The sequence below is a fragment of the Schistocerca americana genome, chromosome 8, assembly GCF_021461395.2.
Source record: "Schistocerca americana isolate TAMUIC-IGC-003095 chromosome 8, iqSchAmer2.1, whole genome shotgun sequence".
In the NCBI taxonomy this organism is placed as follows: domain Eukaryota; kingdom Metazoa; phylum Arthropoda; class Insecta; order Orthoptera; family Acrididae; genus Schistocerca; species Schistocerca americana.
This window is the reverse complement of record NC_060126.1, coordinates 469,518,526-469,662,704: the sequence shown is the minus strand read 5'-3', so window position 1 is coordinate 469,662,704 and position 144,179 is coordinate 469,518,526. Positions and strand designations below refer to the sequence as shown.

The window sequence follows — 144,179 nt, the reverse complement described above, 5'->3', positions numbered from 1 at the left end:
TTATATATTAATTTACCCTCATATGTCCAAGCATGTTCTTATTGCAGAAACACAATGAAAGGTGGAGGATCTTGTATTTATGTTAAGAATGGCATTGAATTTAAAGTCAGAAATGATATTATCATGCTAAGTGTAGACAAAGACTTTGAAGTGTCAGCAATAGAGATAGTTGCTATAAATATGCTCAATAAACTGACTATATTATGTGTATATCATTCACCCAGTGGTAATTTAGAGATATTCTTTTCAAAACTTACACAGAGCCTAGAACTGACGTTGACTCTGAAACATAATATCCTTTTGTGTGGGGACTTTAACATAAATACAAATAAACAGATGACACCAGTAACACATTTATGAATATCCTACATAGTTTTGGTCTATCATCACTAGTCAACTGTGCAACAAGAATAACCACACATTCATCATCTACCATTGACCATGTAGCTACAGATGTAGGCAGAGAAAACTGTAATGTACTTGTCAAAAATCTGGGACTGTCTGACCATCTATGTCAGATTATAAAAGTAAAAGCTTGTGTAAAAAAAGAATCAAAACTGCTTGGATATAAAAGAGTCTGCTCTCCATCAGCTTTTCAAGAGTTTTCCTTAAAGTTAGCACATGAAAGTTGGGAAGAAGTATACATAGAAACTAAAGTGAATAGCAAGTTCTCCAATTTTATGTCTGAGTTTAAATTAAAGCTTGAAGAAACGTTCCCCAAAGCATTAATTCCCATTGGAACACCCACCAACAATAAATGGATTACTAAAGGAATAAGAAAAAGTGCTCAAACTTGTAAATACCTAAACTCCATTAAAAAGGACAATAGTGATTCAGTTTTTTTGCACTACTACAAAAACTACAAAAGGATATACAGGAGGGTATTCAACACTGCAAAAAAAAAATCAGCCAACAATAGGTTCATAAATTTAGCCAATAATAAAAGTAAAGCTACATGGGCTGTAGTGAAACAAGAAACAGGAACTGTGCAGCACAGAGGTACAAACACACAAATCAGGAACAAGGAAAACTTAGAAAGTAACCCGAAAGAATTAGCAAATTATGTGAATATCTACTTTAGCAGCATTGCAACTAACTTACAGAAAATTTTTCCAAAAGGTACTAATAAACCAATACAGAAGCATATTGCAAACTCAATGGTATTGCTTCCAGCTACTAAGGAGGAAGTATTCAATGTTGTAACGCAATTAAAGAACAAAAACTTGGCAGGTTTAGATGAAATCCCAATGTGTGTGCTGAAAAAATGCATAAACAGTATCAAAGCTCCACTAACAGAAATCATAAATGAATCCTTCAAAACTGGTTGCTTCCCTGACTATCTGAAGCATGCCAAAATTTTACCAGTTCACAAGAAAGGTGACGTAGAAAACATTGAGAACTACAGACCAATATCCCTATTGTCATGCTTTTCCAAAGTGATAGAAACAATAATGAAAAACAGGCTTTTGAGCTATCTAAGTAAATTCAACCACCTCTGCAATGACCAGCATGGTTTCAGGCCTGGTAGAGGTACAGAATCTGCAATAGCACAATTTACAAAAACAGTTTTACAAGCACTAGATGAGAACAGCTATGTAACTGGCCTTTTCCTAGACCTGTCTAAGGCATTTGATACAGTTGACCACGAGAAGCTGTCGCATAAATTAGAGGCACTAGGAGTAAGGGGAGTGGTTCTCAAATGGTTTTGTTCACATCTAGAAAACAGAGTACAGTCAGTAGAGATCACAAATGTCTCCAGTGGATCAAAGTACATTGAGAAACATATATCTGATCCACAATATATCAATATTGGGGTCCCTCAAGGAAGTGTACTAGGCCCTGTATTATTTCTGGTGCATATAAATGATTTCCCACAACATATCACCCATGGAGAGAAGATATTGTTTGCGGATGACAGCAACATAGTAATCACCAGTAAGACACCAGCACAAATGTCGGAAAATTCTACTGAAGTGCTGAGGCATGTTCACAAATGGTCTCAGGAAAACAAAGTAACTCTCAACGTAAAGAAAACAAATACAATATGCTTTAGAATGAACAGAATACAGAGTCCCTTAAATTTAAAACTAGATAACATCTCCATAGATGATGTACCCACACAAAATTCTTAGGGTTGCACATTGACAGCCAAATGAAGTGGAATGAACATCCTATGAAACTCTCGAAAAAGATATCCACAACATGTTATGCACTTAGAGTCCTTGTAACCGCATGCAGTAGTGAATGTTTGAGAACTGTATACTTCAGTTATGTTCATTCAGTAATCATTTATGGTATTATTTTCTAGGGAAACAGTGCTCAGAATTTACAAACAGTATTTAAAATGCAAAAGAGAGCAGTAAGAATTATAACAAAAAGCAGTAAGCAGGCCCACTACAGAGAACTTTTCAAAATGTTAGAAATTCTAACTGTTCCTTGTGAATTTATATTCCAAACCATAGTGTACATCAAGAAAAATATAGAAAATAATAGTACAAATAGCAGTTTTCATAACTATAGTACAAGAACAAGTCACTGTCTTCACCTAGACAGGAAGAATAAACATAAGACTCAAAATAGCTTCTTGTATGATGGTGTAAAAATGAATAAACTGCCACAGAAAATAAAAGAAGCAGATAACATGTACCGCTTTAGGAAAAATCTTAAATTGTTTTGGCAGGAACACTGCTTTTACACTATAAGTGAATTCCTTAGTACAAAATGATTGTAAATAGCTTTTGTTTCACAATATTTTGATAAGGAGTAAAAATGATTGTAAATAATTTATATGTCACAATGTTTAACTACATGTGACAACAAACTGTATAAATATATCAATGTACACAAGTGACAACAGCCATACATTTTAAAATGTCCACGGATGGCTAGATAAATAAATAAATAAATAAAAATTAGTCATCCTATTAATTTGAAAAGATCCATAGTTTGATGATCCTCCAGGTTGTAGAACATGTCATAAAACAAGAACACATGATCAATATTTACAAAGAGAAAAAGATATGTTACTGTAAATGCCATAGTTCCTAAGTGAAATGTTCCACATGGGTGTGGAATAAGTCAAAAACTCTTAACCATATTTTCATTCAAAAGGTAATATCAGACTTGGCAAGAAATATGTAAGTGTTCAATACATTAATGTACATATAACAATTAGTAGGCCAGTGAAGGCATACATCATAAAATACGAAAATGGTTTTATGACACCTAGATACATTGAGCGCATTCTTGCTGAATTTGTACAAAGGCCAGATTATACACATACAGCAATATCCACACATTTTCTTGGAATGAATGTTATTTACTTCTATGCAACATGTAAAGGTAATGTCTAACAAAATTTTGTTATACTAGTTTAAGTTCCAATAGATGACAAGCACTCTGATTTGTGATGCATTATCTGACCAACATTACAAACACAGATGACAGCAGTGATACTACCCATACTACTGTACTCTCCAATATAAAACTCAAATAAAAGTTTGGGACCACGTACTTAAACCATGCACACACCCTTGAACTAACTAAGTGACCAACGTGTTCTTACTGTCATTCTCTGTAAGTGGGAAGAGTATTGTGACGTAAACTCTGTTTTTTGTCATGTGAGAAGTGGTAAGTGAATTGACATTGGGTGCCGTTACAGGTGCTAAGTGTACAAACTGCCTGAAAATTGATTGTACATCATTACAACTAGGCTTAAAAAGTAAAATATATCTTATCATGATATGAAGCTTAGACTTTTGCCACACAATGAAACATTGTGACACCATTCTTGAGAAAGTACGATCTACATTGTGCTTATCGGTAAAAGCTGAGTACCTGACCATGCAAAATTTGGTAGGAGAGAATGAGTGTTACTGAAATGGTTTAACACTAAATAATCTATAAAAATATTTCAGAAATGTGTTGTAACATAATAGACAAATGTGTTAAAAAAACACAGTATAGCTATAATTGAAAGTAGAAGAAGAGACATAAAACATTATCACAAGAAACAAACTGTTTTATCTTCATACATCCATATTTAAAATGGATGAAGGTGGGACACAGCAGGTATAATTTTTGTTAAAAATGAAACTCCTCCAGCTGTACTTAAGATTTTATATTTATTTTGCTACTAGTTTCAACATTGCGTCAACGCCATCTTCAGGCCTGTACACTTTGATGAAATCAATTGTGTGTGGCTCAGTATGAGAAGTCCGCGGTGAGACCAACACATGCTCCACATTGAGGAGTTTCATTTTTAACAAAAAACTGTTTTATTTCAGTGGTCTGTTATTTCGAATGCTCAAAAAACACTGCACAAACATGTGCATATAAGCTTAAACAGTGTTGTTCTGTTCAATACGAAACTGCTAATGGTTAATATTTGAACAACAGGAAATGCTGTTACAGGTCCTCTGACAGTACCTGATCAGGGACATTACATGTTTTCTGTGTGTTGTATAGGTAAACCTGCTTTGATTCTTTGTACAGAAGTTGGATGACAATACTCTTCTTAACATCAACAAAAGGCTTTTAAAAAAGGATGCAGCCACATCATATACTGCTCAGCTAATAAATATCTGAGAGTCATGTCAATTCATGTACGGGAATGGTAAAATTCCATGACCTGCCACATTACTTTATGCCTATGTCAGAGACATTTTTCTTAGGAGACATCTGAAATGAAAATTGTAGTGCACACACTATAGACTGAATAAGAGTTCACTGAGATTGATTATACTATTTTGCTATTGGTAAGCCTATAACTTTGGTAATCACTGAACACAAAATGCTAGCAACTTGAATTATTCCAATTACTGTAGATTTATATCAATTAAGTACTAGGGTACCAAGAAATGAGGAACAGTGCACCAAATAATATGTGTTGTGTGTGCATAGTCACTTTCTCCATTGAAAATTTAATACCCTGCAGATTTATTCTGTTATCAAGTTTTACATCAAGCAAAGTTTTTACATTTTTTGTACTATAAACTAGGAGAGAAAAGTTCTATATTAAATAAGTGCATTAAAAATGAGCCATGGGAAGAACATACTGTAGATGAGAAACCTTGAGGAATGTAATACCTTCCTAAAAATATTCATACAACAAAATGAATCCAGTTTTCCTTTACAACAGGTCATGGACAACTTCTGTCGAAGATGAGAGGGATGGTTACAAACACATAAGATCAAAGTGTTTTGTGTGATAACGAGAGAGATTTATCTAATGCAAGACTTCAAGCTTAATGTCCCATGAACCTAGAGGTCATTATTGATGGTGCAAGACTTAAAGATACACTATAAACAGTACTAAAAAATTCTGTGTAACATAACAGGTGGTACTGTGTACCTAAAATTGAGTTATCCACAGATACATAAAGCTATTAGTCTCTGTGAGGGCAGTTTGTACTGATACTTAATTTTCTATGTTTATTAATTAATTTATTTATTTTCACTACAGACATCTATGGACTATGTTTACACGACTTCCCTCACTTTCTAAAGTTCTGTTCCTTCCTCTTTCACCAGTAATCCTTCATCCATTGGCTCACTTGTGCACATTCTTCTCCGAGAATACTCTGTTCTTCCTTGTTTTCTCCTCAAAGAATTCCTTTACATCAGCAACCTTTTTCCTGAAGATCTGCCTGTTCACAATTTTTTTCTGCTGTGATCCTGCATTTTTCTAGATCCCAGTGCACGTCTTTCACCCATGGAACTTGTGTCTTCCTGTTCTCCTGGAAGAGAAGAATCTTGTTGGTGAGCCTCTCTGATTCCATTCTTTTAATATGTCCATAGAAAGACAGTCTTCTTTTCTTAATTATGGTGGTGATATTTTCAAATCATTGATAAAGTTCTTGATTTTATCTTAGGCTGAATGTAAATTCAGTTGATATCTTTTCTGGGCCCAAGAATCTTTCTTAGGAATTTCGTTTCTTTCTTTTTCAAGTCTGAAAGTCCCTTCCTGGCTATTGCGTCAGATGCTTATAAACATTCAGGTTTGACGACTGTGCTGTAGTGTCAGAATTAGGCCTGGTATGAGAGTGATTTAGATTTGTGCATGTTCTGACAAAATTTGAATGCTATTTCCATTTTCCTTGCCGGTTCCACAATTGAAATTTCTATGTTTATTTAATAATAAATTTATTTAATAATAATTGTAGAGAAAACTGAATAACTTAATGCAAAACAGGCATGTAATTGTTTTGGCAAGAGACTGCTGTTCTGGTTCATGCAACATGTTAACGTAGAAATAATTGTAACATGAAAGTATAATAGCATGTGATAGGAAAAATTGTGTAAGGTATTTGGCTGAAATATTTGACAGTTGTGAAAAGTTTTTGTAAATGAATTATGGTAAGGTAGGGATATTAATTTGACTAGAGTAGTGTGTCAAGAGACAAAACTCAGGACAGAAATGCAAGGGAGAGATTGTGGTCTTTATGATGGTGGTAGCCATGCAGTAAGGTGGGCTAGAATGGCCTGGGGTCCCCACATGTTTGAGTTCTGAGTTAAAAATGTGCCTATAGCATTATTCAGGAGTTAGTCTTTGGTTTATCAGTTTGCAAGTTGAGAATTTGAACTGTGAATGTATTGCAACTTACAATGACTGTGATGTAGTGAACTGTTTCTTTCCCTGCAACTGCTCTGCTAGAACAATTACAGATTCCAGTTGTTCCATTGTGTATAGTATGTGCAACATTAAGAGCAAAACAATTTTCTATGAACAAAGCAACAGAGAAATTCAAATGTATGCTAAGCATACATTAATATCCTGACGAATTATAGCCTTAATTTCCAATTTCATTGCTTAATATACTCTTGTCTTATAGAAACAATCCTGCTGGAGGTACATCCGCAAATGAGTATTATAACAGAAGTTGAAAATACCATTTCAGTTGTAAGGTTCTTTTTATTTTCCAATGCTTAAACCACAATGAGTGTTGGGCTCTTACATGCCCATTATCAGGTGTCATAACTCAGGGTCACAGCACAAAGTTGTCACATCTGATGATGGCCATGTAAGGGCCCAAAACCAGTTTCATGTCATTTCATTTCATTTATTATCATCCTTTGCATCATTAAAATGATTTAGGAATTGTCATAATACCGTCCAGAATATGCACAGCAGAATATCACAAATTTCTATCAAACACATAAAATTAACATTATATACTATGTTGAAAACTAAAACGTTGAATTAATGGGTTGTTCTTTTAGATGCTCTTTTAACATGTACCACACGTAATAAATTTATATATATTTAGTACATTTTGGAAAACACATATCACACATAATTTAGAGTTAAAAGAGTACAAAGGAGGCATAGAACTAACAATGAGAACAACAATGTGGTTGGAAAGTAAAAAAAAAAAAAAACAACCTTACAACTGAAGCATAATTTTCAACTTCTGCTCTTGTCTTATACATCCACATTTCACTGACTGATCTCTTATGTCACCTTAATAACCATAATTCGCTTATGTCAGAGCATAATTCAATGGTGTACAACGAAATCCCTCTGCAGATGAGCCATTTAATAGATTGTGAAGTGGCCCTCTGCTGGACTGCTAGCAGCAGTAGTTACCACTAACCATAGGTAATGTTGCATCTTCACTGTGGCATGAAAAATGCAATAAACATGTACTATGCACAAAAAATTCAAAGTTCTATGAACAAAACAAAGACAATTTGGAGAATTAGAAGGCATAAAATAAACTTCGTAATGCAAATGAAATTCAACTTTCTCATAACAGTAGCAGAGAGAGATCATGTTGGATTCAAATCTTTCTTTACTAAATTTAATGAATTCCACCTGACAGTAGCTGAAAACATAGCCAAGAAGTGGACCATCAAAAGGGATTCATTATACTTACTTAGAGAAGCTGTGCATAGGCCATAATCAGAAGTCAGTTTTGCCAAATCAGTTGATAAAGAGATTACAAATATTATTATATCAATGAAAAGCAGTAATTTTTCTAGTTGTAACGGTACTTCAACCAAATAATGAAAATCTTATACTGACTGTGTCAGCTGTAGTTTCCTGAAATATTGGAATATGCAGTGTACCTATTTACAAAAGCGGAGACAAGTAATTGACCTCTAATTGTAGATCTACTTCCCTGTGTTCTCAGGTCTTTGTGAGAAGATGGGATATAACAGAATGTTTTCTGCAAAAAGTAAACCTTTCTAACTGTTGCTCAGTTTGATTTCAATAAAGTCTTTTCTACAGGTAAAACACTATATAATCCCATAGACTCCACCTTGCTAGAACTAAAACAGAAAAATGTCCTGCTGGCATTTTCTTTTATCTTTTCAGAGCCTTTGCATAGATAAAAAGATTCTGCTACACAAGCCAAAATGTTTTATTTGGTCCCATTTGATTACATTATGTACAGAGTATGTACTATGGTAATACGCAACATGTCAACTTAATCTGAAATCTTACAATATTTAAGTTACGTATTACAATATCAAACAATTAATTGGTGAATGTGACAGTAATGTTAGATACATTTTTTCTCTTCATATATATGTAATCCATAAAATTATGTACAACTGCTCTAACTCAGATGGCTACATAAACAGACCTACAGCATATACTAAGCATATAAAACATTTACATGATTATGATACATACATACAAGTAATAAAACAATCCTCAATCATTTCACAAAAAACTCCTCTGAATTATGAAACTCTTTAAACATTAAATAATCCTTAAGAAGTTTCTGGGATGTCTTTTCACTCATTCTGTCCTGTAGATTCATAAGAAGACATTATGTCAGTTGCACACCTCAGTATAGAAGATCTTTTTCAACTGGTCTCAGTCTATCATATGAATGAATAATCTGCATTTTTCTCCAGTAATGTGTTGCCTTTGATTAAGGAACTTGTTCTTCTGTATATGTACATGGATGGAAATTTCAGTAGCTTTTGATTCTGGAAGACCATTCTGCATGGGTCAGTTTGTTTTTTTACTCAGGATGGTTTTCATGGCCTTCATTGCAAAAAAATTGATTTTGTGTTATTGCTGCTGGAGTTTCCCCAAACAGTAATTGCATCCTGTAAGTATGGTTCAAAGAGAGTATGTTGCACTGTGCATAGCAGTTGCTTGTTGTCACGATGTGCAAGTTGTATGATAGTAAATATTTCAAAACTTAATCTATGGCACATACTTCTTATTATTGTCTTCATTGGAGTTTATTGTCAATCTTATTCCCAAAAAATTCTTAGAGGTAACTTCTTACAGTCTTATATCATCTATGAATGGGCCAGTTGGGTTTTAAGACACTGACTTCACATTCAGGAGGATGGAGGTTGCTCTGACCAACCACCATGATTTAGGTTTTCCATGGTTTTCATAAATAATTTCTATCAAATGCCAGGATTGTTCCTTCACATAGACCATGGCTGACCATCTGCCCTATCCTCATAAATATACTTATACATCTATTCTCTGTATACATTTACTGTAGTTATTTATGCTCAACATATTACGATGAAAAATTCTATAACATTGTGAAATGATCCCCAGATGAATAAACAAATAACTATATCTACATGTCCTTCATCTTCTCTATATATGAACTCCATGAAAACTGTCGTTTTTAGATTTTTAATTCAGTCAATATGTATGAGCCAATATGTATGACCTCTTGTGTCCAGGGTATAGTTTTCAGTCCTTCTATGTATTTAAGAATTTTGTGCATAAGTCTTGTTTTGGGAAGCCTAGAGATGTGCCAATAACATATTAATTGCTTTTCTCCAATGTCTGCTGCAAGGTTGGACAATTTCTCAGTTGTTTGATGAGTTTGTAGTCTATAGCCCTCTTCTGTTTTCTTTGGCCCTAGTATCTTTCTGATGATTTTACATTCTTCCTTTAATAAGTTTTCTAGGTCACCTTTTATGTGGACTGTCGGGGTTTCACTGGCATACAAGACTTCAGGCTTTAATACTGTACTATAGTGCCTAATTTTAGTGTTTTTGGACAAGCATTTTTTATTGTACACCTTGTAGGTTCGCCCATAGGCTCTCTTTAGTTTTTAGAAGTGAATGTTTTGTGCTACTTTCTCTCATCCCGTAGGTTCAAGGACTGCACCTAAGTACTTAAAATATGGGATTCTATTGATGACCATATTTTGTAGGCAAGTTTTGTCAGTTTTTGTGGCGATTAACTCAGACTTTGAGAAAGATATTTGCAGACAAACTTTCTCTGTACATTCTTTAAGGGTTTCAACCTGTTTGATTGCTGTTTTCTCATCATCCACCAGTAAGGCTAAGTCATCAGCAAACGCTAAACAAGAAATTCTTATGTCATCCTTGACTCACCCCATCTGCATAGGTTTCCAGCAATTATTATTCTTCAACTCCTTTTCCCATTCATGGATGACCTTGTCCAGCACAAAGTTGAATAGGAGGGGAGACCGACTATCACTCTATCGGACACTATTTTTGATCAGGAAGGGCTCGGACGTCCCATAATATTTCACCTTGGAGGTAGTATCGGTCAATGTTTCTTTTATGAAGTTAAGGATTTTCGGATCTAATCCTTGTTCTTCAAAGATACCAAAAAGTGCTTGTCAGTCAACTGAGTCATATGCCTTTTCAAAGTCAACAAATGTGCAGATTATTGTGCTGTTTCTGACTGCTTTGTGTTTTAGCACTGTCTTTAGATTGAGAATTTGTTCTGTGCAGGATCTACTGGAACGAAAGCCACCTTGGTATTCACCAATTTTGTTTTCGAGTTGCTCTTCTGCTCTTTGAAGAAGACAGGCTGATAGAAATTTATATGTGACCTGAAGTAGGGATATGCCTCCATAATTATTTACATCAGATTTGTCTTCTTTTTTGAGTAATGGATGGATAAGTGCACATTTCCATTCCTGGGGTAATTTTCCTGTCTCCAAAATTTCTGCAATGATTTGGATTAGCTCTGTGAGAGAATTTGGTCCTAGAGTTTTCAGTAGCTCAGCAATAATCCACTTTTCTCCATATGTTCTATTGTTTTTTTAAATTTAATTGTGTGTTTGTGAATTTCTTCTTGTGTTGGTGGGGATGATTCAGGGTGAATGACATCGGTTTTTCATTAGGGAGTGTCGAAGGTGGTTCTGGACAATTAAGGAGTGTTGAAAAATAATGTGTGAGTTCCTTACAGGTTTCCTGGTTAGTGAGTGCAAGTTTTCTGTCAGATTTCTTGAAACATAGATATTGTGTGCTGTATCTGCGAATTTTTTATGCGAAAGTTCTGTAAAAGTCTCATGTATTGTAGTTGTGGAAGTTTTCTTTGACTAAGTTCAGTTGGTTTTTCATGTATTTTCTTTTGGTCTGCCTAATGATTTTCGCCACTTGTTTCCTAGTTTCATAAAAGTATTGAAGATTTTCCAGTGTTTTCTTTCTGCTGTAGTTAAGAAAAGCCTTTTTTCATTTTTCCAAAGCTTTATCACACTCTCTATCCCACCATGGATGTTTTGTGTTTTTCTTCTATCGTTAGCCTTCTGGATTATTTTACCATGAAATTTTTCCCAAGTATCTGCCTGGACTTTTTCCAGTTCATCTCCAAGCTTAGATAGCTTAGTTTCTTTGATTCTTCTGGTGTCAAATTTCTGCTGGTACACTATCTTGCAGTGGACTCTCTTTAGGGTAAATTTCATCTTTATCTGTCTTAGATAGTGGCTCGAATCTATATTTGCACCTCTACGGACTTGTTTGTAAATAACTTCCTTCTGTAGAGGACATGGGATGGCAACATGGTCAATCTGATCTCCACTGAGCTCTTTTATTGGGGATCTCCAGGTCTTTTGTTTTTCAGTGTTGACATGATTTTAAGATTGTTCTGTTGGCACAGTTCGATAAACCTTTTTCCGTTTTTGTTGGTAAATTTATGGGCAGCATATTTTCCCACAGTTTTCCAGTTTTTTTTGTTTTTCTATTTTATACTTAAAGATTCTGTAGTTTCCGTAATCTACTGTGGCTTTATCTGCAAATCGTGTTTCTTGAAGCGCTAAAATCTGAATTTTTTTGTCGATCTAACTCCTGTACTAGGTTGTGTAATTTTCCTGCTTGAACTAGTGTGTGCCTATATAAGTGATGGTTCTGGATGGAAGTTTGCCAGAGAACTCCAACTTTCTCTGTGTTTGTGACTGCCCAGGTACCCTTGACTCCAAAGACCCAGTTGCCACCTGTTGGTGAGTGGATTAAGTACCACCTGGGGTATTATTGTTATTACTTTCACGAATCATGATAGCTTATAACTGTTTGTCCAATGTTTCCACTGGTTTATTAGAAACAGGGATTGTTAGTTCCTGGGGCAATTATTGCAGTTGCCCATAACATGGGGAACAGACACTGATCAGAGAGCCGTCCATTATGGGTTCAGAAGCATCAGCGTCTGGGTTTGCTATAGTTAGCTTTTACATGAACCCTAAAAGCATGGCCGCCTCTTCTGCCAGCTCCGCCGTACTGATGATCTTCATCCCCTTCTTCACTGCCATTGAGGTCTTCACTGTTATCCTGGCAAAGCACCCTCACAAGGTACTACCACCCGGGTCAGATGAACCAAGGTATTTTACAAGGTGTGACTCCTCCCTCTCCTTCTTTCTCAACCGGGCTTGGGACCAGCTATGGCGGAGTTAACATTGTCATTATCATTATGTCATTAAGAAGTCCAGCGGATAAAATACTAGGCATCCACTTTAAAGATCACTCTGGTCACTTTGGAGCACTCATAATGAACCTAGAACTATTGGAACTTTTGCTCGAGTAGTGAATCGTTCGATACTGTCTAAATTCTAGCTCGATTTGAGTTGATAACCTTACATTCTCATCTTATTTTCCATAATTTCTTATCTGTGAATGCTCATAGAGTTTTTTAACTGTGAAATACCATTTTTCTGATTGTATTCCAGTATGTTATCGGGTATCGATCTGACACCATGAAAATCAGTAGACACAGTTTCAAAAATATTTTATCCAAAAAGAAGTCTACATTAGATACAATAATTTTTATTATTAAATGTTACATGCAAACAAAAGATCTGTGTACATTAACAATTTTATTAATTTAACTATTGATAATGAAATCAATTTTAATAAAATAAAAGGAAGTATCTGTTTTCCATATTTTCAAAATCTGTAACCTTTGCGATTAACAATCAGACCTATAAATCTTTACTCAAATAATTATTTTCAGAAAGCAATATATAAATTAAAATTGATAAGCAACTTCAATAAAAGAAAGCTATCTTAATGTTAGTTTAATTTACTACCTATTCTCTAATGTTCTGAAACGTTCATCGATAATATATCTACATTAATTTTTTACGCCCAAAGCATCAGAGTTGTTCAGAGTGAGATTAGCATTTTTAGAGTTTGGTTCACGTCGCTCTCACCTTACGATCGGGCAGTTCTTGAAACTTTGTTAGTAGACTTTCTTGGGACAGTTTCCGTCTATCTTCAAAAATCTACCAGTTCAGTTCTTTTAACATCTCGGTGACACTCTCCGGCAGGTCAGACAAACATGTGACAATTTGTGCTGCCCTTCTCTGTATACGTTCAATATACCCTGCTAGTCCTATTTGGTATGGATCCCATATGTTTAAGCAATATTCTAGGATGGGTCGCACGTGTGATTTTTGGGGAATCTTCTTTGTAGACTGATTGCATTTCCATAGCATTCTACCAATAAAGCAAAGTCTGCTAAATGCATCACCCACGACTGAGCCTGTGTGATAGTCTCACTTCATGTCTCTACTAAATGCTGCAACCAAGTTTTTGTATGAGTTCACAGATTCCAACCGTGACTCACTAATATTATATTCATAGGATACTACATTTTTTGTTTTGTGAAGTGTACAGTTTTACATTTTTGAACATTTAAAGCAAGCATCTCTAAGGAAAGAAGCGATAAGGCACCTAAAATCCAAAGTTAACGCTCAACAGTCAACCATTAGGCAAGAATAAAGCAGCACCTTATCTCTTTCTTCAAATTCTGAAAACATTTGGTCTCTTGTTAGCAAATAAAAATACCCAACTTTGGTCCAGGTTGGTCTCAAAGTGAAGGCAATGTTCAGCTCTGGATATCAGTATGAGGTTCTTTTTCCAGTATGAAATGTATAAAAAATAGGTTCAAAAGAGACTGCTTGTTGAAAACTTGGACAACTTTATTAGAATGGCAGCCACTACTTCCTTCCTCAATACTTATTGATCTCATTGAAGTTAGTAAGTCTGATGAAACTCTATTTTTAAATTTGTAGTTTACTACTAACCGCGTTTCAGAGTCTTTCGTATGTTCAATTCAATTTCAGTTTCTTGTTCTTATATACAATTCTATTAAAATTCATTTCATATTTGTTAGAAATGTAAATTTATAGACAATAGAGAAATGTAAGATTTTTAAAATAAACTTATTTCTGTCCTAATTTCTTCTAGTAGCTGATAGTAGGATTTTAAAACGATACAGTAGCTCAGAAGTTTCGTAAGTTTGATCGACTACTCCATTAGAGAATTATCATATACTCCTAGAAGTAATTTCCTGTGATTCTGCTACACCTCTCATTTAGCGAGTTGTAGCATTACACAGCTTATCACAGTGGGGCAATATTAGTGCTTTGGGCACTGCAGTATATCTTATGTTTGGCTGGCAATTTTAGATCTTCCTACCTCCCGCTACCTCATCCTTGATAGACTTAGATTTCTACCAGCAGGCGCCCAGGATTTCGGTAGTATATTCATGTGACTGATTACCCCTTACGAGTATACTCTGTTAGCACCATGCCATGACACTCAGCATGAACTTGTAACAGCAGAACATGGTGCCAAATACATACAACCTTGATTATGGACCAATGAAAGAAAGTCACTTGGTCGGATGATTCTTTTTTCACACTGTTTCCCAATTATTGCCCAATTTACGTCTGGCATACACCATCCCAAACCTACAATGTAGACTGCTTCCCCACGACTGAAACATGGGAGGGGTTCGGTGATGATGCGGGCATCCGCATCGTGGTATTTCATGGGCCTCTGCAATGTCTCAAGGATTATGTGACCTTCCTGTCCGATCAGGTCGAGCACATGGTACAGTGTGTGTTCCCCAGTAGTTATGCTCGATTCCAAGACGACAGAGCCCCTACTCACACAACTCGCATCGTGCAGGACTGGTCTTCCGAGCATGAGAATGAATTTTCGCATCTCCCCCTAGCCACCACAGTCACCAGATCTCAATTTGTGGTCAGCTTTGGAGAGGAGGATGTGTGATAGGAAGACTGGTATAAGACTCCCATGAAACCCATGTAGCGTATTTATCCATTCCGAGAGACGGGAAGCTGCTTTCGGCGCCGATGGTTTTCCTACACTGCATTAGGCGTGGTAATGTGGTGTGTTTTTTTGTTTTCCATATTTTTTCCATCCCCTGCATAACAGCTTCAAAACAACCAGATTTCTTTTAATAAAGTCAAAAAATCTTTGTGTAAAATATTGACACCACTGTTGACGGTGACGGTCACTGTGGCCAGGCGGTTCTAGGAGCTTCAGTCCGGGACCACGCTGCTGCTGCGGTCGCAGGTTTTTATTTATTTATTTATTTATTTATTATCATCCCAATGATCACATTTGTGATATAGGATTTGTCAGGGTACATTTTAACAACTATACAATATCTTTACAAAATTTGTACCTGTGCTGAATTCATATTAATCTATCTTATGTTTAATACAATTTACAACTAATAAGTGTTTTTATAACATATTTTCTTATGCACTGATGTAATTTCATTTGTCACATTAACTTAAACATATATTTTTATACAGTTGCGCAGAGATAATCACTTATGCTGTAATAACATTTGTCAAGCATATGGTTCTTTATAACAGTTTTAGATTTATCCTCATTTTCCAGCTCTTTGATATGTTTTGGTAGTGCATTAAAAAGTTTGATGCCTTGATTACATACATGTTTCTGGCTTCGGATCCTTATTACAGCTTGTATGTGGAGATCTTTACATTGCCGTGTATCGTAATTATGGAAGTCTGTATTGGTTTTCATTTTGTCCTGATTTCTTTTGATCACCAACAGACATTTCAGAATGTATAATTATGGAATTGTTAAAATTTTCAATGCTTTAAAAAGGGGCCTACAATGTGTTTGAGGTGGGCTGTGGGTCATTATCCGAATAGCACATTTTTATAATTTGAAAATCTCATTTAGACGACAATTTGTTTTTCCCCAGAATACTATCCCATAGGATGCAATGGACTGAAAATAGCCAAAATATACTATTCTGGTGCAGTCATTACTACAAACTCTTGAAATTATTCTAAGCACAAAACATGCTGAATTTAGTTTTAGTGCTAAGCTCACCACATGGTCCTTCCAATTAATCTTCTCATCAATGTGCGTACCCAGGAATTTTGCACACTGTACTCTTTCAAGTTGTTTGCCCTCCATGGTGGGATTTAGGTCATCCTGTTCACTTATTTTTCCATATTGTTCATAATTAGTTTGTTTTTGCATTCAGTGTTAGCTTGTTAGCACTAAACCATTTTTGTATATCTTGTAGGACATGGTCCACAGTACTGTGCAATGACTGCTTCATATCACTAACTATTAAACTAGTATCATCAGCAAATAACATGATTCTAGCTTTTCTCTCTGACACCTGAATATCATTAATGTAAATGAGGAACAGCAAGGGGCCTACTACACTTCCTTGGGGTACTCCTACTGTGACCTCCCTTGGATCTGATCTTAGTTTAATTTTTTGATTAATATTTAGTGCTGTAATTTCAACCACCTGCATCCTCTTTTCTAGATAAGACTCAAACCACTTTTTTACCGGTCCTCTGATACCTATAGCTTCAAGCTTTTTAAAAAGTATGCTGTGGTCAACAGTGTCAAAGGCTTTTGACAAATCTAGATTTATCCCAACTACACTTTTTCCCTCTTCCAGTTTAGCGATTATTTCTTTTGTGTATTCTAGTACAGCTGTATAGAATCCTACCTCGGGCATGGATGTGTGTGATGTCCTGAGGTTAGTTATGTTTAAGTAGTCCTAAGTCTAGGGGACTGATGACCTCAGATGTTAAGTCCCATAGTGCTTAGAGCCATTTTTTTGTTGACGGTCTTTGAGAAAAGTTAAAATGTTACTGCGAATTTAAAAATTCTTGACACAGAGTTCAACTGTGGCTCATTATATGGAATTAGGTTTGTGTGACCAGGAAATACTATGCTGTAAGACTGAGCAAGCATCACTTCAATACATCTCAAATATTTTAAATTATGCTACTGTTTCTAGCAACAAACAGTTCGTAGAAAATTATATAGTCAAGTGCAAGAGGAGAAACTGTTAGACATTTTCTGTAAGCAATCATTAACATTAGAACAAAGAGACACTAACAAGGGGAGGCCGCCAATTGTGAAATTCAGATTCGATTCATACTGCGCATAATAAAAGCTCATGGCCAGAGGTGTAATGTGGCAAAGCACCAAGATGCACTTCTCAGCCGTTGTCGGGAAAATCGACAGTTAAAAGAAACCGTTGCGTTGATATACTCTCTACGATTAATAATTTTTCCACAGCGTCGCGGTGCAGCGGTAAGCGCTCGGGTTTGTAATCCGAAGGTCGCCGGATCGAATCTCGCACCAAGCAACTTTTTTTTTTTTTTAGTATTTGTTTTTTGTAATTCAAATGTGTATATATATACACACACACACACACACACACACACACACATATATATATATATATATATATATATATATATATATATATATATATATATATCGGCAATCAGTTGCAACAATTATGCATATAATAAGTTGTTGAAAGTCGTTTGTCGTGGAAAAACTGGCGACTTCGAACATCATTATGTTTTCTGCAAACAGAGTTATATTTCACAAACGTTATTAATTGTCTTCATAATGTTAACCACGTATAGTTAACGGAAGACGTAGAAACGATATTCCGAAACGATTACGTATAGCGTAAGTCAAACGTTCGAATTAGAATAGAGACCCCACGAACACAAATTCGCTGTGGCAAGTATGAAATATAAACTCCGTTACTCGCTCGTTACACTTGAAGGACAGACGTTGAATGGGCCGAAACGAGCCGCCGCATAACAGCGTAGTTGCCTGCTAACTTCGAAAGAAGGTAGATGCGGTCCCTAGCGCAACTTATAACGTCGTCGAAAAATCAGTGCGGACGTGAGAGCTTTGGTACACCCTGTTAAACAAACGGAAAAATATATATATATATATATATATATATATATATATATATATATATATATATATATATTTGAATTACAAAAACTAATAATAAAAAAAATTTGCTTGGTGCGGGATTTGATCCGGCGACCTTCGAATTACGTACCCGAGCGCTTACCGCTACACCACGACGCTGTAGAAAGCGGTTAATCGTAGACAGTATTTCACCGCATTGGTTTCTTTTAACTGTCGATTTTCTCGACAATGGCTGAGAAGTGCATCTTGGTGCTTTGCCACATTACACCTCTGGCCATGAGCTTTTATTATGCGCAGTATGAATCGAATCTGAATTTCACAATTGGCGGCCTCCCCTTGTAAGTCCACTACCTCCAATCGGCAAATTACATGACTAAATAGATGCGAAGGCGATTACCTTGAGGTGCCAGTGCCCCCTCCAACTATTCCGTTTTCTTCGACTGACACAAATTTAAGTTTTTGTATAATGATGCCTATTCAAGAAGTTAAATTTTCAGATATCAATTAAGATTATTTTCACCCCGCGAGTCACTATTCAGTACTGTGTCGATTACTGCAGAAAGGTCATAATTTCTCGTCTTATGTAGCCATCTACGGTCATGGATTTCAAGTTCCACAGACCTTGAAGAATAGCATCTCTTCTTTCGTAGACAACATCCTTTTGCAGTGAATCGTTGTTGAACAAATCGTATCGTGCAACAGACTTCATCAGATTTCGGCCAGTTGCTGTAGTTGACTCACTTGACGATTTTATAGTTCTTTGTAATGCAAATGGAGCTGAAGGAATACCACTGATGTGAATCAAGTTTTTTTAAAAGGTGTAATTTCTGCGTAGCTGCAAAAGAAGTAAATATCGGGTTACTGGAGCGACGGCAGCTCCGTCAGATGCTGTAGTTTATGGGGAGAGGGCGACGACAGAAAACTGCAAAGCACCGATATGTGGTGCCGCAGCTGACAGCTGTCAGTCAGTCTCTGGAACAAGTCTGCACTTTCACAAGTGAACAACGATTTCTGTCTCTGTGAAAAGATCGTATGGAGAAATGCTGCCCACTTGCGTCAACTGAAGCCTTAACTCAAGAAGTTCTTTAGCACACAGAGCAACAACAATGTTCTGTGAATTTTGCATTTAGTCCTCGCATGATATCAGCTCTGTAAAAACATACGGATCTTTTTTGACCCCAAGGTGATTCTAAAAAATGTATAGTGATAAAGTGTAAACTATTTCCGCAAAAATGATGATGACTTATTTCGAGACCCATAAACATTGTTGCATGCTGTAACTAAGTTGTGTATATGTTATAACTGTGTGTAAGCTATGTTTGAAATTACATTCTTTTCCAAAAATTTTTTAACGTAAAATATTCATTTACAACTCACTATGAAGCAAAATTGTACACTACCGGCCATTAAAATTGCTACACCACGAAGATGACGTGCTACAGAAGCGAAATTTAACCGACAGGAAGAAGATGCTGTGTTATGCAAATGATTAGCTTTTCACAGCATTCACACAAGGTTGGCGCCGGTGGCGACACCTACAACGTGCTGACATGAGGGAAGATTCCAACCGATTTCTCATACACAAACAGCAGTTGACCGGCGTTGCCTGGTAAAACGTTGTCGTGATGCCTCGTTTAAGGAGGAGAAATGCGTACCATCACCTTTCCGACGTTGATAAACGTTGGATTGTAGCCTATCGCGATTGCGGTTTATCGTATCGCGACATTGCTGCTCGCGTTGGTCGAGATCCAATGACTGTTAGCAAAATATGGAATCGGTGGGTTCAGGAGGGTAATACGGAAGGGCGTGCTGGATCCCAACGGCCTCGTATCGCTAGCAGTCGAGATGACAGGCATCTTATCCGCATGACTGTAACGGATGGTGCAGCCACGTCTCGATCCCTGAGTCAACAGATGGGGACGTTTGCAAGACAACAACCATCTGCATGAACAGTTCGACGACGTTTGCAGCAGCATGGACTATCAGCTCGGAGACCTTGGCTGCGGTTACCCTTGACGCTGCATCACATATAGGAGCGCCTGCGATGGTGTACTCAACGACGAACCTCGGCATGATGGTATGGGTGCCATTGGTTACACGTCTCGGTCACCTCTTGTTGGCATTGACGGCACTTTGAACAGTGGACGTTACATTTAAGATGTGTTACGACCCGTGGCTCTATCCTTCATTCGATTCCTGCGAAACCCTACAATTCAGCAGAATAATGCACGACCGCATGTTGCAGGTCCTGTACGGGCCTTTCTGGATACAGAAAATGGGCAGCTATACCTGTACACGTCATCCAAGCTCTGTTTGACTCAATGCCCAGGCGTACCAAGGCCGTTATTACGGCCAGAGGTGGTTGTTCTGGGTACTGATTTCTCAGGATCTATGCACCCAAATTGCGTGAAAATGTAATCACATGTCAGTTCTAGTATAATATATTTGTCCAGTGAATACCTGTTTATCATTTGCATTTTTTCTTGGTGTAGTAATTTTAATGGCCAGTAGTGTACGTACAAGGAACTCTGTTAGAAATAAACTCCTACTAGCTCTCCACCTCATATGATGAACACTCATTATACAATACTCTTATTCTGATATGTTCTTGTCGTCGGTTAACTTACCTGTCCTTTGACCTTGAACAGGAGTCATACTTTTTTCGTTTCAGGTTTGCATCATCTGCATTCTGGTTATCAAATTGCTTGCCTTTTAGAGGATCCTTGAAACCTGAAGGAATTATTGCTGAACGAATTAAATGTGTTCTTCTAAAACTGCCCAAGTCGACTGTTGGTGATGTTACTGTGAAGTTGAAAAGCGAAGGAACAAATACAGCTAAACAAACAATAGGCAGACCTCCTGTACTGACAGACTGGGACACTGAGCATTGTGGAGAGTGGCTGTAAACAGCTACATGAAACCGGGGAAGAAATCACTCGTGAGTTCGGAAGTGCTAGCAGTATTTCAATTAGCACAGTGATGGTGCGTAGTGTGTTTCAACACATGGGATACAATGGGCGAGCAGCTCCCTATACGGCACACATCTTTGCAGTCAATGATAAGAGACACCTGAGGTGGCGCAAACAGCAACCGCACTGTGCAGTGGGTTCGCGTTTGGCGAATGTCTGGCGAACGTTACCTGCCATCATGTGTAGCGGCTACGGTGAAGTACAGAGGATGTGGTGCTGTAATTTGGACGAGTCTCCGTGGTTAGGGTGTTGTCCCCTTATTGCTCTTAAGAAATCGCTAATGCGGAAGGATATGAACACATCTTACAGCATTGCGTACCGTGGAGTAACAGTTCGGAGACAATGATCGTATCAGCATGACAATGCACCCTCTCATGAAGCAGCACCTTTGAGATAAAGAGGACAATAACATTGTCTGCATAGAGTGTCGACATTAACCCATTGTAATACCCTTAGGTTGAGCTAGAACGCCGCCTTCGTTCCAACTGTAGCGTCCACCATCGCCACCAATTGTGGTTTCAGGTCGCGCGGAGGTATTGGCTGCCCTTCTTCCACTGGCATTCAGACACTTCACTGAAAGTGTCACTAGCAGAGTCAAAGCCGTCATAAAGTCTTTGCTGCAACAGCATTTCCAGTGAGGATTTCAGCTGTTTATACTTCATCGTAGTCATATTTTTGGTCTCGCAGGTGTGTATCCTGACATGCTTGGAACACCCACCTACACAGCTGTAGTTTACTTTGTTGTGCTTTTTAATGAAATTTAACAATACATTCTCATGGGGTATGTAAGTGTATTTTGAAATCTTTGCAATGCAAATAATTTTCCTTTGATCAAAATGGATTGTAATGCTTTCCTATAGTCAAGGAAAAGCTAGAAAGGTAGACAAATGATTGGGAAAAAAGCCCTGAGCTCTAAAGAAGTTGATTTGGCAACATTCCCCCCCCCCCTTCCCCTTGAAGGACATTGGCAGCAATGCCTGCCTTTGCAACTGTTGAAACGACCTTGTTTTCACTTCGTAAAATGTGACAAAGTTTTGTAGACAAATGTTATAACAGAGCCTACCGGTCTGTCAGTGAACTAAAAATCTTGTTTCTTACTGGATGTAAGACTTCCTCAGCTACTCCCTCCTGTTCTTCAATTAGCCTCTTTGCCGCTCGTACATCCTTATTCTACGTTGAAGGCTTCTGTTGTGTGTTGTGCTACGATCACGACAGGAGTCGGCAGGCTGTATTGTGGACACGATTCGCCACGAGTCTGAGGTAGGCTTCAGGTGCTGTCTCTGAAAATCTGAAAGTGCTCTCTGAAAGTTTGTCCACAACTCAAGTATATTCGCAGGAGAACATAATACGTTGATTATTACGAAAAGCCATAATGTTTGCAATACACAGTTTTTTAACAAAAACAGCAACTTTAAACTATTTGTGTATTTTTCGTCATTAATGGTGGACGAAATCTTGAAAACGCTATGACACATGGCACACCAACAAAAAACACTGCTGAGAAATAATACGAATGAGGATCGGAAAGTAATGCACAATAAGTTTTTTCCCCCTGGTATTGCAGCATTCGTTGAAGTTTCACGACTATATAGTTTGAAGTTTTTCGCTAAGAGGGTGTTTTGTTTTCATCTTTATAGCGAGAGAAGCCTGGACTACGAAACAAACATGGCAGGCATGTTGCTGTCGTCAATCTGTGAAAAGCAGCGAAGTGCAGTTACATATTTGTGGGCTAAAGGGCTTAAACCGAGTGAAATTCCAAGGGACATGAGTGTCTTGAACGACTTTATGTAACGTAGCAATATCTCTAGGTGGTGTGCATTCTTCCAAGAGGACCGTGTGAACATTAGTGATTCGCCACGATATGAGCGGCAGGTAACAGCTGCAACCCAGCAGAAATTGAGCCACTGAGGCAGCAATTTTGAACGACTGCTGTGTGCAGCTGCGAATCTTATTGTCGCAGCTCAACATTTTCTATGGTGCCATGTACGGTATTATTTATGACAGCTGAAATTTCTTAAAATTATTGGTCTCTGGATGCCTACGAACCTGACAGACAACCACAGGGGCCAGTGAATAATGACAAACTTGGATCACTTAACGCGTTACATTGTAGAAGGACATGACTTTCTGAAAGGAATCATCAGACATGATGAGTCTTGGGCGTACTACTGCACACCCAAATCCAAGCAGGCCTCTATGAAGTGGAAATATGCTGGTTCCCCAGGACTAAAACTATTAAAAGTGATTCAGTCAGCTAGGACAGTGCTTGTGGCAGTGTTCTGGGATACGCATAGTGTGTTACTGGTGGGCTTCGCTGAACACAGGACTACTATGAATGCTGCAGCCTACACTAAAACTCTCGTTAAGTTACGCAGCGCCCTCCGTGACAAATGCTACGACATTCATGGCGACAGTGTCAAACTTCTTTATAACAACGCTCGCCCCCATGTTGCTGCACCTGTTCTTGAGAAAATCGCCAACTTGGGAAGTACTCCAGCATGCACCATACAGTCCAGATCTTGCACCGCCGGACTTTCAAGTGTTTGAGGAAATTCCTGTCCGGTCATCGCTTTGCGACAGGTGCGGAACTGAAATCAGAAGTCTGCAGATGGCTGTTCTCCAACCAAATGGACCAAGGGCGTATGCAAAGGGTAGGTCCAGCGGGTTCGGACCTCACCTATCACCTATAGTCTGGGAGACGAGTCTTTGGTATTGACAGCTCGGTAGCGTCTTTCCGTTGCCTAGCGACCGCAGGCAGGCAGCCAATGACGGCCTGACTTTGAGCGGGTAGTAAGGGCCACGTTGCCGCTCTGAAACCCCGTCGCGCGCGCTTATGAAACTTACCAGTGTCTCGCGTGCAGGCGGTGCGGTCGTTCGTCGTTTGTCTGAAGTTGAATTCGCAGTTTATTTCGTTTTTGTTGTTTTTAGTGTTTCTTTGTTTATGTTTCGTTGTAAACAATATCTAGTGCGGCGGGTAGTACCAGCCCAACACAAGAAGTGAAACGGAGGAAGAAAACTGTGCTACACACCCAGGCCCGTGAATTCGTGTGCGCTGTGAGGGATTACTTTGAGAAAGAAAAGGACAAAGGTGGGCCCTTAATTCCTGTTGTTCAGGTTGTGAAGAGAACTGCAGCAGCATTGAAAATAAGTAAGAACACTGTTGTAAAGATAGGGAAAGAACAGTATAGTGTAGATTGTGAAGAGAGTGGCACAACAAAGATGCACACACCAGGAAAGAAGCGACCGAGAAATAAGCAGGTGACAGCTTTGGACGATTTTCAGAAAGACGCTATTCGTCGTCATATATACAGCTATTATAAGAGAAGGGAACATCCCACTCTATCTAAATTACAGGCGTCGCTTCAGAAAGACGATCTTTTTAAAGGGAGCAAATTTTCATTGCGTACAGTGTTGAAAGACATAGGCTTCAGCTGTTCACTGTTTGACGGACGCAAAATATTAATGGAATGGACAGATGTAGTTGCATGGCGGTGCAGATTTCTGCGCAGGATCATGGGTGTGGAATTCGAAAGTATAGTGTGGTTAGATGAAACTTGGGTCAATGCCAGCCATTCTTTACGTAGAGGCTGGAATGATGGAACGCCCGAGGGGACAATGGCAGTGCCTGTTGGCAAAGGAGGGCGTATTATTGTCTTACATGTAGGAACATCGAAAGGTTTTGTGCCAAACTGCTTGAAAATGTTTCGGTCAAAAAAGACGGGAGATTACCATGAAGAAATGAACAGTGTAGTATTTCAAGAATGGTTCGAGACATCGCTTATGACGAATCTGACAAGTCCATCAGTGATTGTTATGGACAATGCGCCTTTTCATTCCGTTGTTCACGATAAGGCACCAACCTTGGCAACATAAAAAGACGATATCATTCAGTGGTTGAAACGGCGAAAAGTAGATTTCAGAGAAGATTTAAGGAAGGCGGAACTGCTCGAAATTGTGACACAAAAGAAACCCCAATTTCCAACATACGTAATTGACGAGATTGCTAAAAGGCACGGGCATGAAATCGTTCGGCTTCCTCCATACCACTGTCACTTCAATGCAATTGAAGGAGTGTGGGCGCAGATAAAAAATTACATTGCTGCAAACAATAAAATATTCACGATCTCTGAAGTGTAAACTCTCCTTCCAGCAGCTATCAATAAAGTGACAAGCGAGACGTGGGCTAAAATTGTAAACAGCACTGCAAGTGCCATCAGAGAGGCGGCCAAAACCGAAGGGGTTGTGGAAGAATGCATCGAAAATTTAATTATACATCTGGGAGAGAGCAGTGATAGTTCGAGTAGTGCTGAGGAAGACAATGTCAAATCAGATTCTGACAGTGATGTGAGTGGTGTTTTTCCATTACAGTAACTACAACGTATTCAGGAATGTAAGGAGAGAGTTTGCTATCGATCTACAACCAGATCATCATATTGTGAGTACTTTCTTCAGATTATAACTCTTAATACACTGACCAATTATTCTGTAGCTTGTAGTAGAACAAATTAATAATGCTAATACTTAACAATGGAAACCAAAACTGCTAATGTTCAACAACTTGCGAAAATAGTTTTCATTTCAGTTGTGAAGTTTAACAAATAACTTTATTATGTTTCAGCATCTTAGATACTTGTACTAAATAGCTCTTATCAGTTTTCGAGTTAATATATTTCAAGCATCAACTTTAAATAAATTTACACGTACCAATACGACTTGTATTTTGTCTCGCTTTTATTTCTGCTGCTAGAGAATGCGTGTAGCAGACAGGGCGCCGCGTGCTGTGAGCCACGTTCGGCAACAACGCCGTCTGCCCGCCGGAACTGTCAGTACCAATCACTCGTCTCACGGACTATAATTGAAATTGCGCATGACCTAGTTGCCATGCCGTGAAACTGAAAGATACTTTAGTATTCAATCGGATGATGAAAAAGGGATACGCATTGTCAGTTGTCAACAAGCCCAACAATACATTTAAACTATTGTTTATCGCCCATCTCTGTTTTAGCCAAGACCAACTGAATACGTTTTTTGTATTGCCTGAGCTCAGCTGTTGTTTTGTTAATCAATTCAGCTCTTACTTGCAGTTGAGTTTAATGTGAGTGCTGCCATTTATTGTTTTTGTGCGGTGTGCTGTTGTGATACAGTTTCTAACTATGGATAAGTTTTTCACAAGAAAAAATAGTGTGACGGTACGTCACAAATGGACATTTGGAGAAAGGGAAAGGAAGTTTTTGTTATGAGACGTGTGAATTATAAATTATTTCAAGACTGTGTAAGTGTGCGCGATGTATAACAAATAGTAAAGAACGTAAGTTATTATTATCAAAACACAAATATCGATGTAATTAACAAATCACAGTTTTTTTGTATAATCTCGGTGTAACATAGGCCATGAAGATCAGAGACAATGCTTTGATTAAACTAGCTCTCCTGTTTTGTTTCGTCTAGCGGTAGGCCACCATTGTAGTGCTGTCTGATAATTAACGTAAGTTTTATCTGTATTTTGAAAAATATAATAGAAATTGTCATTAGAAAGTGTGTATTATTGACTTAGTTGTCACCTCTCATGATTGCAACCATTAATTATAATTAACAAAATTTTTACAGAACTTCGTAGTGCCGGAAGTTCATCTCCCCTAGCAGGATTTAGTCAGCCATTACGCTGACTGTATTATTTAATTAAAATATCATGTGATAATATTAAATGTAAATGCGAGAGACTTCTCAATTTTGATCTTTCATTAATTTCAAAGTTAAAAAGAGTCAAAATAGATTTGGTTTATTAATATTTAGAATACTGAGTGAGTTCAGTGTGTTTCATTTTGGCCGCCTAACAGCAGACGAGATTATCTCCAGTTTTGCCTTGCAAATAAATGAACAAGAATATTGAAAAGCATTACATTCCGCAATATCTCAGTTAATCTTTGTGTAATTTGGTACATGAACAACTAGTAGCCCCTGAGACCCATATTAATAATTACAGTTTGCGCAAGAATACGCATATTTTCTTTTCTAAATAGCAGCGCTCACGCAAACTATTTATTAAAAGGCGGTGAGTCGCGCGCTGTGTTTAAAAAACATTATATCGTGCGTACTTCGGGGCAGCTATATCATGCGTATTTCGGGGCAGCCGATGTCCGTACGAGTGTTATCGCGGTATAAGTTAATTAAAAGTCTCATGCTAGCCCACAGTATTTAGTCACCCCAACCAAAATCGTAAAATATATAACTATAAAAATAAAAAAATATACACTTATACGGCGATAATAGGAAAACCAATTCTGATTCGTCCACTAGCGCTATAGTAAGTTAAAAACACTTACGCACTACTACAATAGCCCAATTACCGATCTATGGCTGTTTTTTAAAACTGAATAGTTATTTGGAGATTGGTAGAACTTTGGAGTTGCATTATTTCAGTATTTGATAAGGCAGTGGAGTGGTACATACACTATTTAGCCAGACCATTTTGACTACCTAAATAAATGGTAGCCGATACATCAACAGCGGTGACGCATCGTGGCATGGAAGCAGTGAGGCCTTGGTAGGCCACTTGAGGCAGCTGGCACCACATCCGCACACGTAAGTCACCTAATTCCCTTAAATTACGGGAGGGAGGCAACAAGCTCTGACGCCACGTCCAATCATATCCCAGATGTGTTCGATCGGTTTCAAATCTGGCGAGCTGGGGGGGGGGGGGGGGGAGGGGGGGCGAACACCGAACACATCAATTGGAACTCGCCACTGTGTTCCTCAAACGACTCCATCACACTCCTGGCCTTGTGACATGGCGCATTATCTTGTTGAAAAATGCCACTGTCGTCGGGAAACAAGATCGTCACGAAGGGGTGTACGTGGTCTGCAACCAGTGTACAATACTCCTTGACCAGCATGGTGCCTTGCTCGAGTTCCACTGAACCCATGGATGTCCACGGGAATGTTCCCCCCATACTATCATGGAGCCGCCGCCAGCTTGTCTCCGTCCCACAGTACAGCTGTCAAGGAGCCGTTCCCCTGGAAAACTAAAGATTCGCGCCCTCCCATCAGCACGATGAAGAACGCATCGGGATTCATCAGACCGTGCAGTGCTCTGCCACTGCGCCAACGTCTAGTGCGAATGGTCACGTGCCCATTTCAGTCGTAGTTACCGATGTCATGGTGTTGACATTGGCACATGCACGGTTCATCGGCTGCGGAGGTCCATCGTTAGGAGAGTTCAGTGCATTGTGTATTCAGACACACTTATATTCTGCCCAGCATTAAAGTCTGATGTTAGTGCGGCCATAGTTCGTCAATTGTCCTATTCCACCAGTCTGCCCGGCCTAAGAACTCCAACATCTGTAATGAGACGTGGACGCCCAACCCCACCACGTCTGGGCCCGGTTTTGCTACGTCTTGAAGACACTCACTGCAACACTCCTCGGACATCCTACAAGTCGTGCAGTTTCCGAAATGCTCGTGCCGAGCATCTGGGTCATCACAATCCTCCCTCGGTCAGATTCAGACAGACTGCCCGTCTTCCCATGCTACACACGGACAGCACGCTCCCTGATACTACATGCACCGAGTGTCTGACTAGCAGTCATTCCTCGCCAGGTGATGCTGCTATCGCCTGGGCGGATTTATGTCGATAGTAGGTCTGTGGTCATAATGCTCATGCTGATCAGAGTATCAATAAATGTAACATGAAATTAAAATCAATCCATAAAAATACACTTGGATTACCTGCGTCGCCCAAAAATTTCATTAATCAACTAAAATATCACCCAAACGTCGATGGTTGCATCTCTTTAAAAAAAAAGATAGCTAAATATTCTATCATTAGTAGCCCAAATGGCAAAATGTCGCCGGTCTTGTCATTCAGGCGGTACTCATTTATGAAAACCAGTTCTGTTGTGGAATGATGGTGAAGGGTTTGTGGAGAGCGGAAAGAGTGTGTGATGACAGCATATTCTACACTTCATTCGTTTCTAGAAGATTTTTTTCAGCGGTCTGTTTGAATTCGTCCGAGCCAACTGCTCTGTGCATCCCTTCCTCCCTTTTTCGTCCGAAATATATTTACGCTCGTGTAATACCATAATAACTGAAGCCAGCGATTCCACGCACAATTAAAACTTAAAATATGCGTGCTTTCGTGCACCAAACACGCACAAGTGAAGGAAAAACATACAATGTAAAACTTAATCTTTTGTCGCAATGGAGTTTATTTTATTTTAAAACAGTATACAACAACCAGTTTCTAGATTCTCCACCGGCCAGGATAGCGCTGTGCGTTGAGGGGCTAGACTCAGAAGACGAGGTGGTTCGAATCCATGCGCCAGCAGCCTTGGAAATGACTTTTGTGGTTTCCCATTCCCGATTTAAGCAACTGCTAGGGGTGGTCCCTTACTATAGGCCACAGCCAATTCCTTACGAATTCCTTTCATTCCTGACGGATTCAAATTCCCTTAAAGAAACAGCCTCTCTGCTTGAATGAAAAGCGCTGCATTGAACGTGAGCCAAACATCTCTTCAGAGGCTCCTGGTACTACAACCCACACGATAAATAAATAATAATCCAGATTCTCCTCGTTTGGAGTCATGATCTTTCTACATTGCAAGAAATGACAGACGCATCTTAAACGGGGAAATTTGGGAAAGTGTTGGGTTGAACGATTCCAGATCCTTTGAATTTTCTCATCCAAAAATTGTTCTAGGTTCTCTGTCAAACAGAGATCTCTTTACTTCAAAAAGCCCTCTAGGTAATAATCACGGTGTCCCGAAAAATTAATACTCGTCTGCTACTGATCACTGCCTCAGCTCAAATACAAACTGAAAGAAATGGGTGAAAAAAGATCTGGGGTGTGAGGGGGAGGGGTGAAGGGAGAACTGGAGCATGAGTGCTTCTTAGTGGTTTGCCAAAATACAGCACACCCAAGTATCAAGATCATATCGCTGCTTCGCGAAAACTCCGAAATCATTGTCGAATAAAATTGTTTATTGTTCTTTATGGAAATTCTCAGAATAAATGAAAAATATGAGTCTTCTTGAGGTTCTCTTTAACAAATCGGATTCCTCTCCGCCTTTCGGCAAAATCCTGGCTACGTCGGTGAACGGACTTCTACGAACAGAGCATATTGAAACTGGTACCACGAACGGAGAAATGTGTTGAGAACGTTGGTGATTATGTAGAAAAGAAGATAAAGAGTTTAAGTTCATTTGTATTTTTTTGTTTTGTTACCTATTAAATTTCTTGGTAATAAAATTATCGTGTGTTACTTACCGACCTTCCCTCGTAGATATGATGATCAGTGGCGGCTCGTGAGTATACATTCTGGTTGATCACAATTTTTTAGATTCAGATAAATTTAAGAGTGCGAACTTCATAGGATCTACTGTATAACAGTTATGCTTATCAACATGTTTATACAAGTACAGCCACTGCTAATAATAACAGTAATAATAATAATAATAATAATAAGATGGATCATTTATCTGCCAAAAGAAAGAATTGTTTTGTGGAATTTTGTTGTTTTGTAAATAATTAAGTACAGTTTAGGTCAACAACGAAATAATGTGTAAGCTTTCGCAACTCTCCATTTTGCATTTTTGTGTAAGTGGTAGTTTTCGTGCTTTTCTATATTCTCGGACAAATGTACAAGATCCGTAAAAGATGCATTAGTTCACGAATTTACTTTCGGGCTGAAAATCAGATATTATTACACTGCACCCACACAACAACTTGGGCTAACTGGGCACTTCCCTGTCAAATGTTCGCTAGTAGTCACGCTTATTTGATTTCGTCGCTTTCGCAGTCCAAGGATCTGCTTCCGGAGGCCCTCGTTCCTTCGCGGCTAACGCCTCTTGGTAATTTACTTTTCTGTTCCCAGAATGAGATTTTCACTGTCCAGCGGTGTGTGCGCTGATGTGAAACTTACTTTCAGATAAAAGCTGTGTAGCGGACCGAGACTTGAACTCAGGATCTTTGCCTTTCGCGGGCAAGAGCTCTTCCGACTGAGCTACCCAAATAGGACTCGCAACACATCCTCATAGCTTTACTTTTCTGTTAGCATTTGAAATAGATTCAACATAGTTCATGTTTACACTGCACACGGAAGCCGATTCTTGCACAATAAACAACCAACTCCAAACTCAAAGTGCCGTTTGAGGAAATTATTAAACTCATGTAGTAATGTCGACCAACATGGTCACTTGACCGGAGTACAAATGAGACACTGAGATCCATAAAGGCCCAAAGCACACCGCCGTCGATCCTACATTTGAGTGAACACCAGAACCAGTGATAACAGCTTTCCGTGAGTTTCAATATATACAACGTGGGCCTACAGCATAGATAAACCTGACTCAACATGAGATCAACAGATTTTAGAAGCATGAATAAATGCTGCAATCTCACAATCGATGGTGATGTGCTTTAGGTCCTATGATTCTCCGTGCTTCAAATGGATTACTGTATGATAAAATTCATAACTTAATACACTATAACTGATTCAGAAACCCACAAAATATGCTTACTGTCACTACAACTTTAACATATACTGACGTCCCATCTAATTTTACAACACTATATAGTGAGTGAATTAGCATATCTGAGGAGCGTGCTGTCACTACCACCTGGTGGCAATGAAGTAAACTTCTAGATGACTGGCAATGGCTAGCTATTGCGAGCTAACATCCAGAAGATGTTCGGGCTCACATGCGGCTCCTCTTCGTCAAAATGTCTCGGCTCAAACTCGTCTAGGGGTCGAACTGCACGTGTCGCATTACACGCCATAAATTAGACACTTGTGAACCTTTGGTTAAATTGTCTGGCTGATGGCAAGTTTGCAAAATACGAAGTTAATATAAAACATAATAACAGTAATAATAATATCGGGAACTCAATTAACGACCCATAACTGATGTAGATCGGACAGTTGCGATTTAGTTAGAATAATGTTTATTCAGAAAGCAAATTAATAGAGAAAGTGGTTGTATTTAAGTTACTGTTACATTCGAGCTGATATCCCTTTGACATAGTTTGATCATTCACAATCTCATCACGAAACACAAGTCCGATACTCCACCTCGTCATTTACACAAAAAAGAGTTCACACCAGGCGCGCGGCTGCTCATCGCTCAGAGATCAAGTCCCGCGATACCACACAACATGAAATTTTCTAAGTCGTTTCACTTCCTAGCTTTCCCGTCTCAGTCCGCACTGTTCCTTTCTGCCCGTCCCAGGCCGCGTTTCCCGCGCGCAGAACATCCTCGCTCAACTGACTAGGGCAGTTCCCTTTCCTGAAGCCGTCCATCTGATCGGCTACAGCTTATTCTACATTATTTTACATTTTAACATATTTAAATAATCATAGCTTGACCACTTTCACGTTCCAAATAAAGTAACAGTAATATCCATTATATAATAAACGACAAATTCTTTCACATAAAACCAATACAATTTCCCGTTTAGCTTTGAATGTCACGGCCAGTAGCCTTGCAGCAATGTTCTTTCTGATAAAATAAAGAACAAAAGTAACTATTATGCACTAAACTTTACAACAAATATTCTACACAACTAGCCATTAAAATGGCTACACCACGAAGATGACGTGATACAGACGCGAAATTTAACCGACAGGAGGAAGATGCTGTGATATGCAAATGATTAGCTTTTCAGAGCATCCACACAAGGTTGGCGCCGGTGGTGATACCTACAACGTGCTGACATGAGGAAAGTTTCCAACCGATTTCTCATGCACAAACAGCAGTTGACCGGCGTTGCTTGGTGACACGTTGTGGTGATGCCTCGTGTAAGGAGGAGAAATGCGTACCATCACGTTTCCAACTTTGATAAAGGTCGGATTGTAGCCTATCGCGATTGCGGTTTATCGTATCGCGACATTGCTGCTCGCGTTGGTCGAGATCCAATGACTGTTAGCAGAATATGGAATCGGTGGGTTCAGGAGGATAATACGGAACGCCGTGCTGGATCCCAACGGCCTCGTATTACTAGCAGTCGAGATGACAGGCAATATCCACATGGCTGTAACGGATCGTGCAGCCACGTCTCGACCCCTGAGTCAACAGATGGGGACGTTTGCAAGACAACAACCATCTGCACGAACAGTTCGACGACGTTTGCAGCAGCACGGACTATCAGCTCGGAGACCATGGCTGCGGTTACCCTTGACGCTGCATCACAGACAGGAGCGCCTGCGATGGTGTACTCAACGACGAACCTGGGTGCACGAATGGCAAAACGTCATTTTTCCGGATGAATCCAGCTTCTGTATACAGCATCATGGTGGTCGCATCCGTGTTTGGCGACATCGCGGTGAACGCACGTTGGAAGCATGTATTCGTCATCGCCATACTGGCGTATCACCCGGCGTGATGGTACGGGGTGCCATTGGTTACACGTCTCGGTCACCTCTTGTTCGCATTGACGGCACTTTGAACAGTGGACGTTACATTTCAGATGTGTTACGACCTGCATCTCAACCCTTCATTCGATCCCTGCGAAACCCTACATTTCAGCAGGATAATGCACGACCGCATGTTGCAGGTCCTGTACGGGCCTCTCTGGATACAGAAAATGTTCAACTGTTGCGCTGGCCAACACATTCTCCAGATCTCTCATCAACTGAAAACGTCTGGTCAATGGTGGCCGAGCAACTGGTTCGACACAATACGCCAGTCACTACTCTTGATGAACTGTGGTATCGTGTTGAAGCTGCATGGGCAGCTGTACCTGTACACGCCATCCAAGCTCTGTTTCCCTCAATGCCCAGGCGTATAAAGGCCGCTATTACGGCCAAACGCGGTTGTTCTGGGTACTGATTTCTCAGGATCTATGAACCCAAATTGAGTGAAAATGTGATCACATGTCAGCTCTGTTATAATATATTTGTCCAATGAATACCCGTTTATCATCTGCATTTCTTCTTGGTGTAGCAATTTTAATGGCCAGTAGTGTATTACCTAATGATTCAACAAGGTGGCGTGCTGTCATCATTCAGTGTGTTTTCTGTGGAGGAAATGATGATCTGATGCTTAACTGAAAATACTGATAATTTAAATTCACTTTATCTTTGAAACAAATAAAGTTACAGGGTTGATATTTACAACATGTGTCCTTTTAATGGTGCGCCTCTACAGGGTGAGTCACCTAACATTACAGCTGGATATATTCAGTAAACCACATCAAATACTGACGAATCGATTCCACAGACCGAACGTGGGGAGAGGGGCTAGTGTAATTGGTTAATACAAACCATAAAAAATGCACGGACGTAGGTTTTTTAACACAAACCTAGGTTTTTTAAATTGGAACCCCGTTAGTTTTGTTAGCACATCTGAACATATAAACAAATACGTAATCAGTGCCGTTTGTTGCATTGTAAAATGTTAATTACATCCGGAGATATTGTAACCTAAAGTTGACGCTTGAGTACCACTCCTCCGCCGTTCGATCGTGTGTATCGGAGAGCACCGAATTACGTAGGAATCCAAAGGGAACGGTGATGTACCTTAGGTACAGAAGAGACTGGAACAGCACATTACGTCCACATGCTAACACCTTTTTATTGGTCTTTTTCACTGACGCACATGTATATTACCATGAGGGGTGAGGTACACGTACACACGTGGTTTCCGTTTTCAATTACGGAGTGGAATAGAGTGTGTTCCGACATGTCAGGCCAATAGATGTTCAATGTGGTGGCGATCATTTGCTGCACGCAATTGCAATCTCTGGCGTAATGAATGTCGTACACGCCGCAGTACATCTGGTGTAATGTCGCCGCAGGCTGCCACAATACGTTGTTTCATATCATCTCGGGTTGTAGGCACATCACGGTACACATTCTCCCTTAACGTACCCAACAGAAAGAAGTCCAGAGGTGTAAGATCAGGAGAACGGGCTGGCCAGTTTATGCTTCCTCCACGTCCTATGAAACGCCCGTCGAACAACCTGTCAAGGGTCAGCCTAGTGTTAATTGCGGAATGTGCAGGTGCACCATCATGCTGATACCACATACGTCGACGCGTTTACAGTGGGACATTTTCGAGCAACGTTGGCAGATCATTCTGTAGAAACGCGATGTATGTTGCAGCTGTTTTGGCCCCTGCAATGAAGTGAGGACCAATGAGGTGGTCGCCAATGATTCCGCACCATACGTTTACAGTCCACGGTCGCTGTCGTTCTACCTGTCTGAGCCAGCGAGGATTGTCCACGGACCAGTAATGCATGTTCTTTAGATTCACTGCCCCGTGGTTTGTGAAACCCGCTTCATCGGTGTAAACAGGTAGAACTGAAACGCATTCTGTGTTAATGCCCATTGACAGAATTGCACTCGATGATTAAAGTCATCACCATGTAATTGTTGATGTAGCGACACATGAAACTGGTGAAAGCGGTGACGATGCAGTATGCGCACGACATTACTTTGACTCAGTCCACCGGCTCTCGCAATGTCCCGTGTACTCATGTGTGGGTTCATGGGAACAGCAGCTAACACACCAACTGCACCCGCTTCTCCTGTGACGGGCCTGTTACGGACCCGTTTGTGTGCTACGACCATACCTGTTGCATACAGTTGGCGGTAGATGTTTTGCAATGTGCGGCACGTTGGATGCTCTCTGTCCGGGTACCGTTCTGCATACACCCTGCAGGCTTCAGCTGCATTTCGTCGACACTCACCATAGATGAGTATCATCTCCGCCTTTTCAGAGTTCGAATACACCATGGTCACAGTTCCTACAACACTACACTATCACAGACGTCTGGTAACACGGTGTACTACAGTTGGTCTGCGTGCGGAGACGAATGCAGAATAACAATAGCAGCAAGCGCTACGTGCGGACACTGCGACAGCTAGACCAAACCACAACGGTGCACTACAGCCACACTCGTAAACACGGTCGTCATCGTAAACATGTTCCTGCAGATGCTGCTCGCCGACAGTGGCCCGTGTTTGTTACAACACGCAACTGAACGTCGGAGGTTTCAAGCGTCAACTTTACGTTACAATATCTCCGGATATAATTAACATTTTACAATGCAACAAACGGCACTGATTACGTATTTGTTTATATGTTCAGATGTGATAACAAAACTAACGGGGTTCCATTTAAAAAAAACGTAGGTTTGTGTTAAAAAACATTCGTGCATTTTTGTATGGTATGTATTAAACAATAACACTAGCCCCTCTCCTCACGTTCGGTCTGTGGAATCGGTTCGTCAGTATTTGATGTGGATTACGAAATATATCCAGCAGTAATGTTAGGTGATTCACTCTGTATATGAAATGTCGATCGTTAAGATCAACCAACGCTTTCAGATTTTAGCCTTCAGGTCATTGTTACAAAACTTGTTAATTTCACTTTAACAGTAAATCCTAAACTATAATAGCTATGATCAATATTCAAGTTTTATTGGAATCAGCACGAAATTTTATGGAGGATGGCAGATTAACATTACTGTGGCTTCATTCCCTGAATTACTACAGAATTAAATAATTTCCATAAATGTTTCCCTTTACAGCTGATCTTATATCCGCCATATTTGACGCTGCTACGTCTCTGGCCACAAATGGCTTCTACGGGGTTTCCCTATGGCGTAGGTTCTCGTCTGTTTCACTCGCACACTACAGCACAATAGACGCCTGTGGATTTACCCATCTCGTGGCGAATCTGCGCTCTTTGTGGTACACGGTCCTCAACGACAGGGTTCATTTGACAATTCTTGAAGGCTGACTCTTTCGGCCACATACTTAAATGAGAGCGATATGCTCATTAACTCACACTATACACATCGTGAACTGGGCACATTGTTTATCAAATCCGTATGTTAGATGTAAGTTGAAGGAGGAGAGACTAAGGCAGCAAGGGAAACAGAGGGATCGTTGCTGTCAGCTGGGACATTAGGTGGAATCGGCGGCGACGAGTGATACGTGTACCGAACGGGGCCTCGAACCCAGGATCTCCTGCTTACGAAGCAGGTGCGGCAACCACCGCGCCATCCGGGACACAGCATTATCGCCAACTGCGCGGACTGTCTCGGCCCGTCTCACAGCCGAGCCACACTACCATCGAGCGCCACCTATTGAAAGGAGGCTACACTGAGTCACAGCGCCAGAGATTGCGCCAAAGATTATTATTCCGCCGCCTCCACTGGTGCAGTAGTAGTTCAGAGGATGTCGAGGGCAGCTGTTGTTCTGTTGGGCGAGAGAGTAGATGCTGTTCGGTTGGTGTAATGTATAGATGGAAGATGTTGCAATTGTCACAGTGTATTTGAGAAAGGAAATGGGCTTTTGATTTATGATGCTGGTGTAATGGAAAATTTTCGTCAATATATAATGAGGTAAAAAGGTATTACAGATTTCTTTAATGACAATGCCTCTTGCTCACAGGTACAGTCAACAAAGCATCTGGCTCGTGTTCATTTATTACGCTTGTAATTCTGGTTTCTATGTGCAATTATAGTATTTCTGGTTTTTCATTTAGTTCATTGTAAATGGTGTTTAAAATATTTTGTCGTATTGAGAAAGAACCGAGCCAGATACATGTACGTTGAGTCACACTACCACACACATAACAGTTAAACTTGTGCTTTGTTGTTTCGTAGCTTTTATAGTTGCAGGGGACTTAATTAATGAATTGTGTTAATGGAAATTCTTTATTTTTATTTTATGCAGTCAGATTGCGTGCTAATACTAGTCACGGCCAACCAGTTACGAGACTTCGTAACCGGTCACACAGCTGCTAAAATTATTGCATTTATAGTCTTTCCCTTTTAATTAAGCCCCCATGCACTATCTGCAGCCCCAGTCCATTTCCTCCATATTCCCTCTTCCGAGATTCCCACAGGAGGACGGATGTATGTGTGTGCACCTGCACTGAAAAAGATGGATTCATTGCCGAATGAAGTGAAACCTTTCCTTCCTTCCCTTCTGCACCTTCAGTTTACATATATTGTATAAAAGCTGCAGATTCCCATAGTATCTATTCTTTCAGACATGTCCGAAAGAACAGACCATGCATTCATATGAATCCGTTTGTACTTGGCCCGTAAGGCAATCACATCAGGCGAGTCACAGACATGCGCAAAGGCTCCTTAAAACGTGCACAGCTGAGTGTGTGCTCGCGACCCTGATGCCGAGTTTCATGGAGTCTAGAGGGACAGCAGCGCCGTAGATTTAAGTGCTGTACCTTTCAGATTGCAGCATCTATGTTGCGTTTAACAGCGTTCAAAGAAAACTAACCAATAAATCCGCAAGGTGTGGAAAGTTAGGGTGTTCACGTGTGCTCTTGTACAGCAGCCGCCACTAATGATGACTGTATGTTTATTTTTCTAATGAAGTACAATAAACATGTAGCTTTTATGTTCTGAGCTCTAATTATCTAAATCAGGGCTTCCCAACGTGTGGTCCGCGGACCCCTTAGGGGTCCGCCGACTCTTTCTAGAGGGTCCGCAGCCACCTTTGACCAAATCGTGTAAAATAATGAGTAAAATTATTGAATAAAAATGTGAATATCAAATTCATCACTTTTTTTTCGTGTGTAAAACGTGTACTTTTACTTCAGGTCGTATTCCCAAGCAGCCTTTGCGGTTCCTAAGTGAGAACGCATACGCAGTTTAGTGCCGGTGAATGCTACTTCTCTGGTCGACTGTTTCGCAACAGTACGGGGGTCCGTTTGTGCGCCGGCTCACGGCGCTAGATGCGCTGACACCTTTTACGCATGCGCGGAGCGAGCTTTGTCGACCAATCACAGCACTCGATGGCACGTATGCGGCTCCAGGCATCGTTAAATGTTGAACTTGCTTTGTCAGTGCACTACCTATATCATAAGTCGATTTTTGACCAGTTTATTACTTCTAACATGGATCCGTGGCTGAAGTCAGGATCATTGAAGAAGAGTGCGGTTTCTCCATTGCCTTCACAACAAGGGAAGTTTCCAATTGAAATGAATGTGGAGGGAGGACGACCAAAGGAAGAACAATCACAAGAAGCTCCAAAGACTATAGATACTTCGGGGGGGGGGGGGGGGGGGGGAGGGGGGGGTCATTGGGAACATGGCACTTGGATTGAGAAGCTTTCAGTTCCCATGGGTTTCGCTCTGAAATTTAAAGTTACTGTGCTCTTGACTGACTAGGGGTCTGCCAAGGATTTTCGACTGTAGAAGGGGTCCGCCAGCTGAAAAGGTTGGGAAGCCCTGATCTAAATCATTCTTTACAAAGTCACACCTGCTGTTACTCATACACATGTATTTCAGGAGCAGCCAACAAAATCGGTGCTACGGTACTCCTTTTGTCACACTGTATTTACTGAATCTATGTCTAGTAAAACTAGAAGTTACAGTTATTACACTGAAAGTACATAATCAGATCTGAACTCAGTCAGAATGGCATCCACTAGTCCGAGTCGCCGTCGCCGTCGTCGTCGTCTCCGGCGTCGTTGTCTGCCGCTACGTTAGTCCGCGATGAGCCAGGGGTCGCCCTCTTACCTCCACTCTTCTTGCTTGTGAGGGCAGGCCTACTAACTTTTATGATGGGAATCAAACGCTCACTCCCTCGCCCGAGTCGGTCCGTCTGCTGCAAAATTTCTGTGTTTGAGCGCCATTATACTGCGCTTCTCCACATTGTAAGACGTGTATATTTCTATTGTGTACTGTCAAATCTACTAGATACTAGAAGGTATACTAGAAGGTATCAGATAGATTATATAATGGTAAGACAGAGATTTAGGAACCAGATTTTAAATTGTAAGACCTTTCCAGGGGCAGATGTGGACTCTGACCACAATCTATTGGTTATGAACTGTAGATTAAACCTGAAGAAACCGCAAAAAGGTGGGAATTAAAGGAGATGGGACCTGGATAAACTGAAAGAACCAGAGGTTGTGCAGAGTTTCAGGGGGAGCATAAGGCAACAATTGACAGGAATGGGGGAGAGAAATACAGTAGAAGAGGAATGGGTAGCTCTGATGGATGAAGTAGTGAAGGCAGCAGAGGATCAAGTAGGTAAAAAGACGAGGGCTAGCATAAATACACTCCTGGAAATGGAAAAAAGAACACATTGACACCGGTGTGTCAGACCCACCATACTTGCTCCGGACACTGCGAGAGGGCTGTACAAGCAATGATCACACGCACGGCACAGCGGACACACCAGGAACCGCGGTGTTGGCCGTCGAATGGCGCTAGCTGCGCAGCATTTGTGCACCGCCGCCGTCAGTGTCAGCCAGTTTGCCGTGGCATACGGAGCTCCATCGCAGTCTTTAACACTGGTAGCATGCCGCGACAGCGTGGACGTGAACCGTATGTGCAGTTGACGGACTTTGAGCGAGGACGTATAGTGGGCATGCGGGAGGCCGGGTGGACGTACCGCCGAATTGCTCGACACGTGGGGCTTGAGGTCTCCACAGTACATCGATGTTGTCGCCAGTGGTCGGCGGCAGGTGCACGTGCCCGTCGATCTGGGACCGGACCGCAGCGACGCACGGATGCACGCCAAGACCGTAGGATCCTACGCAGTGCCGTAGGGGACCGCACCGCCACTTCCCAGCAAATTAGGGACACTGTTGCTCCTGGGGTATCGGCGAGGACCATTCGCAACCGTCTCCATGAAGCTGGGCTACGGTCCCGCACACCGTTAGGCCGTCTTCCGCTCACGCCCCAACATCGTGCAGCCCGCCTCCAGTGGTGTCGCGACAGGCGTGAATGGAGGGACGAATGGAGACGTGTCGTCTTCAGCGATGAGAGTCGCTTCTGCCTTGGTGCCAATGATGGTCGTATGCGTGTTTGGCGCCGTGCAGGTGAGCGCCACAATCAGGACTGCATACGACCGAGGCACACAGGGCCAACACCCGGCATCATGGTGTGGGGAGCGATCTCCTACACTGGCCGTACACCACTGGTGATCGTCGAGGGGACACTGAATAGTGCATGGTACATCCAAACCGTCATCGAACCCATCGTTCTACCATTCTTAGACCGGCAAGGGAACTTGCTGTTCCAACAGGACAATGCACGTCCGCATGTATCCCATGCCACCCAACGTGCTCTAGAAGGTGTAAGTCAACTACCCTGGCCAGCAAGATCTCCGGATCTGTCCCCCATTGAGCATGCTTGGGACTGGATGAAGCGTCGTCTCACGCGGTCTGCATGTCCAGCACGAACGCTGGTCCAACTGAGGCGCCAGGTGGAAATGGCATGGCAAGCCGTTCCACAGGACTACATTCAGCATCTCTAAGATCGTCTCCATGGGAGAATAGCAGCCTGCATTGCTGCGAAAGGTGGATATACACTGTACTAGTGCCGACATTGTGCATGCTCTGTTGCCTGTGTCTATGTACCTGTGGTTCTGTCAGTGTGATCATGTGATGTATCTGACCCCAGGAATGTGTCAATAATGTTTCCCCTTCCTGGGACAATGAATTCACGGTGTTCTTATTTCAATTTCCAGGAGTATAATTGGGTAACAGAGGAAATATTGAATTTAATTGATGAAAGGAGACAATATAAAAAAGGAATTAAATGAAGCAGGCAAAAAGGAATACAAACGTCTCAAAAATGAGATCGACAGATAGTGCAAAATGGCTAAGCAGGGATGGCTAGAGGACAAATGTAAGGATGTAGAGGCATATCTCACTAGGGGTAAGATAGATACTGCCTACAGGAAAATTAGAGAGACCTTTGGAGAAAAGAGAGCCACTTGTATGAATATCAAGAGCTCAGATGGAAACCCAGTTCTAAGCAAAGAAGGGAAAGCATAAAGGTGGAAGGAGTATATAGAGGGTCTATACAAGGGCGATGTACTTGAGGACAATATTATGGAAATGGAAGAGGATGTAGATGAAGATGAAAGGGGAGATACGATACTGCGTGAAGAGTTTGACAGAGCACTGAAAGACGTGAGTCGAAACAAGGCCCCGGGAGTGGACAACATTCCATTAGAACTACTGACGGCCTTGGGAGAGCCAGTCCTGACAAAACTCTACCATCTGGTGAGCAAGATGTATGAGACAGGCGAAATACCCTCAGACTTCAAGGAGAATACAACAATACCAATCCCAAAGAAAGCAGGTGTTGACAGATGTGAAAAGTACCGAACTATCAGTTTAATAAGTCACAGCTGCAAAATACTAACGCGGATTCTTTACAGACGAATGGAAAAACTGGTAGAAGCCGACCTCGGTGAAGATCAGTTTGGATTCCGCAGAAATACTGGAACACGTGAGGCAATACTGACCCTACGACATATCTTAGAAAATAGATTAAGGAAAGGCAAACCTACATTTCTAGCATTTGTAGACTTAGAGAAAGCTTTTGACAATGTTGACTGGAATACTCTCTTTCAAATTCTAAAGGTAGCCGGGGTAAAATACAGGGAGCGAAAGGCTATTTACAATTTGTACAGAAACCAGATGTCATTTATAAGAGTCGAGGGGCATGAAAGGGAAGCAGCGGTTGGGAAGGGAGTGAGACAGGGTTGTAGCCTCTCCTCAACGTTATTCAATCTGTCTATTGAGCAAGCAGTAAAGGAAACAAAAGAAAAACTCAGAGTAGGTAGAGAAGAAATAAAAACTTTGAGGTTCGCCGATGACATTGTAATTCTGTCAGAGACAGCAAAGGACTTGGAAGAGCAGTTGAACGGAATGGACAGTGTTTTGAAAGGAGGATATAAGATGAACATCAACGAAAGCAAAACGAGGATAATGGAATGTAGTCGAATTAAGTCGGGTCATGCTGAGGAAATTAGATTAGGAAATAAGACACTTGAAGTAGTCAAGTAGTTTTGCTACTTGGGGGGCAAAATAAATGATGATGGTCAAAGTAGAGAGGATATAAAATGTAGACTGGCAATGGCAAGGAAAGCGTTTCTGAAGAAGAGAAGTTTGTTAACATCGAGTATAGATTTAAGTGTCAGGAAGTCGTTTCTGAAAGTATTTGTATGGAGTGTAGCCATGTATGGAAGTGAAACATGGACGATAAATAGTTTGGACAAGAAGAGAATAGAAGCTTTCGAAATGTGGTGCTACACAGGAATGCTGAAGATTATATGGGTAGATCACATAACTAATGAGGAGGTATTGAACAGAATTGGGGAGAAGAGGAGTTTGTGGCACAACTTGACAAGAAGAAGGGACCGGTTGGTAGGACATGTTCTGAGGCATCAAGGGATCACAAATTTAGCATTGGAGGGCAGCGTGGAGGGTAAAAATCGTAGATGGAGACCAAGAGATGAATACACTAAGCAGATTCAGAAGGATGTAGGTTGCAGTAGGTACTGGGAGATGAAGAAGCTAGCACAGGATAGAGTAGCGTGGAGAGCTGCATCAAACCAGTCTCTGGACTGAAGACAACAACAACAACATTGCCAAATCACAATTTATGAAAGATTTTTGTATTTTATTAATAGGATTAAGTAGGAATAATTAATATTTGTCATGTTGGAAATAATTGTGGTAGCAGGGAATGTCTGCACCAAAGTACTGTTGATATAACTTTAGAAAGGGCGGGAGAAACCGCGTACGGATACATTTTAAGAAAAGAGCGGGAAAGACCGCGCATTGATACATTTTGTAATGGCAGCAGGGATTGTCTGCACCAGAAAGCATTGCTGGCAGGAGAGACCGCACTTTAGCGTTCGTAGGAAGTCAGTAGTAAGCGAGATGTGAAGCCAGTCGGTAGCAGGCCTGAAGCGAGTGGTTGAGAGGAGCGGTGTGCCTGCCAGCCACTAGCTATGATTTACAAGAGATTATAAACGGATGTACAGAGACATCAGCTAACTATTATAATAAGAGGAACTAATACTACTGAATTAATTTTTTGAGAAACTCAAGACTACTGAAGGTATGTTTGCGCATTGCTAGTTGTAAGATTATTTTAAAAAGTAAGTCCCATTTCAACGTTTGTAAAATCATTTCATTCAGAATATAATTAACTTTTGCCAGTAATATTGCGTTTCTAATTATAATCCATCCCAAAAACCATCAACGTAAAACTTTGCAAAATTTTATTTTTGTCAAGAAAAATTTTAATTATGAATTACGTAACTTCAGTCAAATTAATTAAAGAATAACGTCAGCTTTGCTATTAAAGAATAACGTCAATTTGCTATTAAAGAATAACGTCAGCTTTGGTGATAAATACAGCCACTTATTATGAAAGCCCTCCAGCAGCTGATAGAGTATAGTAAAACAGAGTAAGTATATTAATGTCACAGTTCGATGTAGCAGTAAGATGGCGATCCAGTAACAGTAAAAAAGGTAAGGAACAGTTTTGGGTTATGGCAGATAACGACTGAGGGCCACGACACGACACATTCTATGTTTCGTCGAAATAATAAGAAAATCACTTTTAGTAAGCAGCAATTAAATTTGTATACGAAGATAGAGAAAGAGAATAAATTTCAAAGGGGAGATTTCATTTGTTATTATTAAGTAAGAGATAGAAATCCTAAGGGAAGGTTACATAGGTTATTGTAAAAGGGAAGGTTATTATTAACAAAAGAGATATAAAGGAGACGGGAAGGTTTCAAAATTTAAAGTTAATTTTGTGCATAGCGAGACATACAATTGCTTCAAGTGAAGCAGCTATAAATGCAAACCAAATTATACAGGATATTCATCTGCCCCTGCCGATGTCGTTTTATGCAACCCCCGATGTTATATCCGGCGTTCAAAAAACAAGCGCGAGATTATCATGTTCTCTCACTCGCTACGTGCAAACTGTTAGTCGTACAGAAAAAGCGAACACGACCCTTTTGTAGAAAATTCAGTGTAGCTTACGCGTGAAAACCTTTTCGCTAGAGGACGTTGTTTTCGAGTTATTCGAGAAAAATGTACAAAAGTGGCCTTCAAACGCGCCTCTACTCCAACACTCAGCCCCAACCGGTCAGGATTTTTAATATGTTGTTCATGACACTCCCTCCTACCGCTGCACAGATGTTTGCGACTGCACGAATAATTTCCCATATTCGAGTTTTTTTGGTCTTCATTGACTAACTTTATTATGCCGCCGGCGCACTGGCTTTACAGGTTGGAAAGTTGGTGTATGTGTAAATTTTACCCGACAGTTATGTGAATTTTAACAGCATTAAATAAATAAGTCGTTGTATTCATTAGGCCTTCTGGCTACGAAACTACTGTGTTTGTAAGGGTTAAGCTTGGATCAAATTGTCAACGCCATTAGTTTCAGTGTTTACAGTAGCCGTTTTCCTTGCATTACCCCTGAGGGTATGTTTAAATAAATAACGTTAACGAAATAGTCGAGTATACTGGTGCCGTAACAGCCCAATCAACAGAGACGAAATATTCGAATATGTGGAATAGTTCGTGAATTCGGGAATTTTTGTACAGTAGTAGGAGGGACTGCCACGAAAAACATACTGGAAATCCTGACTGGTGAGGGTTGAGTGTGTGGGTGGAGATGCGTTTGAAGACAACTTTTGTACGTTTCTTTAATGAATAACTCGAAAACCGTGGCCTCCAGCGAAACCGAATCCTGGTGGAAAATTTAATGATATTAAATTTCGTATGAAAAAGGTCCTCTTAATTTTTTTCTGTAAGACTAATAGTTTGCATGAAGCGAGCGAGTCACTATGAAAATCTCGCGCATGGCCAGGTTATTAACATGGTGGGTTGCGTAAATGACATTGGCAAGGTCAGTTGAATCACCGTGCACGAGGGTTGGAACATTAATAATGGCAACTATTTATTTACAGCTCGCACAAAATAGATACGTGTTTCAAAGTTGTACTGACCTTCAAAGTAGTCACCAGCATTGTGTATAACCCGTTGACAGCGATGTGGAAGTCGTAGGATACACTTAGCAATGACAGATGTGTTGCCAGTTCGAGCGGCGCGGTGTATTCCCCGACGAATTTGTAGCAGTTCTGAAGCGAATGCAGTGAAGTGTTTCCTTCAGTTTAGAAATCGAGTTGAACTCACGAGGGCTTAAGTCAGGGGTCTGCAGTAGGTGGTATAGCACTTAGCAGCCGCATCAGTCAAACAAATCAGTAACAGCTTCCACTGTACGTTTTTGAGCATTGTCCTGCAAAATGATGGTCAGGTCCCGCAGAAAGTGTCATCACTTCTGTCTCTATACTGTTAATTTTTGAAACACAACCAACGACCAGCTTAGAGTCAGAAGTGATGACATTTTCTGCAGAACCTGACCATCATTTTGCAGGACAATGCTCAAGCACGTACAGTGCAAGCTGTTACTGATTTGTTTGACTGATGGGGCTGCTAATTGCTATACCACCTACTGCACTCCCCTGACTTAAGCCCTCGTGAGTTCAACTCGATTTCTAAACTGAAGCAAACACTTCACGGCATTTCGCGTCAGAACTGTTACAAATTCGTCGGGCAACAGACCAACAGACCGCGCCGCTCGAACTGTCAACACAACTGGCACTGCTAAGAGTATCCTACGACTTCCACGTCGATGGCAACGGGTTATACACAATGCTGGTGACTACTCTGAAGGTCAGTAAAACTTTGAAAAACGTATCTATTTTGTACGAGCTGTAAATAAATAGTTGCCACAATTAAAGTTCCAACCCTTGTATTAACACCTACAAATACAAGTTTGGAGACGCCATGACAAGCAAATTAGTGAATTTTACTGTTGTGTGTACAGAGTGTATTAGGCTCTGACCCTTGAACTAACAAGCTATGCTTTCCCTTCCACACCAGACTAGTTTTTGACAAGTGAGTATTCTCTTTTCTCTTCCATGAAAACTGCGAGATTCATGCTGGCCAAACGATACTATGCGAGACAACTAGACGTTTTGTCTTCATACAGTTCCTTTCACACAGAGGAGTATATTTCTGCTGTTGGTCTTTGCTGTACTCGTAACTTAGACAAGTTTGGAGACGCCATGACAAGGAAGAATATGAATTTTATTGCTGCGAGTGAAATTTATTTCTTCCTTCTCTTCTGACAAGGCGGAAATGCAAGAACATCGAATATTGCAGAACATATTTGTATTACATTCATAAGAAAGACCCAGTATATGGTGAAAACGCTAACCCGAAAAAAAACCAGTATACAGCAGAGCGCCAACCTGCTTTCTTCGTCTCCATAAATCACGTTTTTCTTCAGTATGCTACGCAACGACATGTATTTTTCCTCTTTTGTGTCGTTTATCACAGTATCTCTTGAAGACATATCTTCGCTAAGTCGTTAACAGACATTTAGTTATAAGGGTGGCGTGTTTGTGATAAAACCTCGATGTGCTGTTACCTTGAAGCAGCATACTGCTATAGCCCGATCCACGAACGGCGCCGGTTCGCACAGCTCGAGACACGGATGTGGATTGCATTGTTGCCTGTTCCAAGCGACGGTTGCAGTAAGTGCACACACGTGCTCTGCGCTTGAGAAAAGCGTATATACTGCAAGTTATATCTCTGGTTTTCTTGTGCAGAATTTTTCGCATACCATCAACATCAGCTGTGACAGCTCCCAGCAAATGGAATAAAAGTTCACTAAATAACTCGCTACGATCACGTTTAATGCTCGCATTGGCTACGATATCCACATCGCAGCGCTGAGAGGACTACGCTCATAGATTGTCGGACACCGCGTGTCGCAGATGCGCAGAACAAGCCTAAACTCGAACGCCAACATTCGTGGCTGCAGTTATAGACGTTAGGGTCTTGGGGGTACATCATACTGTCATGAGACGCAAGTAAATATCGCGTCTCCAACATTATCGAAGTACGAATACAGCTAAGATCATCAGCGGAAATATACTCCTCTTCGTGAGAGGAATACATCAGGACCCAAAGTCTATTTGAAAGACATTCTTGTGGTCCTTTGTAACTGCGAGAGACGGCTTGGTGGACCGAGTGTAGTCGTTGGCTTACAGATGGCAGTATGTGACTTGCAATTTAAATCGGGTCAAGAGGAAAGTTCGATACGAGTAGTCGGCTTTTGCCAGTGACGTAATGTTAGTGGCTGCTGACACCTCACCTTTTGGCGCATATATTCACAGTTCTGTTGTTAGGTGGCGAAGCCAAAGAATTTGAAAGCAAAAAAAAAAAACTAGTTGCGGTGACAGACTGATTTGTAGCTTAGCCCGAGGTACAGGATAGGTTGGAATGTAACAGTCTGGTTGCGAGTCGGTGAAGCCAACGAATGTGATGCTAAAAAATCTTGGTTATGGTTACAAACTGAACTGTAGCTTAGCCCATTTGAAAAATCGCAAATAGCATCACGTTATAGTCGACATGTTGTTTGTCGCGTTTCGCGCACGTTTCCTATGTCACCGGTCAATGCCGACGACCCGAGTCGCACGTTTCTCTTTATCCTTTAAATCATGTTGATGATTTATGTTGATAAAAGACAACGTGTGAAAAGAATACCCAGCGGCACAAAGAATAATGTTATGCTGGACGTGAATCGTTGAGAAAGGAAAAGTCAAAAAGCACATACAGATTTTTAGCTGATTGTTAATGTGCGCGGAAGGATTAAAGTAAAAATGTTAGGTTCGTCTCGGTATTTTTCGTGTAATGAATGAAAGGAGATGTGAATATTCTTACTGATTACATCTTTAAGAAAAATATAAATGCAGTTATTTAATAGTATTGCTTTTTCAAATAAAACATAATCCTGTTTTGTAATCTTGGCCTGTTATCAGACTCAACTGTAGGGAAAGCTGAGTAGAAAAACGCCTATGGAATTTATTTTCTATAATGATTTCCTAGATTCATTTACATACATGTATAGCACCGGTATTACAGACAGAAATTAAATCAGGTAATGATAAAATTCACATCGTGGCAGTGGTCGGCAATTCCCTCTTGCAGAAGTGGCGTTCATCGACTTTATTAACAGATATATAAAAGAATCAAGACCTTTCCCACATTGCTCACTGATGGTACGAAAAATATTTAACTGCCGTAAAATTATCTTACTAGCGATGTGTTTCTTTTCTCGTTGCTGGTTAAAGCCGCTTATTTGAGTCCCATAGTGCTCAGAGCCCTTAAAGCCGCTTACAAAAAAATAGATAAAGCAGTGATTGTTTCCTCCACTGACCTGGAGCCGAGCAGCAAATATGAATATACAGACTATGGTCCCGCAGTGCAGGGTGAGTAAAAAGGGATTTTACAAACTTGAAATGATGTACAAATTTATTGACATAACTTACAGAATCGGTAGTTGTGTCATATTGTACCAAACAACCTCAAGTTTGATACATGTAGTGCACCAGTACCCCGTTCAGCCATCAGGAGCGCAAGCGCACACTACTGTTAAAATGGCTTTCACTTGTGCGGAGCGAATTCGCTGTGTGATCTGGTTTCATAAAACAAATTCTGCAACTATTCGGCGCTAATTTCTAACCGACTAAGCTAAAGTACCTCCAAGCAGGCCTACAATTCACTTTTGGCACAATAACTTTATGAGTTGTTCACGGCGACTTAAAAAATCACCAGGCAGCCTATGTGTTGATGATTACGTCGAGAAAGTTAGGGAGAGCTTTGCCTGCAGTCCACAAAAGTCAACCCGACGTGTGTCTCATGGGACTGGCATTCCACAAAAGACTGTTTAATGAGTACTGCGTAGAAGTTTACACTTGAAACCATACTGATTCACAATGGCACAGCACAATAGTGATGCAGATAAGGTTGCTCGTGGGGAATTCTGTGTAGAAATGTTGCTTCGGATAGAGGGCGATGACACATCCCCGAACACAGTAATCGTCAGTGTTGAGTCAACATTTCATATCAGTGGTATGGTGACTACTTACAAATGCAGTAGAATATGGAGCAGCGAAAATCCACATACCACCTTGGTACACGTTCTTAATAACCCCAAAGTTATGTGTTTTGTGTCCTTAACAAATTGGAGTGTATGGCCTTTTCTTCTTCGTGGATAAACTGTCACTGGTATCGTGTATATGCCTGAAAACTTTCTGATTCTGCATATCGATGAGAATGATCGAGATGAGATGTTTTACTACCAACAAGACGGTGTACCACCTCATTTCTTCACAGTAGTTCGAGGTTCCCTCGATAATCGCTTTCCAGAGCAATGGATTGGCCATGAAGGGCCAATCACATATCCACCTCACTCCCCAGACTTTCTTTCTCTGGGGTTTCATTACAGACCGTGTGTATGTTCCTCCCCTATCAAACAATTTAGACCACCTGATAAATCGAATCTACGCTATCGTTGCACAAGCTACTCCCGATATGGAGCGACGGTGCGGGGAGAAATTGATTACTGCTGGGATATTTGCCACATCACAAATGGTAGTTTTACTTGACGCTTTTGTTTATGACTTGAGGATGTTTACAACAACATGACATATAACGATTCTCAATAAATTTTTACACCATTCCAAAGCTGTTATGTACTTTTCGACACAACCTTTATATTTAAATAGTATTCTTCCAGTGAAATCCAAGATACGACAAGTCTTAGGATACTAAATCGACACTGCTGTTTGTGACTACTCCATCGGGAAATCGTGACCAGGTGGCTTCATTAGACGTAAATGTTTTAGACAGGGCAGAAGTCGAACATCGTCTGCATCATGGTATATCAGGACAGCAGGATAAAGAGATAGTCTTCCATTATATTTTTAGAAGCCGACATCATTGAAGTTCAAAGACAGGGCACAGCCACCGGCCTTAACACGTCAGAATTGCAGTGAATGCTGTCCATATTACCAGCTATACAAAGCAGAGGTGATCATGTTGTGTGCCTAATGACACCCAGTACCACCCCGCAGCATTTAATGTCAGAAGTTTAAACGTAGTACGAAAGCTAGAAAATATAAAAGTAGACATGCAAAGGATCAATCTAGATATGCTGGGGATGAGTGAACTGCAACAGGAAGAAGAGGTACATTTCTGGTCAGACGAATATGGGGTAATATCGACTGCATCAGGAAATGATATAACAGGAGTAGGATTCGTTATGAATAGGAAAGTATGGCAGAGAGTGAACTACTATGAAGAGTTCAATGGTAGGGTTGTTCTCATCAGATTCCAAGGCAAACCTACGCCGACCTCGATAGTTCAGCGTCGCAAGCTGAAGATGAAGAGATAGAGGAAAGTATATGGGATACTGAACGGGTAACTTGATATGTCAAAGGAGATGAAAATCTAGTAAGCATGGGGGATTGGAATGTAGTTATAGAGTTACAGGAGTATATGGGCAGGGAAATAGGAATGAGAGAGAACAGAAACAAATTGCGTTCTGCAATAAATTTCAGATGGTAATAGCGAATACTCGGTTCAAGAACCACAAGAGGGGAAGGTATACATGAGAAAGACCTGGAGACACGAGAATATTCCAGCTGGATTACACCATAGTCAGACAGAGATTCCGAAATCAGACGAAGAATCAGTGTTGAAGGAAGTGCGATACCGAAGGCTGTTGAGGATGTGGATACTGCAGTAAGGGACACCACAGCAGGCAGTTCAGTTGAAGAGGAGTGGACGTCTCTAAAAAGGGCAATCACAGATGCTGAATAGTCACATCCACAAGGAATCCAACTGCAAAGAAACCTTGGGCAACAGAAGAAACATTTCAACTAATGAAAGAAAGAAGGAAGTGTCAAAATAAAGCAACACAGCAATACAAATCACTGGCAGCACGAAAAATGTGAAGAAACCGAGAAGGAAATGATTGTAAAAAAAACTGACTGAGCAAGTAGAAAAGTCAAAACAACTTTCACTGAATTTAAAAGCAAGGGCGATAATATCAAGTGTGGAATGGGAATTCCACTGATAAACGTAGAGGAGAGAGCAAATAGGTGGAAAGAGTACATTGAAGGCCTTGTCTGATGGCGTGATAGAAGCAGAAGATGGGTTCAAAATGGTTGAAATGGCTCTGAGCACTATGAGACTTAACTTCTGAGGTCATCAGCCCCCTAGAACTTAGAACTACTTAAACGTAACTAACCTAAGGACGTCACACACATCCATGCCCGAGGCAGGATTCGAACCTGCGACCGTAGCGGTCGCGCGGTTCCAGACTGTAACGCCTAGAACCGCTCGGCCACCCCGGCCGGCCAGAAGATGGGGTCGATAGGGTAGAGACAGGGGATCCAGTTTAGAATCATAATTTAAAAGTGCTCTGGAATGCTTAAGATATAAAAAAAAGCTGAAGGCAAAAATAACATGACACCAAAATCTCCAAAATCACTGGTGAAAGAGGTAACAAAATGACTATTCACTTTGGTGTGTGGAATGTATGAGACTGTCAGTGTATCAGACTATAGGCAAAAAATTATCCACACAATTTCGAAGAGAGTCCGCTGCTCGTGGTCGTGCGGTTCTCGCTTCCCGCGGGTTCCCGGGTTCGATTCCCGGCAGGGTCAGGGATTTTCTCTGCCTCGTTATGACTGGGTGTTGTGTGATGTCCTTAGGTTAGTTAGGTTTAAGTAGTTCTACGTTCTAGGGGACTGATGACCATAGATGTTAAGTCCCATAGTGCTCAAAGCCATTTGAACCAATTTCGAAGAGAGCAAGTGCGAGAACAGCTTGTGCATCCAAGTTGCTGGTAAAAACAATGTCAGAAGATTGGAGAAGAAAATTGGGAATCTGTTAGATGATGATAGTAGAACGCGCAATTTTGATATCAAATAGAATTGCAAATTCATTAAATTGATGAATAAAATACCCCCACCCTCAGATGACGTCACGTGTTTTCCTCTGACGGCAAGTGGATTCCGGACTTCTTCACCCCTCCCCGTTCCCTACCAACACTATTGGGGGAATTTCAAATTTTTGGCGGGAATTTGGAATGTTGGCAGATATTTCGAATTTTGGCGGGAATTTCAAATTTTGGTGGGAATTTTTTTGTCCGAGGACTGTGCTGACATTCCACCCCGTCCCCACAACCGCGAATTGGCGCGAAATTAAAAATGGCAGTGCCCTTTCTGGGGCTCGAACCTGATCCTTCTGAATGGAAACCCTAAGGCCAGGCCACACCCTACTTCCCCCCCCCCCCCCCTATAAAACACTGAAACTGTCCAGATACAGGAGAAGAAGGTTAGGTTAGTGTACTTCCTTCCTTTTGGTTGGGTAACAGAAGTATAGGCTTTTTTTTCTGGCAGGAAATATATTCAACTGATGAGATGCTGGTGTTGGACAGAGAGGAGTTTAGTAAGTGTTTTACCTGTAAGCATACAGCTGAGGATTGTATCTACCGCTATTTGACATCACAGTTTGCTACAGATGCCTGCTCGCCAAACATCTTGCAACTCAGGTAATCAAAGCCAATATACGCTAGCGCAACTGATACAAAATGCATCACTGTTCTAATTACACAATGAAATTCTCGCGAAAAAACCAGCACTCGTAATGAATGAGTCATAATGAGACTGCACGAGCGGCAGCAGTTGAACATGCGTTCTCCTCGATATACGATCGGAAATTACCGAAATTGGAGACACTCTTTTCTCCCCTGATTCCTTCCCATCCCTCCCTCCCTCCTCCAACCTATCAGGGGACACATGGTTTTCCAATGGCCAGCTGCTATAGCTGTGCCCTGCTTTGCAGCTTACAGCCATCCCCCTGGCAGAGGAGCTCGCGATCTCCTTGAGGCGACGGTCTAACAATCAGCCCTTTGCCAACACAAAAGGAAAAGTTAGCAGCACCACCCCACTCTAATGGCCGTGCCCTGGTCGGAGCACAGCTGCCTAGAGCGACCACACACACACACACACACACTGGACTGCACCCACACCTCCCTATGTAATTGCTATGCAAGTGCCCACCGTTCTGAATGTGGAATCATTTAACGTCAATGCACCTCCTATAATCGAGCCTATACTACAAAGGAAAACAACATTGTGATGATAATAAAAGTCCTCTTTCCATGAAAAATGCTCAGTCCATTTTCTTTTAATTTTATAAGCAAAATCGGTATTTTTTTACGTTCGACTGCAGGGTACAATTCACATCTCATTATTTTGTAACATCCAACGAAGTGTACCGCCACCGATTACAAATGATCAGACTGCAGAGGCGTACACATGTTCACCCTGCGTAAAATTGGGATACGTCCACACAACCATGTCAGGACATCTACAAACTGTAGACATTGGGTATTTTTTATCCTAGTAAGAAGTTATTAGTTAGTTGACAGTGTGTCAACTGCACTTAGCATCCTGGAACATGAGCGTTTCCCCTCCCCGTACCAACAAAGTGTGAACCCCCGACGACGTATTTTATTGATCAACACTTCCGTACCCCGTTGACAGCTCTGCAAACATACCTATAGAGACTACGCATTCGTATTACCAATCACGAAGACTCGATTTCAACTGCTTGTACGTTATTTTCGACAGTGCTACAGCCCTGCAAAGTAGCGAAAAACTTTTCAAAAAACGATTCTGTAGGGGATGTAGGAACATTCAAATTCATCCTCCTAAAGAGCACAACGTCTCTGATGAAAGTTTTATTATCGATATTTCGTAATAGTATGGTCTAGATTATCCAGCAAAAATGATAAATCAGGGCATCCTCTTGCTCCTATCACACCTCATATTATACTTTTAGAGGTCAACGATGACGGTACATAATCACCCCAATTCTGGTATTTTGTGTGCTGGATGTCCGTCGGATGGAGGGAGCCAGTCCTTCCTGAGTATTATTCATATGTAAAGTACAGAATAGCATATTAGTCGGAAGGTAAAGCACAGTACTCGAACGCACCCAGTCATTCACAATCATATATTCTACAGATGCAGTGCATCTGATCTACACTACTGACCATTAAAATTGCTACACCAAGAAGAAATGCAGATAATAAACGGGTATTCATTGGACAAATATATTATACTAGAAGTGACATGTGATTACATTTTTACGCAATTTGGGTTCATAGATCCTGAGAAATCAGTACCCAGAACAACCACCTCTGGCCGTAATAACGGCCTTGGTACGCCTAGGCATTGAGTCAAACAGAGCTTGGATGGCGTGTACAGGTACAGCTGCCCATGCAGCTTCAACACGATACCACAGTTCATCAAGAGTAGTGACTGGCGTATTGTGACGAGCCAGTTGCTCGGCCACCGTTGACCAGACGTTTTCAATTGGTGAGGGATCAGGAGAATGTGCTGGCCAGGGCAGCAGTCGAACATTTTCTGGATCCAGAGAGGCCCGTACAGGACCTACAACATGCGGTCGTGCATTATCCTGCTGAAATGTAGGGTTTCGCAGGGATCGAATGAAGGGTAGAGCCATCTGAAATGTAACGTTCACTGTTCAAAGTGCCGTCAATGCAAACAAGAGGTCACCAAGACGTGTAACCAATGGCACCCCATACCGTCACGCCGGGTGATACGCCAGTATGGCGATGACGAATACACGCTTCCAATGTGCGTTCACCGCGATGTCGCCAAACACGGATGCGACCATCACGATGCTGTAAACAGAACCTGGATTCATCCGAAAAAATGACGTTTTGCTATTCCATCACCCAGATTTATCGTTGAGTACGCCATCGCAGGCGCTCCTCTCTGTGATGCAGCGTCAAGGGTAACGGCAGCCATGGTCTCCGAACTGATAGTCCATGCTGCTGCAAACGTCGTCGAACTGTTCGTGCAGATGGTTGTTGTGTCGCAAACGTTCCCATCTGTTGACTCAGGGATCGAGATGTGGCTGCACGATCCGTTACAGCCATACAGATAAGATGCCTGTCATCTTGGCTGCTAGTGATACGAGGCCGTTGGGATCCAGCACGGCGTTCCGTATTACCCTCCCGAACCCACCGATTCCGTATTCTGCTAACAGTCATTGAATCTCGACTAATGTGAGCAGCAATATCGCGATACGATAAACCGCAATCGCGATAGGCTACAATCCGACCTCTATCAAAGTCGGAAACGTGATGGTCCGCATTTCTCCTCCTGACACGAGGCATCACAACAACGTTTCACCAGGCAACGCCGGTGAACTGCTGTTTGTGTATGAGAAATCGGTTGGAAACTTTCCTCATGTCAGCACGTTGTAGGTATCGCCACCGGCGCCAACCTTGTGTGATTGCTCTGAAGAGCTAATCGTTTGCATATCACAGCATCTTCTTCGTCTCGGTTAAATTTCGCGTCTGTAGCACGTCATCTTCGTGGTGCAGCAATTTTAATGGCCAGTAGTGTATTTTCCATGCGTCTATGCGAGTGTCATGGATGGCTCCCATAAACCTCACTCAGTCCTCTCGCTCGTGGATCCACCTTCGAACGGACGTACTGGATTGTGGATTATCCTCTAGACACTGTGCTGGATATAATTCGAAGTGTATCCACCAGCGGGGTGAATGGGTCTGGTTTATTGGAACAATCCGCAACACACGCACGGATGATGATGATATTGATGTTTGATTCGTGCGGCGCTCAACTGTGCTGTCATCAGCGTAGTACAAAGTCCCAATTTTTACACAGTCCAGTTTTTGCACAGTTCAATCTAGCCACTATCACGAATGAAGACGCATGGTCATAGATATACATAAAATACAGCAAATGCATTGCACCTGTAGAAAATTTGGTTGTGAGTGACGGTGTATTCGAGTACAGTACTGTACCATCTGACTGATGTGCTGTTCTGTACCATACAAAAGAATAATACTCACGAAGGTCTGTCTCCCTCCATCCAACAGACGTCTAGCACATAAAATACAAGAATGTGCCATCATCATGGATCTTTAAGAGTATAAGAGGAGGTGTGATAGGCGCAGCAGGGTGCCTTGGTTTGTTGTTATTACAGGAGAATCTAGACAATTCTGTCACGAAATATCGGTAATATAACTTCCACAAAGATGTTATGCTCTTTAGCAGGAAGAATTTAAATGTGCTATCTTTCCCTACAGAATCATTTTGTGAAGAGTTTTTTGCTTCTTGCAAGGTTGTAGCACTGTCGAAACTAACGTAGAAGCAGTTGAAATCGAGATTTTCCGATTGGTAATACACATGCATAAGTCTCTATAGGTATGTATCTAGATCTGTCAGCACAGGATGGTTGCCGTTCGAATGCATAACTTGCTAACCGTTCATCTACAAAATATGTAGTCGGGGGAGAGCACTCTGTAGGTACGGACAAGGAAAACTCTCACATTCCAGGATGCTAAGTGCAGTCGACACACTGTCAACTAACGAATAACTTATTACTAGGATAAAAAGATCCACAGTTTGTAGACGTCCTGACGTGGTCGTGGGGACGTATTAGAGGTGGAAGGTGTAAAAAAAGGTAGCAAAGCTCATCTGGTAAGCAACAGGGGGGCATACACTTAAGGGAAAAAAATATCAAAGGAGCAGCAGAAATCAACTCTGTACGCATGTCAGCTCCCTGTTGCAGATCCCTACACAGTAGACTGGAAGTCAGATGAATGTGTATAACTATGACAGACACTGAGTTTCCATCAAGTGCATCGCCGCCTGAGTCTGCAGACAAGCTCTCTGATGTGTCGTAGCAGTACACTGCTTTGTTTCCATACGTCGAGTTTCCAGTCTGCACCTCACATTGAGTCTCATTTAGGTACGAGGCGAGTTTTACAACAATTTTCATGATCTTCCTATCCAAAATGCATGCATATGGATCTTCGCGAAGAGGCGAAGTCTTAGGATTTTTTAGTAGGCTGGTGTATATGACATGCAAATATCCTCATATAAAATCAAACAACGCAGGGGTATGCCAGTAATATGACCGTATACATATGGAAAAGAATCAAAAAACTAGAAAAATGACAAAATCGATCAAATCAAGGAAAACCTGGTGTAATTACACAAATTGATGGGAAATACGTAAAATTGAGGGAAGAAAAATCGCGAAAAAACTTGCAAAATTAGGTAAATTAATTGAGAATACACAAAATTAGAGAAACAGTAGCATGAAATGCGAGGAATTGAGGTGGGTTGGGTGTACCCAAACACTGAACATCGAGAAAAGCTTAAAATTTATGCTCTGGCCGCATTCAGTTTTAACCCTCCCCCTTCCTATACGTGAGTTTTCGTAACATTTGGTTCAGCGATGGCGACATTAAATATTACACAGAGACGCTATATTAAAGCAGGAAAAACATATGTATCCCAATCCATAACTGTGTTCTCACACGTGCAGTCGAATATAGATATTACCGAATTACGGTTGATTTTCACAATAAATGTTATCCTGTAAGTATTAAGGAGAAGAATCAACGTGTTTACTAAATTCAAGCCATTTCCTAGAGCTTTCTGTAGGAGAGTCGGCGGATGCCACATGTATCACCTTTAACAGTGTGAGAGTAGTCTACTCGAGAGACATGCTGTTAGGACGGAATTGCTATATTATCCTGCACATGAGAAAAACTACCTAATATCAGATCAGGACTTCTGTGTGCAAGAGGACTGCTACCAGAGCTGTGGTGATGCTACTGTAAACAGAAATAAGACTTTTACATCTACTATGGCTATTCATTGTGGTGCTTACTCCCTCTTAAGTAGTTACTGCTTCTTTGTGGGTATTTTCGTGCAGCAGAGGGTGGGTGGTACCTCAATGTATCAACTATCGAAAATATTCATGTCAGTTTTTCCTCGGGCTATTTCCTAGTGGGACGCAGAGCGTCCACCAAAACCAATACTATTACTACAAATGATAAGTACGACTGACATACAAAGTGTTATTGAGGGTATGTACGTTTCTGACTTTAAATTAGGCATAAATACATTCATTTCCTAAGAGACAGAACAGCAGTCTCCTGACTTTGTCCTAGTTGGTTTGTAAGCAGCTCGAGCGGCGGATATACACTGATGATGCTTTTTGAGGACTCCAGAATAGTGTAGAAGGAAGTAGTCTTATTATTTTAAAGTTTGTCGCCGTAGTTATTAGGGTAGGAAACTTGTGGGCTAGTTTTATGTCTGATGTTGGACGAATATATTCTGCATCAGAGTATTCAGAGCGTTACATTCCCATGACTAACGCTAGGTAACCATACGGTTTTAACAATTCAATATTTTTAGGTGCAGAACCACATAATCATAGGAGGGTGTGTTTATGTTCCATATGTGTATAATGTGTCTTCTTTAGGACATGTCCCAAGGAACAGACACCATAATGGATCATGACAGCCGTGAAGAATGAAATTTCATTGAATTACAAACATCATCTGTGTACGAGAGGTTGATAGAAATTAATTGGCAGAGTCGAAAATGTGTGCCAAACTGGGATTCAAACCCAGGATCTGCTTTCTAGGCAGGCGCTCTAACCCCTAAGTCACTAAGGACACAGGAATTAGCATGGCTGCGCTGACTTATCCCAAGCATGCCCCCTATCCCCAGCAGACAGATATTTGCAACTTACTCCACATACTACGAAAGTAGTGCTCCCTCCCCATCAGTGTCAATGTTTGTGGCAGGGCCTATTCCCGCATGAGTTAGACCATATGTGTGCATTCACACAGAAATGATCCTTGCCTTGTGATCGCCATAAGTATATGTGTATGGAGTCTGCGCAGGCGCGCCAATTCCTGTGTCATCGGTGGCTTAAGGGCGCCGGCACGGTAGTTCAGCGTGTTCGGTCAGAGGGTTAGCTGCCCTCTGTAATAAAAAAAACTGAGTTAATCGATCAACAACGAACTTGAAGGGGTGTCTTACGACGTCCGCCCCGAGCAGATGCAACGAATAAAAGCAAACAAAATGAGATTGAAAAAAAAAAGGGGGGTTAGAGCGCCAGCCTAGCAAGTGGGAAAGCCCAGGTTCGAATCCCAGTCAGCTACACATTTTCAACTCTGCCAATTAGTTTCTATCAACCTCCCGCACACAGCTGATGTTTGTAATTCAATGAAATTTCATTCTTCACGGCTGTCATGATCCATCATCGTGTCTGTTCCTTGGGACATGTCCGAAAGAAAGGACACCATTCACATATAATTATGGCGATCACAAGCCAAGGATCATTTCTGTGTGGATGCACACATACGCTGGAACTCATGTGGGAATAGGCCTTGCCGCGAGCTTTGTGCTTAACGAGCAGAAAGCACTACTTTCATAGTGTGTGGAGTAAGCTGAGAACGTGGGTCTGCTCGGGGGCGTGCTTGGCGTAACTCCGCGCAGCCTCACTAATTCCTGTGACCTCGATCCCTTAGCGATTAGAGTGCCTGCATATAAGCAGGAGATCCTGGGTTCAAATTCCGGTTGGGCACAAATTTTCAGTTCTCCCCGTCAATTTCTATCAACGTCCCGTACACGGCTAATGTTTGTAATTCAATGAAACTCATGTTCTATGATCGTCTCTCTCATGCCAGTACCTTCCATGTACTGACTCCAGACAGTGGAATAATGCTTCAGAATTAATAGCATGGTTGATTTACGTGTAATGTTTCAAACTCCATCTGTCTGGAGCTCCATCTTGCATCAGCCACACATTTGGTTTTAATCGTCTGTTATATTACCGCAACACTCTCGTGCACTAATAAGAGGTGGCACCCTTTTTGACACGCATGCATCTGGAGAGATCTTGTGCATTTGGGTTGGTGCCGTGGATAAGGTTGCTGTTGTAGGGAGGATTGGTCAAGATAATATGGGAGGGCACTGTCAATCTCTGACTTTATCCTACCAATGCGAGAATACTCTGCGACAGCCATCCATATAGTGAAAAATGGCCAGTGGTGTTAGTAAATTCTGCACTGTGATTGATGCACTTGAAATATGTAGATAACCTAATTGCATCGGTATAGGATGCTGTCTGGTATACTTTGGTCTATATGGCAGAATGGATGTACTGCACAGTGTATTTGCCACCTAGTATATGGTGTCTACAAAGTAGCGGAGGGGTGATTTAACAATGATACCGAATTTGAGAAGCAAACTGCTGTTTCATTGGCTGGTGTTCAAATTACGGACCAACAGGTAAAATTGCTAAAACTGATCGCGCTATCAACTGTGGTGAGCATTACAGTACATTGTCCCATATCAATGGTGTCTCTCCTGTACCATCCGTCCACTGGTATGCTGTTGATTACCACATAATGATTTATTGACACTACGTGGTTGAGATGGAGAGAGCCTTTGTGGAACACTGGATATCTGTTACTCGTCGCTGTGGAGCATAGGATTAAATGTAGTGATCATCACCTTCAGACAGTTGTTGGAAGTGTCCTCAATACTACAGACTTGTACTATTTCCATATGCTGCATTGCCCTCCACATGTTTTTTCTTTTCATCAATAAGATAACAGTACCTCTTTTTATTTCTGACACCTCGCGTGTGTTGTGAACAGCATCTTCCAGCGAAGGCCAACACCAGGACAGTAATCATGTACTTGATTGCAAAATGAAGAAACAACGCTCTTCGAAAGAGAACACCAAGACATCCACTACCCCATCAATGTGGAAGATGAGATTAACTGTATCACCTTTGGATAGCTGTTGGAAACGCTCTACAATGCCGCAAACTCTTCCAGTTTTCATATGTTGAGATGTCTTTCACAGTTTTGTCACTGAGAAACATCGCCACTATGTTTTACTTCTACCAACGTGTATATTGTGGGAGCCGCATAGTTTACACCATGCGATGTTCAGCTTTCTGTGAGAGCCAATGGATCGAAAAGTGCTCATGTTGGTCTAGCACCTGACACAGACCTCGAAGTGAAGGTAGAAATACAAAGGGGGTGGCAGTGTACAAATCTCTAGTCGTACACTGCTTGCATGAGTTACAGCCGAAAAAACAATGTATTAAACTGCTTATGAAGGAACAATGCAGGAACCCTCTCTTGTGATTAACAGAATTATAGCCCATTGTGGAACCTGGGAATGATAGTGCTTTTTCCTGACATGTGAGTAGATTGCGTGAAACAGGCTGTGATGATCAAAATGCTTATAAAACTAGAACGCAAGAATCTGCTGTGTGATAGAAAATTTACAGAGATGTCGTTATATGTGAGTTACGGATCAAAAATGTCAAATTTAACCAGGTAGATCATATTTGATAGTATCAGAAGAGAAAGACATCGTAAAATCTTATAGAAGGTTCAAATGTAAGACAGGCTCTCAGGATTTGTTTCATAAACGGCAGTGCAATACAGCACAGCATTGGTAAAATGGAACCTGCCATAGTTTACAAAACAGCAACATCCTCTTGAATTATAGCTTCTTGTTGTCCAGCATAAAATGATCGTGTTTTTTCCGACATGTGACCAAATGGTGTGAAAGATTGTATTCTCTAACGTTATTTGATGTGCCTGAAATGTCTGAAATACACACGTGCAGGACAGTTCATTAACTGACACTGATCTAAACATGAGAGATGCTCTCAGGTCGTGTAATTTCTCCACCAAGCTGAAAGGAATTGCTTAACATAGAAGAGTTTTTTTCAGTGTTTAAATTCTCTCTATTTCTTACGCCGATTACGGTTTCGAAAAAATGCATTCTGCAGTGACTTACAGTTTTCGCAGCAAAATAGTGGAAGTTTTTTTACCAATTTTACGGTGGGTGGGCATGTATATGCCTCTGCAGTCTAATCATTTGTAATCGGTGGCGGTGCACTTCGTTGGATGTCGCAAAATAATGACATGCGAATTGTATCCTGCAGTTGAATGTAAAAATTATACCGATTTTGCTCATAAAATTAAAAGACAATGTACTGCTCCTATTTTCGTGGAAAGAGGACATCATTATCATCACGACTGTGTTTTCCTTTTTAAAGAGGGTTCGATTATACAAATACATTTGTTACAGTCAATATCTCCATATGCAGAACGGCGGCCACTTGCATCGGGTAGCGTGGGGGACGGTCCAGTGTGTGTGTGTGTGTGTGTGTGTGTGTGTGGGTGGGTGGGTGGGTGGTCGCTCTAGTCAGCTGTGCTCCAGTCAGGGCGCAGCATGTGGTCCCAGGCGGTGCCGCTAAATCTCACTTTTGTAATAGCGAAGAGCTGATGCCTGAACTGTCACCTCAAGGAGACAGCAAGCTCGTCTGTCAGGGGGATGGCTGCAGGCTGCAAGCAGGGCATGGTGGTAGTAGTGGATGTTTGAAAAAGCCTGTGTCCTCCATATGTCGAAGAAGGGAGGGAGGGATGGGGAGGAATTAAAGGATGTAAGAGGGTCTCAAATTTTGGCAGTTTGTGATCTATCTTGAGGAGAATGCATGTTCAGCTACTGCTGCCTCTGCAGTCTTTTGGGACAACGATTTTTCTCAGCACATGTGTTGCATTATGACCTGTTCATTACAAGTGCTGGTTATTTTTTCACTACAATTTCAGAGCATAAACAGAACAGTGATACATTTTCCATCAGTTTTGGTAGCATGTATTGGCTTCAATTATCTGGCTGCATGGTGATAGGCGAGCAGGCATCTGTAGCAAACTCTGATGTCAAACAGTAATAGACACAGTCCTCAGCTATATGCTTACAGGTAATACACTTATTAAACTCCTCTCCGTCCAACAGCAGCATTCCATCAGTTAAATATATTTTCCGCCAAAAAAAAAAAAAAAAAAAAAAATAAAGATAGTACCTTACACCCAAACATTTTTCCTGCCAACTCGTAGGTGAAGGCTACAGTTTGAGTACGTCTGCTACTAGTTTCGAGTCGTGTTGTGAAATTTCTCCCAGCAGGATAACACCAGATGTATGGTGTCATCAATTTTTTAGGTGTATTGCGGCTGTAGGCAGTCCTTGTGTACCGTTGTGCAAACAGTTGTGTAAATAGGCCCAATCATTGTGACTAACTACGTAAATAGGACCTATCTCTATTTCAGTTTCTCAACCAAAATAAATAAAGTACGCTAACCTAACCTTTCTTTCCTGCATCTGGACAGTTTCCATGTGTCGGTGAAAATGGAGGGGGGGGGGTGCACTTGGGCTTTCCATCTAGATATACCATGGTCCGAGACCCATAAAGGGCACCACCATTTTTACTTTCCAGCAAGTGCCCAGGTGGAGGGTAGGGGTGGGACTGTGCTGACACAGTCCTGGGACAAATAAATTCCCAACAACTTTTGAAATTTCCGCCTAAATTAGAAATTCCCACCAATAGGCAGGTGGAGGAGGGGAAGATGTTGGGAGGTGGGGGCGGGGATCCACATGCCAGCTGAGGAAAACACATGACGTCATTTGGGGGTGAGGGTGAGGGTGGGGTGTGGGTGAAGGGAAGTTAATTGATGAAGTTAATTAATCTGCATATCAATTTTATATCAATTTGATATCAAAATTGTGCCAGCACCTTACCCCCCCCCCCCCCCCCCCACTATTGGTGATAATTTGGCTTTAGGAATGGTAAAGCTACCATTGGAATCAAGACTGAAGAAAAATCAAGACTGATGAAAAGTTTTCATGATGTGGAAAATGTTTACAAGACTGTGAAATGGTGCAAGATGTTCGAAATTCTAAGTAAAATAGGAGTAATCTGAAAAAAAGATGGGTAATATACAATATGTCCAAGAACCAAGAGGGGACAATGAGACTGGAAGACAAAGAAAGAAGAGCTCGGATTAAAAAGAGTGGAAGAAAAAATGGCAAATGGCTCTAAGCAGTATGGGACTTAACATCTGAAGTCATCAGTCCCCTAGAGTTACAACTACTTAAACCTACTAATCTAAGGACATCACGCACATCCATGCCCGAGGCAGGATTCGAACCTCCGACCGTAGCAATAGCGCGATTCCGGACTGAAGCGCCTAGAACCGCTCGGCCACAGTGGCCGACCTGAGTGGAAGACAGTGATACATTCTTTCGCCCCTACTGTTCAATCTATACATCGAAGAAGCGATGGCGGCAAAAAAGAATGTTTCGAGATTTTGAATAAAATTCTGGGTGAAACGAAATCAGTGATAAGATTCGCTTATGACATTGCTCTCCTCAGTAAAAGTGAAGAAGGATTACAGGATCTGTTGAATGGAAAGGACAGTCTAATGAAAAAAGAATGTGGATAGAGAGTAAACTAGAGGCAGACAAGGTAAAAGAAAGTAGCTGAAATGAGAATAGCAAGAAACTTAATATCGAACTGGCGGTCACGAAGTAGACAAGGATATGGACTTCTGCTACCTTGGAAAAAATAACACAAGACAGTCTCCTAATATAATGTCCAACCTCTTTTTGCCCAGCGTAGTGCCGCAACTCGACGGTGCATGGACTCAACATATCGTTGGAAGTCCCATGCAGAAATATTGAGCCATGCTGCCTCTATAGCTGTCCATAATTGCAAAAGTGTTGCCGGAGCAGGAATCTGTGCACAAATTGACCTCTCGATTATGTCCCCCGAGAGGATTCATGTCGGGCGACCTGGGTGGCCAAATGATTCACTCGAATTGCCCAGAATGTTCTTCTAACCAATCGTGAACAACTGTGGCCTGGACAGATGGCGCAATTTCACCACAAAAATCCTATCGTTGTTAGGGAACATGAAGTCCATGAATGGCTGAGAATGTTCTCGAAACAGCTGGACCAGAGGATCCAGTCCATTCCATGTAAACACAGCCCACACCATTATGGAGCTACCACCCATTTGCACACCGTCTTGTTGACAACTTGGGTGCATGACTTCGTGGAGTGTGCGCAACACACGAACCTTACCTTTAGCTCTTACCAACTAAAATCGGGACTCATCTACGATGTCATGGTCTTCCAGTCGTCTAAGGTCCAACTGATATGGTTACAAGCCCAGGTTGGCGGTACGGGCGATGTCGTGCTGTTAGAAAGGCATTCACATCAGTCATCTGCTGCCATAGCTCATTAACACTAGATTTCGCCGCACTGTCCTGGCAGATACATTCGTTGTGCGTTCCACATTGATTACTGCGGCTATTTCACGCAGTGCTCCTTTTCAGTTAGCACTTAAAACTCTACGTAAACACCGCTGCTCTCGATCGTTAAGTGAAGGCCGCCGGCGACTGCGTGGTGAGAGGCAGTACCTGAAATTTTGTACTCTCAGCACGTTCTTGACACTGTGGATCATGGAATATTGAATTCCCTAACGATTACCGAGATAGCATGTACAATACGGGCAACTTCAAGTATCATTCCACGTTCAAAATCTGTTAATTTCCTATCATTCCGCTTTCAAAGTCTGTTAATTCCCGTCTTGCGGCCATAATCACATCGGAAACCTTTTCACATGAATCACCCGGATACTAAAGACAGCACCGCCAATGCAGTGTCCTTTCATACCTTGTGTACGCGATACTAACGCCATTTGTATATGTTCATATCTTATATTTTGTGACCTCAGTGTAATTTGATGTGGACTCTGACCACAATCTATTGGTTATGAACTGTAGATTAAAACTGAAGAAACTGCAAAAAGGTGGGAATTTAAGGAGATCGGATCTGGATCAGTTTGGATTCCGTAGAAATGTTGGAACACGTGAGGCAATACTGAACCTACGACTTATCTTAGAAGAAAGATTAAGGAAATGCAAACCTACGTTTCTAGCATTTGTAGACTTAGAGAAAGCTTTTGACAATGTTGACTGGAATACTCTCTTTCAAATTCTAAAGGTGGTAGGGGTAAAACACAGGGAGCGAAAGGCTATTTACTATTTGCACAGAAACCAGATGGCAGTTATAAGAGTCAAGGGACACGAAAGCGAAGCAGTGGTTGGGAAGGGAGTGAAACAGGGTTGTAGCCTCTCCCTGATGCTATTCAATCTGTATATTGAGCAAGCAGTAAAGGAAACAAAAGAAAAATTCGGAGTAGGTATTAAAATCCATGGAGAAGAAATTAAAAGTTTAAGGTTCACCCGAAGACATTGTAATTCTGTCAGAGACAGCAAAGGACTTGGAAGAGCAGTTGAATGGAATGGACAGTGTCTTGAAAGGAGGTTATAAGATGAACACCAACAAAAATAAAACGAGGATAATGCAATGTAGTCGAATTAAGTCAGGTGATGCTGAGGGAATTAGATTAGGAAATGAGATACTTAAAGTAGTAAAGGAGTTTTGATATTTGGAAAGCAAAATAACTGATGATGGTCGAAGTAGAGAGGATATAAAATGTAGACTGGCAATGGCAAGGAAAGCGTTTCTGAAGAAGAGAAATTTGTTAACATCGAGTATAGATTTAAGTATCAGGAAGTCGTTTCTGAAAGTATTTGTATGGAGTGTAGCCATGTATGGAAGTGAAACATGGACGATAAATAGTTTAGACAAGAAGAGAATACAAGCTTTCGAAATGTAGTGCTACAGAAGAATGCTGAAGATTAGATGGGTAGATCATATAACTAATGAGGAGGTATTGTACTGAATAGGATTGGGGAGAAGAGAAGTTTGTGGCACAACTTGACTAGAAGAAGGGATCGGTTGGTAGGACATGTTTTGAGGCATCAAGGGATCACCAATTTAGTATTGGAGGGCAGCGTGGAGGGTAAAAATCGTAGAGGGAGACCAAGAAATGAATACACTAAGCAGATTCAGAAAGATGTAGCTTGCAGTAGGTACTGGGAGATGAAGAAGCTTGCACAGGATAGAGTATCATGGAGAGCTGCATCAAACCAGTCTCAGGACTGAAGACCACAACAACAACAACAGTGTAATTTGAGTAATAAATTTCTCAGACCATGCATTTACAGCAGGTGGTGCATCATGGACTGTAGGATAACAGTAACAGAAAAGAATCAAAGGGTTTGAGACGTTGTGCTATAGAAGAATCTGGAAAATTAGGTGGGCTGATAAGATAGGGAACGAGGAGGTTCTCCGCAGAATCGGCAAAGAAAGAAACATAATAAGGAAAATCGGCGAAGAAAGAAACATACGGCAAACACTGGCAAGAAGAAGGGATGGGATGATTGGATATGTGTTAAGCGTTGAGAGAAAAACCTCCTTGGTTCTAGAGCGAACTGCAGAGCTTAATAAACTGTAGGGGAAGAAGAGAGTGGAATACATCCAGCAAAAAATTGAGGACGTAGATTGCAAGTGCTAGTCTGAAGTGAAGAGGTTGATGCAGGAGAGGAATTCGCAGTAGGCTGCATCAAACCAATCAGAAGACTGATGAGTAATAAAAACAAACCATCACGTATGGTGCTGCTGTCGTATGACGATGCTATCTAATCTCAGTCTCAAGAGGCCTTGGAGGCCCAATGGTACTGGCCGACCGCCGTGTCATTCTCAGCTCATAGTCGCCAGTGGATGTATATATGGCTGGCCGTTGGCAGTTTACGAGACCAGAGCATCTATGTCTCAATAAAGCAGCTCCTCAACTGGCGTCAAGAGGGCTGAGTACAGCCCGCTTGCCAACAGCGGTCGGCAGACCTGGACTGTAACCCATCCAAGTCCGAGCCAAGCCGGACAGCACTTAGCTTCGGTGATCTGATGGAATTGGTGCTACCACTGTGGCAAGGCTGTTGGCTATGTATGATGAAGACAAAGACTATTTAGCAATGTTCGTTCTCCTCGGAGGCTCCACACATAGATAGACCTATGGGAAGCTGCACACAGAACCAGGACTCATCTGAGAAAGCAGCTTGATGCCACTCCTGTGTGCCTCTCTCTGCTTCCACGTCAAGGGAAGCGAAAAAAATTGTTGCCGCGATGACACTCGACAGTGCACCACCTGAAGTTGTCTTACAGTCCATATGTCTTGCTGGAAACAAGCCCACTTCCTGATCCAAGGTATGTGATGAGCCCGTACAATTCCTCGTCTACAGGTGAACAGTATGTCTTCGCTCTCTAGTGCTACTCACATGGGTTCGTTGAGAACCGGTATGGTGCAGAGTACAGATTTCCTGCACTAACGGATTCCACATTTGCATGACAGTCCTGAGGAACCAATTAATTCGAGCAGCAATATCCCAGAACAGTAAACTGCAGTTACAGTAGGTCACGAACTTACTGATGTCGAATGGCGACTCATGTTGGGGTACATTCCTACTTCTTAGACGAGGCATAAGACGATTTCTCAGAAACAACCCACATTAAAATACTGCATTGGTGTACAAAACTGAAGAACGAAAGTAACTTCCTCATGATGTGTCAATGCTAAGAAATATAGTTTGTTGAAACTTGGACCATACACAGAAAGAACTGCTATAGTATAATACAGAAGGTAACTGAAGGAAATACGCAGTGAGACGAACAGATATGTCACTTTTATTCTAAAGACGATGACTGAACTGAAGACGCCGCGGTTTATGATGGTCCTGTGGACATTACAGGAGGTGGGACATACTGTGCAATGTGTTCGTGAAAGCTGGCCACAAGCTTCTGAGGAGTTGTTGTGGCAGGGCGTCCCACTTCTCCACCAGTGCCGTCGACAGTTGCTGGAGGGTCGTTGCTGCACGTGGACATGCTGCAGTATATCTCCCAAACGCATGCCACACGTGCTCATTGGGATTCAAATCGGAGCAACTTGGAGGCCAGTCTGTTCAGTCAACATCCTACCATTCCACCTGTGCTGTGCGATGCAGTTTCGCGTTGTCGTACATAAAAATGAAGTCAGGGCCGAATTCGCCACTGAAAAAGATACATGTAGAGAAGAAGTACAGTGTCACAGTAACGTTGACCAGTGATTGTACCTTGTTCAAAGATTTCCGTTGGTTCAAAGAGAATAGTTGGGTCTCATGCTCTTCGCGCATGAGAGCAAATATAATCTGTTTAGTATTTTCAGACGTGCCTAATATGGCGAGACGGGGGAACACGTAAAGCACCCAGCAACATTGTCGATCATGCTCGCTTTGGTGGTCCACATATTGTGGTGTGGGGAGGTATAACGTCCCAAAGGAGTACTGACCTCCAACTGTTCGAACACGATACGGTAGACTCAGCGTTCAACGTTATTTTGATACCGCACTCCTTTCCCATGTGCCTCTTTTCAGGGGTCCATTTGGACTGGACTTCATTTTTATGGATGACGATTCGTGACCGCATTTAAGAGATCAGGTGGACGAGCCAATGGACAGGAGTGGACTGGTATGCCAGTTCCCCTGAAGGGAAAACCATCGAACATATCTGGGATGCGCTGGGGGACATGTTGTAGCATGTCCACACGCACCAGCGACCGTCCAGCACTTGTCAACGGCGGAGGAATGGAACGCCCTACCGCAACAACTCCCACCACCCTCGTGGCCAGCATGGGAGCGCCGTGCAGAGGATACACTGTTGTCCGTGTTGATCACTCACCCTCTCAGGAACCACATCCCATCTTTTGTAATGTCCAGGGGACCATCTTGAATCACGGTGTCTCCAGCGTAATTCTTGTGTTTGAATGAACACGTTGTTTCTGTTCGTCTCATAGCATATTTCTTACAGTCGCCCTTTGTACTGCTCTATAGCTCTTCTTTCTATTTACCGTACAAGTTTCATCGAGCTATGTCACTTGGCAATGACACATCATGCAAACTTTACTTTCTTTAACTTTTCCACGCCAGCGTCTTTCTGATGGAGAGTCCCGACTTGTAATCTCCTCTTATACAGTATGATTTTGCTGAAGGGGGACAAACTGTTGAGATGGTAATGGGCAAGAAAGGTTTTATGGAAATATGACTGGAGTGGGGTCCCAAGGGAGGCATATCCACTTGAAGGTGGAGATAAAAGATCTTTGGCAAGCCAAGTTTCAACGATTGAAAGGCCACACGGGAACACATCAGACAAATGGAAATGTTCTGTCAGTACTCGTGTTTTAGCTCTGCGCTCAAGAAGGCACTGAGTTCCAGCACCAACATGTAGTAGCCATATTACCATATTACCCTTTGAACTACTGAAGGCACATCTTCCAGCAGGGAAGCAGTGCCACCTGTAGGAAGAGCAGACACGTCTCACCTATGAGGCGTTCTGGATTGATGACTGGTCCCACGTGGCAATCACCAATAATCCCCGCCCACACATTGAGACTGAACCAGTGCTGATGGTTTGCTGCCACCATAGTAGCATGGGGGTTATCTGTAGCCCACAGGCCAGTATGGTGAAGTTTGACAATATCGACCCTCGTAAAGACAGCCTCATCTGTGCATAGGATTAGACAGAAATCCCAGCGGCATGCTGGCCTCTGCGGTACATCGTCGCCACGGAGCCAGGTCCCTAGGTACTAAGGCCTGCACACCCCATAATGATACAGAGTGTCACCTGTCATAAGGAATGAATGTTCAACACAGGCGTCCGTCTCACGCCATGCCGGTGGTCTGTCTGCCTGGTCCTGACAAGGTCACTGATGTCTACTTTCGAGAGGATATGTCTCCCTTGGAACACACTTCAGGCAACATGTCCCGCAGTTTCACCCACTTAGTAAAATCACTCCGCATGTGGAATGCAGATGCTGTTACTCCTACCTTCTTTCTGCAGTTGCTGTGAAATGCTAAGCATTTGTATATCCAAGTGTGTAGTAAATGTAACGCCATACTGACATTTGTTGCACGCCGCCTTCATGGTGCTGCAGTTTCAGTGGCTAGTATCCCACAAGGAATCTCACCCTTAAGGGCATCACAATGTAATTCGTGAATTTCTATCTTTGTAACAAATAGGATTTTGTGAAAAATTAACTCGAGATTAAAAAGTTCAGCAGCCTGTTTGCTTACCTTCTTTGGAGCAGTGATTGTGAGGATTCCGTCTGAGGAGAGTTCGGTCCTCACTTTATCAGAATCCACGTTATCCGGCAACGCGTACTTGCGCTTCAGGCTGCGTGAGATGTAGCCGTGCTCATCTTGACGTTCATCGTGCTCCGCCTCAACCACCACGTCGTTGCCAACCACTTTCACTTTCACATCCCCTTCCTTGAAATGTTTGACGTCCAAGGTAACCTTTAAGCAATTTGAATTAAGTAAACTCTGTCAGAAGAATGAAACAGGGAGCATGATGTCATTAACGTGTATGCTTTGTTTTAAACAAGATATTTTACAAATATTGAAGTAGGCTGAGAAAGAACAGGAAAAAAATACTGTGGAAGTTACTGAATGCCATGCATCAACGAACATACATTCTAATGAGGAAGACCTACACATTCAGGTGACGAAAATCACGAGATACCGATAGACACATGTACAGATGCCGGTAGTACCACGTACACAAGGAATAAGGAGACAGAGCATTGACAGAGCTGTTATTTGTACTCAGGCGATTCATGTGAAACGGTGTCCGACGTGATTATGTTCGTACGAAGGGAATTCATAGACTTTCGATGCAGAATGGTAGCTGGAGCTAGATGCATGGGACATTCCATTTCGGTACCCATTAGGGAATTCAATATTCCTAGATCCACAGTGTCAAGAGTGTGCCGAGAATACCAAATTTCAGCCATTACTCCAACCGTGCACAACGCAGTAGCCGATGTCCTTCACTTAACGACCGAGAGCAGTGGCCTTTGCGCACAGTTGTTGACAGATAAGCAACACTGCGTGAACTACATGCAGGAATCAATGTGGTACGTACGACGAACGTATCCTTTAGAACAGTGAGGCGAAATTTGGCGTTAATTGGGTATGGCAGCTGATGACCGTCGTTAGTGCCTTTACTAACAGCATGACATCGCCTGTAGCACCTCTCCCAGGTTCGTGACTATATTGGTTGTCGCTAGTCAGTTGGAGAAACGTGCCCTGGACAGATGAGTCCCGATTTCAGTTGCGGTTCGAGGTTGGCGAAACCCCACGAAGCCATGGACCAAACAGTCAACAAGGCACTGCACTAGCTGGAGGTGACTCCATAATGGTGTGGCTGTGTTTACATGGTATGGACTGCATCCTCTAGGCCAAGTGCAGCGACCGTTGTCTGGAAATGGTTGTGTTCAACTACTTTGAGACCATTTGCAGTCATTCACCAACTTCATTTTTCTGGATGACGTGGCAGAAGGAGGTGTTAGGAGGTATCTTATGACATGGTGTCAGGAAGTATCCTATGACTTTTGTCACCTCAGTATATGAGGAGCTGCAGAAACGCTAACTGACAGCAAATCCCACTACAGGATGATAATGGGAGATTTCAGTGTGACTGTAACGCCAAAACTAAACTACTGTTTTTCTGTGCGAAGCGTTGCATAAGATATTAGAAACGACAAAGATCATACCTTAGTGTAAGTTACCGAGGCGAATGATACGTAATTCCTAACAGGTTCTTCTAGAAAAAATTGGCAAGGATTAAACAGAAAAAGAAACGAAATCCAATGTATTTTTATAAATGCAAAGCTCATTATTGTCTACGTGGTACAGAATTAATTTATTTAGTCAATCGTTTTCGGCTTACATCGGCCATCATCAGACGTTCAATGACTACAGTCGTCAACTAAGGTGCAATATTCGTGAACTACACTGAAAGATGTTGTTCATCAAGAGTGAGACACGAACACAGAGTAAATGTAATCTTTGACAATGCAGTCATAATTCAACTAAAAAATTAAAACTTAAAACAGTAAAAAATATACATCATTAACGCTGAACTCGAAAAACAGTCCTCATTCAGCGTGTTCGGAAATTCCCGTTACAAACTTCGTGACTTGTAGAGGCGAGTGATTGCATAATATTTTGAATAGGAACGCATGTCTGGAAACGTACCGTTTCCCTTCTGCGACGGTTTCATTTCAGATACGTAACTGGTCCACGCCTGCTTAGGTAAAGAGAAAAGCATCAGAGCTGCTTGTCCTGGTATGCAATAGGGTGGATAGGATGTCGTCTACAACGCAGAGAGTCACCTCGAGTCACGTAACGTCAGCCTTCTTGCGAGAGCTGTTCAGTGCCCGTGCGTCTCCGATACAGTGAACATAGATCGATATACTTTGTAATGTAGCAACTACATTACATAGTACTGTATAAATATACCCACTCTATTTTGCATTTTTACACTACTGGCCATTAAAATTGCTACACCACGAACATGACGTGCTACAGACGCGAAATTTAACCGACAGGAAGAAGATGCTGTGATATGCAAATGATTAGCTTTTCAGAGCATTCACACGAGGTTGGCGCCGGTGGCGACATCTACAACGTGCTGACATGAGGAAATTTTGCAACCGATTTCTCATACACAAACAGCAGTTGACCGGCGTTGCCTGGTGAAACGTTGTTGTGATGCCTCGTGTAAGGAGGAGAAATGCGTACCATCAAGTTTCCGACTTTGATAACGGTCGGATTGTAGACTTTCGCGATTGCGGTTTATCGTTTCGCGACATTGCTGCTCGCGTTGGTCGAGATCCTACGACTGTTAGCAGAATATGGAATCGGTGGGTTCAGGAGGGTAATAAGGAACGCCGTGCTGGATCCCAACGGCCTCGTATCACTAGCAGTCGAGATGACAGGCATCTTATCCGCATGGCTGTAACGGATCGTGCAGCCACGTCTCGATCCCTGAGTCAACAGACGGGGACGTTTGCAAGACAACAACCATCTGCACGAACAGTTCGACGACATTTGCAGCAGCATGGACCATTGGTTACACGTCTCGGTCACCTCTTGTTCGCATTGACAGCACTTTGAACAGTGGACGTTACATTTCAGATGTGTAACGACCCGTGGCTCTACCCTTCATTCGATCCCTGCGAAACCCTACATTTCAGTAGGATAATGCACGACCGCATGCTGCAGATCCTGTACGGGCCTTTCTGGATACAGAAAACGTTCGACTGCTGTCCTGGCCAGCACATTCTCCAGACCTCTCACCAATTGAAAACGTCTGGTCAATGGTGACTGAGCAACTGGCTCGTCACAATACGCCAGTCACTACTCTTGATGAACTGTGGTATCGTGTTGAATCTGCATGGGCAGCTGTACCTGTACACGCCATGCAAGCTCTGTTTGACTCAATGCCTAGGCGTATCGAGGCCGTCATTACGGCCAGAGGTTGTTGTTCTAAGTGCTGATTTCTCAGGATCTATGCACCCAAATTGCGTGAAAATGTAATCACGTATCAGTTATAGTATTACCGGTATATATTTGTCCAATGAATACCCGTTTATCATCTGCATTTCTTCTTGGTGTAGCAGTTTTAATGGCCAGTAGTGTATTTAAAGGCCTCAACAGTAATTTTAATGATAATAATAAAGCAAGGGCTTCGCCCAAATTTAAACCAAAGTAATTCACGCTTCCCCTAAGGCGACATTAATTAATAAGTTTTCATTATTAATCAAAGTAAATGTAAATGTCAGTACGCAGAAGGCAATGGGCAGGCATACGTCGAGCGATCGGTATAGAAGGCTCTGAGTCATCTCGAGCAGAGAGGCGCACTGGTTGATGCGGCCGGATGTAGACGTGAGTGTCAGTTGGGCGGGAAAATGATAGTTTTCTAGTACCTTCTAGAACAATTTCAGCGCAATAATACCGTTCCAGTATCAGAAAGCGCGCCGCGCTTGATTGTGAATACTGAGGGGAACATCGCCGCCCCCCCCCCCCCCCCCTCCTGTAGAACTTCAATGGCGGTATTGCCAGATATCGGCGTCGAGAGAAAATAGTCCCACTTGTTCTTAACCCTTCAGGTTAAGAAAAATATATTTTTAAATATAATCTAAAGCACGGAATTGAGGAGAGGGCTTAAGAAAACGATGTCCTCTCTTAAATGCTATTTTCTTTCGTTAGTTTATAAAATGAGCAAAGACTGACTGCTCATCGGCGCGGAGGTACGAATAAAGTGGTGGGGAGCGCTATCTTGGCGGTGGTGTTTTCGCTCTGGAGAGTCGCTCTGGGTCCTCCAGGATGGACAGACTTGTATCTACATCTACAAATATACTCCGCTAGCCACCAAGTGGTGTGTGGCGGAGGGCACAATTCGCGCCAAAGTAATATTCCCCCCCCCCCCCCCCCCCCCTCTGTTCCACTCGCGAGGGAAAAACGACTGTCTGAACGCCTCAGTACGAACTCTTATTTCCCTTATCTTTGAATGATGATCATTACGCGATTTGAAAGTTGGTGGTAATAATATATGCTCTAAATCCTCGGTGAAGGTTGGATTTCGGAATTTAGTGAGCAGCCCCTTCTGTTTAGCGCGTCGTTTGTCTGCAAGTGTGTCCCATTTCAAACTTTCTATGAGATTTGTAAGGCTCTCGCGATGGCTAAATGTATCAGTCACGAATCTTGCCGCTCTTCTTTTGTTCTTCTCAGTCTCTTGAATCAGACCCAACTGGCAAGGGTCCCATACAGACGAACCATACTCTAACACTGGACGAACTAACCTATTGCAAGCTATTTCCTTTGTTGAAGGACTGCATCGCTTCGGGATTCTACCAATAAACCGCAATCTAGAGTTCGCCTTACCCGCTACTAATCTGATCATTCCATTTGAGATCATTTCGAGTAGTCACACCCAGATACTTGACTGATGTTACCGCTTCCAAAGACTGATAATTTATTTTGTACTCTTACATTAATGGGGATTTTCGCCTTTTTATACGCAGTAGGTTACACTTACTAATATTGAGAGATAACTGCCAGTCATTACACCACGCATTTATTTTCTGCAGATCCTCATGGATTTGTTCACAACTTTCGTGTGATACTACTTTCCTGTAGACTACTGCATCATCGGCAAACAGTCTAAGGCCGCCGTCAATACCATCAACCAGATCGTTTATGTAAATCGTAAAAAGCAGAGGACCTATTACGCTGCCCTGGGGGACACCTGAAGTTACTTTTGTTTCTGTTGAAGTTACCCCGTTCAGGACCGCTCCGATGAAATGCTAACTTTATTTGATCAGTAAGAACTTTTACAATACAAATGGCTTTCCAGGCACTGCTCCGAGAGTCTGGAACAGCAGCTGAGTAGCGGTAGGTAATTCCGCAAATTAATACGCCAGTAAAAGCGTACGCGAGGCAGTGAATTTGATTGTGTGATACGAAGTCTCATTATAACTGTGATGAACTATATAACAACGGTGGAACCGCGTATCGCAATCAAGATGCAGTCTCATCGTCATGGGTAAGTGATTTCTTGCGTGGCTCGGCGCTGGTGTGAATTTCCGATAAGTCTTCAAGATTTTCTTGTACACAAGATGGCCGAAGAGTCGAGTGCAGTTAAACGAATCTAAATTCATAATGTAATGTGGTAAGCTTCAGGCGAGTTGAGTTTTTATTGTTGTTGCATCATTAGAAGTCTCGCGTGGCAGTGCAAAATTAATTTTTTAACTCTGAGTGAAACCAGTGTCTAATTCTATGTACATAAAGAGCAGACCGATTGTTTTAGATGGCGCTAACGTATATTATGTTGTTCTGAAGGATGGAGCTGATTCGTTGTGAAGATAATTTATTAACATAGATGAGTCATGTGTTATCATAAGGCGCGTAAGGGAAGATGTTAGCCTAATACTCTGTCATTTGTGTGCTCTCTGGTCAACTACAGGTGCCAAACATTACTGTAATAGCAATCCCTTGCAGTAGTAACATGTGCTTTATCAGAGGAATTATACGAGGGTTGTCCAGAAAGTAAGTTCCGATCAGTCGCTAAATGGAAACCAAAGTGTAATACCGGCCAAAAGCCGTCGGCACACGGACCGTGCATCCGAACGTTGAGCGTTGAGCGTGCCGAGTTTCTGACGTCACAGCGTGGAGTAGCACGTTCGGGAGTCTTTCCGAAAGTGCAGAGCAATATCTGGCATGTCGGATATTCTGAGCGTGCGTCTGAGCGTTGACCAATGAGATGGCACAACGCCACCTACGTTACACGCACGGCGTCTCCCTTCAGTACAGGGTTGTGAGCCGCCATATTGGCATTCACCTCAAGCTTATGTGCATATATGCCGTTTCTGAGCACCAGCAAATTCAGAATCACTGGAAAACCCGTTGTTAACTGTGTGATTCGTTCCAATAAAATAGCGAGAAACATCATATTCGTGGCAAAAGAATTATTGTAACTTGCGTATTATGAGAGTAGGCTATTTGAAGACAGCGACGCACGGAATATCCACCCAAAACGCATTGTTTTGGGTCCAATTTGTTATAAGTAAATTTCAATTAATAACATGTCAACGGTAAGGTTTTCTGCAGCGGGTAACATACTTTCATTTCTTGCATTCTATGTGTTGTTGGTTTAGCGTAATGAGTAGCGTCACTGTTTTGTATTGATTTGTTAGTTGGGGCGGAAGTTATGTGTCATGACGCTTATCAATTTTATTTCCAAACATACGCGTTTTTATTAGGTTCTGATACTTTATTATGAGTTTAATATAAGTATATACTATAATATTTGATGTTATGTAAATATAAGTTCACCTTTTTTTGAGGAGTGAGTTTGTTCGATTGGCTTAATCTACAGGACAGCTTGAGCTACTTGTATAAAGATATTTTGTTCCTTTTTCTTTTGAGCTTCATAATTTACATGTTGTAAAGATTCAGCTACTAGGTAGGAATTGTGATCAAGTAAGAATGACCGTAGGGTTTTACTAAAATATGAGAAAGATATAACAGTGTTTATCTTATGTGGAGAACTATTGCAAATTTCTGTCGCACTATTTGTAATGGAATTTGTATAAGCCTTTGTCCTTATTGATTGGACGTGGTACTTCCCTTTTTTATTTAAAACATATACATCGATATTGAAGTTTTTATTTGTGTATATTACATATAGTACAATGTGACTAGGATATGAACAATGGAGGAAATGGGCGTTTTAATAGAGCTAACGTGGGAATTTTACGCGCACCCGTTTAGTAAACAATGTGATTTACGAACTAGAAACGTCCCAAAACTGCCGCTGGGGTGCGTTGCGATCGCGTATACCACGTTGTGGCCCACGTACCGTATGCACAAGTCGCATCGTTCCTGAGCGTTCAGCAGCACGTTGAACTTGGCACGTTCGACAGCACGGTCCGTGTGCCGACGGCTTAAGGCTGCAGCCTGCCGGAGCCGGCGCCTCTCCTAGCCTCAAGTGGTGGGCGCCGTGCTGCCACCGCCATCCTCATAGGATAACTGAGCACCACATTTCTGCCTATTCTGGTGGGATATCAAAGGGCGAGACACCAAGACACCACCCAACCAGCATGGGTGGGTCTATTGCTTTCACTACAAAATTTAGTGCAGCCAATCGAATTGAGTCACCGTACTTGGCGCGAAGAAGCCGACCAATTTATAGGACACTGCTCCATCAAAGTACCGGTTTCTTATTTGTTAGGGTGTGTTTTGAACACCACGAGTGCGAAGTTTCTGCAGCATTCCCCCGTTCATTCATTACATAAGCCATATTCTCGTCTGTCACATTGGGAACAGCAACAAGTCGCCCCATTCGTCCCCTTCATGTAGTATTTTACAAAGTAAGGTGTTTGAGGGCTGTGAATTAAGATTCTGGGTCATTCTGCTCTGGGCCTCCTTGCTGGGTCATTCACTGACTGCCTGACAGAGGGTCACTCATCTCCTGGTCACTATTTAGTACTGATGGGTGTCCAGTATGTCAATTTTAGGGAAATGTAAATATCACAATTGCGTCATAAGAGCAGCTCATTAATTGCTTACTTTGCCACGAAGCTTGCATTGCTTAAGTTAGTTATAATTTATGACATCTGTATCATTAACTTTATCTTGTTGCACTAGTCGCCAGCGAACACACTGCAGACTTTATTAGATAGGATGCATTACGTCCAAAATTACTCACACTGACATCTAACTTTTGGGACTGCGTCATTAAAGAATCAATCGTGATTATGAGGAGAGTAAGGGAACTGTTGGTCAGTCATGATAGTGGCTACATCCTTAGTAAGTCCTCGAAACCTGCGCTTACATTGTCAGTCTGATTAAGAAGAGGGAGGAGATATCCCACACCGAACTGATTTCAGGGACAGGAGGGAGCAACAGCCAAGACGCCTCCTTGGGCGCGAAAGATTAGAGATTAGATTAGATTGGTACTTATTCCATCGATCATGAATACGACACTTCGTAATGATGTGAAACGTGTCAGGGTAATAAAGGGTGTCTATACAAGATATTACATTACACAAAATATTACATGGCACTTAATATTTTTAATTATTTTTTTTGGGAGGGGGGTGGGGAAATTACCCACTTACTACAGGCTATCCAAAAATTCATCTAATGAGTAGAGGGAGTTGCCATCCAGAAATTTCCTTTTAATCCTATATGGCTATCTGTCAGACTTTTGATGCTATTAGGTAAGTGACCAAAGACTTTTGTGGCAGCGTAATCTACCCCTTTCTGAGCCAAAGTTAGATTTAACCTTGTGTAGTGAAGATCATCCTTTCTCCTAGTGTTGTAGAGATGTACACTGCTATTACTTTTGAATTCGTTCGGATTGTTAATAACAAATTTCATAAGTGAATATATATATTTAAGGCTACAGTGAAGATCCTTAGCTCTTTAAATAAGCGTCTGCAGGATTATCTTGGGTGAGCTCCAGCAATTATTCTGGTTACACGCTTTTGTGCAATGAACACTCTTTTACTCAATGATGAAATACCCCAGAATATGAAACCATGCGAAAGTAGAGAATGAAAACGGGCGTAGTAAGCTAATGTACTGAGATGTATATCGCCAAAATTTTCAATGACCCAAATAGCATAAGTAGCTGAAGTCAAACGTTTCAGCAGATCCTCAGTGTGTTTTTTCCAGTTCAACCCTTCATCAACGTATACACCTAGAAATTTTGAATATTCTACCTTAGCTACCGATTTATGATCGAAGCCTATATTTATTAATGGTTTCATCCCATTTACTGTGTGTAACTGTATATATTGTGTTTTGTCAAAGTTTAATGAGAGCCCATTTGCAGAGAACCACTTAATGATTTTCTGAAAAACATCGTTTACAATTTCATCAGTTATTTCTTGTCTGTTGGTTGTGATAGCTATACTTGTATCATCGGCAAAAAGTACCAGCTTTGCATCTTCGTGAATATAGAATGGCAAGTCATTAATATATATTAAGAACAGCAGAGGACCCAAGAGCGAACCTTGCGGCATCCCATTCTTGATTGTTCCCAAGTTTGAGAAATCACCCGTTTTTTGCATATTATGTGAACTGCTTATTTCAACTTTCTGCACTCTTTCAGTTAGGTATGATTTAAACCATTTGAGCGCTGTCTCATTCACACCACAATACTTGAGCTTCGTGGCGCAAGCGCCGTGCCGAGGGAAAGAGGGGTGGGGAAAGGAGGTGATGGATGTGCGCTCACTGCTCGGTGCCGGCCACACACAGCATGCCAAGTTGGAGGCAGGGGTTTGGACGTAAAAGCCCTGCGTCGGCTCCTAGGCAATCTGCTCGTCAACCGACCTGATGGTGGCAACGTGGTTCGCTTGACCGTTCGACACTGACTTTCGGCATTCGCCCGCAAACTATTTCATCATGAATTACGCCGGGAAAAGTTTAAGAATCACTGACTTTCATTAGTTTCATAATGACAGGTGCTTGAAGCCATATGCTGATCGGTGAGAATCCAGTTGATGTCTCAGCGGTACTGGTTGGTAGGGCTGGGAATGGGCAACACAAAATAAGAGCACTGAATAAAACATGCTCACCCCTTGGTAGTGTTACGTTGATATCGTGTAACAACGCATGTTGCCTTGGCCATAATTAAGCGAAGAATAGAGTCCACAAGTTTCTTCAGGTATGCCACATGCGTCTGAGTCGACACACTGACGTTTAGACACCGTAGGACTAGCAAACCGCGTGAAGTTGATTGTTACAACTCACGCTTTGTTCCAAACAGCTCCAGATATTTTTATTTTTTTGTGGTATTGCGATAGGGTAGTTTTCGTGCCATTCGATAAGGTGCCTGAGTGTGAATGCTGATCTCGTGAACTTGGAAGGCGAGAATTTCCACAATATACAGGGTGTTACAAAAAGGTACGGCCAAACTTTCAGGAAACATTCCTCACACACAAAGAAAGAAAATGTGTTATGTGGACATGTGTCCGGAAACGCTTACTTTCCATGTTAGAGCTCATTTAATTACTTCTCTTCAAATCACATTAATCATTGAATGGAAACACACAGAACGTACCATTGTGACTTCAAACACTTTGTTACAGGAAATGTTCAAAATGTCCTCCGTTAGCGAGGATACATGCATCCACCCTCCGTCGCATGGAATCTCTGAAGCGCTGATGCAGCCCTGGAGAATGGCGTATTGTGTCACAGCCGTCCACAATACGAGCACGAAGAGTCTCTACATTTGGTACCGGGGTTGCGTAGACAAGAGCTTTCAAATGCCCCCATAAATGAAAGTCAAGAGGGTTGAGGTCAGGAGAGCGTGGAGGCCATGGAATTGGTCCGCCTCTACCAATCCATCAGTCACCGAATCTGTTGTGGAGAAACGTACAAACACATCGACTGAAATGTGCAGGAGCTCCATCGTGCATGAAGCACATGTTGTGTCGTACTTGTAAAGGCACATGTTCTAGCAGCACAGGTAGAGTATCCCGTATGAAATCATGATAACGTGTTCCATTGAGCGTAGGTGGAAGAACATGGTGCCCAATCAAGACATCACCAACAATGCCTGCCCAAACGTTCACAGAAAATCTGTGTTGATGGCGTGATTGCACAATTGGGTGCGGATTCTCGTCAGCCCACACATGTTGATTGTGAAAATTTACAATTTGATCACGGTGGAATGAAGCCTCATCCGTAAAGAGAACATTTGCACTGAAATGAGGATGGACGCATTGTTGGATGAACCATTCGCAGAAGTGTACCCGTGGAGGCCAATCAGCTGCTGATAGTGCCTGCACACGCTGTACATGGTACGGGAACAACTGGTTCTCCCGTAGCACTCTCCATACAGTGACGTGGTCAACGTTACCTTGTACAGCAGCAATTTCTCTGACGCTGACATTAGGGTTATCGTCAACTGCACGAAGAATTGCCTCGTCCATTGTAGGTGTCCTCGTTGTTCTAGGTCTTCCCCAGTCGCGAGTTATAGGCTGGAATGTTCCGTGCTCCCTAAGACGCCGATCAATTGCTTCGAACGTCTTCCTGTCGGGACACCTTCGTTCTGGAAATCTGTCTCGATACAAACGTACCGCGCCACGGCTATTGCCCCGTGCTAATCCATACATCAAATGGGCATCTGCCAACTCCGCACTTGTAAACATTGCACTGACTGCAAAACAACGTTCGTGATGAACACTAACCTGTTGATGTTACGTACTGATGTGCTTGATGCTAGTACTGTAGAGCAATGAGTCGCATGTCGACACAAGCACCGAAGTCAACATTACCTTCCTTCAATTGGGCCAACTGGCGGTGAATCGAGGAAGTACAGTACATACTGACGAGCCTAAAATGAGCTCTAACATGGAAATTAAGCGTTTCCGGACACATGTCCACATAACATATTTTCTTTCTTTGTGTGTGAGGAATGTTTCCTGAAAGTTTGGCCGTACCTTTTTGTAACACCCTGTATATCATGAAGACTTGAAGCAAGGTGTAACTGTTGGTCTTAAAACGTCTCACAGCGGCTTACGATACAGTCTGGAGACACTGTCTTCTCTACAAACTCATTCATATAATCCCACTCCGAAAAACAATCTACCTTATTAACACCATGCTTGCCGAAATGTCATTTCGAAACATACTGGGCAACAGGATAAGCTCTTCAATGACGCTAAACGATGGACTATCTCAGGAATATTGTTGTAACCGCAGGAACAAGCCAAGTCTAATTACAATCGTTTCAGGCAGTACGCCGAGAATAGTACGTAGGAAGGAGTTAAAATTGTAGCCGTGGACGCCTGGCGTGGCCGAAGGGTCAAACTGTTGGGCAGCGGCGCTTGATGAGAAAGCAAACAGCTCTGTGTAGGGACTCGTGATAAGCATTCAATTAAGAGTATCAACAGAAAGCATTCCTGGCTAGAGAGAGAGGTCTGGGAGTGGAGAGAGAAAGAAAGAGGGCCCTTGGTGGGGACAGCACTACGTCATGAGGAGCCAATGAAGGGCTCAGGACGCAGTGCTTGGCCATATAGGGAGAGGCACCTCTATCCCTCCACCCAGCCTCTGAAGAACAATAGCAACAACAATACTTTAACGATACCAAATACGGACAAGTTGCCTTCGACGCTACGTCATGCCAAGCGCTGGCGGGGTCGAAGGGGGAACGCTAACTAAACTCGAGAGCACGCCGCTCTGCGAAGCTTCTTGTCGAGTAGTTCGCGTGGTAGCAGCAGCTGACTTGGGCTGAGGAACGGGCTGTAGGCAGGCAGCCGGAGATAGTCGCTGAAGAGCGTTCGGGCGTAGCCGCGGGACTCTAACGTAGGGCACTAGGAAATATTGCAGAGCTTCTAGTAGGCAGTCGGAACGGTGGAATCAGTCACCGTCTCTGTTTTTGACTTGGCCTTCCAGTGAATGCAATCACCACGCAGTTAGGGTGAGCTGTAATCATTCGGAATAAACTGCAACTTGTTAAAGTTAGCAAGACTTTAATTCTACCAGCTTCCTAGCCTTGTACCTTCACACCGGGGATTTCTACATCTTAGCCAGATCAAAAAGTCTCTCTCTCACTAAGGTCAACCGGCTAAATCCCTTTCACAAACCGTGTCGCTCAATCCCTCGCAATACCCACGCTTGGGACGCGACAATATGTCCTCGCTCATTGATCTTTAATCTATACCTATCCAATACGCTTGATAGTAGACCTCTTTAAGTTTGTGAATGACGATGACTGGGTGCTGGCAGTGGGACACCGAAGTTTTGAAGAAACAGAATCCATCTTAACGCCTGACCTGGTAATAACGGGAACATGCTTTCGGAGATGGAGACTGAAACCATACCCCACCAAAATATAGACTGCTTGCTTTCATTCGTGCGATACAGTGGCGAATAAACAACTCCGAGTCCATTTTGGTGACTACTTCACCACATTCAGTGCCCAATATGTAGGCGTTTCGTTGGACCGGACAATGTCCTACTCATCTGCAAAACACTGCAGCGAAGATACGACCTAAGTTGAGCATAAGAAGATCCCTGACTGTTCATAGCACTGTTGCGAGTTTTCAACGGCGAAGCGCAAACGGCTGCAGGCGTAAACACGAAAACAATAACGGTCTACAGAGTTTTGAGACATTGCCATAGAGATGTTTACAAAATCGCGTTACGCTACTGATTGAGCCAGGTGAACGAAGCAGCCATGCCCAGCCATCTCCAACAGTCAGGGATCAATTTACACTACAGATGAGCAAAATTGTTCTTTTCAGAGATCAGATCAGAACTGGTCACTCACTGACCAACCACTCACTCACAAAACAAAAAGGAAGGCATTTTGACTTTAATTCAGGTCAATAAACCATTACTCTTATCTGGTTTGGTCCTATTTTGAAAGAACATATAAAGGGAAGTAATAAATTTCTGTTATGTCCCTATTAATTTTGAAATATAAAAGTTTTAAATATCGTCTGCTGAAAAATTCATAAATCTTACAACAAAATCCTAAATATTTTTTATCAAGAGGAAAAATTTTAAGAATGAAGGCTGATTCTTGTAATATTTTGATACTTTTATTGCAAATAATACAATATAGAAATTACAACTGTAATTAAAGTGTATCTGCAGTCATCATTTACAGTCAGTAACTACCATATATGTACCCAAAAAGGAAAAATTAATCAACATTGTCATTTGTAAAGGAAATCTGACCCATTTTAGTCGATGTGAGTCTTTATCTTCTCAGTGGATATTTGTCCTGCTTTTGAAAATATTCGTTCACAGGGCACAATGTTACTGTGATGCATAACACTATTAGAACCAACTGATACAGTGTTAGCCACAGCAATTTTCTTGTTTCCCACCAGTTCAATAGGTTTCTAGGCAAATATCCCTCCACTAAATATTTGCCCAAGTCGACAATTGCCACACTTTCTGCGTCGTGACTTGCTTGAACCCGACTAATAGTATCATGTAACTCCTCTCAGGTTGGAGCCTCAGGCATTATGGTGGTAAATGGTTGAGAAATGACCTGTGTTTTCTTGTTGAATAACCAATGCTTTCATTTCTGCAATAACCTTCATATAGCAATCTGGAAATCCTTGCCGTTTGAATCGGAGGTCCAGTAACCTTGCCTGACCAATCAATTCGTTTCTGAAGATAACCACAAACCACACTGATAACCCTTTAAGGAAATTATAAACCAACGGCTCTATTTCTTGAAGACACTCTTTTTTTTGTCTTTAAAAGACTTCAGTTGCCATTCTATTAATCTTGGCAAGAATTTCATTTTTTAATGTGAGACTGTTTTCTCTGAGGACACCTCTTTGGTTACCTCACCAAAAACTTTCAAAATCTAGAAAGCCTGTTGCATTATCTCCCAGTCTGTATCTTTTAAGTTTAAGGTGACCATTTTCCACCTAAAATAGTAACACAAGAAATCATGGGATACTTATTTAAAGTAAATTTTTGCAACATTTCATAAGTAGATTTCCATCTGTTTGGGACACTTTGTTTCAGGTTGTCAGTCATTTTTTAAACTTTCTTGCATTTCAGCAAGTTTGCTTAAAGCAGAGGGTCTGTACTAAAAATATTATTCTTTTGAGCTCGTCAATGTTTTCCTCTATGGACTTCTGAATTGCGTGTTGCACAGGGAGGTTTAAAGAATAGCCGGCCGCAGTGGTCTAGCGGTTCTAGGCGCTCAGTCCGGAACCGCGTGACTGCTACGGTCGCAGGTTCGAATCCTGCCTCGGGCATGGATGTGTGTGTTGTCCTTAGGTTAGTTAGGTTTAAGTAGTTCTACGTTCTAGGGGACTGATGACCACAGATGTTAAGTCCCATAGTGTTCAGAGCCATTTTGTTTAAAGAATATGCAAAGCATGGGATATGTGGAAGTTGAGAAGCATGGCAGTTAATTTCATAATTGACTCACTGTCTATTATTATGTATCTGATTTTAAAATCGATATCGTATTTGTCGATAACAGACTTTACCCAGTTTAGGATGTTTTCTGCAATGCATCTGTCTTCTAATTGTGAACATTGTAAAAGGTATGACTTAAGTTCACTATTCTCATTTATGAAATGTGCAGTGAGAACATAGGAACTAATGTATTCACACTCGTCCACGCATCAGACTAACGCAGACTGCCTTTGCCATGCCCAAATGAGTTTTTATTTTAGCGAAATACTTATGATACTGTGGGGCGGCGGTTAAGTTTGTAAAAAATCTAATTGCTGTATAAATGCTTGCATGTTGAATCAGTTTCTGGCTTTTAGAATGTTGTTAATGCTGTCTTTCGCCATTCTCAACACTGGCTCTCTATTTACTTTTTAGCACCCAGAAAGTGATTTAACAAAACGTGGAGTCAGTAATTAGAGATCCTAATGCCCACTTCATCTGAGAATACCATTATAGCTGCAGCTTATAGCTCTGAGGAATTAGGAGATTGTCCGGGATTTCTAATCAAAAACGGTTTTCCAAAATAGTTGAGTATATTCTGAAATTCACTGATAAAAAACACAAGTATCCCTACAACCTAACTAACAGAGCAGTTCAGAGTCTAATGCGCTGATGCAACTATAAGTGTCCGAATTAAATGTTAAAAAGAATGCTCGCCATAATTTGATGAAAATATTTCATCAAACGCCACGCTAAATATTTGGTAGAATGTCTGTCCCGTGACTGCACGTGAAAATACGACAATACGCCAACTGAAGCTAGATAATGAAAATCATCCCAAAATTAACACTTCACTTGAAATGTTTTCATGGTTCCGCATATCTCTAGTAACTTAATACGGCACCCGAGGCTGTTTGTAGCAGTGATACTGATGCGACGCGATTCCCGACACAGATGGCGTGTCATTCAGCGTCTGGAGAGAGCTGGGGCCTTTCTTCCTCGCGCAGCGTTCTTATATATAAAGCCGCAGTGCGGATGGCTAAGGGAACGCCTGATCAAATTGGGTCTCCCGACTAGCTGCTGGGCTATTAACGCACCACTTCAAGTTACATAATAATTTATAGCTTCTTTTGCTGATGGCCGATGAAGCTCTTAATTTAAACGTGCATTCAGCACGCAGGTAAGTATTGATAATAAAATTTTGACGTGGCTAAGTTAAATATTTTGGGCGAGAGAATTAATTAAATTACACTGCACGCAGTAGATGAGCTCTGAACTGGACCTTTTGAGATCCGCTATCGCTATAATTTTATAGGTATTCAAAAGAAACTTTTCACATCTTCATAGTCATAGCGGACCTCCAACCTATTTAAATCTAAACATCCTAGCCTTATTTATTAGCCTACTTAATCTATCTTGCTTCCTTCAGTTTTGAGACGAAAACCACAAAATCATGAATTTCCACTAAAATTTTAATTTGTGAAATCCAAAGTACTGTTTTTATTAAATCATTATGAAAGATGAATCTAAATATAAATTTTGAAGTCTAGCTCTTTTCTGTTGCGCCAATGATTTTTTTTTAGAAAAACGTCCAAATTTCGAAAATGGCTGAAGTTATCGAACTGATATTTAACACACATTAATTTAGTATTATTCCTGACATGCTAGAAAAGTTTTAGGTCATTTGCTTGATTTTTAAGGTATTGCGCAACATTTATGACATCAGAGCTAGTTACAGCAGACTGGCTGGCACACAATGGAAACTGATGTGAATTTACTACAGCGAGTAGGCTGCTTCCCTACAATACATACTAGAAATTAGAGAGTTTGGTAACGTTTTTTGACTTGGAAAATTAAAATTTGGGCAAAGCATGTATAATTTTTCTTAAATTCTTTATTTTATCGAAATACTAATGATATGTACTAGAAACTAGAGAGTTTGACAACGTTTTTCGACTTTATAAATGAAAATTTGGGCGAAGCACACATTATTTTTCTTAAAATTCTCTGTCTTCAACTTTAGAGAAAGGATGCTAATCATTTTTAAAGGCTATACATTTAATGCCACTCTTTCATGCAATGTGAGCGGCTTTATAGCTTTAAAACATTTACTTATTGGTTGTTGTAAATTGAAAGCCGTGAGAGTGAGGGCGTCACAAAAGGAAATAAATCATGACTTAATCCAGAACCGAACGTCATTGATGGGCTGGTACAGCTTGTAATGGTTGTTTATTTACGTGACCATTACGGCACTCCAACCCCAGTTCTCGATACCAGTAATATCGTACTACTTTTCTGCGAAGTAACAGACATATGTTTGTGTCAATATTCACATTTGGTTTTATTAATGTATCGATATATTATAGTGAAATGTTTCTTGTGTGTATTCATTTCTGTGAGACTGTCATAATCTCTGACTTACTTGTAACCGTTTTGGCGCGAATGTGCACAGAGCAGTCTTTGTTTCACTTTGCAGAAGTTAAGTTGTTAGTTCGCTTTGTAAAAGAACAGTCAAGTCTTGTGTTTTCTTGATGATGTGACAATTAAGAAGAAGTATATCTGAATTTACAAGAAGTTTAATAAAAATGTGGATCGTGAACACCAAGACAGAAATTATTTCTACCATACCATTGTTCTGCTCTGGGATTGTTTGATCATTAAGAATTTCCTGAAAACGCATTTGTTAGATCTTCAAATATTGCTAAAATACAAATCTGGACCTTCTAGCAGTCAAAGTGGAATCACCCTAGAATCAACAAGATAAGCCATAACAACTTCGACGAAATCTACGTGGGAATCCATTCAAGGTAAGTGCAAAATTAATGACTTTTTTACAGTGACTTCATTATTTCCATTCTGACGATACCATCCACAGTCAATAACTTTGTTGCTGCCCGATAAAGCGAACATATGCTGCGTGAGCAACATCATTAATCTGATTTCTAACCTACTTTGTAAGTGGTGGTATTGTTAGAAGCTGAAGGCCCAGTCCAGGGGATCGCTGCTTCTGGGCAAATATCCCTCCACTGATTTGCCATTCTGAGAGGATACCTTCACCCAAGGTGGAAGCAGAAGTCAGTGAGGACGGTTCACGAGAAATGATTTTTCAGTTTTTTCCGTCGATTGATGGCGATCTTGATGGTATTCCAGGCCCACATCGTCCCAGAAGTAGTGTAGGGTGCTTCGATTTTAGACGCTCCTTCAGGTTTGATGATGGTCCAGAAGCCATGGAAATTATCTGCTGACAGTAACGGCATTTTCATTTTTCTCCCATTTTGGTAAAACGGCACCTTACATCTCTCGTAATTCTTTTAGTCGGAGGCAAAGTGGTTGCCATATTGTTGGCAGCACTGAAAAGTACTCTGGAAAAACTAAACTATTTACTGTTAACATAGGCATTTTAAATCGTAGAAGTTTAAAGAGAAAACAAATATACATACAGCACATTCTTTAATCAGAAGATATAGAGGAGATGTAGGACTTTATGATAGGCGAAACCTAGATCCACATTCGTGAAGTCTATATCATATACGAAAAGGTCTGAAACAGTGAGTGATTAATGAACTCGCGAAGACAAGTCTGACAATACGCGATGATTCACTGCAGAAAGATAAAAATTTTCAATAATGTGATATCCGAACTTGGGTTACATAGCATGTGAACAAGAGACTGGCGCGGATAAATGCTGGAAAAAAGCAGTGCAGATGAGCTGTGAAGCCTGTGATTTGGGAGCTAAGAACTTGGCTACTAATGCAGCTACAGGTTCTACTAGTGTGTGTGTATTGTTACCGTAGAACACAGTTGGCTATCACTTTCAACTCATTTCGACGAACTCTGTCTTATATTTCAGTATATCGACATCCATGTCTTTCTTGTAACGAACATGGACACCTGGCTAAAGCCAAGCATCCTCATCAGTTCCATAAACATAGCCTCTATTGTCCTGAAGATCAACATAAGTAACAGATGAGCAGGTGAAGTAGCGGCATACAAACGCTTTGACTTGTTACTGACCATGCTACTCACATCAAACAGTAATAAAGACAAACAAGTCGAATACACGTCCGTAAATATCAAATCACCTAACAAAATTTGCCTATCTTCGTCCTCTACAAACCTCGGAAAGTAGGCGGGATACCCTTTTTCAAAACTGACCTTCCAAAATTCGATTCGACTTAGGAGGGCACAAACAATGCTAGTAACACGTAGATACTCTGCCTCTTCACTTTGAAATTCACGTGTGTAGTTTCTTCTTCAAATGTAACAGAATTTCAACTTGCACCTACCTTTACTGCAGCCTAATAGTCTCTCTCTCTCTCATACATATATCTGGCACGAAATCCACAAACAAAAATGTTTGTACCTGGAATCAGCTCACATCATCATATACATGACTTACCATCTAAAATATCCAAGGAATAAACTGTAAATGGCAACATACAGAGAATATAGGGGCATCAGTGTTCTTGAAATTGCATTGGAGCTGCAAGAGATAATTTGAGGGACGACTTCCATTCCATTCCTGGACTTAAAAGACAAGATTTATGGACCTACTAACAAACTAGCTCGACTACGCAATAAACATTCTACCCCAAATACCTGAAAGCTGAAGGGAAAACCTGCACCTTTGTGAACAGAAGAGCTAAAACAGTTCATGAATCTGAGAGACACTGCACATCAGACTTACAAATGACCTCCTACCACTGAAAATGAAATTGAATACAAGCAAAAAGAGTCAATCAATCTGAGAGAAACGATAACTAAGACATGCCAAAACATTAATCTAAAACATAAAGACCAGATGCTCTGTGGAAAAGCTTGTGTTATCTAGAGAAGTGCAGGCAAAGTAGTAGCTGCAGCTGATCCATTTGTCCCATCCAAGGGACTAGACCGGGACTTGAATTTAGCGATAACAGTCATTAAACCGCAAACAAAACATAAACTTACTGATTATTTCAGAGGTAAATAACGGTAGTCGCGATAAATTCTGTCTTGAGTTGACAACGCCGTCGAAAAATCCTTCAGATCGGCATTTACTGTACAGGATGGCGTCATAGTCCAAATGATCAATCTTATTGTTGACTCACTACTGCTCACAATAAATACTGCTGCCTATACTTTGAAGCTCTTGCCTGGACAACACAGCAGAAACACTCGTTCCCATCAGAATACAAGCACTAGACATCCGATTGCTAAGAGGAGTAGCTCGGTACATTCTTGATGATATTATTATCCAGTGAGCAGAAGATATTTAGGAAGACCGAGGAAGATCAACTTTTTCATCCAAGGGGGCGTAACAGCCAAATGCCTAATACGTGCAGAGAGAAGAAGAAGAGATATCATATTAAAAATATTACAATTTTTTAAGTAAGTATGAATTTTAACAAGTTCTGTGATTGCATATAAAACTCTGGTCTGAAGCAAGAGGGGCCCTGAAGGCATTAATTGGTCCAGGTTAAATGAATAATTAAAAAATTAAACATAACATACAGGATGTCTCAGGACGAATGATCAATATTCAGGGATGACAAGAACGGTCATTTGAAGCATAAAACTTCGTGTGTATATATGCTCTGTTCTGAATGGTTTCCGAGACAGAATGTATTTAATGTACATCGTTATTTATTTTATTTATAATTCAGTACACTGTCATTGTTTATAATGTGCCACAGTACTGTAGACGAAGTCTAGACGAATAACTCGATATAGGACATGTGGGCTATCAAATCCGGAAACTATCTCAAATTGGCTTATAAAACATCGACTCGTACATCCCAGAGCACACACGTCGCACAAGATTTTTATTATTTTCTCGCTATCTTCGCGCAAACTATAAGTCCTCGAGAAAGAATGAATAGGATCGTATAGGAAATTCAATGTAGTTTAAGCTTAATATGCAACACGCTTTCGCTACAGGCTGGAGATGTCGAGTTACTCAACAAAAACATACAAAAGTAACTTTAAATGTGTTCCATCTCAGAAACACTTGGGAATAGTGCATATGTCCATATTTAGTTTTTTTGCTTCAAAGACAGCCTGTGTGCAAGGATTATCATATACATTAAAATAATTATGTGTTACACATACCATTATTTTTATAAAAAGCAGAACTCAGAGGTGTTCAGTCAGGAAAGCGAGTTGCAAGCTGTATCACTGTGCCAAGAGCACAGAGAACAAAGTGACACCTCAAGTCGCTATCTGATCTGCTCTGTGTGATCCCACCCGTGAGAATGGTGCAGAGCAGCGAGCTACCTTGCAGTCTGATCCGTAAAGAGCGGTAAGGAGAAGTGAGCTAGTAGGCCACCTTGGGATCCGATCCCTGAGGGATGGTGGGGAGCAGACAGCTAGTGAGCTACCTTATGATTCGAGCACTGAAAGTGGTGGGGAGTGGTTGGCTTGTGGTCTGACTGGCAAGAGCGGTCGACGCACCGAGCTAGTGGGAGGGGAGTGATGCCTGGGTCACCTCGCGATACACTCCTACTGTGTGGTAGTGGCCGAGTGCAAAGCTAAGTCAAAAGATAAGAAGTAACGACTCATTATGGAGTTTCTCAAATTTGAAGTTTTCTTTTCAAATGAAATGCAGACACATGATTCTGGAAATTTTTCTCCATTGATGTACTGTGGCAAAGAGCGCATATGTCTTTAACTTGGTAGCCATGTGGCCAGTGCAGCAAATTGGGAAATAAAGGGACCTGGGTTTGATTCCTGGCTGGATCGATTTTTTTTCCATTCAGGGACTGAGTGTTGTGTTGCACTTACTTTTGTACTGTCATAATTGGCATTGATATTGAGATACTTGAATGAGTATGGCCTGACAGCCAATTAATTGAAAGAAAAAACGGACCTTTATTTTCTGTTGTTTTCATGGATGAGAAAAGCTTCATGTACGAACAACGTATGCAAATCCGCACATGCACATGGTCTATAACATATTTTTTTGTGCCTTGGGAAACGTTTTCTTACAGATGTGGAATGGGGTGCCGTTGCAGCAGCCTACTGGAGAATTTTCATTCTGCTCTATACAGCCCGCAGAGACGCATTTTGAAATGAGATGAGCTATCAATTATTTTTTCTGAATCACCCATCACCCACTCCTTAGAAGGATGTGACTCCTTGAATCAATTCATGGATTGCCCATCTCGAACTAACACCGACTCAGCTATAAGAACAACATCCTACATAAGCAGTGCAGAACAACCTGAGGTTCCAGTTGTGAAACCTTGTGCACTTCAGCATTTGGACAAGTCTACTCCAGTGCAGAATACGGTGCTCCTGTATGTCTCAACAGTGCACACACAAATGCTCGACGCACAGCTTAACGACACAATGAGGCTTATCAGTGGTTCATTACGATCAGTCCCATCAAGTAGCTGCCTATACCGAGTCACATTCCACCCACTGGCCTTCGACGAAAAGCAGCTCTTGTCCATAAGTTTAAACGCATGCAAGGCAATTTACAAGTCCCTATCCATCAAGACGTGGTCGTCCTAGAAAGAAAATGACTACGACCAAGAAAACCACCCATGAAAACAACCATGGAACTACACACATCTCAGTTCAACTTAACTGACGCACAGTCTGAGGCTAACCATTCACACTGCCAGAACTTGCAACGTGCAAGAAAGAGACTCCTGCCTTTGACCAACCGTGAAGAATATGAACATCTATTAACACAATACGTACTAATCATGACACAAGCGGAGGTTTTCTTTATAAATGGGGCAGGGCTCCATCTTCAAAACGCGACTGTGGAGCAGCAAGGCAAACCGTTCGCCATACTGTTGCAGATGCCAGGGGTGCACATCACGGAACTTTCAACGAATTCCTGGTGGAAACGAATGACGCAATTGATTATACTAAAAATTTAAAGGTCTGTTTGCATACTACATTAACTATTGCTTGTATTTTATTTAATACTGTGCTTAAAACACCATACGAAAGTAATGAGTGGGTTCAAGTGATGGTGCGAAAGACATAACCAACACATCACAGAAACAACACCGACCTGAACTACGCTCTCTGCACTCTACATGTTAAAACCTCATTGGGTTTTTGGTACACTCGACCTCTTGCATCATTCGAAAACAGGCAAAATCGCGACTTGTTGGACCACATTACATGCCTACAGTCAGCTACATAGTCCACTTCCTGAGCTGAAGACGCGCACCTTTATGTAGTTATGTGAGTAATGGATTTTTACGAGGAATCCTTCTCCAAATCTCCAAATATTTATTGTCTGAAAATCCCTTTCCGAATGGTCGCTCAGGAACTATTGATATGGACCTACAATCACTAACAACAGCAGTACCTGCCAAGTTTAACACCGATTGTGATTGCCACAGCGTGAAATGCGTCTCTAGATGTTTTTGGGACCCCTGTCCTAACGCGGTGTTACATGACTGTGGCTGGTACACCACTCCGTGCAGAGATGTCGGACAGTCCACACTGACACACCAACATATTGGGCAACTTCATTCCCAGTGTGGTCATGGGCACATCCAAAAACAACAGCTCCTTTCTACCATTCTACTCATTTCTTAGCAACTTTTGAGGAGAGTACAACTGAAGCTAACTCAGGAACAAGGCTTCCAATTATTTTGCTTAAAAAATGACCAGGCCCACGTGTTCCTTCTGTGGTCAGAGTTGACCACAGGACGTCAGTCACAAATGCTCTAGAGAAGAGAAGTGGCTCCCCAGGACACTGCAGTTCATGGAAGCAGTTGCGATACAACCCTACTCCAAGCTTTGGTGGCGAATGCAGAGGTCTCTGTTGATGGCAGCTGCCATCAAGCCACTGCAAGTCCCTAGGCAAGTCCCTCAACTGTCGTTGCCACATTAATGGTATTGTTTTTTGCATTTGCGAGCTGCGCTGGTCAGGAAAGCTTATAGAGTTCCCAAGCGGTCTTCCACGTAGGTGAGGTACCCCCACATAACGTTTGTAAGTAGGCTGTTTAGGTTTTTATATTGGTAATGGCACGTAGCGCTCTGTATGAAAATCACTGGCTGTGCTGTGTGCAGTCTGTGGCTGGTTTTCATTGTTGTTGGCTGTTGTAGTCAGTGTTGCCAATTTAGCGACTTTGTCGCTAGAAATGGCGACTTTTGCATTCGTCTTAGCGACAAAAAAAATTTTTTTGGCGACAAAATTATTTAGCGACTTATCTGGCGACTTTTGAAGTACTGACGACTTTTCAAGTACAAATCAAAACTATTTTGGGCCAGTATTTTCATTAACAAAACTAAGATTTTTAACTACATAATGGGTACTACACTGACTTTGTTCTAGATTTACCAAATTAAATTCGGTTCGTAGCAGATCATGTAGCATTGTTCAGCATTTGGTAAACCTGAATGTGGGAATTGCCTACAGAGTAAGAAAACCTTGACTATAGAACAATTCATTATTCATTACCCACTAGCCTGTTATCGTCGATAGCGTATCGATCTATAATACTTCAACTTTTGAACTCTCTTTATTTTTCGAATTGACAAAAAACATACGTAATATTAAGTATAATAAAATACATTTCTGTCCAGCAACCTCTAATTTTTCGAAATGTTAACTCGCAGTCAAATTATTACCGCATGCACAGTGGTAACGCAACAACAATTCGGTGGGGGTATCTCAGACATTATTACGTTTTAAACAATGAACAATAGGACTGATATCGAGTTGCCGAGTGAGTAGAATGTTTCATGACCTCTAGTTCGCCTGAGTTTTAATGTATTTTCAGTGACTGTAAATTGGTGAAACTTATGTTGTGGTGGCTTACAAGATGGATTTACCGCAGAAGAAGAAGCAGTACGCTCAAAAATATCGGGATGCGTGGGAAGCAGAACCTGAATTCAATGGGTGGCTGAAACCAGTCGTTGGAGACTTATCCAAGGCAAGATGTCAAGTATGTGCAACAGAGTTTTATGCTAAATTGTGTGATATTAAAAAGCATTCGAAAACTATTAAACATAAACAAAAAATTGATTTAAAAAAAACACAAACCACCTTACCTGTGAAAATTGTTCCGAAAACTACAGTTTGAATAGCAAGCAGAGCGGAAGGCGCCCTTTCTTTATTTATTGCTGAACATTGTTCTATTTTGGCTGTAGATCATTCAGGAATACTGTGCAAGAAGGTGTTTTCTGGTGATGAGGGCGCTAAAAACATGCAATTACATCGTACAAAGTGCACTAACATTATAACTGAAGTTTTGGCTCCATATTTTACACAATCATTGGTTGAAGATATAGGTAACCAAAAATACAGTGTACTAATAGATGAATCCACAGATGTATCAATATCTAAAATGCTAGGTATCGTTATACGGTACTATAGTGTAAACAACCAAACCATTAGATCAGCATTTCTCAAACTCGCTGTAGTAGAAACTGCGGATGCAAGAAATCTGGCTGCTGTTCTTGTGAATTCTTTGAAAGATCTCAAACTTCCAATCGCTAATATGGTAGGAATTGGCACAGATAATGCTTCCGTAATGGTTGGAATAAACAATGGGCTTTTCGAACAACTCAAGAGAGAATATGGTTTGAAGCATTTGGTATTGATCCGTTGCATTTGTCACTCTCTTCAGCTTGCAGTTCGCACGCCTCAGTGAATACCATACCTAGAAACATAGAGTTTCTTGTACGGGAAACCTACAATTGGTTCTCCATTTCACCCAAAAGACAAGAGGAATATAAAAAGGTTTATGAGACAATAAATTGTGGAAAACAGCCACTAAAAATTCTGAAGGTCTGTGCAACACGTTGGCTTTCAATTGAACCAGCAATACGAAGAATTCTGGAGCAGTGGGAAGAACTAAAGCTACATTTTTCACTTGCCATGGTTCAAGACAATTGTTACACTGCCGATCTTTTATACAAGATGTATTGTGACGAATCAAATCATCTTTACATGTTTTTCCTTAAACATGCTTTAAAAGAAGTACAAATAGCAATAAAGGCTTTTGAAGGAGAAGACAATGACCCCACTAAATTACTAGATACACTTGTATTTCTCATGCAGTCACTCGGACAAAACATAGTTTTTCCAACTGTTTATTTGTTGACAACACCAGTTCCAAGCGAATGTATGTATGCAAATCCGAACCTTGGCTTTATGTTTGAACAGAAATTGTGTGAGTCAAGTTTGTCTGAAGAAAATAAAGTTTATGTGAAGAAGAGATGCATTCAGTTTAGTCTGAAACTCATTAAAGAAATTCAACAAAGACTACCAAGTAACGTTACGATCCTCAAAAAAATGTCAATGCTGAATGTTGAAGAAACACTAAAAGTGAATAAAAATAATGCTGTAGCGGATGTAGCCAAAGAATTGGGTTTTAGTGGCGATTTCATAGACGGCATGCTGCAAGAATGGCATAATATTAACTTCATTAGGTGGAATAACACTACTAACACTGTTCGATTTGGGAGTGAGGTTTTGCAGTATAAAAATGCCGCAGGGGAGAATCCTTTTTCTTTGATTTCACAGCTACCAATGACTGTTCTATGCCTACCGCATTCAAATGCAGAAGTGGAAAGAATATTCAGTTCTATGAACATTATAAAAACTAAACAACGTAACAGATTATCGTTAAAGACAATTAATGCTTTGATCGTATTGAGAGACCAGCTGAAGAAACAAAATAAAGATTGTGCTTCTTTTGACATACCTTCAGACGTATTGCAGCTTATTGGAACGAACAAAAGTTACTCTTTTGCGACAAAACCAGTCGAACTGCAACATCATCTTTTGAGCGACGTTCAACCCTCTACATCAATTATAGTTCTCTCAGAGCATGAAACAGAAGAGTTATTCGGTCTTCTGAGTGACGACGATGAATAGCTCACATACCGGTATGTATATATTTTGTAACCTAATTTGAGTTCTTGCTTTCTTTTGTTACAAATATAGTTGTACATTTCTAGTATATTGGACTACTGTCATTGAAACAACAATTTATGTGTTGCGCCAATTATAATAACATATGTAATTAAACGTCAGCGTATTTTATATGTATGTTATTGCAAGCGATGCGTCATTTAATTAAGACAATATAGCAATTACGTATGAGACAATTTTTCTTAATATTTTATTAACTCCCCCCTCCCCCCCCCCCACCACACACACACACACACACACACACACACACACACACACTGGCTTATTGCACAATTCACAACACGAAATTTTCAGTACACCCCTAGTAAAATCAGTTTTAGCGACTTTCTAGCGACTTTTGATATTGAGTCTAGCGACTCGGATTTTTTTGAGTTGGCAACGCTGGTTGTAGTGTTGGGCAGTTGGCTGTTAACAGCGCGTAGCGTTGCGCAGTTGGAGGTGAACCGCCAGCAGTGGTGGATGTAGGGAAGTGAGATGGCGGATTTTTGAGAGTGGATGATCTGGACGTGTGTCCATCAGAAACAGTACATTTGTAAGAATGGATGTCATGAACTGCTATATAGATTATTACTTTTGAACACTATTAAGGTAAATACATTGTTTGTTTACTAACTATGCCTATCAGTAGTTTGTGCCTTCAGTAGTTTGAATCTTTTATTTAGCTGGCAGTAGTGGCGCTCGCTGTATTGCAGTAGTTCGAGTAACGAAGATTTTTGTGAGGTAAGTGATTTGTGAAATGTTAGTCAGGGCCATTCTTTTGTAGGGATTATTGACAGTCAGATTGCGTTGCGCTAAAAAATGTTGTGTGTCAGTTTAGTGTTGATCAGAATAGGTAAAGAGCGAAATGTCTGGGTACGTTCAGTTTTGCTCAGCTGTTTGAAAATCAAATAATGTAAGAGATTTATCAGCACAGTAATTCAATAATTTTTCTAAGGGGACGTTTCAATGTGATGATAAAACTCTTACACAATTTCATTTTCAAACAGCTGAGAAAAACTCAACGTACCCAGACATTTCGCTCTTTACTTATTCTGATCAACACTAAACTGACACACAATATTTTTTAGCGCAACGTAATCTGACTTTCAATAATCCCTACAAAAGAGTGGCCCTGACTGACATTAACCTATACCTTTCACAAATCACTTACCTCACAAAAATCTTCATTACTCGAACTACTGCAATACAGCGAGCGCCACTACTGCCAGCTACATAAAAGATTCAAACTACTGAAGGCACTAACTACTGGTAGGCATAGTTAGCAAATAAAAGATGTTGATAGAGGACAAACAATGTATTTACCTTAATAGTGTTCAAAAGTCATAATATATATAGCAGTTCATGACATCCATTCTTACAAATGTACTGTTTCTGATGGGCACAAGTCCAGATCATCTGCACTCAAAAATCTGCCATCTCACTTCCCCACATCCACCACTGCTGGCGGCTTACCTCCAACTGCGCAACGCTACACGCTGTTAACAGCCAACAGACCAACATTACAATAGCGAATATTACAACAATGCCACCCAGCCACAGACTGCACACAGCACAGCCAGCGCTGTTAACAGCCAACAGACCAACATTACAATAGCGAATATTACAACAATGCCACCCAGCCACAGACTGCACACAGCACAGCCAGTGATTTTCATACAGTGCGCTACGTGGCATAATAATTTAAAAACCTAAACAGGCTACTTACGTAGCCCCCATGCTCCCCACAAAAAATTTTACAAATTGTTTTGGGCAGTGGGCAATGCAGATTTGAAAAAATTTTTCATAATTACAATAACAAAGAAATCAAATGCACACACTTATTGATACAAGGTTGGTCAAAAGCTAAAATTTTCTCACAGTCCATAAAGACAGTCCTGATCATTCATCATAATAGTAATTACAGTTTTTTTCACAAAGTCTTATTAGTAAAAGAAATTGCACACAGAAGTAGTGGATTTCCATGGAGTCTTGAAGAAGTAGTGTTGTCCTTCCAACAGAAAAACAGTGCTGACTCTTGACATGCAGACAGGTAATGGGCCACAACAGAGCAAACCCACAGCAGAGTCAGTCGAAGTTTTGAAGAATATTGGTAGGTAGGTCATCACAGAGCAGACCCACTGTAGTCCTGGGAGAGATTATGGTATTGGTGGGCCACCAGAGGTGCAGACCCAGTGCAGTCCTTGTAGAAATAATGATATTGGTGGGCCATCAAGACCCACTGCAGTCCTTGTAGAGACGGCCAGTAGCCATCTGTTGCGACTGTGCAGGTGCACAATCACCATCGAAGAGTCTTGCAGAGAATATAGCAAGTCCATAACCCACCACTTGTGCACGCACAAAGTTTCTGGACTTGTCCTTAGAAGTTTTTCAGACAATATAGCAAGTCCTTAAACCACCACTTGTGCACTCACAAAGTTTTTGGTATTGTCCTTAGAACCAGCAATGCAGTTAATCAGTCCCTTGCTGAATTATTAACACATGTCCAAACACTAACAGTCCTCTTTTTTTAACATATTGTGCATATATTATCACCAACAGAAATATGTGCAGTGAAATGAATGCTTACAAGTTACTTAATTTGATGAACTGGTGTCAATTACAATTTTATAACATGAGAATACAATAACAAAGTTACAAAATACATCATTAAAGACCATAACAATACAGATAACATTTGTAGTAATACAGGCTTTACAAAATAATCGAAATAACATATACATCAGTGTTACAGGAATTATGACATAAGTACATACATAAAAGATCAGAATAACTTTTGAAACATCAACCTCACACATGAGCAACAAAACAGAACAGATAAATAATGTCTAAACACCTTTACAAAGTAAATAACATAGTGTTAGAAGAATTCTACAACATAACTCTCACCAGCTAAACACATAAAAACAGGAAAAACACAAATACGCAAGGGTACACAAACACATAGCAGAATAACACAAGAGGAAAGAACAGGGTTTGTTTTACTGCAGTATTATGCAAACAAAACTTTCTTTACTTCTTGGAGATCTCCCTTCATTCATCATTATTCCCAAAAAGTCTTACCTATACCTGCTTTCTGTATTCTATTCATATTTGTTTCAAAATAATTATTTCTCAGTATACAATACTCATTTTGGCCCAAATCTTTTTCATATAGCTTCTCAATGCATTTCTTCCAATTCATCACAACTCGTTCTCTTATATAGCCTACCCCATCTTATGCTAACTTAAATCTACTGAGCTCAGATATATATACTAAGGGACGAGGCAATGCAGCAGTACAAAACAATTAACAGAAACAGCAAGGACAAAAAATGCAAATATGGAAAGCAAGCAGCAGTATCTCTAAATTAGCAGAGCAAATGCAACATTACAACTAATATGAGCCAATGTGCAGCAACAAGAAAAATAAATCAGTAGTAAAACTCGCTTAACAGAGTAATACAAAGTGAAATTCAGTAGCACTATGCCTGGCAAACAGCAGCAGCAAATGCAATAACTTATACCTAAATATGCAAAGCTGAATCAGAAAAAAAATAGTAAACTAAAGACAACAGGGAAACATCTATTCACATCTTAATGTCTACGTCATTAAAGTGGTGCACCACAGGAAGTTATTCTACCAAAAAAATTACCAAGTAGTTGAAAAGAAAATTATGTATGCAGTTACTGCTATTAATCCCTTCTTATTGTTCTTTCCTTTCCAAGTGCTCCTTTTTCGAAGAATGTGGATCATAAAATTATTATTTAATAGATCTGTTGACAGAAAGTGTTCACATTAGCAAATGCATTTAATTCTATTTTATAAAACCAATGCTAAAACACAGCTGGAAAACAGATATCAAATGAAATTAGCAACTATGTACAAAATAAAGCATAAAAATACCATTCAATAGTCATGTGGCATTTCATAAGTTAGTAGAAATTCTCTCAACTCTCGTAGAAAGACACTTGTCATAATCAGGTGTGCAGATGTAAGAATATTTTCCATCAATTCATAAGCATTTCAATAAGTAACACAAAGTATGACATGTTTCCAAGTAATGAGTGTGTCGTATTTGCGATGCTTTCTACAAAGGAATATCAATAGCAAGGATAATGGCCTCTTTTTTTCTCCACCTAATGGCTTTCTTTTGTCAGACGACTATCTCTCAGCTGGGCGCCCAAAACGCATTACGTTAAGGTCACTTACTTTACTTACCGAAATATTTACGACAGCTGTTTCCGCTACAGTGGCAGTCTCTACGAGAGTTGAGAGAATTTCTATTAACTTATGAAATGCCACATGACTATTGAATGATACTTTTATGCTTGACATTAGATAGTTGCTTATTTCATTTGATATCTGGTTTCCAGCTGTGGTACAGCACTGGTTTTTTAAAATAAAATTAAATGCATTTGCTAATGTGAAAACCTTCAGTCAACAGATCTATTAAATAATAATTTTAAGATCCACATTCTTCGAAAAAGGAGCACTTGGAAAGGAAAGAACAATAAGAAGGGACCAATATCAGTAACTACATACACAATTTTCTTTTCACATACTTGGTAATTTCTTTTGTACAGTAAGTTGTGGTGCACCATTTAATTACATAGACATTAAGATGTGAATAGACATTTCCCTTATCTGCATTGTTGTCTTTAGTGTACTATTTTTTTTCTTTTTTTTTTTTTTTTTGCTTGTTGGTTTGTCATGATTAGATATAAGTTATTGCATTTGCTGCTGCTGTTTGCCAGGCATAGTTCTACTGAATTTTACCTTGTGTTAAGCCAGTTTTACTACTGATTTATTTTTCTTGTTTGCTGCGCATTGCCCTGTATTAGTTGTAATATTGCTTTTGCTTTGCTAATTTAGAGATACTGCTGCTTGCTTTGCCAATTTCCATTTTTTGTCATTGCTGTTTGTGTTAATTGTTTTGTGCTACTGCATTGCCTCGCCCCTTAGTTTAGCATCTGAGCTCAGTAGATTTAAGTTAGCTTAAGATGGGGTGGGCTATATAAAAGAACGAGTTGTGATGAATTGGAAGTAATGCATTGAGAAGCTATAAGAAAATGGTTTGGCCAAAAAAGAATTTTTGAAAGAGGATATGAACAAAAAAGTAGGGTTTAGGGACAACAGGTTTAGGTAGGAGTTTCTTGGAAATAAATGATGAGGTTAGATAATGGAAAATAAATAATGAAGTAAGAAATATGTGAACATATAAATACAGAAAGCAAGCTTAGATAGGATTTTTTTGGTGGAAACAAATGTTGAAATAAGACGAAAGATCTATGGAGTGAACTTTTGTGTTGGACTGCAGTGCCAAATGTTACACTGAAAACAAACCCTGTCCTTTCCTCCTGTGTTATTCTGCTATGTGTGTGTGTACTCTTGTGTATTTGTGTCTTTCCTGTCTTTATGTGTTTAGCTGATGAGAGTTATGTTGTAGACTTTTCCTAATAATATGTTATTTACTTTGTAAAGATGTTTAGACATTATTTATTCTGTTTTGTTTTAATGCTCATGTGTGAAACTAATGTTTCAACAACTATTCTCATTATTTTATATATTTACTTATGTCATAATTCCTGTAACACTGATGTGTATGTTAGTTCGATTCTTTTCTGAAGCCCGTATTACTACAAATGTTATCTGTATTGTTATGTTCTTTAATGATGTATTTTGTACCTTTGTTTTTGTATTCTCATGTTATAAAATTGTAATTGACACCAGTTCATCAAATTAAGTAACTTGTAAGCATTCATTTCACTGCACATATTTCTGTTGGTGATAATATATGCACAATATGTTTAAAAAAGAGGACTGTTAGTGTTTGGACGTGTGTTAATAATTCAGCAAGTCCAAAAACTTTGTGAGTGCACAAGTGGTGGTTCATGGACTTGCTATATTATCCGCAAGACTCTTCGATGGTGATTGTGCACCTGCACAGTCGCAACAGATGGCTACTGGCCGTCTCTACAAGGACTGCAGTGGGTCTTGATGGCCCACCAATACCATTATTTCTACAAGGACTGCACTGGGTCTGCACCTCTGGTGGCCCACCAATACCATAATCTCTCCCAGGACTACAGTGGGTCTGCTCTGTGATGACCTACCTACCAATATTCTTCAAAACTTCGACTGACTCTGCTGTGGGTTTGCTCTGTTGTGGCCCATTACCTGTCTGCATGTCAAGAGGCAGCACTGTCTTTCCGTTGGAAGGACAACACTACTTCTTCAAGACTGCATGGAAATCCACTATTTCTTTTACCGCTCAGACTTTGAAAAATAAACACTGCAATTTTACTGTGATGAATGATCAGGATTGTCTTTATGGACTGTGAGAAAATTTTTGCTTTCAACCAACATTGTATCGATAAGTGTGTGCATTTTATTTCTTTGTTATTGTAATTAGGAAAAATTTTTTCAAATCAGTATTGGCCATGGCCCATAACTACTTGTAAAATTTTTTGTGGTGAGCATCGGGGCTATGTAAGTAGGCTGTTTAGGTTTCTATATTGGTAACGGCACGTAGCGCTCTGTATGAAAATCACTGGCTGTGCTGTGTGCAGTCTGTGGCTGGTTTGCATTGTTGTTGGCTATTGCAGTATTGGGCAGTTGGCTGTTAACAGCGCATAGCGTTGCGCAGTTGGAGGTGAGCCGCCAGCAGTGGTGGATGTGGGGAAGTGAGATGGCGGATTTTTGAGAGCGGATGATCTGAACGTGTGTCCATCAGAAACAGTACATTTGTAAGAATGGATGTCATGAACTGCTATATATATTATGACTTTTGAACACTATTAAGGTAAATATATTGTTTGTTCTCTATTAAAATCCTTCATTTGCTAACTATGCCTATCAGTAGTTAGTGCCTTCAGTAGTTTGAATCTTTTATTTAGCTGGCAGTAGTGGCGCTCGCTGTATTGCAGTAGTTCGAGTAATGAAGATTTTTGTGAGGTAAGTGATTTGTGAAAGGTATAGGTTAATGTTAGTCAGGGCCATTCTTTTGTAGGGATTATTGAAAGTCAGATTGCGTTGCGCTAAAAAATATTGTGTGTCAGTTTAGTGTTGATCAGAATAGGTAAAGAGCGAAATGTCTGGGTACGTTCAGTTTTGCTCAGCTGTTTGAAAATGAAATAATGTAAGAGATTTATCAGCACAGTAATTCAATAATATTTCGACGGGGACGTTTCTTAGCAGGACATTCATAATTAAACTGAGCTTCTAGAGAGCACAACGTTTAAAATTTTTGGGTGCCTTTGTGCTCGTGGTGTGGAAAGTTATTCTCTGCCATTTTAATATGGTATGAGTAAAGATATTAGAGTAAATAAATAACTTATTTAGTTCAGACTCGATTTGAATCTCTGAACCAAAATCAAATACATTCTAAGACAAAAAAAAGACGCATCCGGAAGGAAGTATCCGAATGGGACTTGAGTCGGTAGATGTCATTTACATGTACGGACAAACAAATGATTACAGTTTCAGAGGGAAAAAAACGATGATTTATTCAAGAGAAAGAGCCTCACAAACTGAGAAGATTAATAAAGTATTGCTCCACCTCTGGCCCTCACGGAAGCAGTTTTTCGGCTTGGCATTGGTTGACAGAGTTGTTGCCTGTCCTCCTGAGGGATATACTGCCACATTCTGTCCAACTGGCGCGTTAGATCGTCAAAATCCCGAGTTAGTTGGAGCGTCCTGCCCATACTGCTCCATATGTTCTCTATTGGTGAGAGATCCGGCGACCTCGCTCTCCAAGATGGGGTTTGGCAAGCATGAAGACAAGTAGAAACTTTCGCAATGTGCAGAGGACATTATCTTGTTGAAATGTAATCCCAGAACGGCTTGCGATGAAGGGCAACAAAAGGGGCTGCAGAATATATCATCGACGAACCACTTTGCTGTAACGGTGCCTGGATGACAACCAGAGGGGTTCTGTTATGAAATGAAATGGCACCCAGACCATCACTCGCAGCCGTAGGGCTGTAAGGCGGGCGAAAGACAGGTTAGTGTCCCATCGACGTCTGGGGCGTCTCCAGACGCATCGGGGCTCAATTCGAAGCGGGACTCATCAGTGAAGACAATTCTACTCCAGTCAATGAGATTCCAGGCCGAAGAAGCGTCTGGAGATGCACTGGACAGCAGAGGGATACCAACCTGATTGTCGACCACCGTACGGTCCGACAACCAGGAGTGATGGTCTGGGGCGCCATTTCATTTCATAGCAGGACCACTTTGTTTTTCATCAAGGCTTCCTCACATCACAGCGCTACATCGACGATATTCTACTCCCCATTTAGTTGCCCTTCATGGTAGGCTATCCTGGGCGTACGTTCAGCAAGATAGTGCTTTCCCGCACACAGTGGTAGTTTCTCTTTTCTTCAAGCTTATCAGACCATACCTTTTGCAGCAAGGACGCCAGATCTCTGTCTTTATTGAGAACGTTTGGTGGATTATGGGCAGGATGCTCGAACCAGCTCGGGGTTTTAACGTTCTAACGCGCCAATTGGACATAATTTGGCACAATATCTTTCAGGAGGCTATCCAACAACTCTGTCGATCAGTGCCAAGCCGAATAACTGCTTGGGTAATGACCAGAGATTGACCAACGCGTTACTCACTTGCCCAGTTTGTGAAGCTCTTTCTCTTGAACAATTCATTCAGTTTTTCTGAAATTGTAATGATTTGCTTCTTTGTACATGTAAATCGCACTTGCCCGTTTCGGCCCCATTTGGATAATTCCTTCTTGGTGCGTCATTTTTTTTCCCTTGGAGTGTATAGCCCTGCATTCCTAATTTGTTTGTGCCACTGTGACGATATTCTATGGAAAGCAGGTTCTGGGCTTTCCTTGTTTAAATATTAAATATGAGGTATTTTGATTTGTGGTTAAGACTAACGAGCACTGTACTGAGCCTGTCAAAATGGTTCACATGGCTCTGATCTCTATGGGACTTAACATCTGAGGTCATCAGTCTCCTAGACTTAGAACTACTTAAACCTAACTAATCCAAGGACATCACACGCATCCATGCCCGAGGCAGGATTCGAACCTGCGACCGTAGCAGTCGCGCGGTTCCGGACTAAAGCGCCTAGAACCGCTCTGCCACAGCGGCTGGCCACTGAGCTCGTCATTGATTTGCTAGAAAGACGTAAGAAAGGTAAGAGCTTAAGTTCTATTCAACACTACTTAAGTGCCATGACTTACATGAGGGACGAAGAGCCACACAGTCGCCTGGTAGCAGTTCAGCAGCATCTACAGCGCTCGAGAGCGACCAGCGTGTTCTTTTAAGGCAATCAATAATATCTTGTTTAGTGAGCGTAAGTAATCTGGCAACCCTGGATAATCAACTAATTCCATAGTAAAGGTAATAATTTTTGGTTGGCTTATAAACTGAAAACAACAGCTGAAGGGACGCAGACGTTGTCTAGCTGCTTACCTTGAAGCCGTCCTTGCTGCGCTCGATTTTGGAGAAGCCAGACTTGACCGGGGCCGTGTAGCGCCAGGGTCGACTATAATTGCAGCAGCAAGCGTCCGGGCCCTGGTGATAGTACGAGCAGCAGCAAGCGTCGGGAGTCCCGGACGCGACCCGCCTCGGATCGTAGCATACCGTGGTCGGGCTGTAGCGCGCGACGTTCAGGTCCTCGTCACTGAGGTCCAGGTTCAGAAACAGCCAGTCCCGAGCCCGGTCCGCCTGCCCCGGCCAGTAGCAAACCCTCCTCCGGGACATCGGGACCTGGCATCACAGAGAGCCATATTTTGACAAAACTGTTACAATGTCTCCAACTGTAACTATGGTGTTTTTCTCAATATAGCTGAAAACTTTAGAAAATACGCCTCCCTACCTACGCTACCCAACATCTACTACAGCTTATTCAGCTGAGATGTCATCAACCATAACGTTGGTTTGATGTACCGGATGTTGTTGTTGTTGTGGTCTTCAGTCCTGAGACTGGTTTGATGCAGCTCTCCATGCTACCCTATCCTGTGCAAGCTTCTTCATCTCCCAGTACCTACTGCAACCTACATCCTTCTCAATCTGCTTAGTGTATTCTTCTCTTGGTCTCCCTCTACGATTTTTGCCCTCCAATGCTAAATTTGTGATCCCTCGATGTCTCAGAAGATGTCCTACCAACAGATCCCTTCTTCTAGTCAAGTTGTGCCACAAACTCCTCTTCTCCCCAATTCTATTCAATACCTCCTCATTGGTTATGTGATCTACCCATCTAATCTTCAGCATTCATCTGTAGCACCACATTTCGAAAGCTTCTATTCTCTTCTTGTCCAAACTATTTATCGTCCATGTTTCACTTCCATACGTGGCTACACTCCATACAAATACTTTCAGAAACGACTTCCTGACGTTTAAATCAGTACTCGATGTTAACAAATTTCTCTTCTTCAGAAACGCTTTCCTTGCCATTGCCAGTCTACATTTTATATCTTCTCTACTTCGACCATCATCAGTTATTTTGCTCCCGAAATAGCAAAACTCCTTTACTACTGTGAGTGTTTCATTTCCTAGTCTAATTCCCTCGGCATCACCCGATTTAATTCGACTACATTCCATTATCCTCGTTTTGCTTTTGTTGATGTTCATCTTATACCCTCCTTTCAAGACACTGTCCATTCCGTTCAACTGCTCTTCCAAGTCCTTTGCTGTCTCTGACAGAATTGCAATGTCATCGGTGAACCTCAAAGTTTTTATTTCTTCTCCATGGATTTCAATACCTACTCCGAATTTTTCTTTCGTTTCCTTTTCTGCTTGCTCAATATAAAGATCGAATAACATCGAGGAGAGCCTACAACCCTGTCTCACTCCCTTCCCAACCACTGCTTCCCTTTCATGCCCCTCGGCTCTTATAACTGCCATCTGTTTTCTGTACAAATTGTAAATAGCCTTTCGCTCTCTGTATTTTACCCCTGCCACCTTCAGAATTTAAAGAGAGTATTCCAGTCAACATTGTAAAAGCTTCCTCAAAGTCTACAAATGCTAGAAACGTAGGTTTGCCTTTCCTTAATCTCTCTTCTAAGATAAGTCGTAGGGTCAGTATTGCCTCACGTGTTCCAACATTTCTGCGGAATCCAAACTGATCTTCCCCGAGGTCGGCTTCTACCAGTTTTTCCATTCGTCTGTAAAGAATTCGCGTTAGTATTTTCAGCTGTGACTTATTAAGCTGATAGTTTGGTAATTTTCGCATCTGTTAACCGGATGGTTATTACTAAAATGGAGCTACTCACGGAGGTCCAGTGTGGGCTGTAATTATCGAATGGCAGTCAACCTTGGTAGATATTCTGATGCGTTAATGCTGAACCGATTTATGCTTAAAAAAAAATTAGTTCCATTCTTGGCCACCAGCTGCAAATCTGGCGCTGTATAGCATCTCGTCACATTGAGGAAACCCTGTTAGCGGCGGCTGATAATAAACTCAACATTGTGGCTTTCTCAATTGGTTCACCTTTTCTGCCCGTGTCCTTTTCCCAGCCCATTACATACGGAAACATTTCTGTACGACTTTCTTGCATTCACAGTGCCATATTTGCACCTGGAGTCCAAAACTGTAGCTACTTTTTTTCAGCGCAAATCGGCTCTGCATTAACCCACTAGCATATCTGCCAAGTTTTGCTGTCAGACGATAGCTACAGCCCACATTGAACGTCTGTGAGTAGCTGCACTTTAATTATAACCACCCTCTAGATGTCCATTCCTGGTACTGGCGAGTTTCCCTTTTCATTTCAACGTAATGTAGTACCCTTACAATTTCGACATAAATTACGTAATTTTTGCTTGCTTTCTTAATTTTTGTTATAATGAATATAATTCTTTTCGAGAACAAATTAAATCGTTGGTGTGAACCTGTATAGCAGCGCTTGTTTTATCCCTATATTTTTTAATGGACACTCTCGTCTGGACGTGCTGATGAACAGGACTTAATTTTAGCTTCTTTCGTAATTGCACATATTTGTCTTTATTATTGGTTAGACAGTTGAATCGGGGCTTATTTGTAACCAATGTACGATGAAAAATAATTAATAATAAATATAGTAAAGTAACAAGTCTTCATTTATTTATAACTTATTAATTTGAATCTGTTGTTCCCAATGTATTTGCTGTTTGTTTTGTAATAGTTTTTCGTTGTGGTGTCCAGCAACACGGACGACCTACGCTGCTGGGAGAGACATGCTGAACAGTTATCCTCGCTTGCTAGCGGTAATTAAGTAAGAACGGACCTGCGGCTTGTTGTTCTGAACAACAATTTATTTCCGTACATCCATCTTTTAATAAATAGTGGGGCAACAGCTGTTTTATTTATGTGTAAAATCATCAGTTGTGAGCATTAGTTTTATTTAATTCTAACCGGTTTTGATGATTTAATCCACCATCTTTAGGCCCCTAGGTAGATACAGTGAACATATGACTATCATTCTACCCCTTAACAAGGGAACGCCGCCAATTGTGAAATTGAGATTCGATTCATATTGCGCATAATAAAAGCTCATGGCCAGATATGTAATGTGGCAAAGCACCAAGATGCACTTCTCAGCCGTTGTCGAGAAAATCGACAGTTAAAACAAACCGTTGCGGTGAAATGCTCTCTACGATTAATAAGTTTCTGCAGCGTCGTGGTGCAGCGGTAAGCGCTCGGGTTCGTAATCCGAAGATCGCGCCATGCAACTTTTTTTATTATTTGTTTTTTGTAATATATATAATTCCCGGCAATCAGTTGCAACAATTATGCATATAATAAGTTGTTGAAAGTCCTTTGTCGTGCAAAAAATAATACTTGAAATAAAACACAATATCACAAATAATATTCAAGTGGATACAATTTATTGAAAAGTTCGGTATACACTCGCACATAATTAACAGTTGGTGACCAGAAGTAGCTGGAGTATCGCACGAACCAGATTGATAGTTATCATAGAAACATGGAAAGCAGGAAACAGCCCGACATCGAGCGCATCTGATAAGCGATGCGTTTTTACAAGAACAATTGTTTTTTAAATTATCTGTTGGGAAACACACCTGATTGACATTCTGAAAAATTGTTCTATCGTTCGTCAGGTTTGATGCATACCACGCGTAGCGTATCATATCGGCAAAAATCGGAGAAGACAATTGGTGGTGGACGATGGATTGGATTTTTATACAATCGTCTCTGGAGTTGATGTCACGGTTTCGCTCGATTAAAAAAAGCAGAATTTTGAAGGCGCTTGCTCAAACTTTTTACCTGCCGGTAAAAATACACGTCACACGGTTGGACGAGAGAAGTGCACTTTGAAGGAATGACTTTTATAGTGCACGTTGGTAACTTCTTATCGTCCTGGAACATCTCATCGTATAACACCGGGCTCGTTTGCCCACCCCAAGAGTCGATCAGAAGGAGAAATTCTTTGTTTTGTACGTATGGTTGCAAAGCATTACGCAAGAAGTCCATGAAGAAACCCGTTGTTAGTTTACCGGATTTGGAGGATGTAATAACAACGTTGGTATACTTCTTGGCGTACTCGTCGACTGTCTTCTGTACTCTGGGTCCAAACGTACCTGTGGACTCTTGGAGGCATACGAAAATAAGAGGCGAGACTCGTCCAGACATCGTGATTGAATATTGTGCCGTATACGAATGCGTCACCTTGTTCATATCGTGTCGGGTTACCAGGACAGCCATTGACCCTTTTTTCGGCGAGAGTTCTGTTGAACGTGGACTGGTACTGGCACCCTGACAAACAAAATGTAAAAATATCGTTTATATAAGAAATACGAAATCTGTTTTGTCTATCATATATCAGATTATCATATTCTAATATCATGTCATATGACATTTGTGAACAGCTCTTTACGTACCTATTTGATCAGCATTAATTATGAAATCTTTGTCGAAGTTAGTTATCAATGTTCGCGTCTGGATCCGAAATGTGTCCGCTGCGGCCAAAATTTCGTCTTGGGTAGCCGTCTCTTTCCGGGAAACAAATTTTGTGATTTTCCGTTGCCGAATCCCATGCTTCTTTCTAAATTCGGTGACCCAATGTTTTTGAAGCTTTGAAGTTGGAATCTGGGAACTGACTTGCAGCACCCAAGGCCCACTGCTGCAGGATTCTGGTAGTAACTTGCTGGAAGTTTTGTCGAGCTTCTACGAAGCGATCATGCACGCATGAATCGATGGTACAATATTTATCAAATTTGCTACCGCCACGTTTGATTTGCTCTTCTCACCTGGATAAATAGCCCATATTTGTCAAACGAGAACACCCATTTTTTGTAGAGTTTTGAGACTCCAGCCTGGATGTTCTTTGGCCAGATTGACAGCTCTAATTTTGTAATCCAGAAAAATATAGTCGTACCCTTTTTTTTTCTTCTCGTCCGGCTCGTATTCGTCTGATGATTCGTTGGCAATGGGACTCGTTTCAACGTCTTCGTAGGCATTATTATCGTCGATTTCATTACTGTCTATCAGTTCCTCACCATGAACGAGGGTTTTTTCGGCGAGCATTTGCAGCGTATTCTGGAACATTTCTTCCCCAATTACCATGGCTTCTTCGTTGATTGATGATGACGGTTCTGCTGCGATGCGATTACTGTTACGAAGGAGGCTTTCAAAATACACGAACGCATCTTTCAATTGTGGTTTCGCCACTTCACTGTGTATAGAATCTTCTTCGATCACATCCCTTTCATGCGAAGGGCCCGGATCGCTCTCCAATTGTTGTACCGCCTCCATTTTTCCGTTTGTTTAACAGGGTGTACCAAAGCTCTCATGTACGCACTGATTTTCGACGATGTTATAAGTTGCGCTAGGGACCGCATCTACCTTCTTTCGAAGTTAGCACGCAACTACGCTGTTATGCCGCGGCTCGTTTCGGCCCATTCAACATCTGCCCTTCAAGTGTAACGAGCAAGTAACGGAGTTTATATTTCATACCTGCCACAGCAAATTTATGGTCGTGGGGTCCCTATTCTAATTCGGACGTTTGACTTACACTATACGTATTAGTTTCGGAATATCGTTTCTACGTCTTCCGTTAACTATACGTGGTAAACATTATGAAGACAATAACATTTGTGAAATACAGCTTTGTTTGCGGATAACATAATGATGTTTGAAGTCGCCAGTCTTTCCACGACAAGCGACTTTCAACAACTTAGTATATGCATAATTCTTGCAACTGATTGCCGCGAATTATATATATATATATATATATATATATATATATATGTGTGTGTGTGTGTGTGTGTGTGTGTGTGTGTGTGTGTGTGTGTGTACATTTGAATTACAAAAAACAAATACTAAAAAAAAGAAAAGTTGCATGGCGTGAGATTCGATCCGACGACCTTCGGATTACGAACCCGAGCGCTCACCTCTGCGCCACGACGCTGTAGAAAATTAGTAATCGTAGAGAGTATTTCACCGCAACGGTTTCTTTTAACTGTCGATTTTCTCGACAACGGCTGAGAGGTGTATCTTGGTGCTTTGCCACATTACACCTCTGGCCATGAGCTTTTATTATGCGCAATATGAATCGAATCTGAATTTCACAATTGGCGGTCTCCCCTTGTAAGTGAATTATACTGCACTAGTTTAGATATTTTACATGTGTAAGCGACTATAGTGGTACTAAAACTGTAACAAAGAACAAACAAAGGTAGTTCCCTACTGTAACGTATGTGTGACAGCTGTTAAGCCTCCGCAACAGGTATCGGCCTCCGTAGCTCAGCTGACTGTTATGCGGAAGTCCTGGGTTCCATTCCCAGTACTATCAGAGATTTGTCTTTGGTGGGAAGATAGGAATGATGAGCACCCAGCTGCTAAATTCCAGCTGAGGAGCTACCCAAGTGATAAGCAGCGGCTCAAAGATCAAGAAAACCGACAACGGCCGAAGGCCAGTGCGGTGATCCCACGCCCCTCAATACTGAAACCAATGACGCCATTGGCGGAGGATGGCCCGGTCGGTCTCGAATCGTTCAACAGAGTCAGAATGCGGATCTTTGCTTTGTTATGCAATATATGTATCACTCAGTAAGAGCAGCGCATACACATAAATGAGAAGGTGAACGTGAGTTTATTCCATATGGTCGAAAAACCTACTAGGCTAAAAAAACTTTTAAGAAGGACTTTATTCTTCTTACGTCATACATATAAAACAGATAAAATTCTATGGTCCATAATGCTCCAACTCCATCACAGCATTTTATCTGTTTTATATGTATGACACAAGAGGAATACAGTCATCTTCAAAAGGTATGCTTTTGCACCCTATGAAATAAACGTACATACACCCTCTCATTTATACGCATGCTCTTTCCGAACAATACATCCACAAGGGTTGAACAAAAATATGGAAAAACTGCGAGAAAAGCATACATGAAGATAAAGGCAGTTGCTAGCCAAACCTGCAGGTTGCGCCGTCCACCGTCCTCAATACGTTGCGAGTGTCAGTCGTGATCATAACAGTCTTCTGTGTAGTTGTGAATGCATTCTGCGGAGCTAAGTGAATTCCAACATGGTCAGATGGTGGGTGCTATCGTAATCAAGATATCCAAAGTGTTTGGTGTCTGAAGAGAGCCCTATCTAAGACTTATACCGCACACAGGGAAAGCAAAAAAAGATCATCCGCTAAGTCATAATGCAGAAGATTCCACCACACTGCACGAGTGCCTCATTCCCCCCTCTCCTATACCTCTGATAAACTGCCGATATGCCCAAACCACCTCCTCCCGGACACCTCCTCTAGTATGCTGGTAAAACCGCTTTCCTCGCTCTCTGTCCTGTGCTCCAGAAATCTCCATGATCCCTCCAACTCCACCTCGATCAGTTTCCCTCCTGGTGTGGCCAATAGCTCCTTAAGATTAACCCCTCCAAATCCAGGTAATAATTGTAGGATGTACCACCTGCAACGTCCTTCTTCGCGACTTCTACCTCACCACTTACTTCTGTCACTATCCAGCCAACTAACCTTAGACTAACCTTTGACCAGCAACTAACATGGAAATCTCATCAATTTACCATCCAACAGAAAGTCCAAAAATAGACTAAAACTACTAACTGGCCGAAGATTCGGATTACACCTCCACTGTCCGTCCAACATACAATTTCTTGATCCTCATCATCCTTTGCTATGCTAATGTTGCATGGATATCTGCTCCACTCAAGTTATGCAAGTCCCTCCAGATCATTGAACGCTGCTTTCCGCCACTCTTTACGCATCCGCTTACCTTCCCCCCGCCCCTACGAGGATCCTAAGCCAACACATCAAATTCCTACCTCTCCTCACTCATTGAAGACCTCTGAATAACCTACACCATTTGCAAACTCGCTTCCAACGATCCTACTGTGTCCCCTCTCCTTTCCACACCTAGTGTGCTGCCATGCCTCTACCTACACATCCCACCAACCCTCCACCTGCACACCCTCCACATCCTCTCCCAAGTCTCCCTGTTCCAGACCACGAACTCTGCCCTCACATACACCCATCCTACCAACTCTGGACTCTGAATCCACTGCATCCCCCCCCCCCCTCTCCACAAGGGCTCCCTCCTCGCCCACTCCTCACACCACACCTTCTCACCTTCCTGTTGGCCCCCACTCCCTTTTTCTGAAACATCTATAAATCCCAATACCAGCTAACCCCTGTCTTCTTGTCCCTCACAGTCACCCCTATCTCGTCACCACGTCTTACCATTCCTCAGTCCTCATCACCTCCTCTCTCCTGTCTCCCTCCATACCCTCAACAATCTACCATCCCAGGATAGGTATTTTTCCAGTTTAGGAAAAAGTGAATAGGGCTCCGTTTGTAATGGTCATTGCCTTTTCTGATGTGTTCAGTGTTTTTCAAGTGTTTAGTGTTCAAGTACTTTTCAAGTGTTTTGACTGTGCTGTCCGTCCACACTTTATCACTGTTTTTAAACTACTCATGCACAAAGTATTACTTCTTGCGTTCTCTCATTAACACCATCTTTGAAAAAACTGAATTCATGGTAAATATGTCTCCTCATTTTTGCGTTTAGCATCGAAGTTAGAGAATCATGTGTACTGGCTAAAGAGCGGGTTACTTGTACGGATGCCAGCCCCGCCCCCCTCCCCTCCCCCCCCCCCCCCCCCCATTGTTTTACATACTGCCTTGCCCGGAAAACTCGATCGTCTAATGTCTGCAAGTTCCTGTGTCAAATGGCGTAGACTGGAGCCTTCCAAGTTGTAACGGAACAACGCAATATTTTGCCACTTTGTCAATACTTGACGTCCTGAGGACTTCGTGATTGTATTATAAGACATGTTCCAAAACAGCTATCAATTACTAATTTATATGCTTTTATTAACGCATTTTTCCTTTCCATTACTGGTTTAGAATTTTTTTTTTAGTCACAAATGGCTGCATTACAGAATGAAGTGTTAATCACAAGTTGTGTGTTTTGAGTGCTATGGTGCCAGTGAACGTTTCTCGCATTTTTATTATTTCCGTGTCGTATGCCATAGTATCATGCTAAACGTATCTGAAACACCCAATGAGAAAAACACAAGAGTGAAAAGTGGGATACGATTAGCATCTTTACGACGAGCGATCAGGTTTCACATTCACTTCATGTGTTCTTTATGCACTGATAGGTCACAAAGACGCCTCTTTGCTTCTTTTATATTGTTGCCTCGCATGTAAGATTTTTGAGGCTCTGATATGTTAATGTTGCTTTCTCCCCAAATTTCGGCAAGCGTGATGGTTATAGAGAAGTAAAAAAGGCGGGGATGAGCTATATTTATGTTAGGAGACGTGCAGTTAATGTAATCTGTTGCCTGATTACAGCTCACATGTCTGTGCATCATTACAAAGGCATGAACGTTTATACACTCCTGGAAATGGAAAAAAGAACACATTGACACCGGTGTGTCAGACCCACCATACTTTCTCCGGACACTGCGAGAGGGCTGTACAAGCAATGATCACACGCACGGCACAGCGGACACACCAGGAACCGCGGTTTGGCCGTCGAATGGCGCTAGCTGTGCAGCATTTGTGCACCGCCGCCGTCAGTTTCAGCCAGTTTGCCGTGGCATACGGAGCTCCATCGCAGTCTTTAACACTGGTAGCATGGCGCGACAGCGTGGACGTGAACCGTATGTGCAGTTGACGGACTTTGAGCGAGGGCGTATAGTGGGCATGCGGGAGGCCGGGTGGACGTACCGCCGAATTGCTCAACACGTGGGGCGTGAGGTCTCCACAGTACATCGATGTTGTCGTCAGTGGTCGGCGGAAGGTGCACGTGCCCGTCGACCTGGGACCGAACCGCAGCGACGCACGGATGCACGCCAAGACCGTAGGATCCTACGCAGTGCCGTAGGGGACCGCACCGCCACTTCCCAGCAAATTAGGGACACTGTTGCTCCTGGGGTATCGGCGAGGACCATTCGCAACCGTCTCCATGAAGCTGGGCTACGGTCCCGCACACCGTTAGGCCGTCTTCCGCTCACGCCCCAACATCGTGCAGCACGCCTCCAGTGGTGTCGCGACAGGCGTGAATGGAGGGACGAATGGAGACGTGTCGTCTTCAGCGATGAGAGTCGCTTCTGCCTTGGTGCCAATGATGGTCGTATGCGTGTTTGGCGCCGTGCAGGTGAGCGCCACAATCAGGACTGCATACGACCGAGGCACACAGGGCCAACACCCGGCATCATGGTGTGGGGAGCGATCTCCTACACTGGCCGTACACCACTGGTGATCGTCGAGGGGACACTGAATAGTGCACGGTACATCCAAACCGTCATCGAACCCATCGTTCTACCATTCCTAGACCGGCAAGGGAACTTGCTGTTCCAACAGGACAATGCACGTCCGCATGTATCCCGTGCCACCCAACGTGCTCTAGAAGGTGTAAGTCAACTACCCTGGCCAGCAAGATCTCCGGATCTGTCCCCCATTGAGCATGTCTGGGACTGGATGAAGCGTCGTCTCACGCGGTCTGCACGTCCAGCACGAACGCTGGTCCAACTGAGGCGCCAGGTGGAAATGGCATGGCAAGCCGTTCCATAGGACTACATCCAGCATCTCTACGATCGTCTCCATGGGAGAATAGCAGCCTGCATTGCTGCGAAAGGTGGATATACACTGTACTAGTGCCGACATTGTGTATGCTCTGTTGCCTGTGTCTATGTGCCTGTGGTTCTGTCAGTGTGATCATGTGATGTATCTGACCCCAGGAATGTGTCAATAAAGTTTCCCCTTCCTGGGACAATGAATTCACGGTGTTCTTATTTCAATTTCCAGGAGTGTATTTTCGTAGAACTCATTTTAAAAACCTGTAGCATTAAGCCGACAAGTGATGGTTAAAAGATAATTAAAAAATCAGCGTTGATAGCAGAAAATAAAATGAACCCGCTGCCGATGGTGAAAGTTCACCGTAACCTGTGTGAGTGTTGAAGTATTTATGTTTCATAATTCCGTAGTAGAAAACCATATCCACAGTATCACTTATGGTGTAGTAGGCTTCCATTCACAAGCGGAAGAAACGAGGACATAAAATGCACTGAACCATTTCACGAGCTGCACAACAATAGTTAACACATAAATGAAGTCATTTGTGAATGTGGGTTAGACACCACGATACCTCCCCAGAAATGAGAGTAATCTCTATGCAAGGTGATCCAAAAAAGAAAAAAAATTACAAACTGACATGGCACATCACGCTTACAATAAGAATCAGTGATTACATAGCAACCGTGGATCGTAAGGCCAAAAGAGAGCGTTGGTATACAGACACTGGTGGAGCGAACGGAGGCTGTCGCCCTTCACGCCGTGGAAACGTTGCGAGTAACACGGCTAACTACACGTGCCCTGTAACGGCTGAGACGCATCTGATCTATGGCACGGCCAATTACAACGGACGAGAAGTAGTGCGATGTATCGTGCGAAATCTCCCGATAGCAAGGTGCCGTGCCACACATTATTCGCCACGATGCATCGACGATTGTGCGAAACCGACTTGTTCTATGTGCACAAACCGAACGCTGGTCGCCAACGAACAACACGGTCAATTGTGGCGGAAGAAAGCGTCCTCGAAAAGGTGCAGCGCACGCCGTCAGCAAATATATGAGGTGTATCCCGCGACACTGATGTCCCCCAACCATCCGTCTGGTGCACAGTACAAGACGAAGCACTGCATCCGCTCCATTTCCAACGCATTCAGGCATTGCAGCTGGGGGACTTCCGCAAGGCGTTCGATACAGTTCCCCACAGTCGCTTAATGAACAAAGTAAGAGCATATGGACTATCAGACCAATTGTGTGATTGGATTGTAGAGTTCCTAGATAACAGAATGCAGCATGTCATTTTCAATGGAGAAAAGTCTTCCGAAGTAAGAGTGATTTCAGGTGTGCCGCAGGGGAGTGTCATAGGACCGTTGCTATTCACAATATACATAAATGACCTGGTGGATGACATCGGAAGTTCACTGAGGCTTTTTGCAGATGATGCTGTGGTGTATCGAGAGGTTGTAACAATGGAAAATTGTACTGAAATGCAGGAGGATCTGCAGCGAATTGACGCATGGTGCAGGGAATGGCAATTGAATCTCAATGTAGACAAGTGTAATGTGCTGCGAATACACAGAAAGATAGATCCTTTATCATTTAGCTACAAAATAGCAGGTCAGCAACTGGAAGCGGTTAATACCATAAATTATCTGGGAGTACGCATTAGGAGTGATTTAAAATGGAATGATCATATAATGTTGATCGTCGGTAAAGCAGATGCCAGACTGAGATTCATTGGAAGAATCCTAAGGAAATGCAATCCGAAAACAAAGGAAGTAGGTTACAGTACGCTTGTTCGCCCACTGCTTGAATACTGCTCAGCAGTGTGGGATCCGTACCAGATAGGGTTGATAGGAGATATAGAGAAGATCCAACGGACAGCAGCGCGCTTCGTTACAGTATCATTTAGTAATCGCGAAAGCGTTACGGAGATGATAGATAAACTCCAGTGGAAGACTCTGCAGGAGAGACGCTCAGTAGCTCGGTACGGACTTTTGTCAAAGTTTCGAGAACATACCTTCACCGAAGAGTCAAGCAGTATATTGCTCCCTCCTACGTATATCTCGCGAAGAGACCATGAGGATAAAATCAGAGAGATTAGAGCCCACACAGAGGCATACCGACAATCCTTCTTTCCACGAACAATACGAGACTGGAATAGAAGGGAGAACCGATAGAGGTACTCAAGGTACCCTCCGCCACACACCGTCAGGTGGCTTGCGGAGTATGGATGTAGGTAGATAGATAGATAGGACTACAACAAGCGCATGGGATGTGTGCTGTGGTTTCTGGAGGAATCCGCTGCAGACTGAAGCTCCACAGCTAGTGCCCACTTCACTGATAAGTCTGCGTTGTCTCTGTGTGACGAACGTTCACAATATGAGATTACATAGGAGTATCTAAAGCCACATTGCACACGCACGCTTGCCTCACAACGCTAATTTACCCTCAACGTGTGGGCCGGCATCGTCGAAGGCCGTTTAATTGGGCAGTACATTCTCCTGGACCGACCTGATGGTCGCACGTATCATGTATACCTGAAAGAGGTTCTGCTGAATATGCTGAATTATGTTCCCATGCCTGTTCGTCGCCGCATTCGATTGCAGCACGACGGAGCACCCAAGCATTTCAGCAGACAAGTGAGGGCACATCTGGAGGCAACCGTTCCCAACCACAGGATTGTTCGCGGTGGGCCAGTCGCATGGCCGCCCGATCTGTCCCCAATCAATTTTCTCATGTATGTGTGCGTGTGTGTGTGTGTGTGTGTGTGTGTGTGTGTGTGTGTGTGTGTGCGCGGGGGGTAGTTTCTGAAGTACCTTGTGTATGAAACACCTATTACATCGCCGGAGGATCTAATGAACAATATTACTGCGACAGCAGGATGGCTTCGAGATACACCAGGTATGGTTGAGAGGCTGCGCCATTCAACGCGTCGTCGATGTCAAGTGTGTCTTGATGCATCTGAAGGAAACTTTAAGCTTCTCCTGTAGTGGTCGCCCATTTGTAGCAAGTGACTTAATAACTACAACGCCATTTTATAGCTCCAGATGGCCTTTGTGACCCCCTTATGTGATTACTGACCCTTGTTGTATGCCATATCAGTTTCTGAACATTTATTTTTAATCACCCTGTATATAAAAGACAATGTCCGGACTGACTCATTCACTGACTCATCACTGCCCAGCCCAAACCACTAAGGATAGAATCTGGAAACTTGGAGAGGTTTTTTCTTGTGGTTTTAGGGCGCACAATTACAGTGGTCATTAGCGGCCACACTAAATTATGAATGCATTGCGAGGCACAAGGGGACAACACTAGAAAAGGCACATTAACAGGCAAGGGATTAAAAGAAAACAGCACAATCAAATGTCCTTAGACAGGTTTGTCAAGTGGATAAAACGAAGAACGCGAGCAGCTGCTCCTGGGTCATCCGCTAAAATGTCATCCAGAGCACATGGCAGGCCAAGATCCATGCGCAGTGTATTAAAATTTGGACAGGGGAGAGAGTACTGATCTTACACTATAGGTGTCGTTTACGAAGATATTTTTCGAAATTCCACCCCTAATGGGATGAAAGGTTTTTTGAAAATATGCCGATATTAAGGCAATCTTGAAGCTTAGACCTACGAAAATTGGTGTTTTGTTTCTTGGTCAGAAATAAAAAACGCTTTTTAGCATTCTTTTTTTAAATTTGACCGTTTTGGGGGTCAAATGGTGTTTGAAATTTGTTTTTGGAACTAAATTATTAAAGAACTACTAAGGTAATTACATATATGAATATTGGTATTTAACTTGGGCTATAAATAGAAAAAAGGTGTTTCAACGTTTTTGTGAATTCAACCCATAATAGTGAGTGGAATGTTTTATCAAAATATTTCATTGCGAAAGATTTTTAAAGCTAAATCTCTGAAAATTTGTATTTGGAATCAGAATTGGGAATGAAAAAACTGTTTCACTGTGGGCATGAACATTTTTACGAAAATATTTCGATACATTAAAAACCATGATGAAGCTAAATTTATGAAAACTGGTATTTTACTTCTCGGTTACATATAAAGAAATATGTGTTAGGTGATGACAGCTTCTGTGGAAATATCATTACGAGAATGCAAAAGGTATGATTAATGAAAACCTTGATCTCCAACTACAAGAATCGCTTTTTGGCCAGAAGTACATCCGGAAAAGACCACGCTTCTGTGGCCTTAATTAGCGGAAGAAGTTTAAAAGGTGTTGACATTTTTGAACTAAATAAAAATTCAACTGAAGAAATCAAAAAAAGGTCTGACCAGACCATACAGTCAAAGCGAGCGAAGCAGCGAGAGCTAAGCTAGTTTACAGTGTAACAACGCGCCCTTGACGAAAGGACTTAAATCGACGATAGGAGAAAATATAAAAACATAGCAAATCGAGCAGGGATGCAGACGTCAAAACATGAGGGTGATAGCGCAAAAGGCTAAGTAGGAATGGCTGTAGTACAAATGCTAGGACGTCGAACCATACGGAAAGGTACTAACCTTAGGAAAATTAAAGAGACCTTTGAAGAAAAGAGAAGAAGTTGTGTGAAATCAAGAATTCAAAGGCAAGCTGAAAGGTGGTAGGAATATATAGAAGGACTATACAAAAGAAACAAACTTGAAGACAATATTATAGAAAGGGAGGACGAACGGGGTGAATACGAGAACTCTAATTCCAAAAAACACAGTTACCGACAAGTGCGAATATTACTAAGCTATCAGTTTAATAAGTCATGGTTGCAAAATACTGACACTATTTACAGAAGAGTGGAAAGACTGGTAGAAGCCGACCTCATATAAGATGGGTTTGCGTTCTTGAGAAATGAAGGAACACGTGAGGCCATATAGACCCTACGACGTACGTTAGGCGATCAGTAAAAAAACGAAAAAACCTTCGCTTCTAGCATTTGTAGATTTAGACAAAGCTTTTGACACTATTGACTAGATTACACTATTTGCAACTCTGAAGGCAGTTGGGACAAAATACAAGGAAGGCAGGGTTATTCACAAAATGTACGGAAAACGGACGCTAGTTACAAGAGTCGAAGGACATGAAAGGGAAGCCGCAGTTGAGAAAGGAGCGAGTACCGGATGTAGCCTGCCCTCGACGCTATTCGATTTTTACACTGAGCATATGGTAAAGGAAACGTAAGACGAATTAAAGTTTTGGAAGAAGAAACAAAAACTTCGAGATTTGCCGATGACATTCTCATTCTGTCTGAAACAGCATAGGACTTGCAAGAGCAGTTGAATGAAATGAACAGAGTCTAGATGAACAGAGTCTAGGAAAGAGATTATATAATACGAACATCAACCAAATTTTAAAAAAGGGTAACGGAATATAGTCAGATTAAATCAGGCAATGCAAAGGGAATTAAATTAAGGAATGATACACTAGAAGTAATAGACAAGTTTGATTTAGGGGCAGCAAAGTAGCTGATGATGGTCGAAGTAGAGAAGATATGAAATGTAGAATGGCTAAAGCAAGAAAAACATACCTGGAAAAGAGGAACTGGTTGACACCCAATATCAATTTAAGTTTCAGCAAGTCTTTTCTGAAGATATTTGTCTCGATTGTATATTTGTACGGAAGTTAATCGTGGACTGTGAGCTGTTCAGACAAGAAGTGAATGTGGGAAATTATGTGGGGAGACCAAGGGATGCATCAAAGGGGTATAGGTTGCAGTCGTTATGCTGAGATGAAGAGGCTTCCATAGGAGAGACTAGCGAGGTGAGCTGCTTCAAACCAGACCTCGGCATGGAGACCACTATTCGTAACATCCGGGTATGGCTTGAGTCTAATCACCGTAGGTTTCCTGCATCATTTGATGTGTGTCTGTAAACGTTTTCTTCAGTTTCACGCAAAATTTAATGCAGACGCGTTGCTTCTCTAACTCTGCCATCTCGAAATTCGCATACAGTGCGACACAATATTCTACTCAATACAGCACTGAATAGTAAGTAAAGACATACAACACTGAAAACTTCCAGCAGTTACACATTAAACAACGGCGCGCGCAGAGATGCCCACCGCATTTCGCTCCGACACACCATTGGCGCGAAATTACGAATGTTCCGGAATTTTTTGAACAGACCTCGTATACAACACAACTCGAAGCATGCAACTGATTGCAGTCTGCCTATTGCTCAGAGTGTTATGTACGTAGAGTGCTGTAATACAGGACCCCGCTGTTGGTCCAGGTGGCGAATATGCTCAATTACCCAACGGAACGCTTTTATCCCCACCTAAGAACAAGACACACGCGCGTACGACGCATGTATATTGGACTTAGTTTCTTGTCTCGCTGAGTACTAGCATCTCGCAGAATAGTCGACACTTTCTGTTAACACCCTCTATTTTTTGATGTTAACGGCTGTTTGGTTCAATGGAAAAGCAGACAGCTCTTTTGTCTTGTGAAATCCTTGCTAATATGTTGTGTTTATCGCGAATCTTTAACAAAGAGAGGAATCTCAGACGAGTGGAAAGATCGTAAGATATTCCTGTTTATAAATTTTTCAACCCTAAGGTTAATTTAAGTCTAATTTAAACTTTCATATAGGTGTGTTCCTGTTCTAAGCGGTATCTCCTTACATTATTCGCGCCTAAAATACAGAGCACCCACAATCCCTATACGGGGCCCACAGTCAAATGTCTGATCTGAAATGATATTAAAGTGATTTTTTTCCATCTGCAAAAAGCTAGCAGAACTAAAAGAAGCGTTTGAAACAAAACAAGTAAGCAAATCAGTAAATAGTTCGTGAGTCTTGGAGCATTCTGTTATTTAAACACCCCCCCCCCCCTTTAGTAGACTATTTATAAAAAGTGCAGAACAACAAACGTGTAAAACTGTAGACGATGAAAATTAAAAATTGTCTGTTTGAGGATCCCATGTCATGTTTCAAGCTCGAATATAACGAGTTATCCACAAACACAAAAAAAGCTTTTAACTAAAAATCAACGCTCGCTGTACGTAACATCTGCAAATCATGGTCGGAATTGATTAGGAACATTACGGACGCCAGTATTTCTGAAATGTGCCCGAATGGTGCTACGCTGTTGAGTAACATAAAAAGTACAATCAAATCGAATATTTTCGCTAGCATGTGATTCTCTAGCAATATTTTCACTGGCAGACACAATCACATTACTCTATGCATCGAGTGTTCATCAGATACAAATGTTTGAACACCGTATCCAGGTAGTGTATTGAATCTTGGCTTGCCAATTGGCATATATGCAAGACGGTATATGTTACATAGTCTGACGCATACTCTTCGCCTGACCATTCTTCACTGTCCAACTAGCGATGTAGCATCGTAATCTCCACGCGGTCCTGTCTGCCCAAAACTACAGACGAAGCGTTTCTAGTATCTGACCACCACAGAGTTTCTCCTTTCCTGTTTCGTTGAACACTTTGTCACTAGACGAGTTATCTTCTGTACATTCTTCCTCAATATCCCTACCCCTCCCTGCATTACACCTGTTTACGATTACTCCTTTAAGCTACTAAACACACTATTCTGATTATCCGCCGCATAGTAACGACTCTGTCACTCATGGATAACTCAGACTGAAACTAAAGATACCAAAGAAAAATCAGAAATATTGAAGTTTGTTTTCAAATGTGGCTTTACTAACAAAGATGCAGAGGTACTGCCCCTGTTTACTTCTCCATCACTGCGAAGATGAGTGGTACATATATCACTGCCAGTGGCGTTGAGAAACAGCTCAAATCGCATTAGTTGAACAAGGCTCACGGCCCGCTGAAATCGCTGTCAGGTTCCAAACAGAACTTCATCCGAGTTAGTTCCCACACCCGCTGGACTGTGGACCCACATCACTAACGTGGATTTGCAGTAAGATTTTGGAACATATACTGTATTCGAACATTACGAATTATCTTGAAGGAAATGATTTATTAACAAAAAGCCAACGCGGGTTCAGAAGACATCGTTCTTGTAAAACACACCAAGCTCTTTATTCTCACGAAATAATGAGTTCTTTAGACAGAAAACGTCAAAATGATTCCATATTTTTAAATTCCCAGGAGGCTTTTGACACCGTTCCTCGCAAGAGACTTCTAATCAAATTGCTTGCCTATGGAGTTTGCGACTGGATTCTTGAATTTCTGTCAGAAAGGTCACAGTTCGTAGTAACTGATGGAAAGTCATTGAGTAAAACAGATTCTTATCTGGCGTTCCACAAGAGAGTGTTATAGGCTGTCTGCTGTTCCTGATGTAGATAAACGACATAGAAAAGAATCTGAGCAACCCCCTGTTTGCAGATGATGCTGTCATTTACTGTCGTGTATAGCCATCAGAAGTTGAACACCAATTGCAAAATGATTTACACAAGACATCTCTCTGGTGCGGAAAGTGGCAATTGAATTTAAACAATGAAAAGTGTGTAGTTAACCACACGAGTACTAAAAGAAAACCGCTAAATTTCGGTTAAACAATAAATCACACAAACCTAAAGGCTGGAAATTAAACTAAATACTTTGGGATTACAATTACTTAAATTGGAACTATCATACAGATAATGTTGTGGGGAGAGCGAGCCAAAGATTGGTATTTATTGGCAGAACACTTCGGGAGACCACCTACACAGCGCTTGTCGACCCTCTTCTGGAGTTTTGCTGTGCGTACGCGATACGTATCAGATGGAACTGACGGAATACAGCGAAAAAGTTCAAAGAAAGGCAGCTCGTTTTGTTTTATCGAGATATAGGAGAGAGAGTACTACGGACATGACACTCGAATTGAGCTGGTAATCGATAAAACGAAGACGGGTTTAAAAAAAAAAAATGTTAAAATGGCTCTGAGCACTATGGGACTTGACATCTGAGGTCATTAGTCCCTTAGAACTGAGAACTACTTAAACCTAGCTAACCTAAGGACATTACACACATCCATGCCCGAGGCAGGATTCGAACATGCGACCGCAGCGGTCGCGCAGTTCCAGACTTAAGCGCCTGGAACCGCTCGGCCACACTGGCTGGCACGGGTTTCCTTGCGGCTGGTCCTTCTTGTGAAATTTCAATCACAAGCTTTCTCCTCGGAGTATGAGAATATATTGTTGACGCCCACATGCGTAGGGGGATGATCATCATGTTAAAATAAGAGAAATCAGAGATCGCACATAAATGTTTTAATGTTCGTTTTTCCCGCGCACCATTCGAGAGTAGAAGTGTAGAGAAATAGTACGAAGGTGGTTCGATGAACCCTCTGCCAGGCACTTAACTGAGAATTGCGAAGTAATCATGTAGATGAAGATGATGTAGACAGCTCTAACACTTGGTCGAGGTGTGGAATGAAATGAGCTCGGATGGGCTCAGCCATAGTAAAGCAGGCGAGAGACTTTCCCCGATAAGACACTGCTTAAATAAATCCCTCTACAAGAGAGACTGCTTACAAATCATAACATTTCTCACGTTTTTGAGATCCGTACCTATCACAGCTAACAGCGGATATTTAAGTTTACAATGAAGGGTAGCACAAATGGTCACTGATTTGTTTGATTCACGGCAGAGCGTCAAGGAAATGATGAAATGGCAGACTCTTGACAGTATACGTAAAATGGCCCATGGAAACCTAGTTACAATGTTTCAACAACCATTACAAAAAATTAATTTAGAGATATTCTTTACAGCCCACAAAGAAGCATTTAAGTACGTTCCTTTCCTTCGTTCCATACGTGGATGCGACGGGAATAAATCCTAACATGGGTTACACTCTTTGTTATGCACTTCACAGTGGGTAGTACAGTATGTATACAGTCGTAATAATGATCTCGTTGAGCAACACGTTAAATATACGAATGTTAAACCCTTGGCGAGTATTACTTTCCTATAGTTTCATAACTTACCTTCAGCAGCAAGCAAGCCACTTACACGAAAATTTTTCTACACACAGACATCGTCGAAGCAAAAACAAATATAAACAGTAAATAGTTTTTCTATGGATTCTTTGTAACAGTGCTGCTAACATATGAACGCTGGAAATAAATTATATCTCTGGCTCAGTGGGTGTTATAGAGAATCACTGGTCACAAATCGTAAGTGTATTGTAGTTTTGCTCTTGCTATTCTTTCGTCTTTGTAAGATAAGCTTTCGTCTTTCCACAATTACAGCCATAAAAGTAGAATTTCTGCATAAAATTGTCATCAAAGACACATTTTCTATGACCTGTGCTAAACAGAACAAAATGTAGTATTGATTAACGTAGCCGCTACTGTGCGAAATGTTCATTAAGAAAATGGACCACACACTACAGAAATCTACGTAGCGAAGTTGCGAAAGACATCATGGTTAGGAGGTTTCGTTAAAGCATATAGAGACAGGTTTACGCATGAAAACTTTCTCACCTACAAGATAACATAGGCTGAAATAAAACGGTTTCAAAAACGAGAACATAGTGCAAAATATTTGCGAAGCCCAGTTAAAACCACCCCACAAGCATATACATAAGAAAACACAATAGGAAGTGAGGTAGCCTACTACATGAGTGGACGAAGACTTTGGTGATATCATAGCGCTACCAACGGCACACATTAAACTATAAAAACTCAGTTGTGGTGGACGTACAAACACCAAAATCTTTTCAGTTTATTCAATGGAATTTGGATTCGTAAAATAGTTCCCAACGACTAATATGTCCAGATCACAGTTTCAATGCCAAAGCCGAGCAAGAGGCTAATACTACCGACAGACAGCCTAATCTCCATGCATGACGAAGACCAATGAAGACGATCTCACGTTATGGTTTGAAAAATGATGCGAAACAACAAGCTTCTCCACACTACATGGTTTACTTTAAGACGAATAATTTTAGCATTATGAGGAGGACATTTGCAACGATATCCGTTATAATAACACATTTCTTAGGTGTACCACGTACGTACATAACTATTTGTGATATTGCCATTACTGCAAGGAAGTACGGTTTGGTCAAAATAGCTTGTGACTGCGCTACTGCTGCCAGAAGCGGAGAAAATCGACGCTAATTGAAAGGTATTCATTTGTCTCCGAGCGCTGCCAACGACAAGCCGCCGCTAGAAGCAAAGTATTACGAAAGGCTTGTGTTTACAAGCAAGTAACTTCTGTAAGCACTTGCTGATGTGTTTACATTAGAAAAGAAAATCTTATTCAAGTTTACTTGTTAAAGTCACTGGGGAGAGTTTATTTCAGAAACTTTCTGCAAGTTGCAGAAGCGCAGTTATTCTTAAAAACTAAAGTAGTCTTCACCGTTGTTGCAATATTATTATTATTATTGTTGTTGTTGTTGTTGTGGTCTTCAGTCCTGAGACTGGTTTGATGCAGCTCTCCATGCTACTCTATCCTGTGCAAGCTTCTTCATCTCCCAGTACCTACTGCAACCTACATCCTTCTGAATCTGCTTAGTGTATTCATCTCTTGGTCTCCCGCTACGATTTTTGCACTCCACGCTGCCCTCCAATACTAAATTGGTGATCCCTTGATGCCTATTATTATTAATGAATAAAAATCATGATGAAACATAAAAATAAAAATTAGAAAAACGTTAGAGATGTACATATTGATGTATCTTCTACAGCTTGTACATATATAAAATTCTGCTACTTGCTTGGGAACATAAAGATAATCTCAACAAAAATGAAGATGTACACCATCACCACACCAGAAACGCCACGAAAATAAGAATTCCACAGCATAACACAATCAAATATGAGAGAAGCTGTGATTACATGGCAGAGCAAGTTTGTGATAATTGTAGTCAGTTTTTAACATCTTCTTATTGTAGTAGCGGAACTTAGATAAAGTTGTTTTCTTGTTTCAATAATTGTAAAATTTTACCATGAGTGAGAAGTGTGGGCTTTGCCGTAGGTTCGTGAGTAGTGGATTGCGGTGTGAGACTTGTTCGAAGTATTTTCACTGGGGGGAATGCAGTGGGGAAGCCAGTGGGCATTCTGGTGAGATCCTCTCCTGGAACTGCAGGTTATGTAGCAAGAGTAAGTTGATAGAGGAGCAGGAGCGTAAGATCTGTGCCCTTCAGGTGCAGTTGAAAAACGCACAGGAGGAGCTAGATAGGATGAAGAGGGAGAAGGGGGTTGGGGAATGGGAGCTGGCTGTTGGCAAGAGATCTGCTAGGAGAAGGAGATTTTCAGATAGTTTTACTATTGGTGTTTGTAATAGATATGACCAACTGTCAGAGTCTAGTGGAGAGGAATCTCTAGTAGCTGTAGATGTAGGAAGTATGCAGCAGACCTCAGCAGTTACGGTGGCTAGGACAGTTGCAAAGTCTAAGAGAAAGAAGAAGGTTCTGCTGTTAGGTAGTTCTCATGGTAGAGGCGTAGGCCAGCAGTTGCAGGAAGTTTTGGGGAGTGAGTACCAGGTCACCAGCATTGTGAAGCCTAATGCAGGATTGGCTCAGGTGACTTTTAACATAGGGGGGTTATGTAGGGATTTTACTAAAGAGGATCAGGTAGTGATTGTGGGTGGGGCTGGTAATAGTATTGATAGGGATGGGGAGTATGACATAGATGGTGACCTGGAAAAGATAGCCACTCAGACTGGCAACACGAATGTGCATTTCGTGGAACTGTTTCAGCGTCACGATCGGCCTCATCTTAATACAGCTGTCAGGCGTAATAACATGAGACTTGGGGGTGCGCTGATGACAGAAAACATGAGTCATATTTCAGTGGTGTCGGTGGAGTCTATCAGTAGGACGGGTTTCACTAGACATGGCCTGCACCTCAGCAGGTATGGGAAGGGGAGGTTGGCAAAACTTATAGGTGACAGCATAGGTGGGGGTGGTGGGATCACTCATGGAAAAATTCCGGTAGTTGTGGGTGTTAGAGCTGTACCTTTTTTAGATTGAAGTCAGCTGATAGGTATTCCTGCTTAAGGGAAGTCTCTCTAACAAAGAAACCACTTTCTACAAAGCTTGGGTATCCGATTAATGAGGGAATTAGTATATTTCATCAAAATATACAAGGTATTAGAGATAAAGTTAGTGAACTGCTTATAGATGTTGACCCTGAAATTATTGGTATATCTGAACACTTCATAAATAAGGAGATAATGCAGAGGCTTCCTTTACCAGGATACAGGTTGGCTGGCAGCTTTTCTAGGAGCTCTTTGCGGTGTGGGGGAGTAGCCATGTATGTGAAAAACGGTATCCCATTTGAGTCAATTGATGTTTCAAAGTACTGCACTGAAAAGGTGTTTGAATGTTGTGCAGGTGTGGTTAAATTTAGTGGAGCTAAACTTCTTACTGTTGTTATTTATAGATCCCCAGACTCCGATTTCACAACATTTTTGCTAAAGCTAGAGGAGGTTCTTGGTTCACTTTATAGGAAACACAAAAAGTTAGTTATATGTGGTGACTTCAATATTAATTGTATAAGTGATTGTGCAAGGAAAAGGATGCTGGTAGACCTCCTTAATTCATATAATCTTATGCAAACCGTATTCTTTCCAACGAGAGTGCAAGGGAACAGTAGAACAACCATAGACAATATTTTTGTTCATTCGTCATTATTAGAAGGGCATTCTGTTAGCAAAAAGGTGAATGGCCTTTCAGATCATGATGCACAAATTTTAAGCCTAAAAGATTTTTGTGCTGCAACACATGTTAAATATAGTTACCAACTTTTTAGGAAAGCTGATCCAGTTGCTGTACAGACTTTTGTAAACCTTATCAAGGAACAAGAGTGGCAAGATGTTTATAGTGCTGATACAGTAGACGATAAATATAATGCTTTCCTCAAGACTTGTCTCGTGCTCTTTGAAAGTTGCTTTCCGTTAGAACGTTCAAAACAGGGTACTAGCACAAACAGGCAGCCTGGGTGGCTGACTAAAGGGATAAGAATATCTTGTGGAACAAAGTGGCAATTATATCAAAACGTTAGAAACAGTCAAAATCTAAATGCAGCAGCCCATTACAAACAGTATTGTAAGGTGCTTAAAATAGTTATTAGGAAGGCAAAAAGTATGTGGTATGCAGATAGAATAGCTAAGTCTCAGGATAAAATTAAAACCATATGGTCAGTCGTAAAGGAAGTGGCTGGTCTGCAGAGACAGGTCGAGAATATAGAATCAGTGCGTAGTGGGGATGTCCATGTTACTGATAAGTCGCATATATGTACAGTACTTAACAATCACTTTCTGAATATAGCAGGTGAACTAAATAGAAACCTAGTCCCAACAGGGAATCATATAGCGCTCTTAGAGAAAAGTGTTCCGAGACTGTTACCTGAAATGCTCCTCCATGATATTGACAAGAGGGAGATTGAGTTAATAATTAAATCACTAAAGACCAAGAACTCTCATGGATATGACGGGGTATCTAGCAGAATACTGAAGTATTGTTCCACGTATGTTAGCTCAGTACTTAGCCATATCTGTAACTTTTCCTTTAGGAGTGGTCGGTTTCCTGACCGATTAAAGTACTCGGTAGTGAAGCCACTTTATAAAAAGGGAGACAGGGATAATGTTGACAATTATAGACCTATTTCTATGCCATCGGTGTTTGCTAAAGTTATCGAGAGGGTTGTATATACAAGGTTACTGCAGCATTTAAACTCACATAATTTGCTGTCAAATGTACAGTTTGGTTTTAGAAATGGCTTAACAACTGAAAATGCTATAGTCTCTTTTCTCTGTGAGGTTTTGGATGGATTAAATAAAAGGTTGCGAACGTTAGGTGTTTTCTTTGATTTAACGAAGGCTTTTGACTGTGTTGACCACTAAATATTACTGCAGAAGTTGGAACATTATGGAGTAAGGGGAGTAGCTTACAATTGGTTCACCTCCTACTTTAAGAACAGAAAGCAAAAGGTAATCCTCCGCAATATTGAGAGTGGTAATGATGTTCAGTCCCAATGGGGCACTGTTAAATGGGGCGTTCCCCAAGGGTCGGTGCTGGGGCCACTGCTGTTTCTTATTTATGTAAATGATATGCCTTCTAGTATTACAGGTGATTCAAAAATATTTCTGTTTGCTGATGACACCACCTTGGTAGTGAAGGATCTTGTGTGTAATATTGAAACATTATCAAATAATGTAGTTCATGATATAAGTTCGTGGCTTGTGGAAAATAATTTGATGCTAAATCACAGTAAGACTCAGTTTTTACAGTTTCTAACCCACAATTCAACAAGAACTAACATTTTAATCAGACAGAATGGGCATGTTATAAGTGAGACGGAACAGTTCAAGTTCCTAGGCGTACGGATAGATAGTAAGCTGTTGTGGAAAGCCCATGCTCAGGATCTTGTTCAGAAACTAAATGCCGCTTTATTTACCATTAGAACAGTATCTGAAATAAGTGACATTTCAACACGAAAAGCAGTATACTTCGCATATTTTCATACGCTTATGTCATATGGTATTATTTTTTGGGGTAATTCTTCTGATTCAAAAAGGGTATTTTTGGCTCAAAAACGGGCTGTTCGAGCTATGTATGGTGTAAGTTCGAAAACCTCTTGTCGACCCCTATTCAATAGTCTGGGAATTTTGACATTGCCCTCACAGTATGTATTTTCTTTAATGTCGTTTGTTGTTAGCAATATTAGCTTATTCCCAAGAGTTAGCAGCTTTCACTCAGTGAATACTAGGCAGAAATCAAATCTGCATGTGGAATGCACTTCCTTGACTCTTGTGCAGAAAGGAGTGCAGTATTCTGCTGCATCCATTTTCAATAAGCTACCACAAGAACTCAAAAATCTTAGCAGTAGCCCAAACACTTTTAAGTCTAAACTGAAGAGTTTCCTCATGGCTCACTCCTTCTATTCTGTCGAGGAGCTCCTGGAAGAGCTAAAAAATTAAGCAAATTCCAGTGTTACATTCTTGATTTTCTTTATTTAAACTAACAACTTGTCGCCTGAATATGTTTCTTATATTTCATTTTATCTGTTTCTACAATCGTGTTATAATTTCATGTGTTGACTCGTTCCTTGACCATGGAGACTTCTCCTAAATGTGGTCCCACGGAACAATAAAAAAAAAAATAAAAAAAATTAAAAAAAAAAAGGTTGTACATCTCTGTACCAGCACACATCACCAATGCCAAATCGAAGGATAAGTTTAACAGTCAATTAAACAACTGCTATTAGAAACCCCTTTATATTCAATCAGAGAATTTCTTTCAAACGAAAATAACTGAAGCAAACAGGCATAGTACACTAAAAAAAAATGTGCTCAGGTACAGCGAAAAATAAAAAGTAAAAATGTGTTAACTTCTTAATAGCATTGTTTTATCTAAATATTTTGTTTTCTACAGTATTATTGCTGTTAAATGTTTTACAAATGTAAACAAAACGGGATCTAGAATTTGTATGTGCCGTATGACTGTGTTATACCATATACATAAAATGATGGACCCACAGTATAGAATTATTGCAATTAAATGTTCTGTAATTTAGGTACATAGATTATGTATGCCTCATAAAATCAGTTCAGTTTACAGTATCTAAAATTTTGTAACTATGATGTCAATTTCCAGAAATGTTTTGGTTAAAATTTATAAGTTATCTTGGCAAAACTACAGTTAGAATCAGTAAAAGTAATGTATTTTATTGGAAAACTGACAAAGCAAATATGTTCTTGGACTCATTCTATAAGTGTACATCATAAGCTGCTAAATAAATAAATTACATTTCGAGTCTGAAAGCAGTATTTACTGCTTCTATCATAAATGTAACGCATTTATGTTTATGGTAAGACTAAAAAAATCATCTAAAATTTAAGGATGTATATGTTGCCATTCTGCTTTCCCTTCTGGTGAAACAAGTTGATTAGTAAACTCATTCCGCACTTCCTTGACTGGAGGTGTTAATTATATGTGTTTAAGTGTTCCAGTGGTAAATTTGCTTCCGCCCACGTCTTTGTGCCGTTCTCATTTTCGACACTGACATTTTCGCATCAATGCCGAACATACACAATTTCCACAGAATGACATATTCGCCAAGTACTTGCAGCAATATGCAAGAAATAAACGAATTTTCACCCTACAGCGGAGTGTGCTCTGATTTGAACTTCCAGACAAATTAAAACTTTGTACCAGACCGGGATTCGAACGTGGGAAGCCGTTCTGCCACAGACTTTTAGTTCGTCATGAAGTTTCATGCAAGAAACTGTTTTCACTAACTTTTGAATTCCTTGAAGTTGACGATACTGCCGGATGTCGACGGAGGACGTGGTGGAGGGGAAGGGGCTGTTTGCAGATATGATGATTCCTACATCCCATCAAATTCCGACACGATGCCTAATAAATATGATTCCAGCATTACGATGATAGAGTGGTTGCGAGACAGGCAAATAAACTGCAACGTCTCAATGAGGAAGGTTGAACTGTTGGCCTAAAAAGGAAACTAAACTAGTCGTGAAAGTGTACGTCGTGGATAAAATCACTGAGACCAGAGGCAGCAAAATAGTCTGTTTACCTACCTACAACTGCGATCTAAATCCGATAGAACTGGCATTGGCCAGAATAAACCGCAATTTCAAGGAAAACAACGTCACTGGTGACATGTCGAAGGAAAGACTGCAGAATCTTCCTAATAATGCTTTCCTTTCAGTACTGCACAGGACTGGCAAGGTTACTGCAGGAAAATGCAGCAGCTGTAGCAAGAGCACTGGAACGAGATGGAATAATGGAAATGGTCATCGATTAAGCTGTCATCAATACCATGCCCTCAAACTATGATGATGATCTTGAATCAAACACAAATGAAAGTGATCTTTAGTTAACATCATTTTGACAGTTCTTTAAGGCGCAGTTAATTACACTTTGTAAGTGCTACTGCTTTGCTGTGTTTAATAAATGCAATATTCAAACACATTCCAAAAATCAGTTTTCGCTTTCGATTCATAGTGTCGTAAGTCAACATTCGTCTACTTTCATTTTTTATTATTTGCGATAAATAAATAATACGTATGTTGTACCTAAAACTCTAGAGCATGAATATGTCAACAAATGAGGTGATTTACGATCCGACGGAAGTGTCATTTAAGCGGGCAATATTTCCGTGAGTGCCGCCTCCGATTTCGTGTTAAGCACAAAACGCAGGTAGTCGTGCCAGCATTACTGCAAACGGCTGACGCTGCCTTCCCCTCGCCGCACCTCCTCCTCCTTCGGCAGCCAAAATGCGGGTGCGCGATCATTCCCTGCAGCCACCGCGCCAATTGTCAACTTATCGTGGACAAGCAGTACCTGTGGTTTTTGTCTCTGACACCTCCAAACTGGGAGTGGGAGAAGAATATGCAAGTAATGCTTAGATAACTATTTCTCTGCACCACAGAAACAACACAAAGCATGCTCGACGGGTCAATATGAAGTGCAATTTTATATAAACACACCATATGAAAAAATATTCCCCTCCACAAGATATCGACGTTAATACCGCAATAACATTGCCACCAGCCTTGATTGTTATAGTGGACTTCAATCAGAACACTGGTTAGATGCAGCTATCCATGTTAGTGTATCCTGTGCAAGCCTCTCCACCTCTGGACAACTACCAACACTTTTATCCATTCGAATCTGATACTGTATTCGAGCCTTGGTCCCCCCTCCCGCCCCCCCCCCCCAACACAAACACTGTCTTCACTTCGTTACCAAATTGACAATTTCTCGGTGCTCCAAAATGTGTCCTAGCAACTGACCTCTTGCCGTAGTCAGGTTGTGTCGTAAATTTCTTTGTTCGCCAGATCTATGCATTACCCGATTCTATACAGTATCTCTGCATTTGTTATTTAAGCTACCCATCTAGTCTTCAGTATTCTTCTGTAGCACCACATTTCAAAAAATTCGATTCTCCTCTTTATATGTGGTGTGTTTGTTCTTTCAGACATGTCCGAAAGAACATGTACCATTCGTATGATTCTCCAGGCATATATACAGAACTAAAGAAAAATTTTCCGTCCTCAGGTGCACACGGGCGCTACAACAGCGACATGTGAAAGTTGGTGCCGGACCGGGACACGAATCCAGATGCTCCATTTGCCTTAACTACCTTGGCCATCTGAGCACGCCTCCCGTTCAGCCCAAATTCCCAAATGCCGCACACTACAGATGTAGTGTCCGTCCATTATCCCCAATTTGCTCGCTGTTATTCAGTTGAGTTCTGCAAGGGTTAGGATGAGTGAGGACACCTGCACAGAAGTTATGATTTCGCCATCAAGTCGGTTATATGTACATATTTATGTATGTGGTGTCTATTCCTCTGGACATCTGTAAATTTCTGTTTAATTCTCTTGGTGTCTGAACTACTTATTGTCCACAATCCGTTTCCATACAAGATACACTCCAAACAAATACCTTCAGAAACAACTTCCCAACACTTAAATCAATAGCAGATATTAACAAGTTCTTCTTCTTCGGAAAATCTTTCCTTCCTGTTTTCAGTCTGCATTCCATATCCTCTCTACTTCGGCCAATATCAAATAGTTTACTGCCCAACATAGCAGAACTCACCTAACTACTTTTTCACTCTCATTTCTTAATCTAATTCCCTCATAATCGCCCAATTTAATTCCAATAAATTCCGTTAAGTTGTTTTAATTTTGTTAATGTTAATCTTACAATTTCTTTTCTACACACTATTCATTCCACTCAACTGCTCCTTCAAGGCCTTTGCCAAATCTGACTGAATTACAATGTCATTGGGGAACCTTGGAGTTTTTATATCTTCTCCCTGAACTTAAGTTCCCATTCTAAATTTGGTTTCTTTCCCAACTTTCTCAATGTACAGATAGAATAACATGGGGAATAGGCTAGAATGTTTCACTTTCTTTCAACTATGGCTTTCCTTTTTATGTTCTTTGACTGTTTTACTGCAGTCTGATTTGTGTACAAGTGGTAAATAGCCGTTGTCTCCCTGCATTTTAACACGGCCGTCTTCAAAATTTAAAAGACTGTAGTCCAGTCAACATTGTAAAAAGTTTTCTCTGAATGTACAACAGCTATAAACTTGGCTTTGCCTTTCTTTAGTCTATTTTGTAGGATAAGTCGTAGATCAGATCGCATGACATTCTTCTGCATTTCTCAGAACCCAAACCGACCTTTCTCGGTGTCCGCTGCTACATATTTTTCCATTTCTGTAAGTAATTCGTGTTATTATTTTGCTGCTGTAACTTATTAAACTGATGGCTGGTTATTACTCACACCTGCCGCCACCTGCTTTTTTTTTTTTTTTTTTTTTTTTGGAGTTGGAATATTTGCATTCTGCCTGAAGTCTGAAGATATTTCTCCTGTCTCCTATATCTTGCACACGAGATGGAACATTTTAATCATGACTAGCTCTCCCAAACATCACACTAAGCCTCAGGGAATGTCGTCTCCTTGAGGGGCCTTGTTTTCACATAGGTTTTCAAGCGCTCTGTCAAATTCTTCTCGTAGTATCATGTCTTCCACCTCATCTTCGCCTACTTCATCTTCCCTTTCTACAATATTGTCCTGAAGTCTGTTTCCATTATGTAGACCCTTGGTACACTTTTCCGCTTTTCCTTCTTTGCTTAGGACTGCTTGGCCATCTGAGCTCTTGTTATTCATACAGCTTCTTCCTTTCTTCGTAATGTCTCTTTTTAATTTTATTATGAGGTGTCTATCTTTCTCCTATGCACGCTGCTACAGTCTTACATTTAATCTCTAGCCATTGCTGTTTAACCATTTTCGCTTTCCGTAAATCTCGTCTCTGTTCTCTTTTGCCTTCTTCATTTGTGGCATTATTATCTTTTCCTTTCTCGATCGCTAAATTCGACATATCCTGTAAAATCTAGTCTTCTATGCCTTATCTTCATACCTAGTAACCCTCAGATGCCTTCCTTATTTCGCCCCCTAAATTAGCCATTAGTTTTCTTTTCCATGTCTTTCCCCTGTTTTAGTACAACGTTGCCTAATTTTATCTGTGAAACCCTCAACACCTCTGGTTCCTGCTGTTCATCAAGCTTCCATCTTCTTCCTTTCCTACCATTTTGCAATGCTACAAACTATATTCAGAATTCACGTCTGACTCTGGAAATGCTTTAAATTTTAAAATCTGGTTTCAAAATCTCTGTCTTACCATTATACAACCCATCTTCAAAACTTTCCGTGCCCCTAGGTCTCTTCCACAAATAGAAAATTCTTTCATGATACTTAAACCCTGTGTTAGAGAAGATTAAATTGTTTACTGTTCAAAATTCTACCAGGCTGTTTCTTATTTCTTTCTTATCCTCCATTTAATTTTTCCTACTATTTTTCTTTCTCTTCCTTTTCCTACTATCGAATTCCATTCACCAATCAAAATTAAATTTTCGCTTCCTTAACCATCTGAAATATTACTTTGTCTCATCATACATTATTTCATTGTCTTCATCATAGATTCTGGTGTATGTTACGTTTGTGCTTGCCTTGCCATTTATATGTAGTCAGCTCCAGCATTTTTTGAAAAACCATATACTAAAGATAAAGGTCTGTAGTTATTTGGGTCATCTTAGGCGCTTTTCTTGTATAATATATTGGTACTACTTCGCTTATGTTTAATTTTTCTGGGAATGTCAATATACCTTAGCATTACAGTAGAGATGAGCACATTTAGAACACTGCAGTCATGTGCTAAATGCATGTGGCCTTCTGTCCTGTGTATGACTTGAGGAAGATGCCGAATAAACTTCAGATAGCTCAGCAAAAGTTGCCAAATATGATTGACACTTCTCATCTGATGATACTGGCATATGCTTCATGTGTATGACCATGCAGATTTCATGCTCACATGTGGGTTGCAAACCCACAGAGCATATAGATATAATGTGCTTCCTTTATTCAGCAGTAAACAGTTCGCTGCATAGTGACATAGCTAACCCCATGTTACCTTAGCCATGTGATAGGGCCACAGGCCTGTTGGGTTACACTCTGTGAGTGCTCATCCACTTGGCGGGAGTGAGGGAATTGCCAGCTGAGAGAACTCAAGCTATGTGAAAAGTGAGTGAAGGGGAATGAGAACCACTGAAGTGGCTTCATCACAGGGTCACAGTGTTCTAGGCACATTAACAAATGAGATTAGGCCTACTGATATAAGACTAAATTCTTAATGGGGCATACTCCTGTTCCTGACTTCATAAATGAAAAACGTTAGGCTTCAACTGCAAAAAGCTGCTGATTCTTTGTTTACTGCCAGTATCTGTCTTCAGTCATTACAAAGTTATTCACAACAGTTCACATGGCAGTTTTATTACTGTGGCAACAAATAAAAGATATCCTGCATCACAGCCAACCATAGTACACTAGATCAATTTATATAGTCAGTGCTAAAATGCACCAACTCAGCTAATGTCTATAGTTATAATCAGGTTCGAAATTTTTGTGTGGAGGTACTCTGCGTGCTGTAGACTGTTGTAAATCATTTTATGATACACTTTCTATACACTTATCCCTTGAATTGAGATCATTTCACATCATTATCTTTGTCAGTGGAAGGGGCAGCACATCTAAGGGTAACCAGAGTCCCAGACATGTCCATCAGTCAGAATTAACTTAAAAAGCTCTTCAATGTGCTATATTATTAAAAATGTATTATTATTAACATTATTATTATCATTATTGTCATTAAGAAGTCCAGCAGATAAAATGTTAGGCACCACTTAAAAGATCATTCTGGTCACTTTGGATCACTTATAATGAATCTAGAACTACTGGAACTATTGCTCAATTACTGAATCGTTCGATGCCATATAAATTTTAGCCACAGTTGAGCTAATTTCCTTACATTCTCATCTTATTTTCTTACTTTCTTATCTGTGAATACTCTTAGAGTTCTTTAATGGTCAAATATCGTTTTTATGTAAATATATGTTTTTCTGTTTGTATTTCAGTATTTTATCAGGTATCGATCAGACGCCATGAAAATCAGTAGTTACAGTTTTTAAAAATATTTTATGTGTAAAGAAGTCTACATTAAATTCAATAATTTTTATTCTTCAGTGTTACATGCAAACAAATATCTGTCTACATTTATAATTTTATCAATTTTACTATTGATAATGAAATCAGTTTTAATAAAATAAAAGGAAGTATCTGTTTTTCATATTTTCAAAATTTGTAACCTTTGTTATTAACCATTATTCCTATACATCTTCACTTACATAATTATTTTCAGAAAGCAGTATATAAATTAAAATTGATAAGCAATTCCAATAACAAATGCTATCTTAATATTAATTTTTGCGCCGAATGCATCAGAGTTGTGTTGGAGTTCTTCAGAGTGGGATTAGCATTTCTAGTGTTTCAAATGATTCAGATGGCTCTGAGCACTGTGGGACTTAACTGCTGAGGTTATCAGTCCCCTAGAACTTACAACTACTTACACCTAAGGACATCACACACATGCATGCTCGAGCCTGCGACTGTAGAGGTCACACGGTTGCAGACTGTAGCTCCTAGAACCGCTCGGCCACCTCGTCCGGCAATTCTAGTGTTTGGTTCATGTCGCTTTCGGCTTAGGATTGGGCAGTTTTCAATGAAAGTCTTTGTACTGCATGAAAAAGATACATTTTTCTACATTTTTGAATTTGAAAAAGGGTATGCAGTATTTGTGAAAACGTGTGTGCTCAAATGAGAAGGTTAAAATAAATAGCTGTTGTGAACAGAAATAACTAATTATTCAGATACAGTTAATATAAAACACCAAAGACCATTGTAGAGTATTATGCAACAGGAGAACAGATCCAGGTACTGAATCTATCTTCAGAATATGAGTACCAATGGGCTATTTTCCTCTGTTAAAGATATGGCTCTGACTGTTGTAATTCTGATTGATTATAACGTTCAGATGGCATTTACGGTCAATATTCTCACAAAATATCTATCACTTTTTTGTAATTAAAGCTTAAAAATCATTATATATAAAGATTTGGTCACGCAATCGAAAACGCTTTGTTATTAGTTGATGCTCTGGTGACGTCACAGACTAGGAGTAAAATCAAGCTAAATATGTGTTATAGGAGTATTAGCCGAAGTTACAAGATTTTTATGTACTTTTTCTGAAAACAGTTTAGCTACTTTGTGATGGGAAATGCACTTACAATTTCAAGTAATAATAGAAAGGAATTTTTTGAAAGCTGATAGTGGAACCCTTGCGAAAGGTGAAATGTGCAATGACAGACATTCGTTTCCCTGCTCCCTGCAATATCATTGAACTCTCTCAAAACTAAGGAATTTTAGAACTTTTTCAAATGGTTCACTTTATTATAAATATATTGTCGACTGTCAGTCATGAGCTACGATCCAATGTGCAACAAAATTATTCTTAAAGAATCTTAATGCTGATTTCCTATATAGAAGACTCTCAGCAGAGATATCAGTTTGACGGGCCGAGATTGTAGGTGTTACTTCGGCGATGGGGTGTATCATATATAGTTTCACATTAATCTTAGTCTGAGAAATGGTCAACAGAGGATAAATGCATTTACTTTGCAAACAAAAAATCTCTTTTTTGTAAAACATATCTAGTAGTGAAGATATCACTACACTCCCACAGTCCAACATGGTGTATGACGATGAGGTTTTTTTATATGGCGAGAAATAAGTAACCTACAGCATTCAGACAGCACAAATGAAAGGTCTTTGATGTTTGTGAGAGTAAACTAACGCCAGTGTCGGAAGCAGACTTACTTCATCTTCAAGAAAGATGATGAAACTTCAAGAGTTTGACAATAGGGACCCTAGCTGGACAGAACAAAGGTAAAAACCATTGTTTCTGATAAAGGAAAAAGTGTGTAGTCATATTAACTACAAAGTAGCTTAGTGTGGCGTGTATGAACAGCGATTGAAAATGTAAGCGCATGTAAACAGCAAGCAAAACACATATATATTTTGTTTCTGGTCGGTGTGGTGAAGTTTTGTAATTGTAATTTGGTTATCAAATGAGAGGACTGTCGAGTCTTTTTACAAATAGTTAAAATATCCTATCCGGTTGAATTCGAACCAGAGAACTATGGACACCATCTTGTAAACTTCGACGATCTACCACTCTAATAACTCAGCTACCGAATAAATTACGTAAAGTTGTGTAAAACGACAATTTTCACTAAGAGTTTAATTTCGTTAACTGACGCTATCCTTCCTTGTAACAGTGGGAAAACGTATCTCAGAGGTAAATAAATGCTAACTTCACAGTGCTACACATTTTTAATGAAGTTAGTGAACTTGTGAGTCGACGTAGTGGCAATTTGCCAGTACAGTGGAAACACGTATTACACATCTTCTCATTCTGTGGAACACTCAGAAAAAATTTTCAGGAGTTTTTTATAGATGTATTTGTACAGTATGGTACTACACGCCACTTCTAATCCATTTTCCGAGAAGTAAATTCCAAAACAAGACATCACTGTGAATTACCTTTATGGCAGAACGAGCAGCAGCCAGCCAATGAAGTCACAGGCATCACGTGACTCCGAAATTTTAGCGAGCTTTCAAATCATTTGGATTTCATTTCCGTTTTTATAAAAGTATACTGAAATTCAAGAGCAAGAA

At 41.2% G+C, this 144,179-nt stretch overlaps 1 protein-coding gene across 1 annotated transcript; it reads right to left on the bottom strand.

The window, feature by feature from the left end:
- Positions 1-39,608: 39,608 nt before the first annotated feature.
- Positions 39,609-108,383, bottom strand: LOC124545925 (alpha-crystallin B chain-like). Its single transcript, XM_047124885.1, has 3 exons — positions 108,093-108,383; positions 71,630-71,851; positions 39,609-39,785 (listed from the first exon to the last, which is right to left on the bottom strand). The coding sequence occupies exons 1-3, from the start codon at positions 108,381-108,383 to the stop codon at positions 39,609-39,611; spliced, it is 690 nt and encodes a 229-aa protein (XP_046980841.1).
- Positions 108,384-144,179: the final 35,796 nt, after the last annotated feature.

Bases quoted from the DNA above. Each gene is read 5' to 3' on its own strand.
- LOC124545925 (XM_047124885.1), bottom strand. From the start codon at position 108,383: ATGTCCCGGAGGAGGGTTTGCTACTGGCCGGGGCAGGCGGACCGGGCT. The intron at 71,852-108,092 runs GTAAGCAGCTAG...AATTGCTTAAAG, and splicing joins GCAGCAAGGACGGCTTCAAG to GTTACCTTGGACGTCAAACA. The intron at 39,786-71,629 runs GTAAGCAAACAG...ATTTTGCAGCAG, and splicing joins CAATCACTGCTCCAAAGAAG to ACGGACCGACTCGGGCGAGG.